The sequence below is a fragment of the Malania oleifera genome, chromosome 2 (genome assembly GCF_029873635.1).
Source record: "Malania oleifera isolate guangnan ecotype guangnan chromosome 2, ASM2987363v1, whole genome shotgun sequence".
Classification (NCBI taxonomy): Eukaryota; Viridiplantae; Streptophyta; class Magnoliopsida; order Santalales; family Ximeniaceae; genus Malania; species Malania oleifera.
This window is the reverse complement of record NC_080418.1, coordinates 132,255,954-132,400,132: the sequence shown is the minus strand read 5'-3', so window position 1 is coordinate 132,400,132 and position 144,179 is coordinate 132,255,954. Positions and strand designations below refer to the sequence as shown.

The 144,179-nt window shown below is 37.0% G+C and overlaps 3 protein-coding genes and 1 long non-coding RNA gene across 14 annotated transcripts; 2 read left to right on the top strand and 2 right to left on the bottom strand.

Moving 5' to 3' along the window:
• Positions 1–19,868: 19,868 nt before the first annotated feature.
• On the bottom strand, positions 19,869–23,284 carry LOC131148588 (uncharacterized). The gene is made up of 2 exons (XR_009135009.1): positions 22,995–23,284; positions 19,869–20,240 (listed from the first exon to the last, which is right to left on the bottom strand). It is a non-coding gene; the product is annotated as an uncharacterized LOC131148588 (long non-coding RNA).
• A 3,615-nt stretch (positions 23,285–26,899) lies between these two features.
• Positions 26,900–63,568, top strand: LOC131148587 (BTB/POZ and MATH domain-containing protein 4-like). Of its 8 annotated transcripts, none has more exons than XM_058098392.1 (4): positions 26,900–27,484; positions 39,781–40,126; positions 40,262–40,537; positions 62,917–63,568. In XM_058098392.1, exons 1-4 carry the CDS (start codon positions 27,099–27,101, stop codon positions 62,983–62,985), a joined length of 1,077 nt encoding a protein of 358 aa, XP_057954375.1. In that variant the 5' UTR covers positions 26,900–27,098; the 3' UTR covers positions 62,986–63,568. The 8 variants fall into 8 exon arrangements, with proteins under 8 accessions (XP_057954375.1, XP_057954373.1, XP_057954377.1 ...); XM_058098390.1 differs by having other exon boundaries at positions 26,906–27,484; positions 40,262–40,541; XM_058098394.1 differs by having other exon boundaries at positions 26,918–27,484; positions 40,262–40,541; positions 62,794–63,568.
• A 2,413-nt stretch (positions 63,569–65,981) lies between these two features.
• LOC131148585 (cationic amino acid transporter 4, vacuolar-like) lies at positions 65,982–117,472 on the top strand. Of its 3 annotated transcripts, none has more exons than XM_058098385.1 (15): positions 65,982–66,322; positions 66,779–66,931; positions 71,496–71,697; positions 72,014–72,098; positions 80,666–80,806; positions 80,887–81,005; positions 81,131–81,227; positions 100,416–100,588; positions 100,703–100,769; positions 113,328–113,486; positions 113,601–113,853; positions 115,055–115,163; positions 116,221–116,333; positions 116,818–116,893; positions 117,032–117,472. In XM_058098385.1, the coding sequence occupies exons 2-15, from the start codon at positions 66,781–66,783 to the stop codon at positions 117,186–117,188; spliced, it is 1,902 nt and encodes a 633-aa protein (XP_057954368.1). In that variant the 5' UTR covers positions 65,982–66,322; positions 66,779–66,780; the 3' UTR covers positions 117,189–117,472. The 3 variants fall into 3 exon arrangements, with proteins under 3 accessions (XP_057954368.1, XP_057954369.1, XP_057954370.1); XM_058098386.1 differs by having other exon boundaries at positions 65,994–66,322; positions 66,411–66,931; XM_058098387.1 differs by lacking the exon at positions 116,221–116,333 and having other exon boundaries at positions 65,994–66,931.
• Positions 78,506–106,174, bottom strand: LOC131148586 (uncharacterized). Of its 2 annotated transcripts, XR_009135008.1 has the most exons (4): positions 104,858–106,174; positions 104,252–104,745; positions 103,968–104,174; positions 78,506–78,997 (listed from the first exon to the last, which is right to left on the bottom strand). XR_009135008.1 is itself a non-coding variant. In XM_058098389.1 (3 exons), exons 1-3 carry the CDS (start codon positions 104,395–104,397, stop codon positions 78,982–78,984), a joined length of 369 nt encoding a protein of 122 aa, XP_057954372.1. In that variant the 5' UTR covers positions 104,398–104,435; the 3' UTR covers positions 78,506–78,981. The 2 variants fall into 2 exon arrangements, 1 of the variants encoding a protein (XP_057954372.1); XM_058098389.1 differs by lacking the exon at positions 104,858–106,174 and having other exon boundaries at positions 104,252–104,435.
• Positions 117,473–144,179: the final 26,707 nt, after the last annotated feature.

Genomic DNA, 144,179 nt, shown 5'->3' with positions numbered 1-144,179 from the left:
TTATTTATTATGAATGGCTATATTTTTGGACCCTAGTGTTAGGCTTTTGTGGAGCCTAGTTGTGTCTTAATTTGGATGACGACTCGACCTCCATTTAATTAGAGATTTCTATCCTAAGGCTTAGTCCATGGAGCGAAGGCTTGGGCCTCACGGCCCAAGCCTTCGCTCCATGGACTAAGCGGTACAAATCAATTATCGTCGTTAGAAATTGATTTTGATGATGAGATTCGTGCACTGATCGTTTTGGCTTCGTTGCCAAACAGTTGGGAGGCAATGAGAATGGCAGTAAGCAATTATATTGGAAAGGAAAAACTGAAGTATAATGATATACGGGATTTAATTCTCACGGCCCAAGCCTTCGCTCCATGGACTAAGCGGTACAAATCAATTATCGTCGTTAGAAATTGATTTTGATGATGAGATTCGTGCACTGATCGTTTTGGCTTCGTTGCCAAACAGTTGGGAGGCAATGAGGATGGCAGTAAGCAATTCTATTGGAAAGGAAAAACTGAAGTATAATGATATACGGGATTTAATTCTGGATGAGGAGATTCGCAGAAGAGATGCAGGCGAAACCTCAGGATCCGGCTCTGCCCTTAATCTTGAGACCAGAGGCAGAGGTAATGACCGAAATTCAGATCGGGGTAGATCAAAATCCAGAAACTATAATCGAAATAGAAGTAAGTCCAGACCTGGCCAAAAGGGACAATGCTGGAACAGCGGGAAAACAGGTCACTTTAGGAGACAATGCAAAAGTCTTAAGAAGAAGAGTGAGGATGATTCCGCTAATGCTGTAACAGAAGAGGTACAGGATGCACTACTTCTTGCAGTAGACAGTCCACTTGATGATTGGGTTTTGGACTCAGGAGCTTCATTTCATACTACTTCACACCATGAAATCATACAGAATTATGTAGCAGGAGATTTTGGTAAGGTATATTTGGCTGATGGTACAGCCTTGGATGTTGTGGGTATAGGAAACGTCCGGATGTCACTGCCAAATGGGTCTGTTTGGTTACTAGAGAAGGTACGACATATTCCTGACTTGAGAAGGAATTTGATTTCTGTCGGACAGCTTGATGATGAAGGGCATGCGATGTTGTTTGCTGGTGGCACTTGGAAGGTTACAAAGGGAGCCAGAGTATTGGCTCGTGGAAAGAAATCTGGTACTTTATACATGACGTCAAGTCCAAGAGATACAATTGCAATTTCTGAAGCAAATACTGATACAAGCTTATGGCACCGCAGACTTGGTCACATGAGTGAGAAGGGGATGAAGATGCTGCTGTCAAGAGGGAAACTGCCGGAATTGAAGTCTGTTGATTTTGAATTGTGTGAAAGCTGCATCTTAGGAAAGCAGAAAAGGGTGAGTTTCTTGAAAAGTGGCAGAACACCGAAGGCTGAAAAATTGGAGTTAGTGCACACAAATTTATGGGGTCCTTCTCTTGTTGCATCCCTTGGGGGTTCAAGGTACTACGTTACTTTCATTGATGACTCAACCAGAAAGGTATGGGTTTATTTTCTGAGAAATAAATATGATGTATTTGAAACTTTTAAGAAGTGGAAGGCTATGGTTGAGACTGAGACAGGTTTGAAAGTAAAGTGTTTGAGGTCGGACAACGGAGGAGAGTACATAGATGGAGGGTTCAGAGAGTATTGTGCTGCACATGGAATCAAAATGGAAAAGACCATTCCTGGGACACCACAGCAGAATGGTGTGGCTGAGCACATGAACAGAACTCTCAACGAGCGTGCTAGGAGTATGAGGCTACATGCTGGATTACCAAAAATTTTTTGGGCTGATGCTGTCAGTACTGCAGCTTATCTGATAAACCGAGGATCTTCAGTTCCCATGGAGTTTAGACTTCCTGAAGAGGTTGGAGCGATAAAGAGGTAAATTTTTCTTACTTAAAAGTTTTTGGTTGTGTTTCTTATGTTTATGTTGATTCTGATGCTCGTAGTAAACTTGATGCAAAGTCCAAAATATGTTATTTCATTGGCTATGGTGATGAGAAATTTGGCTATCGGTTTTGGGATGAACAAAACAGGAAAATCATCAGAAGTAGAAATGTGATATTTAACGAATAGGTTATGTACAAGGATAGGTCAACTGTAGTGTCAGATGTCACAGCGATAGATCAAAAAAATTCTGAGTTTATTAACTTAGATGAGTTGACTGAAAATACTGTCCAGGAAAGGGGTGAAGATAATAGGGAGAATGTAGAATTGCAGGAAATTCAAATTACACCTGTAGCTGCGGTCCGTAGATCTTCCAGGGCCACTAGACCTCCACAGCGTTATTCACCTGCCTTAAATTATCTTCTGCTAACTGATGGTGGTGAGCCAGAGTGTTATGATGAAGCCTTGCAGGACAAGAGTTCAAGCAAGTGGGAGTTAGCCATGAAGGATGAGATGGACTCCTTGTTGGGGAATCAGACATGGGAACTAACTGAATTGCCAGTAGGGAAGAAGGCTCTGCACAACAAGTGGGTATACAGAATAAAGAACGAACATGATGGTAGCAAGCGCTACAAAGCCAGATTAGTTGTCAAAGGGTTTCAGCAAAAGGAAGGCATTGATTTTACAGAAATATTTTCTCCAGTTGTGAAGATATCAACAATTAGACTGGTACTGGGAATGGTGGCTGCAGAAAATCTACATCTTGAGCAGTTAGATGTGAAAACGGCATTCCTTCACGGTGACTTGGAGGAAGACATCTACATGATTCAGCCAGAAGGGTTCATTGTCCAGGGACAAGAGCATTTAGTCTGCAAACTGAAAAAGAGCTTGTATGGTCTAAAACAAGCTCCAAGACAGTGGTATAAGAAGTTTGATAGCTTTATGCATAAAATTGAGTTCAAGAGATGTGAAGCTGATCACTGTTGTTATGTTAAGTTCTTTGACAATTCTTATATCATTTTACTGCTATATGTAGATGATATGCTTATTGCAGGGTCTAGCATTGAGGAGATTAATAATCTGAAGAAGCAATTATCAGAACAGTTTGCAATGAAGGATTTGGGAGCTGCAAAGCAAATCCTTGGAATGAGAATTATTAGAGACAAGGCTACTGGTACATTGAAGCTTTCACAGTCAGAGTATGTGAAGAAAATTCTCAGAAGATTCAACATGAATGAATCTAAACCAGTGAGCACACCCTTGGGGAGTCATTTCAAACTAAGCAAGAAACAGTCACCGAAGACAGAAGAAGAAAGGGACTATATGAGCAAGGTGCCCTATGCCTCAGCTATTGGCAGCTTGATGTATGCTATGGTGTGTACAAGGCCAGACATTGCACATGCAGTGGGAGTCGTGAGCAAATTCATGAGTAGGCCAGGAAAGCAGCATTGGGAGGCAGTAAAGTGGATTCTGAGATATTTGAGGAGTTCATCAGATACATGTCTTTGCTTCACTGGTGCAAGTTTGAAACTGCAGGGTTATGTAGACGCTGATTTTGCTGGTGATAATGATAGTAGAAAGAGTACTACTGGATTTGTATTTACTTTGGGTGGTACAGCTATATCTTGGGTTTCTAATTTGCAAAAAATTGTTACTTTGTCTACTACAGAAGCTGAGTATGTTGCAGCAACTGAAGCTGGAAAGGAGATGATTTGGCTACATGGTTTCTTAGAGGAACTGGGTAAGAAGCAGAAGACGGGCATTCTACACAGTGACAGTCAGAGTGCAATTTTTCTTGCCAAAAATTCAGCTTTTCATTCAAAGTCGAAACACATACAAACAAAATACCACTTTATCCGTTACCTTGTTGAAGATAAGCTGGTAATACTTGAAAAGATATGTGGATCTAAGAACCCAGCAGACATGTTGACTAAGGGTGTTACTATTGAGAAACTGAAGCTGTGTGCAGCTTCAGTTGGTCTTCTAGCTTAAGGAGAGGAGGTTGAGTTGCAAGGATGAGGGATTGTTTTTCAGGAGGATTGCAGTTAATATTGGTGATTGAACTAGTCTCCAAGTGGGAGATTTGTTGGGCTTTTGTGGAGCCTAGTTGTGTCTTAATTTGGATGACGACTCGACCTCCGTTTAATTAGAGATTTCTATCCTAAGGCTTTTGGAGCCCATTCAGAATGGAACCCTAGGCGCAACATATAAAAAGGGTGCTTTCGGGTGATTAGGGTTTGAGTTGTTGTATTCTTGAGAGAGAGCGAGAGCGAGAGAATTGTATCGCCGCACTCTTTGTGCTTTCTTCCTGATAATATTGAAATCCCTGCAACTCCGTGGACGTAGGCAAAATTGCCAAACCACGTAAATATTGTCTTGTGCGTGTGATTGAATTTTTCTTTGGCGTTATTCTTTCTCTATTTGTTTCTCACAGGTTTCGGGAATTTGTTCGTATATTCCTAACACCTAGTAGTCAATCGATTGAGTTAATGAGCCGATCAACACTACTTAAACCATAATGCACACATAAGGAGGGTTCTTACTCTCTATCCTTCAAAACCTAGACTTTTAAACCCTAGCCTCTCTCTCAAAACTCTTTATTGAATGAAACCCTAGCTCCTCTACCTCTTTCTACAGCCGCACCACATGCTATAACAAGTCATCGAACATCGCCATTGAATTCGGTCATCCACACAACATGGGCATAACTAGTAACATGTTTTGTTAAATATCTTTTTGCTGAAGGCTACTTGCCTTAAACCACCGCACACCATTATAACTAACGCATGCATCAATCATTGTCAATTTTTGACTATCACCATTCTCGCTACAGCCACAAGTTGTTGCTCGCCTAAGTGTCCTCACTATAAAAACATTACAATTGTCGCGGAACACCTTTAGTCAAACTCTACCATCAATAGCTAGTTGCATAATCCAAAGTCATCGAAGGCTACCTTATCGCAAGTCGCTACCATTGCAACCTAAGAGCTATATATGGTCTCCAATGATGTTGTAGTCATAACTACTCAAACATCTTCCTATGATGAAGTTAATATCTCTCTCTCTCTCTCTCTCTCTCTCTCTCTCTCTCTCTCTCTCTCTCTCTCTCTCGCAATTTAAATAGGGACTTAAAAATTTCTTATTTTGGTTCTTCATTCTTCTTCAATTTCCTTATTCACTTGGTCTCAACCCTCTTTCTCTGTGCTTTGATTTTTTTTTCCTTTCAAATCTAAACCTAATTTGTATCTCAATCTCACTTTCTATTAAATCTAATTTAGGATTTTAACTATAAATTTTATATCTAGGGTTGTATGACAAGTGTTTGGCTTATACTAAGGACCTGGTTGTTAGATATTGGATTAACATGGATACAAGGTTTCAAGGCTAGGGATTTAAGAGTTTGGCTTTAGAATATGGATTGCAACAAGGTTATAAGGACCATTAGACAAAGATATCTATAATTAATTTAACTTTCGAGAATAATGTACACCTAAGCACTTCGAATTCAGAAACCACACATTTATACTCTGGTTTGTAAGAATTAAATCAATTCCTTGCATTTGTTCATACACCTATTCATTATGACCTAAGAATTATTCACAATTTCTATTTAGAACACGACACACATGCTTTATGTTTTCTCCTAAACCTGGACATAAGTCAAACATCCAATCAGACTAATTTTCTTAGCATGATCATACCTAAATGGTGTATTCCCAAAAGGGGGGGGGGTGAATTGGGTTTTCAAAATTTTTTTTGAAGCCCCTTTGTTTTACAAGTTCCTTTAGTTAAGAGTTAACCCAACAAATTAATATTCAACAATCACACAATTACAATGATATTGATTTGTAACCTCACAAGTCCAACTAACAATCCTTTTGAATATGTCAATCCAATCAACAAGGTAAGCTTGATTTCACAATATGAAACAAAATAGAAATTTTAGCAAGTTTCAAAAATCCAGATTTTGATATCAAATAAGTTACTTGAATTTAATTAATAAGTTAATGAGCTTTTATATTTATCAATCAATGTATTCCTTTAAGGTTTCCACAAACTTTGATATTTATCAATCAACGTACTCCATTTAAGGTTTCCGAAAACTTTGATATTTATTAATCAACGTACTCTCTTTAAGGTTTCCAAAATCAACAATAACAAATTAATTTCTAGCAATTAAGTAAGCATCCACGCAATTTATATATGCAGAAAATTAAAGAGATTTAGGAAAGAGGAAGACACCGAGATTATACGAGGTTCGGCTATACCCGCCTACATCCTCGCCTTAGGTAAATCACCCAAGGATTTCACTATACCGCTCCCTTAACCGGGCAGAGCAAACCGTCTACACACTCCTTCAAGTAGGATGAAGCCCTCCTCTCCAAGCAATACTGTAACGCCCCAAACCCGAAACTAGGGTTCGGAGTGTTATACGAAATATATCTTCGATATATTTCACCTGTATTTGATATCATAATACCTAACTCTATATCAATTACGCAGTAGAAATAACAACATACTCTCAATAAAATATACCAGAGTTTCTATACCTATATACATCTCAAAACATAACCCAACATCCAGTATTCACAAACATCCACATCCATATACATCTCTGAAAACATAAATATAATACAACCCAAAAATATAATCAAAGTTTATACCATCTCTCTTTACAAAAATGCTACAACAGGCCCGAGCTCTCTAAGCTCAATCCCGTGAAGGTCATGAAAAGATGAAATTCAACTATCGAGTGAGACACATCTCAATAAGGATGGAATATATTAAAGCAGTGTGTGGTCAACATGAGATTTGTGTACAATATACATACATATTCATTATTTTCAAATGAAACCATAATTATAAAACCATTCTTTGTTCCTACTCAAACACATGTAAGGTATCTTACCAATAAGAGTTTCCAAGGATTGGAGTGATTACCTGCCTATACAAGTAGCACCTCTCTGCTCTGATACTTTAAGTAACCTACGGCCACAACTGAAGCATATTAGGGCACTTACCTTACTCAGTAAGCCCTCAGGTGATTAGTTTATCTCGTACTCACACACTCATACAAAAGTTTACCAGCAAAAGTTCCCAAGAATAGGGAAGATTACCCGCCCATACAAGTAGTTTCTTTCTGCCCTAATACGTTATGCAGCCCACAACTACATTTGATACCTATTAGTACACTCGCCTTTCTCAGCAAGCCCTCGGGCAAAGAGTATACCCCGCCCCAAGTACATGTAATAATACCATATATAATACATTTCTTCTTTTACTCTATATTTGTTATTCCCGTATCATTCATTATGCTCATATTCATATTCCTTATTTCTTATAATCTGTTTCCATATCATTCTTGTTCATATAATTTCCATTTACCAATTTTCATATCCGTTGTTCTCATTTCTGCCATTTTCCATATTATCCATGGTTAAAATAACAATTATGCGTTTAGAATTCTCTATATTGATCAAAAATTGTAGTCATGCTTCTGCCCTGTTGGCTTTTTGAGTTTGATCCCTGGTTTTGATAATGATAAACCACAAGTTTCTTATGTGTATGTTTTAGTGCATGAACATGTATTATTCAGGTCACGCATAAGATCAAAAGAACATGAAAGTCAAGACAAGTATTAAAGCACAAATATGGCGTATTCCATGGAGTTAAAGAGTAAAGAAGATAAAGAAGACTTTGTTTTTATTTGTATATGCATTTATTTTTATATTTGGTCTGTAATAATGTATGCATTTGCATGATATGTCTTGTATTCTCATATAGGCTTTAGTTTGACCATAGGGAACCAAATGACCATAGGGCGGTCGACCGACGTCGGGTTTTTGGGGTTATTTCTCAAAGGCCGTAGATTGACCTTAGGACCCATAATTCTGCATGAAAAAGTCCCCTATTGTCTTAGATTTAATCATCATATGCATAGGGACAATCTTATAAGAAGAAAAGGACCGAAATGCCCAAATTGGCATATTTGGTCGACCGAACCCTAATACTTAGGGCCCTTCGGTCGACCGAACCTTCCAAGGTCAACTCCTTGACCCTTCGGTCGACCGACCTTAAAATGTATACCAATGCCCTGTTCGACCGAACGAGCACATAGGAAGTCCCAGAGTCTCACAAGTCTGGCATTGTAATGGTATGCATCCTTGTACAAAAACCAAGTCCAAAAATGGAGAAACCTCACCAATCTATTTCTGAAGCAATACTAGTTCAACTCAGATGTGGCACTTGACTGTACAAGCTTGTAAAACATGGAAAAGAAGGATTCAGAGACCTTCAAGGAATACGAGCAAAGGTGGAGGGAAGCACCTACACAAGTAGACATACCTCTGATAGAAACAAAAGTTGTATCCACATTTATGGGGACTTTAAAGGGCATATACGTTGACAGGTTGATCCCCTATAGTCTATCTAGCTTTGCACTTGTTGTGTCTATCTAGGAGAAAATCGAGAATGGATTGAATACAAGAAATATGGTGGACTACACTCGACCTATTAAATAAAATGTAGGGAAGAAAACATTGTTGAACACAAAAAAAATAAATAAATAAATAAAGGAAGGAGAGGTTAGTACGGTTAGTTAAGGTAAAGCCCAAAATCAACCAAACTTGACCCAAACCATCTATGCCTACACCACCCCGCCCACCCATACAACCAATCCCCAAGAAAATGCAACCCGTCAACTACTTTAAATTCCAACCAAGCCAACCCAAGTCATAAACCCCGATGAGAGTTCACTACCCTGCCAATTCCTCTGACCGAACTATATAGGCAGCTCTATGCCCAAGGGAAGAGTACCTGTCCAAATGAGGTCGAGACAATAGACAAGGTACCATATCTCAAATGTGGCATGCAAATTCCATATGAATTCCCTTAGACACGCTACAAAGAATTTCTTGACCTTGAAGCATTGAGTCCAGGAATTGATTGATGCCGACATTTTGAAGTTCCAAGAAATGTCCCATCTTAATGTCAAAAGTAATATGTTGCTTGATCATGGAATCCCATCCAAAAACATGATTGAGACCATCCTCTCATTTGAACCATCCTCCAATCAGAATCCTTCATCCATGATTCATTAACCAAATCCATAGGGTTGTTTGAACCCATGAACATGAATGTCATTAGCCCATCTCCACCCCTAATCATTATCACCTACACCCCATCGACAGTCCCTCTCGTTACCTCTCAAAAGAACAACCTATTTACTCTCTAACTCCCTAAACCTTTCCCTTATGTAACTGACCAAAACATGCCTTAGAAGTATGAGGTGGAAGTTATTGATTCTAATATGGTTAGGAATATAGCTAACCTCGCCAGAGTTAGGGGAATGACTCAAAGTGAAAGGTTTTATATTCCGAAAGATTTGGAGAAGAGGAAGAAAGGAAAGAGAAGATATGAGAAGAAGGAAAAGAAGAAGATGAAGACAAGAGGAGGAAAGTTAGTGATGAGGAAATCAAAAAGTTCATGTACTATCTCAAGATAAGTGAGTATGACATTGTAGAGCAATTAAGCAAGACCCCAGCATGCATCTCTATACTTTAGCTGCTCATTGCCTCTGAGGGCCACCAAAACATTCTAATAAAGGTTCTTAACGAGGCTCATATGCCCTAAAATGTGTAGTTAGATCAATTTGAACATCTTGTCAATTTGATACTAGTTTTTAACTACATAGCATATACAGATGATGAGATCCCACCAGAAGGACGAGGCCATATGAGTCAATTGCATATCTCAGTTGGATAATGGGCCCGCTCTTAATATGTGCACTTATGCCACATTAATGATATTGGGTGTGGATAAGTGACTAATGAGAAAGAACAGTCTCACAGTCAAGGCCTTCGATGGACAACTAAAGAAATCGCAAGAGAGATTGATTAAGACATTGGTATTGAACCCTATACCTTTTCTTCGTGTTTTAAGGCCTTGATATTGTGCCATCATTCAACATGTTACTAGGGCATCCATGGATCCACGCAGTATGGGTCGTACCATCCTCCTTGCATCAAAAGTTGAAATTTATATCCAAGAATCATCTAATAACAATTAAAGGAGAAGAAAGTTGTGCCTCACATTGGGACCGATGATCAGAGAATTAAGATTTCTTTTCATGCTTTGGAGATAGGGTCCCCCACCTATGTTAGTGAATGTTAGCCTTGATGGCTTTACTATCATGGTTTAATGTGTTTTGATGATATTAACCTATTTGTTATTCCTAGTGTTTTCCTATCTTTGCAGATCATGTTTAGTACAGGTACAAGTGATACATTCACGAAGTATCGAATCAAAGGCAAAGATCGGACTGAGTTGACATCGAATAGGAAGATCAAATGGACACGTACTCGGAAGAACCCAAGCACGACCAAAGGAAGCTTAAATGTAATCTTATATATATTTGGGGAGTGTTTGAGGTAGTCTATTTTGTAACTCTTACGGTTTTGTTTCTTACATGATTTCTGAGTAAGAGTTGAGTAAATGCATGTATACTAGGACACATTAGTTTATAGGATTTCACCTAAAGTCACAAACTCAGCATATATGATTTTCAAAGTTAAATCAAAGAGTTTGTCAAAAGAATCCTAAACTCAAAGTTGTTTTTCAAAGGGACAAGTTTTCCACATCTTAGTATTTTGAACATCTTCATACTTAGTCCCGGTTTTATCAAAATGAGTCTTATGTCCAAAATCTTCAGGAAGTCAAGTATATGTTCATTAAAGGACATATTGACATATAAGATATTAAAACAAGCTTTCAAATGTGTTTTATCAAACAAAATATCTTATATTCAAGGGAAAACTCATTTGGACAAGTATTAAACTTTATTACACTTAATATATTTCATATACTTTTGTCCAAGAATGTTTTAAGTCATCAAAAGACTTTTTGACAAGGAAAAACCGAGCAATCGTCGTTTAACGTAGTGCAGCCTCGAGTCTTGGACACCTTTCGGTATTTGGGACATAACTTTTGCTAGAAAAGTCCAAATACGACGATCTTGGTGTCTATGGAAAGCTAAGAAAAAATCATACAACTTTCATGTTGATGACTTTTTCTGATTTGGGGTAATCATTGACGTAAGCAAGAAACCGTCAACGGTTTCAAAGAGCCAAGAAAAACCGTCGATGGTTTTGGACGGTGACAGAACACCAACGAGCGAAAAACGGCTAGTTTTCAAAAAAAATTTTTAATAAAATCCCCCAACATCCATAAAACGGCTAGTAGCCCTTTTTTGCCTATAAATACAAGTTCTTAGACTTCTTTAAACAAGGTTTTGATTATTATTACAAGCATTTAGTGAAAAACATCTTTGAATCCAAAACCTAACACTTTGCATTTAGTTCATATTCACAAGTGCTCATCTCTTATGCTCACTTATCTTGTATGATTCTTTCCTTGAGAGTTTAAGTGTGAGGTTTGCTTTGTATTTGATATTTGCTCAATCAAGGAGTATTTTTATTGTAATCATCTTCTTCTTGTAAGGTTCTTTGTGAACCATTGTGAAGGTTCTTTGTGAACCATTTGGTGAAGGATCTTTGTGAGCGGTAGGGATTTGTTCCCGAGTGTAAGGATTTCTTCTCAAGTTGTAAGGCTTGCTCCACCGGTGAAAGAGTATTTTAGTGGTTTGTGGGATCCTTAGCTTGGTGCTAAGGCGTGTATGTAGGCTTGGTGCCGAATTATGTAAAAATACTAGGGTTGATTTTCTCTCCCTATACTCTTTACTATTTGTCTTGTGCATGATTTAAATTTCATATATTGAGATATAATTGCTTGCATCTTACCAAGACTTTTGTTTTGTAAAGAAAATCTTGATTACGCGAAAAAAGTCCATTCACCCCCCCCCCTCTCTGACTCTATATACTCCCGGCTGGGACGTTTAACAGTGAATATTCAAAAGCTCCTAAACCAAATATTGTAAAGATAAGTATGATGTCTACCCGACAGATGCTAAAGTAAAACTATGAGGTAGGCAAAGGACTTGGAAAACACCTGCAAGGGATAATCGAGCTAGGGATGCTAAAGAACCATAAGGATATTTTTAGCCTTAGATTCCACCCAACAAAAAAGGATAGGGTTGATGTTATAGCCCTGTGAAGAGAACGGAGGCTCTTTGAGATTAGGGGAAGACTTCTATATGAGCCTAGTCTAGTATTCTCGCATATCCACTACACTTTTCCAAAGCCTTCTTGCATTTTTCATCCCAAATTGAAAGTCATTCCAAAAGAAGATGTTGAGCTTGAGGGACTCCCGAACCTACTAAAGAGCTAACTGTTAGTCAATGCGATCACACAAGAGGGGAGCAATCCAAGTGTTCCTGGATTTCCATCCAGGCAATCTTCTTGATTTTCCCAATGTATGCATAATTTGCCAAATGCTTATTCTCCCAATGGCTTGACCCATGGCCAAAGGGAGCCCCCCACCTCCCCTCCCCCCTCCCCCCCCTTTTTTTTTCTTTCTTTCATTATTTTTATTGTAAACATGCTTATCCTTTTATTTTTAATGAATGTGTTTGTTTCTTGCTCCATAGTCATGATAAAAACCACTTTCTTTTATTTGAACCCATTGTCATTTTGTTTGTAGAAAGATTAAACCATCCCCAAAATGCCCTTTTAATGATATTGATTGCAATAAAAGTGCCTCACACGACCCCCAAAAGGTAGTTAACGAACCAGAGCTGTCAGGGGAAATCTTGAGGTTGTTAGAGCAAGAGAGCAAAGGAATAAGCTGCATACAGAAGCAATGAAAACTGTGAATTTGGGGATAAAAGAATCCCCTAAGGAAGTTAAGATCAGGACATTGATGAACCCTTATATGAGGAAACAATAAGCTTGTTGCATAAGTTTAGAGATGTGTATGCCTGGTTATATTAAGACATGCCAAGCTTAGATATTCATATGGTAGTCCATCAAATCCTGATATGGCCTGGTTATAAGCCAATTAAACAGAAACTCAAAAGGATGCAGCCTGAATAGCAGATGAAAATTAAAGAAGAGATGAAAAAACAATTTGATACAAGTTTCCTAAAGGTTTCGCACTATTCAAAGTGGGTGACAAACGTTGTCTCAATCCCCAAAAAGTATCATAAAGTCAGAATGTGAGAACTAAAAAGTTTTGAATAAAGCAAGCCCTAAAGATGATTTCCCATTAACTCACATCGATATGCTTGTGGATAACACAATCAGACATAAGATGTTTTCATTCATGGATGGGTTTTCAAGGTACAACCAAATTAAAATGGCGAAGGAAAATAAGGCAACAACCACCTTCATAACTTAGTGAGGCACCTTCTACTATACGTTCATGCCTTTTGGGTGAAGAATGTTGGCGCCACTTATCAAAGGGCTATGGTAACCCTTTTCCATGATATGATGCACAAAGAGGTAGAGGTATATATGGATGACATGACTGTGAAGTCCCAAAGTGATGAAGATCATCTGAAAACCCTAAGAAGGCTATTCAAAAGGGTTCGAAAACACAAGTTAAGACTAAATCTGGCTAAATGTACCTTCAATGCCAAGTATGGGAAGTTGCTAGGATTTATTATAAGTCAAAAAGGGATAGAATTCAACTCAGAGAAAGTCCTAGCAATTGAATAGTTGGAACCCCCTTTTACACAAAAATAAATACAAGGTTTTCTAAGGAGGTTGAACTATATCACTCAATTTATAGCCCAATTGACAAATACGGGTGAACTAGTCTTCAGGTTGTTAAGGAAAAACAATCCTAGAGAATGGAACGATGAATGCTAGATTGCCTTTGAGTAAATCAAAGGATATTTAAGGAATCCTCCAATCTTAATGCATTCAGTGCCAGAAAACCCCCTTATTTTGTACCTAACAGTGTTAGAAGGATTCATGGGATGCATCCTCTTCCAAAGTGATGAGTCACAAAGGAAAGAGAAAGCCATATATTATCTGAGTGAGAAGTTTGACCCATGTGAAGCTAGGTACTCAGTACTGGAGTGAACATGTTTCGCGCTTGCTTAGGCTACCCACAGTTTAAGGCAATACATGTTGTACCACATAACATACCTTATTTCTTGAATGGACCCCTTGAAGCATACCTTTGAATAAACAAGCTTTGTTAGGATACGTGGCTAGTTGGAGCATGCTATTAATAGAGTATGACATAGTCCACAAGTCATCCAAAGTATTAAAGGGACAAGTGGTAGTTGACCATTTAGCTAACCACACGACTGAAGAAAAAGATCCTGCAAATATGAGTTTCCCTGATGAAGACATTCTAGTCATGGTTGAAAAGGCTGCGAATATAAATGATTGTGGAATAGGGGCAGTTCTAGTGTCTCTTCAAGGAGAGCAATACCATATCACCACCAAGTTAACCTTTCCATACACCAATAACATGATGGAATATGAGGCCTGCATTACAAAGCTACAATCTGTATTAGAAATAGTATCCAAGACCTGGAAGTATGCAGGGATTGTGCCTTGATATTTTTTTAGGTTGTAGGAGAATGGAAGACTAAGGATCATAACCAACAATTTATGGAACAATTAGTGAATAGATTCAAATACCTTTCCTTCGAACATCTTCCTTGAACCAACAACAAGGTTGCAGATGCCTAGGCAACGTTGGCATCCATGATTAAGGCCAATGGTGAAGAAAAGATCCAACCCCACTGTGTCAACACTAGGGATGGCCCAACTCACAACATGACTATTGACTGTAGACACCCCAATTTTAACCAAGTCATTTTTAAGATGACCCAACATAATAAAAGTTGACTTTGAATCCCGAGAGTGGGAGGACCTTTTTTTTTTTTTTAAATAACCGATCGAGTCTTAAGTCTTGATAAGTGAGTCCTGATTTATTTCAAAATAAAATCCTTGAGTCCTGAGTTTCAAAATTGAACCATTTTATTTCAAATTCAAGTACCGGTTACTTTTAATTGGGTCCTTTAATTTTAAATTTGATTTTATTTTTCAAAATGAGTCCCCGTGGTATTTTGAAAAAAAAAAAAATTTGAGTCCTTTTAATTTAAATTTTAAAAACTGAGTTCTTCTGACTTTTAGTAGAGTTCCTTAAATTTAAAAAAAAAAATCGAGTTCTTTTCTTCTTTTCATTTGCAAATTGAGTTTTTCAATTCTTAATTTGGGTCCTTTAATTTTTAAAATGGAGTCTTTCAAATTTGTGAATTGAGTTGTTAGATTTTGAATTGAGTCTTTCAATTTTTGAATTGAGTCTTTTAATGTTAAAATTGGGTCTTTTAATTCTAAAACCGGGTATTTTGTTGAGTCTTAAGGTCATGTTTTATTGCTAGGTATTCTTTGGAAAAGATTGATCAATTGTGATGTTGGGATTTTAGTCAAAATAAAAAACATGCATGAGGTCACATATTTTGCTAAAGGAAAGGGGCATGTGCCTAAATTTGAAGCACAAAGGGATGAAGCAGCATACATGACAAGATATATACATACAAAAGAAAATGTAAAAAAAGTGTATATGCAAAAAGGTTACAACTGAAAAAATATAGGGAAAAAGAAAGCAAATACAGGGAAATGTTACAGGGAAATGAAACATGCAGGGGACATTCAATACATGAAATACATGCAAAAATTACAAACAAAAAAAAAATAATAAATGCAAGGAAAGTGCAAATTAAAACATCTCCAGCTCCCTGTTGCCAACTGGAATAGCTGAGCGCACCAGAGCCTCGTGCGCACAAAAAGAATCAGTGAATCAGCCTATTAAATGAAATTGATAAGAAAAATATAATAAACAAACATAAATTCGCATGTGCACAATGATGGGGAATGAAGTTTTTTAAAAATATTCCCTGCCAGCACAGAAATAAAGGGGAGGGGAATTCTGTTAGAATAATTTTGTTAGAGGGAAACCAATTTGGCGCCAAACGAGTTGCCCAAACTCCCTATAAATAGGGTGTCTCACACAGTGCAAACATAAGGCATCAGAGAGAAATTCAGAGAAAAAAATTGGGGAAGTTTCGAAGAGAAATTAGAGAAAAAAAGAGAGCACTAGAGGAACTCTACAAAATTTGAGAGAGAAAAAAGAAAGCATTAGAGGAGCTCTGCAAAATTTGATAGAGGAAAAAGAGAGCATTAAGGGATTCTACGGAGCAATTAGTAAATCAAAGGGAGAGCAATCAACACAGACAAAGCCATTATAGAGAGCCACTTCAAAGTTCAGGAACCAATTCAGAGGCCTACAGAAAGGACGATACCCAAACTAATACTAGACAGACACAGAGGAGGGGAAAAGAAGACCGGAGGAGAGGAAGACTAAGGGTAAAATTCAAAACTCGCCTTCCTATCCCTTACAATCTATACGATATACTGTGCTTAATATTGTGAATGTAGGTCTCCACAATCCAAATCGAGGTTCAAACATAAACCTGGAATGCACCCCGAAGAGTGGCTAATTCCCCCCCCCCTCAAACCAATTCCCCGAGCTAACTTCTCTGAGCTAAACTCAGGGTCAGACACCCCTTGACCTGAACCCAAACTTGGGTTTAAATATCCTAAAGTTGAACCAGATCCAAGCCCCTACCAAGCGTGAACTCGAACCAGAAATCTGAAGCCCCACCAAACCCTTTGAACTGAACTCGAAAGGTCCTGACCCTTTGAAACATCTCGAAGCCCACTCCCTGTTAGCTTAAAACCCAAGGCCCATTTTGAAAGTCAACCCAGAGCCCACTAAAAATAATAACCCATAGTCCATTGTAAACACAGACCTGGGCCAAATTTAAAAAAACCACCCAAGGCCCAACCTTCATTTTTAACCTGAGCCCAAATTAATTTTTTTTCAAATAAAACCCAAAACCCTATTTTAACCCGAGCCCAAAGGCATTTTTAAACTAAAGCCCACTCGTGCCTAGCCCCAACACGTGCCCACGTAACCCACTCGGGTTTGCCCGAGTCAACACAGCCCCCCTAGATTGACTCGTGTGAATCAACCTGATACCCACTCACTGAGTTGAAACGAGTTGACTCATCTTAAACCCGACACCAAATCAGAAACCCTAACAAATTCATATGCCAACACTCAAAACATAAACCAGACAACACTCAAATCACATAAAATGAAATCCAATTTTCAGACCACAAAAATCCAAACAATATCACATTCAAACCATACACACACATCAGACTTCAAACAAGAAGTCTTAAAACAAAAAAAAACAAAAAAAATCAAGATAAAAGGAAGAAAAAAAAAAGGCTTATATATTTTTCTTGGCATCCTTGGAAGCTGAGGGAATTCCCCACGGAGTTTTAGATCAGTCCTCTCTTCTGAGACACCTCTGGGGGTGTTTATTGTTCGCTGTTGTGACAGAAATCGGAGCCTCGGTTGAAGTTTCTGAGATGGTGAGATTAGAGAGAGGAGAGCATCAGAGAGGGTGAGTGAAGAAAGGAACTTCAGAGAGAGGGGGAGATGAAAACTAGGGTCCTTAGAAAACTCAGACCAAAGATACGAAAGTTCAGAAGGGATTAGGGTTTCATTCAAAGATAAGCGAGAGGAAAAAGTGAGTTTCAGGGAGAGGTTAGGGTTTCGGTTTGTGTTTGGCTCAAAGGCAAAGGGAGGAAAAGAGAGGGAGAGAGCTCCACAGTGACTAGGGTTTCACTCAGAGAGTTACAGAGAGTTTGTGGAGAGGGAGAAGGGAGAGGGGTGAGGGAGAGAGCTTCGCGAGCAAGAATGGAAATGAGGAGAAAGAAAAAATTTGGCTTTTGTATGTTTGACCTTCGGAACCACAGCGAGCCGACACATGGAGCAACGCCTTCCGTTCATAAAAGTGGCTACACGGCCAAATCTTGGTCGTCTGCATTGTGCTTCCTTTGGATGAGCGTGATCAACCCATGTCATCAACCTGTGAATGCTTACTCCCTAACTACACAATCTGTGTTTTCTACAAGCGGACAAGATTTTGCCACATCAGCTATCCGAGTAAACAAACCCCCCATCCGTCCGATTTGTGCTTTTTCGGGATGGCATGGATTATGCCATGTCATAAGTCCTTGGGCATCAACCCCACTCCACTCAGCCACCGACATATGGCCCACTCACCTCCGCACACGCATAGCATCACGTGGCTCTCCCTGAGCCGTTCGATCCCCGTTTCTTAAGGACGAGCAAGATTAAACCACGTCCCCGATCCCACCTACCTACTCCCCTCCACTCTGAAGACACCACATGTCTTGGCTCCTGACTCGATCCAATTCCTATTGAACCAGTTGGCCCTCCGAACCGGTTTCCAACCAGTTTTCTTATTTTATTTATTGTATTATATTACTTAAATATTTGATAATTCACAAAAAGTTTAGAAAACTCACAAAAAAATTCAAAAAAAATTAGAGAAAAATTCTAAAAAATATTTTTGATTCAATTTTCATTATTTTCTTTAAATTATTTTTTGTATCATATTATTTAATTACTCAAAGTTCCGAAAAAATATAGGAAAATTACAAAAAAAATTCTAAAAATAGGAAAAAAAAATTGAAAAAATATTTTTGAGGTCAAAAATTTGTTTTTGTAAACTTTTCTATCCCGAATGAGTTCAAAACCCTCCCGAGATTCCTAAATATCATTTCATATTTAGAAAAATCCTATAAAATTTCAAAAATTCTGGGAGTGTATTTTTGTAACATATTTTCTCGATCCCTGTTTTGGTAACGCAAACTGATTCTACCATTAATTGGGTAGTAATCAAGTGTTTAAACCACACTCCAAAAGGTTAGTGGCGACTCCACCCTCCATTTTTTCACGAAAATCAAAACATTTCCCTTTTTCCTTTGCCCACCCCGGGGCACCCTCACTTCACAAGGACATTGCGACATTGACGAAGAGGTAGATGGCAAATCTTGGTACAATACCATAGAGCAATTCACGGTAGAACGAAAATATTTCAAACAAGGACAAAAGGACTATTCGACATTTAAATATAGGATACTACTTAAGGGGCAATACTTTGTATAAGAGAAGTCCAAATATGACACTTTTGACATGCATGGAAGCAGAAGAAGCAATACAAATCATGAAGGAGGTGCATGCAGGTTCGTGTTCAACTCATCCGCATGTGCATATGTTGGTAAGAAAGATAATGTGAGCAGGTTACTATTGGTCCACTATAGGGATAGATTGCATCAATTTTGCAAGGAAACGCTAAAAGTGTCAGATTTATGCAGCCAAGTTGAAAGCTCCTCCAATACCATTACATAACATGATAGCTCCTTGGCCTTTCTCTATATGGGGAATGGACATCATTGATCATATTCCCCCAAAGGCATCAAATGGTCATGGCTTCATATTGGTGGCAATAGACTACTTCACAAAGTGGGTCGAAGCTGCATCCTATGCAAGAACTACTTAGAGTGCGATTTATAAAAAAAGGAATTAATTAGCAAATACAAATTACCAGAAAAAATCATTTCAGACAATGCCACCAATCTAAACAACTGGATGATGTCAAATCTATGCCAATAGTTTAAGATCCAACACCACAACTCTTCCACATATTAGCCAAAAATGAATGGGGCAGTAGAAACTGCAAATAAGAACATCAAGAAGATATTGGAGAAGATGGTTGTCATATACAAGGATTGGCATGATATTCTATCGTTCGCATTACATACCTATCAGACTTCCATCATAAATTATACTGGGTAAACTCTGTATTCTTTAGTCTATGGGATGGATGCAGTCAAGGTTTTGAAAACCGGACCAGTGGCTGACCTGAAAAGGTCATCAGGTCGGTCAAATCAGTTTGGAGGTCAAACTAGTGATGTCAGCATGATGCCATAATATATATATGTATAAATTTATAATTATAAATAATGAAAAATAGAAGATATCTAAGAATTTTGTCATGTATACTTAACATTTATCTCTCAAATTCAAGCAAGATCGTAGTAAGTACTACCTTTCATCTTCAAAATATCAATCAAAATTAAATTCAAACTCAAACATATATTACAATACAATAATGCACAATAAAGTCTATGCTTTTCATCATCAAACTCAAAGTTCAATACTTCAAACTTCAAATAAGCATTAAATATTGTAACACAAAATAGTCAAACAAACACTACAACATTACAAGTTTACAACCCAAGAGTTAAAGGCTTCAAGCCCCCTAGAATTACAATCTTATATTTAATACTTTGTAGAGTCCATTCACAGACTAAAAGTAGGCGTGAATCGAAGTAATGGTTCATCCACACCACTTGTTCCCTCATGAGGACCTTCGTTCTCCCTACCACCACCTTGATCTTGATTTTCTTCATTATCATACAAATTCTCAATTCCATCATTTTCAATAGGTCCAGAAGATGAAGTCCCTTGCTCAAACAAACCTTAAATAATGAATGTATAAGTTTAATTAGAACATAACTACATGATTGTCTAGCAATTAAATTATGTAAGAAATTGATTTTATTTTCCTCACCAAAGTCATCCTCCCCCTCTTTAAGTTTAGCACTTGTTGGTTCCTCATTCATATTTTTCCAATCTTCAAGAACTTCTTCATTTATAGAATCCAAAATCTTCTTCTATTATTAAATCTTCCCTTATATCAATGTGCCCAAGAGATATAGGATCATAGAAATTCTTTATCCTTACCATTCCTACAAAATATTTGACTATATTCACCTTTAATTTAGTATTAAGAACTCAATAAAAAAGGAAACAATTTAATATTAAAGATATATTATTCAATTTACCTTTCTTGCAATCATAGGTTGTAAACAATATAGACAATATCATTGAGTCTAGAATGTTCTAATCTATTTCTTCTCTTACTATAAACTTGTTCAAAGGTAGACTAATTATGCTTTCATCTGGTGTTTTGACTTAAAATTTGAATGGCCAATTTTTGCAGAAGTGGAGCATAAGATCCAAGAAAATGCCACCATAAAGCTATCATTCAATAATAGAAATATAAGAATATAAATTCCATAGATCATTACTAAAAATTAAAAGAGTAATAATGAAAATATTTATGAATTTTCACTTAGCAGGAGATGTATGCTTATGGGAAGCAATGGCAACAATTGTATCAAATTCCTCTCTTCCATGTATAAAGAGGTTTCCTTTGTACATTGAACTTGAAGGTGCACATCATTACCTTAGAATTTTTCTATAACTTTGATACATTTAGCACAATAATGAAGTCTCATCTCTTTAGGAACAAAATAGTAAAACAAAGCTAGATTAAGCAACCATCCAACAACATGAATTGGATGACAAACTTGAGATACTCACCATTCCTCAACAATTTTAAAAAATGGTTCATAAGATTTTTTCCTCCCCTTAAATGCCTTTTTAATAGTTGTTTTTTATCTTTAAGATAACCCATTGATGGTCTCTCATCACTATCAACCATGTGCAAAACTTTTGCAAGTGGCTCAAACCCAGTCACAATAATAGAACATGAATCCCAAAAATCGTCAAAAATAAATGTTTGTTTGATCCTAATGGCTTTTGCTTCTTTGGACTATTTACCCTCCCTCTATTCTTGGCTTATAGCCATTTTTTGTAAACCAGCTTGATTTTGGAGTATCCTCTACGTAGAAAAGAAATAAGTAGCAAATCATGCGACTCCCAGACTAAGCAACCCCCTTCCCATTGTAAATTTTCTCATTAGATTCAAAACAACAATATGGTTATAGATGTAAGTGACAATGGTCTTTGCTTCTACTGTACTTTTAATATAGTCCACTTTGTAGATATCCTTAAGCATGAGATCTGTACAATGGGTTACACATGGAATCTAATATATGTGCCTATATTTTTCTATCAATCTCTTTCCAACTAACACATCATTAGCCCTATTATCTGTGACCACTTGAACCACATTTTCAGGACCTAAAAATTCAAACCTAAAAATTCAACAATGTCACCAAAAAGTCCAGCTAGCATCTCCCTTACCATTGAACAATGTACAAGGAAGTTCACTAAAGTCCTTCCTCTTTGATCTGTCCAGCCATCTCCCATAATAGTGTATCCAAAATCTTGCTAATAAGGCCTCATTGATTCAATAATGTGTTTGTATTCAGAAATATATTTTTTCAAAAAATATCCACGGACCTCATGATAGTTAGGACCCTTAAACCTAGACCAACAACTGTTACAACATCAAACATTGGTTGATAACAGGTAGAATTAATAACATTTAAAGGAATAACTATTGCATACAACCACCTACATATAGACATTTTTGCATTTTCATAAGCCTCTTTTCCATTAATGACATATTTTAAAATCATGAGAACCACAAGGAGGAAAATGTTTATGCATCACCACAACTTTACCCTTAGAACTGGAGTCATATTCCCCTCCTTTAAACTTCTTAGGATATTCATTTTGCTCAGCGTCTTGGTCATCTTTATCAAAATTAGGTGTAGAGAAAGATGAACTTATTCTTTTGTTCACATTGGAACTTCCTGTTCCATAGGAGGCACCCTTTTTCTTTGCATTTTCTACATCATTTAACAAACTCTGCATCTGTTCTTGAACATGATTTGGAACCTTTTTACAAGGTGCAATTTGCCCTCTTTGCTTAGCTAGATGTTGTTTAAACCTATTAATATCCCCCTCCTTGGAATATTTTTCCACAATACAAACACTTCAAATGCCTATTAGCCACTTGTTCACAATGATTCCATGCTAGGTCAGTCTTCCCACATTGAAGAACATCCTCAGCCTCAGGGGTAGATAGGGGTTCATTTAAAATATTTTCAGATGTCGCCATTTTATTTCAAGCCTCTGTGTTGACCACCCAAAAAATATTAACCATAATATTTCAACTATAAAAGCTAATGTACAATAGCAAATTAAACAACAACCATAATTTTTAATAACATGGATTAAGCACAAAAAATTCAACAAACCAACTTAAAGAAGCATATTGAAATATTGAGCACAGCAGATTGAACATGCCTAATTTGAAGCTGAATGTATTCTTGTTCAACTTAAAATTTGAAGCTGAACTTGCTTAATTTTAATAGTATGGATTAAACACAACAAATCAAAGAAAATGCCTTCTTGTTCAATTAGTAAGAACTTTGAAGTTGAAATTTGAATATTTTAACTTTTTAAAACTCATTTACCTGAAGAGCACGGCGTGCGACTATGTGTGGCGAAGTGGAGGCATTTGACTGCGACTAGCAAAGTGGAGGGGGTTGGCTACGACTGCGTTTGGTGGGGGCCTTACATCCTTGGGGCTACCGGCTGTGTAGCGGCTGAATGCAACGTGGAGGGCGGAGGGGTATTGGGACTACCGATTGTGCGGCGGCGTGGAGGCGACATGGAGGCCGGAGGGGTCTTGGCGCTGCTGGTTGTGGAAGGGAAGGGAGGACGGATGAAAGAGTGGAGTCATGGAGATTAGAAAGGGAGGAAGAAATGTTTTTAGGATTTTTCATTTCTTATTAAATTTTTTTTTGATATTATTATTTTTTTAAAAATAGTTTTAAATTTAAAATTATGGCATCATTTAGCTAATATGAATGGAGAAAAGTTCTAACAATCATTTAATTTTGATGTAATAAAAAAGTTTCATGCATGAAAAATACTCTATGTATCAATTTGATTGTAAACAAAGCTTTGAATCCTAATAAATACCGTTCTTTGTAATAAAAATTTAAGTTCATCCAACCTCGCCTATTTGTCTTTCTATTTTTGTGTGTTTCCAAATATTGTTTAATTAAGGAAAGTGAATCCTTGCAACGTAAGAGGTCATCTTTTAGCTACCATGACATATATGTTTGCCCCTAGTCAACCATACTGAGCTTGATATTCTCCTTCGCATTCCTTGAATCGAAAATCATCAAGACGTAATCATCTCAAAAAGGCATTAAACCAAAAAAAAAGAGCAAATTAAAAACAAAAGGAAAAGAGAAAGAGAAAGGTAAAAAGAGCAACAAAATACCACAAAAGGGGAAGATATGTAATACATTAATTGCCTCAAATGAAATTATAATCATATTTGTTGAGATAATATAAAAGGTCTTTAAATAAAATATTGTTATCATAATTGTAATTATATTTTCTAATTAATGATCTTAGAATTTTGTAAAACTATAATGATGTCTCGGAATATGAGAAGTCTATAATTATGATATAATTGTGATACATTATTAATCACTTGATGGAAGTGATTATAAAAGAAAGGTTGGGGGCTGGTCCTATCTCAACCTATGATGTTTATGCTAAATATATCCATCAAATTAAGTTGAAGCATAATGAAGAGCAAGAGTTGTGAGATAGAAACACAGTCTGAAATATATATATATATATATATATATATATTTGGAGGTTATGGATTAAGGTATGTTTTATTTTAACGTTAATGATTGTAAAATTATGAGTTTCGAAGGTCTTAAAATTATGATGTATGAATAATATTTATCATGTTTAAATTTACAAGATAATCTTCAATGACTGAAAAATGTAATCCTTAAGCTTAGATATCATTTTTCAAATGCGCTGAACCCTTAGCCCTGTTACAACCAAAAGAAAAGCCCTTATTGATAAAGTGAATCACTCTCCCTAGTTAAACAAACTTGTGAACTACAATTGGACTTGATCCTTATAATCAGGTATATAGGCAACTTGTTGCAATATGACAAGTTCAGCCCAACCACCCTTTTTCACAAAAAAAAATCAACTTGAATTTCCACAAGTTTTTACCCAATGATGTCAAACATAGAGTGAGATTTCGATCCTACCACCATTTTTTAGAGCATCATTGCAATGTATCAAATAGTAAATCGCAAAAAGTTAGTTCGTTAGGTCTTTGTGAAGGTAGGATTAGAGGGGGATGTCGTTATCACACATGGGCAGTTTCCATTTTGAGACAATGGTAGTGATTAGGGAGGCCACACACATTGTTACACAAAGGGTAGTTTTGGATTAGAGAGAGGGGAGCCAATGATGAAACAATAGCAAATTGGGGCAGTCATCTCCAAGAAATTCTCCTTTTTAGTTTGGGTTTTTAGTTGAATCCTTATAAGGTGATGCTGACGATGTCAAGGCAATTAATATCATTCTAGGGCACCACAAATAACTCCAATTCTACTCCTTACCAACCCCTTTTTTTTCTTGGACTAAAATTCCCTCCTCAACAAGTGTTTGGCAAATTGCTCATAACAACATAAATAGTCATGTGATCTTTAAGAACACCTAAAGGTAGCTTCACAATAATAGAGCGAGTAAGGAATTAGTACTAGACACTCTCTCTCTCTCTCTCTTATTTTTTTTTTCTTTTTTCTCTCCCTCTATTTTTCTTTCCATACGAACTCATATGTATAGATCATATGAAGTTTGTGTATCTTCACCATCAACCACGTATATAGCAAACTCCTCCCAATCTCTTATTTACTCATATCACTCTCTCTCTCTATCACACACACACACACACACTCATGTCCTACTTGATTTGGATGGATTTGAGCCCTAACTTATCAAGTTTACAACTGAAATTGGGAACCAACCTTAATGTTTCAAAGTAATCATGTTGGGATATTGTTCATTTTTTTGGTATAGATGGCAAATGGTCGACTATAACCATCTGTATTTTTCAATTTTTTTAATGAAAGGTAATGATAGTAGAATTGATATAATTAAATTCAACCAAATGTTAGCTAAAGTATAAAACAATGGATATTGATTAATCCAAAAAATGGATTCACAAGAATCTAGTGATAGCATCCTCCTAATTTCTGTTGAAATTGTTATGCTCAAGTTACTATCTCAAAGGTACAATAACTTCAACATTGTTATCCCTCTAATTTCTTTAGGAACAATACCAGAAAAAAAATGGTTAATTCTTTGAGAAATGTGTATGTGTGTGCTTGCCCTAACCCTCAAAGAAAATATTTATAAGGTGAAAAAAATAAGAAAGAGGGATGGTGTATTCAGAGAATCTTATTTGTTGGGCATTAGGGTTTTGAGAAAATGGAACAAGTGTCTCAATGAATAAGACAAAAAGAAATTTTTCATGATAAGGGATGAACACCATTTTATGGCATGTGGAGGAAAGGCTTTAGTGTTGTGGGAAGATTGGGACAAGTGTCCCAATGAATGTGATAGGAAAAAATATTTGACCAATAGGAGATGACTACCACTTAGGGCATGTGGAGGAAGGACTTTGGACTGAATGACCCTATCCCACCAAAGAGCACATGGTGAAAAGTAAAAGTAAGATTAATAGTGATTAGGGCGTCTTAAAATATGATTAGATGTTCTCACGATGAGATTAGGCTTAATAAAGTTTCAATCGAGTCTTCACTTTAAAATTAAGTCCAATTAGACTTTATGTTTAGAAATACAAATGTATTTGGGCTTCAATTAGAAGATTAAAATTCAATTAGGCCTTAATTTTGGGATTAAGAGGAATTGTGCTTGAATTTTGGAGGAGCGGGGGGTGTTTGGCCAAGCATGTATAGGCGATAGAATGAAGAGGGGGTATTTTAGAATAAATAATTTAATAGGATAAGGTAATTTTAGAATAGTTGTAGATAGTTAGAGGGAGAAGTTTGACAAAATTATAAGAATATTTTGAAATAATTAGTGGTAGTTATAGGGATAAATTTACCTTTTTTGAAAGAAGACATCAAAGGAAGAAATCCCTTTATAGTATTAGAGATTAGAGATTGTAAATAGTTATAGGGCTATTTTGGGATAATTATAAGCAGTTGTAAAAATAAATTTGATATAATTTTAAGAGTATTTTGGGATAGTTGTGGGTAGTTAAAAGAGTATTTTGATAGTTATAGGGTATTTTGAGATAAGTATGAGTGGTTATATGGATAAATTAGACACATTTATGGGGAAATTTTATGGCTGTTGTGGGTGGTTGATTAAATAGTATAAAATTTAGGATAATTATAAATAATTATAGGAATATTTTAAAATAATTATGCATAGTCATGCGTATGAATTTAATATAATTATAAGGATATATTTAAATAATTAAAAATAATTATTTTAAAATAATTTTTGGTAGTTGTTTGATATTTTGAAAAGAAGGTACGAAGGGCGAGTCACCGTGCAGGTAATATCTCCTTATTTTTAAGGACTTCAATTCAGTCCGAGTTTCGTCGTGCTGCCAACGCTGCGAGAGCTCGACAATTTCTGATACACAGGAAGAGAGATGGTGTCGATCTCGTGTTCCTGATACTTTCCTGGACAATTTACCCTTTCTAGGCCAAGAAATGTCGGAGCTCGACAAGAAATCTCTCCTCTCCCCCACGAGCTCTCGCTCCGTGACGGAGACAGTGAACGGCTCGCACCGGTTCGTGATCAAGGGTTACTCCCTGGCCAAGGGCATCGGCGTCGGCAAGCACATCGCCAGCGACAATTTCACGGTGGGAGGCTACCAGTGGGCCATCTATTTCTATCCCGACGGGAAGAACCCCGAGGATAACTCAACGTATGTTTCGGTCTTTATTGCCCTCGCCAGCGAGGGCACCGATGTTCGTGCTCTGTTCGAGCTCACGCTTGTGGATCAGAGCGGGAAGGGTAAGCATAAAGTTCACAGTCATTTCGATCGGTCTCTGGAGAGCGGGCCATATACGCTGAAGTATAGAGGTAGCATGTGGTGAGTTTTTTACTTTGAAATCATTCAGTATGAATATTTTCTTTCCCAACTTTGACGTTGAGGTCAGTGAAAAAAATTATTGTGTAAAATTAATATGTAGGGCTTACATAAATTTTATGTTATTATGGCGGTAGTCACTTGAGAAAATGTGCTATTATCGTAATTGTTCTGATTGATGTCTTAGTTGCGTTTTGAATTGTTGTTTTTCGTTGAAACTCAACACTATGTTTGGGAGGAGGAGAAGGGAGCGGAAAGAAGGGAAAGGAATGGAAATGGAGAAAAAATTAGGTCCTTCATGAGGATTAGCCTATCAGACCCTACCATCAAATGAAAACATTTCAAATAATATGTCTCACATGTACGACCTACATTTTCCATGGAAATGGGGGTTTTAAATATCTTGTTTAAGAGTTTTATTTTTTTAGAGGGAAGGGGGTAGAGGGTTGTATTTTTTCATTGTATTCTTTCTCCAACACCTAAAATATAAAATTCTGAATCAAAGAGTTTTGGATGGAACGCTGGAGTAAGTTTGACAATTAGTAATTACCCTTCTGTGACATACTAGTGCACCCTTCTGTGGGACTGTAACTACTGCACCCTTCTTTTCCTCTCCCTTTCACCCTCTTCCTCTAAAAATCCTTTCATTGCATCCCTTTCAAACTCACAAACATTGTAAGTTTGTTTGGTATTATTTCTACTTTGTGCAATACCATTGAGCAACAGTTGACAATTGACAACCATTCCATCCCTTTCTTTTCAGTTTTTGTTCTTGGTTTTTAATTTTAGTGGCAACAGCTAAAATCATTTATATGTATGTGTGTGTTCACTTCTTTTGATGACTTGTTTCTACACTTCAATATCAATAGTGCCGCACCACTTTTAATATCAAGAATTCATTTTGTGGGTTAAATCATTGCGATGCTCGACAAATATAGAATTGCAAGGAAGGAGAAAGAAATAAGGTAGAGAAGAAGAAGAGAGGGGCAGTGTGTTGTATGTACGAAGAAGAGGTGGGATGGAGGGAGAGATTCTAAACTCTAGTTCATAATACAAAAATTGAAACCAACATACAACTACAAGTATACTTATATTTCTGTAGTTATCTAAAACACATAATTACAAGGGAACCTAGCAGTAGAAAAATAAGCAACACCATATTCAAATTCAAGCATGTTCTAAATCTACACTAAAAAATATATGTGGAATTTAACCCAAATAGCCCAATGTGAGAAGGGGGGGGGGGGTTCATCATCAGCTAGTTTGTAGGGGTTGTCTCTACTTTTGATGCAACACTGTTAGAAAGTCTACAGGAAATCTTGGCTCAAGCACATTGGAGGTCATAGAGAAGTCAATGGGAGCCTCACTAGACAAAGAGAGAGCGGAGCTCCTCTTGGGAGCCTTTTAACACGGTTTTGAGATCGGTCGTGCCAGGGTTCTCCTCCGATCCACGTGGCAGTCTGCAACTGCTGAGACAAGGATGACTGGTATTCATCATCAGGACTTGTAGAGAAGTGGGTGTGTGGTTTTGCTAAGGAGGAGGATAAATCAATTATTGAGACCACTGTAGTGGTGCGTCTAGAAGAGAAATCAATTTTCATTGAGATAGGAATACAAAAGGAGATTGTATCGAGGCCATACTCAGGTATGAAAGAAGTTACATCAGAGGAGTTAAGAGACTTGATAGAGCAGTAGCCTACTTGAACAGGAGCAGGAGTTGGGCAAAATATATGAGGAGGAGAATGACTTGTTACACGAAGAGGTATGTGAATTTGAGGACAACTACCTGCAAACACCCTCTTTGATGGGCTTGGCAGGACCAGTGCTCTTTGCTGGTGAAGTTAGTCACTTGGCTGATAATGCAGTGGGGGAGATGAATAAAAAGGGTTCACAACAGGGTGCAAGAACTCATAATAGCTTGTCTCTGCCTGAACATCATGGTATTAATTTATTAGGGATCCCAATAGATTCAGAAAGCCTTGAGGAAGAGGAAACTTCAGTTCTTGGTATCCTTTTGGATAATTCTACTCCTTTTGCCTCCGCCTCTCCTTCTCTGGTGCAATGTGGTTCCCCTAATTCTGTGCATGAACCCTGAGGTATTCACCATAAGTTTATTAATTGTGGAAAAGGCATTTTGCTGAAGTTTAATTGAAACGAATTACTTGTTGTGCCAAGGAGAGAAAGGTACTAAAGGAAGTATATTGACCCTAGATGCACTTGGAGATGAGAAAAGCAACCCTAACCCACAAAAGTTGCTAGATACAATGTGGGGTTAAGTTTGTTATTCCTTTAGGATAGGACTTGAGGGTTTTTGTTCTCCTGGGACTTGTGAGGGTAAAAAAGTAAAGTAGAATATAAATTGCCAAAAATTGGCTTCTACTTTCAATTATGGGTGAAAATGGGGAAGAGAGGTGGTGTTGGTGGTAAGGTTTTAGGATGAAGCTGCTGAGCTGGAATTATAGGGGGGCTTAGAGAGCATGGTTGAGCGTTGAAAGGTTAAGGAGATTATTGGACAGAATTCCATGGATGCTATTCTGTTACAGGAGTCCAAGATAACGGTGGTGGATGGCTTTCTTGTGAGGAGTATTAGAGATTCTAGGTTTAAAGGCTGGGTTTTGCTAGCTTTTTATTGGTTCCTCGGGGGCATTATGGTTATTTGGGACCCTATGGTCACTCATGGGGTTAATGTTTTTTTAGGTTCTTTTTCCGTCTGTTCTTTTAGATATGTTGGGGGCAGTGGTGGGATGCTTCTGCATATGGACTTCATTGCCCTTGTTTTATTTTTTTAGAGGGAGGGGGAGGGGGGGGGGGGGGGAGTTGAGGGATGAGCTAGCTGCAGTTTATGGTTGTGTGTTCCTAATTAGTGTCTAGGAAGTGTGATTTTAATGTTACGCTCTCACCAATGAGAAATTGGGAGGTTTCAGGATTACTTCTACCATGAGCGGCTTTGACACATTTTATATAGAGTGTGACTTGCAGATCCTCTTTCTTATGCCCATTTTCCTTAGTTGTATAATGTTATTACAATTGCTACTAGGATTAATAGTTTTTTGTTCGCTACAATGTGGGATGATGCATTCCCCAGTTTTTCTGTCCTAGAGTGATCTTTGATAATTGTCCTTTAGTTCTGAAGTCTAACCATTTGAAGCGGGGGAGAGATTGGTTGGGCGGAATGCAGTGTGGAAGGTTGGGAGGGGTTCTGTTTTATGAGGAGATTGATGTTTTTGAAAAAGGAAAAAATTAAAATCTAGAAATATGGAAGTTTTTGGTGATGTACAGTCAAGAAAAAAGAGACACTTTACAGGGATTAGCTGTGTGTTAGATGGTTTAAAAGAAAGGGGGTCTCTTAGAAGGTGTTAGTGCTAATGATTTTAAACCACTTCTTTTGAGGGAAGATATGAGTTCTTTGAGTTGGAGGTAGAAGTCCAGGATGAATTGATGGGGATTGTTAAGTTTGCAATGCAAGATTGTTTCATAGGCTGGTGAGTGGGAGGAAAAAAGTTCTATAAAAAGATGGAGGATTATAGGGGTTTGGTTGCTACAGATCCTGACTGTATTGTGGGTATGATTACATTCTATAGGAGCTTACTTTTAGAGGAGGATGCAGGATGAGCTATGATTGAAGGTTGAATTGGTGCCCTATTGCAAGTGACGAAGTAGGGTGGCTTGAGAGGCCTTTTGAAGAGGAGAAGGAGATTGTAGGTGTTGCGTTTGAGATGGATAGGGAGAAAGCTCTTGGGCTGGGTGGTTTTATGATGACATTTTTTTTAAAAAGGATTGTTGGGATTTTTTAAAGAATGACTTTCTTGAAGTCTTTCATGAGTTCTTTGAGAATTGGGTGGTGTGTAGGAGCCTCATCTCTACTTTTGTTACACTGGTGCCTAAAAAAGACTCTCCTACTAAAATTTAAGAACTTTAGATCAATTAGTTTGGTGAATACTGTTTATCAGATATTAAGATCTAGCTGAAGTTTTATTTAAGAGATTAGCAACAGTCTTCGTGAATACTGTTTCCCATAATCAGTACGCTTTTAGTGGTGATAGACAAATTTTTGATGCTGCACTGGTGGCAATTGAGGTGGTTGAGGATGCAGTAAGAAGAAAGAAAGGGGGTTTGGTTTTGAAATTGGAGGTTTTGTTGGGTCATATTGGATTGAGTTGTGGATAGAATAGATTCTAGAGGGAGATGAAGGAAGTTTATTTGTGGGTGTCTCTCCTCCGTGGTTTTTCAGTATTGGTGAATGGGGATGCTAAATCTTGGTTTTGAGCTTTTAGAGACTTCTTTTTCATTATTGTAGCAGATGCTCAAGTAGGATGATTGATAGTGGGGTTGAAAAGAGGCTTGGTGGAAGTGATTGAGGTAGGTTTTAAGGATCTGCCTGTTCATTGCCTTTAGTTTGCAGATGATATGATTCTCTTTCTTTCGGACAACATGAGCCGTTTCTCTAATGTGCTAACCACTTTGCAGGTTTTTGAGACGTAATCGGGGTTAAAATTAATTTCTCTAAGAGTGGTATTGTGGGTATGGGCATTGATCCAAGCTCTTTTGCTAGGCTAGTAGGGTGTGGTGTTCTAAGTTGTCTTACTACCTATTTCGGTGTTCCTTTTAGGGGCAATCCTGCTGATTCTTCTTGAAACCTGGTAACAACAACAACAAAACCAAACCTTAAGTCACTAGGTGGGGTCGGCTATATGAATCATTTTCCGCCAATTTATGCGATCATGACCCATCTCTTTTGACAGATTCATGGATATTAAATCCTTACTCACTATCTCCTCTCAAGTTATTTTAGGTCTACCCCTATCCCTTCTACTGAGCCCTACAGTAACAAACTCACTCTTCCTCACTGGTGCATTTATGGTCTTCATTGCAAGTGTCCATACCATTTGAGTCGTCCCTTCCTTATCTTGTCTTCTATAGGAGCTACACCTAACTTATCGTGAATATGATCATTCCTTAATTTATTCTTCAATGTTATACCTCTCATCCATTTAAGCATTCTTATCTCGGCAAGTGGTATAACTTTTACTTCTTGAAACTTGGTCTTTGAGAAAAATTGCTAGGAGGATGGATAGGTGGAAAGGATCTTTTTTCACTTTAGGGGGTCATATTACTCATTCATGCTTGTCTTTCTTCTATCCACTTGGATTATTTATCCCATTCTAGAATCCTTGTGAGAGTTATTTGGTGATTAGAGAAGTTGAAGAGTAATTTTTTGTGGTCTGGTGCTTATAAACGGGATAAATATAATCTAGTAGGGTGAACTGTTGTAAGTAGGTCTAATGGAAAGAGGTTTGGGTCTAGCCGTCTAAGTATTGGAACATGAACACATTTTTGTGGTGGGGGAAGTGGCTATGACTTTTTCCATTATAAACTAACTCCCTTTGACATAATGTAATTTGTAGTGAGTTTAGATTTTGACAAAATGGTTGTGATGCTAATGCAGGAGTTAATATTAGTCACTTGAGTTTTTGGTAATTTGTCTCTTCTTTCCTTCCTATTGTTCATTAACGGGGAGAGAATCTGCTTTTGGGATGTGCCATTGACCCTTGGGTTCCCTTCCCTTTTTTGTTACTCTTCTTGAGCCTCTTATTTCTGCCTTCATTTTGCAAGAGGATGGCCATTCATGAGATTTTCATTTTGGGAGGAATCTCAAAGGAAGAAACGAATCAGCTTCTTCTTTTCCTCTTTACAAGGTTATATGGAAGGTCAAAATTCCCCCTAAAATCAAAGTGTTTCTTTGGTTGGTTGTGCTTAATAGGATAAATACTAATGACTTGTTGCAGATGAGGAGACCTTTAAAGGCTCTCCTTCCTGATATTTGTATGCTGTGCTTTAATTGTTCGGAGTCTGTTCCACACCTTTTCCTGCACTGCAATTATGCATGGAAGGTCTGGAACAAGTTAATCAATTACTTTGGACTTTGGAGAAAGCTGCGATTATCCTAGAACAGCAGAGGAGAGTTCTTGGCAATTTATTTAGTGGGGTTTGGTAGGAATAAGGAAGGAATTGTGCTATATTTTCAGTGTTTTGGGGCTTGTGGAAGGAGCGTAATGTGTATATATTTGCATGGAAGAAGTTACCATAGTGGTTTGCGTGGGAAAAGATTCTGTTTATGGCTTCTTTATGGTGTATGGGCTATGGAAATTTCAAGGGAATTGTGTTTCAAAAGTTCAGTGCGATTGGAGGTCTCTTCTAAGGGCATCTTGAGCTTTTGTTATTGTTTATTTTTGCAATTTTCATTTTGGTTTTCCTGAGGATTATCAGACTTTGTTAAGGAGATGTCCTCTATCCTGCTTGTAAATTCTATCTTTATCTAATGAATTTCTTTTTCTATAAAAAAAAAGTGTTGGGAGTTTAGATTCTTTTGGGGGAATTCTTGTGCAAATCTTTCTTTTCTCATTTGTTCTGTCTTTTGGGTTCTTTGGAATAACTTGTTTGAGAATTTTGGTGAAAACTGGGTGTGCCCATCTTATTTGGAGAGTTTTTGTGCTATTATGTTTAGGGGTCTTGGCAAGAGAAAGGATAGGAAAGCTTTGTGGTGTAGTGCTGTTCTGCCTGGTGCATTTGGTGGGAAGAAATGCTAGAATCTTTAAAAGATGGTCACTTCCAGTAGCATGCTTTGGAGCAGATTGGTGTTCATTATTTTTATTTTTTTGATCGTTAAAGAGCAAGTAACATTAGCAAGGCATCAAGGGGGTGCCAACCCAACCCGTGGTACAACACATCAACCACTCTGTAGATGGTTGCAAACATCAAGGATTGCATAATGATCATTAACAATTTCCCCACTAAGCTAGCTGGAGATCCATTGTTATTTGCAAGTCTGAAGCAAAGTAGTCGAATCTTTGAAGGCTCTCTTATTTCTTTCTTTCCAAGAGCACACCAAAAGATGGTGCGACTGAAGAGGTTCGAAGCCTTTCGCTTCTCCATGGTGGCTCCGATGCCTTTCCAAGCTCAAATCTCCCCTCCAACTGAATTTGCTGTATTCCACTGCTGCCCAGCCAAGGAAAGAGCCAAATTCCAGATTGTGGAGGGTTTAAAATATTTCCATTTATGGACTCCTAAGCAGAAAAGGCAACCTTTGAAGGGGCTGTCATCCTCCAAATAATCGAAGGGGAGTTATTGCAATTTGTTCCCAATGACGAGAGCTTCTTGTAGAAAGATTTAATTGTGAAAACACCTTGGTTCGTTGGTGATGTTTTAGTGACAGAGTTCACAGAGAAAACTGCAAAAGTCAGAATGTGTATGAGTGATGAGGGCATTTTTGTCTCAAGCCTAGCTGTAGATGGAAGGAAAGGCAGCTCTGAGATAACTGTTCTCATGCCACACATCATGGCAAAAGTAAACATTGGCCTCATTCACCACTTGAAATGTCATAAATTGGAAAAGATCATCCCATCCTTTCTTGCTGAATTTCCATACTCGTACTCCATAGGAAGTTGTTCAATCATTGTGCTCAAGCCATATTTAGAAACAATATTATCCCACCAAAAGTGATCTTTTTCCTTCATGAACCTCCATAACCACCTCCCGAGGTGGGCTTTATTGAAAGTGAGGAGGGATGTCAACCCCAAACCTCCCGAACAAATGGGTTGTTTGACCACTCCCCATCAAACAAGGTGATATTTAACTCCTCCTTGAAGCTTCTCAAAAAAATCTTCTTTGAATTCCCTCTAATCTCCTAGCAACTAAAAAGGCCAGTAAGGCAAGGAGAGGCATGAAGTAAATTGGAAGATACGTCGAAGTGCTCTTGATGAGGGTGAGTTTGCCTCCATTTGATAAGAAATTTCTTTTCCATACTGCCAATATCCTTTCTAACTTTTCAATAATAGGGTCCTAGATTCCTTTATCTTTGAATTTGGCTCTGAGAGGGAGATTGAAGTAATTAATGAGAAAGGTTTTCATCTTGAAACCCAAAAGACCAGTAAGGAAAGCCCCTCCTTGTGTTCTCTCCAATTGGAATAAGCTTGCTTTTACCAAGGTTCACTTTCAGGCTTGAGATGTCCTCAAACCTTAACAAAATGCATCAAAGGTTGAGGATATGATGGGGGTCATCTTTACAAAAAATGATGGTATCATCTGTGAAAAGAAGATGAGAAACTTTTGTAAGCCTTCCATTTCTTCCCATCTTGAGACCTTCAAAGATCCCTCCTTTAGTAGCTTTCATTAGCATGAAGCTAAGCACTTTTAACGAAAATAAACAGAAAAGGGGACAAGGGATCTTCTTATCTCAAGCCTTTTGTGGAGTGAAAGAAATTAGAAGGGCAGCCATTTATGAGCATTGAGAAGTTTGGGGTTTTGATGCATTGAGCAATCCAGCTACACCACAGCTCACCACAACCCATTTTCCTAGGAGATAAAGAAGGTAGTTCCAGTTGACATGATCAAATGCTTTCTCCATATCCAATTTGCACACTATTCCCCCTTTCCCTCCTCTAGATAGGCATCCACAACCTCATTAGCAGTAAGGGTAGCATCCATAATTTGTTTGTCTTCTTGCCACGAAAGCATGTTGATATTGACAAAAGACTTCTGGTATTGCTTTTTTTAATCTCTTAGCTAATACTTTGGCAACCATTTTATAAATGCTTCCCACCAAGCTAATGGGGCGAAAATCCTTGATGTTAGCAGCCCTTTGGGACAAGAGTGACAAAAGTGGTATTTATGCAACTCATGAATTTTCGTGATCTATGAAACTTCTCGAACAAGTTTAACAAGTTGTGCTTGAGGAGGTTCCTGTTAGCGTGAAAGAAAGCCAAGAAGCATGCCAAAAGAATCCATTTGCCAATAACCCATTTAACTTGTGTGTTTTGGTGCTTAGCAAAATGGATTCTTTTGGCATGCTTCTTTGGAAGTCTGACAGTGGGATTGGTTGTCGTTACTTTATAACATTGTCTTGTAATTACTTTCTTTTATTTATCTATTTTCCTTTTGTAAACTTTGTTGTACTCCTTATTTTAATTATTAATACTTTGTTTATATGAGAAATATGCATGCTACTAGCTGCCTTAGCAACGACGGCGGTCCTCTTTCATATCTTGACTGAAAGGAAATCTACTCTAGAAAGTATAATTGCTAATATGACTCTTAACAACTTAGGAGCACTCTCATGAACATCATCACTAGTGAGCCGTGGAGCAATATGAAGCTGGGTGACCTCTGATGGAACTAGATATTGTCTAATGTCACCTTCAAGATAAATCATGAAACTATTAATCCAGAATAGCCTTGACCAATGATAATAAAAATGCACATTGTTATTATATGTAGAATGGGAATGAGAATTGGGTACATTTCTTGTGATTAAACCTATGATGGGGATAGGCTTCTTTGGATTATTCAAGTGGGGAAAACAATGTTCCAATAAATGGAATGTTTCCTTGGATACATACATACATACATACATACACACGCACACACACACACACACACACATATATATATATATATACACACACATAATGTGTGTTTGTATATATAAAACCCACCCCCTCCTCCCACTCACCCCAACACATATCTAGTTGGGGTTGGATAGCAACACCTCAAGAAAAACCCGAATGCACATGAAAAAAGCCAAGAACACTACTCCATCCCACAACAAACTAGAGAGGTTGTGTGATTATTAAAGGTTTTCAAATTGCTCCTAGTTCAAAGGGTCCACAAGCTCTTCCCATCCTACTTTTTCTAAAACCTGAATATTTAACGAGTAGGAAATCTTGGTTTGTTTGTTATGATTTCTTCTCACCTTTAAACTACTATTTTGTTACCACTTTATCAACTATTTCCCTTCTCAAATTTGTGTTTGAAGCCTTATCCCAGTCTATGTAGAGGGATCCTATGGTTGAAGAGATGCATGCTGTGTAGGACAACAATACTTGTGAATTGGTACCTCTTCTTATTGATAAGTTTGTAGTCAAATGTCATTGGGTGTACAAGTCCCAAAGGTTCTGTGGCTTGGCTGTCTTGCCAAAGGATATACTTAGGTGTATGTGTTGGACCAAGACGCATTCTCCTTGGTTGCCAAACTTAAACTTGCCCAATTTTTTATCTCTTTAACTACCGTTTGTCATTTGCCTTTGCATCAGTTACATGTGAAGAATGCCTACGAGGTCTATTTCATCAGGGTTTGTTGCTCAGGGGTGTCAATATAGCTTGTCGATTCAAGAATTCCTTCTATTGTCTAAAATAGTATCCTAGAACATGGTTTATTCTCTCCAATGCTGTGCTAATTAGAGTTCTTGAGCAGTGTTTGGTAGACCACTCTCTAGTTTGGTCACAGGATTTTGTTAGTAGTATGTGTGGATGATATTGTGATTACTAGTTCTATCTAAAGCTGGAAGCATTTTCTACAAACAATTTTAATCCAAAGATTTAGGGCTGTTGAAATTCTTCTTGATTATAGAAGTATCTAAATCTCGTATGGGGGCCCTTTTATCACATAGGAAGTATATTCTACCTTTGAGATGAACCTGTGATGTTGGAATCCAATAGTTTTCATACATGCATGGGTCCTAACATCAAATTACAGCCATATGTGGGTGATTTGTTGAGTGTCTCTCGACAATATCGGAGACTTGTTGGAAAATTAAACTATCTCATGGTCGGTCAATCAGATATATCCTTTGTAACAAGTGTTGCGATCTAGTTTCTTGATACTTTCAGAACAAGTCTGGGATGCTGTCATTCGTAATTGTATTTTGAGATACCTTGTGCATCAGGGAGATGTATCTTATGTCAGGATCGTGACTCGTGTTCAAGGGGGCAGAGTGGTCACCTTTCAATAGAAGATCAACTAGATACTGTGTTTTTGTTGGAAGATCCATTTGAGGAATTAGAAACAAACTGCGGTGGCCTGGTTGAGTGCTGAATTGGAGTATTAGGCCATGGCCCACACTGCATGTGAGCTGGTTTGACTAAAGAACTTGTTGGAAGAACTTGGCTTACCATATTCTCAACCTATGGAGTTCATGTGTGCTAATCAAGCTACCATTCATATCGTGTCCAACCTAGTTTTCCATGGGTAGACGATACTCATTGAGGTTGGTTGTCAGTTTGTTTGGGAGAAACATGCGCAGAAGCTCATTACTCTCACCACTCATGAGAAGTCCATATTTCAACTTGATTTATTCACTAAAGCCCTGGGAGTTTCTTAGGTTAAATCCATTTATTACAACTAACAAGCTAGGAGCATATGATATCTATGTCTAGGTTGAGGGGGAGTGTTATTGGTTACTGGATTAGTTATTTAGTATTACCATCGTGCGTTAGGAAGGGAGTGATGTTCATACAGTACATGACACCCATTATAAATAGAGAGGAGACCTATCTTTGTCATTAGATTTTTCAATTTACATGACACTGTTAACAGTTTTAATAGCTTAGGCTGTATTGTAATAATTGAGTTATGGACCCAAATGCTGGATTTTAAGGGTTGTTATTAAGAATAAATATAGGATTGTAATGCAGGTATGCAGCTATAGAATCAATTAAACAAATCAGAGTTCTCCTCCCTTCATTGCTTTTCATGTTCTATTTTCTCCCCACTTCCTTCATCTTTCTCCCTTTCTTTTCACCCTTTTCTCTCCCTTCTTTCCCTTGCTGTGCCAGGCTGTTGTGCTGATGGGTGTTAGACATACAAATTATGTACAGGAATAATTGTCCTGTGTTACAGGATCATATGCCTTTATTTTGGTGGTCTGGGGAGGGTGAGCGTTGACTCAATGGTGAGTGGTATCCGAATTGCATAGTCTCTCGAAACATGGAGGTAAGAGACTGTACTTCTTGCCCTCTCCAGACCTCAATGGTGTGGTTGCCTTGTGCCCTAGGTTTTACATTATGTTTCCTTGTTTGGTTTGCTCCTGAGTGCAGCTCTTTATTCACTTTGAAATTTTATAGCCTTGAGTTTTTGTCATAATGCTACTCATCTGAATTTGAATGCATACTTTTCATTTCTTTACTTTATGTACTAAAATTTATAGGGTTTTGCCTTTTTCTTGCCATGTGGATACATGGTACACAATATTTTTTGACCTGGCTGCAAATTTTGTGCTTGGAATGTAATGGGCTTATCACCTTGTTCATTGCTGAAATTCCACCATATTATCCCTTTGCTCTTATCTTTGCTTTGAGGCAAATGGATTTTTGACATTTTTTTTTAATTGGAATTTATGAACCATTGTTAGTTTACTTGTATAAGCATCACTTTGTTCTCACTCAGCATTTTTCCCTTTTTAGAAGTTTATATTTATATTATATTTTAGTGTTGATCTTTTATATTTATATATTTATTTTTTTAGGGGTTATAAACGTTTTTTCAGACGAGCAATGCTTGAGACATCAGATTTCCTCAAGGATGATTGCCTGAAAATTAATTGCACTGTTGGAGTTGTGGTTTCAGCAATAGACTGCTCAAGATTACACTCAATACAAGTCCCTGATTCTGACATTGGAACACACTTTGGTATGTTATTGGAGGATGAAGAAGGTTCAGATGTTACTTTTGATGTGTGTGGGGAAACATTTCATGCTCATAGTCTGGTATTAGCCGCTCGATCTCCTGTTTTTGAAGCTGAACTTCTCAGCAGAGCAGAGGAAGATGATCATAAGATAGTGATTACTGATATGGACCCTAAGGTATTTAAGGTAATAATCTTTTTTTTTTTTTGCTCATAGGGTTTGAATGAAGAATAAGTTTGCATTTTTCCAGATTACATGGCTGCAGATTCTAAGATGAAAATGTTTCAATATGTTTTTGGAATATTTATTATCTCTTGGCAGGCCATGCTGCACTTTGTCTACAGGGATACTCTTATTGAAGACGAGGAGTTGTTAGTTTCAAGTTCATCTTCCTTGCCTTCGATAAATGACTCGTTGCCTGCAAAGTTGTTAGCTGCAGCAGACAAATATGGGCTGGATCGACTTAGAGTGATGTGCGAATCTTTACTCTGCAGGGATATATCTGTGAACTCTGTTGCTAAAATTCTGGCCCTAGCTGATCATCATCATGCTTCGGATCTAAAAGCTGTTTGCCTGAAATTTGCTGCTGAAAACCTTGTAGGTATATTCCTTCAGATGGATTATCCCTTAAATTTTCTATTTAACTGGAATAAATTCAACCATGCTGTCATGTGTTATTTAATCTGTGGATTTTATGTTATTTGATCTTATCCGCTTTTGATATATCTGTGGAACATACTGATTTTATGTGAGTATTGTCCTTTCTAAATGAATTGCACCAACGTCTATCTCTCAGTGGTGGGGAAGTGCTGATTTGGTAAGATCTGACAGAAGATTTATTTTGAGCTTAAAAAATTTGGAAAGGATCTTTAGTTCTATACGTTAACCTTGGCTTACAAATAATTTAAAAGTAAGAATGTTTGAATGAGTGAAAGGCTTTTCTGCAAATATATGGGTAATGTCAAGTAATATTTGAAGAAAAATTTCTAAAAATCTATTACAAAGAGTACTGAGAGAAATTCTATTGGATTTAAATTTGATCAATTTCCATCAGATGGGAGTATTATTTAGAATAGTAATAGAATAACTTCTATACACGTCCTTGAATGTAGAAGGTAGTTCTTTCATTTAAATTTAAATATTAAATGCGAGTGGTCAAACTTAACCAAAATTTTTAGAAGTTTAATTTTTCCAAAAAATAAAAATTGGGCAAGTTGTAAAAATAACTTGACATTTTTGAAAATCCAAGTGTTAATAATAATAATAATAATACATTTTTTGTTATCATGAGCTATGTCTTTACAAAAAAGGTTGCCATTAATTTGGAGAAGGGGTTCAAAGGAGAAAAAGAAAAAAATTAACACCCAAAAAATATCAGTAACAGGGAATTTAGCTTCACTCAGTGATGGAATAGTTATTAAGCTCTATATATGGCAGCGGTTCCCCCCTTCCCCCTACTAGGTTAAAATTAGTTGGGTCAGTTGGAAAAGGAGAAACATTTGCAGGGTTTTGTGATTTAAATCTCTTTTACTTCAAATTTTTATTTTCATCTTAAATGTTATCTTGTAGTAAGATAGCATTTGTACTAAAAAAAAGTGAGGGCATTTATTTACATAGCCCAATGTTGATCCCAAAAGTTGATCTGAAATGTTGGATTTGGGCTTGTTCACGGCTGTATGCATTTGATTAGGACCTTGAACAGACTCTGATGTAAGGCTGGAAACCAGCCATTGGATGGATCGTTTTAATCCTATTCAGGAGTTTTTTCAAAGAATAGGGTCAAGAGCTTTTTGGGTTGTAAAACTTAAATGTTTTTGGTCTGATTAATTGTCATGATGTGCTTGTTCATAATTTCCTTGTTTTGGTAGTTCCTATAAATTAGAATTAGTGGCACTGTTAAAATAGATAATTTAACGAATTTGAATGTATTGTAACTGTTTGTTTCTCCATCTATGCTCTTCCTTCTCCTCTTTTCTTCTTCAATATTTTTTTTCTCTTCTTCTTTTCTTCCTATTAAGCTCCTTTGTTTCTCCCTTAATATTGGCTGCAAGTCACAACAGCAGTACCAGTTTTGTTTCAATACTTCCAGGTAGCAACCAGAGACACCATCAGAATCAGAGCCTCTTGACCACCCCACCCTGTAGTTTAATTTCCAGAAGAGGATAAATGCAATACCACCTGCTGCTGGAAATTACTTTGCTGCCACCATCATCACTTCTACGCCTTTGCCTGAACCTCTTAACAATCCTGACCTTATCTGTTGATTTCCCATTGCCCCATTGTCTGATCTATGAAACCCTTTATGGCTTGATGCAGGAAGTAGCTGGATGATGCCGCACGTGCTGCATATGCTGATGAGCGTGAAATGGTTATTATTATCTTAGTCCTCCATGATAATTCATTTTAACCTGACTGAGTTCCTTATTTATTTCCAAGGTTCATCCCAATAAAGAAATAAATTCAGCAAAAAAAAAAAAAAACCGAAGCAAACACAAAAACATAAACCAGCTTCCCTCTCCTGACCATGCTTAGCTAAACCCAGAACTATGCCACATTGTCATGCCACATCATCTATCATGTGAGCTGCCACACTCGGTCACATCATTCATTCTGCCAGAAAATTGCCTTGTCATCATCCTTCTATGGCAGCAACCTGATACCAGTTCATTTGTCAATCCACCTGCCTGACTCCTACACAGGTTTGAGTTGTCATTTTTCCCTGCACTTAATGTTCTCAGATTAGATTCCTAAAAAAGGTGCCTGAAATTCAATTTTTTTTTCTCTTCTAACCAACTTGTTTTCCTCTCAGTCCTTCTCATTTGCACTTTTAAGTCCTCCTATCTACTGTAGACCTTAGGAAAAAACAGAATAATAACAGCTGCAACAAAACAAAGAAGACAGCTGCAGAAAAAAGTATCCAGCAACATGGTGTTTTGTTGACTAATGTTGAGTTGTATCCAGAGGTGGAATAGTTGTTTGCTAGGTGCAAAAGATGTATAATGCTTTGGAGACCAACAAATGAAGTTACTAGCTGCAACCTTGGGCGAGAGTCTAGTTGATTCTCTGCTCAAATGGGATAGTGGTACAACCACCATAATTCCTCACACTTTTGAGCTGCGTGAAGACTGAAATGATCGTTTGAATGGGAGATTTAAATTGGAAGTTTAAAATTTTAATGATGATAATCCTCATGAATTATATGATTGTGTGTACTCATTGGAGAACAATTTCCGGTGGAATGGCATGAATGAAGCTCAAAAGATTTTTTTGGCCTAATCCAAATTGAAGGGAATTGCTCAAATTTGGTGGGTTTAGCAACAAGAGATCTCTAGAGAGATATCTGAAGATTGGATGAGATGAAGCACACCATATAGGAACTGTTTGTACCTCCTAACTACCAGCAGTGTACTTGTTTACAACTTTTTGATTTGAACTTTGAAACATGAAGCCAAGTTAGCATCTGATTACACTAGTAGATTCTAGCATTTAGCTGTGTGTGTAGATATGGAGTTGAAAGAAGAGATGATGATTGCTTTATATTGGAAAGGGTTGAAGCCAGTTATTGCATCCAATCTTGTTGCATTTTGCCTTATTATAGTTGGAGATCCAATTTAGAGCATAGAGGAGGATATACGGCGTGATCCTCTTGGTATTACATAGACACTTAAGTTTGTGAAGACTACTACTGGTTTTGTGAGAGAGAAATCAGTTTGAACATTTGGGTGAAGGAGTTCATACTGCTAACCCATGAAGGACTTCAGAGCATTCTAGGTTGGCTTCTAAGGTCCAGTTAGCAATTAAGTGTGTCAGTGCCAAGGTTTTGGGCATCGAAATATGCGGTGTGCTAACAAGGTAAGACAGTGCGGGAAAAAAAAAAATGGTGAAACCCAAGTAATTGAAGCTAAGAGAGGAAGTTCCAAGTTACATACCTGAAGATGGTAATGTGGAAGATTGTTTAGCATTCCAACCTATCCTCTCTCTTCAGAAGGTTGAAAGAAATGAGGAGTGGAAATGAACTAGCAATTTTTAGAATCAAGTGATTTGTCAAAGCAACTTTACAACAATAGCAAGCCTTAAGTCCCACTAAGTGGGGTTGGCTATATGAATCCTTTTCCACCAATTCACATGGTCAAGGGCAGTTTCCTCAACTAACTTAAGAGTTGTTAAATCCTTCCTCACAACCTCATTCAAAGTTATTTTGGGTCTACCCCTACGTCTTCCAATATCATTAACAATAACTAGCTCCCTCCTCCTCACTGGTTCACTACTTGGCCCTCATTTTAAATGCCCAAACCATGTAGGCCGCCCCTCCCTTTTCTTGTTTTCCACGAGGCTATTCCTAGCTTGTTACAAATATGTTTGTTCCTTAATTTTTCCTTTAATGTTTTGCCACTCATTCATCTTAGCATTTGCAGTTCCGCAACTTTTACTTTTTAAATATGTTGCTTCTTAGTTACCCAACATTCTAATCCATTTAACATGGCAGGTCTTCTAGCCATCCAATAGAGTTTTCCTTTTAATTTTAACGGTATCCAACGATCACACAGCACTCCTTCATTTTACCCAACCTACTTCAACTCTATGTGCTACATTCTTTTCAATTTCTCTTCACACTTGCATAATGGATCCCATATATCGAAATCTACTAGTGCTGTTGATTTCTTGATGATTGAGTTTAGTCTTATTTTTAGTATTCCTTTGGCTGAAATTATATTTCATATATTTAGTCTTGTTTCTATGCATCCTAAAACCTCTATACTTTTCTAAGGTGGTTCTTCAAAGTTCTAGCTTTCACCATGGGATCTTGTTTTCTCCTAGTGAGTTCATCAATCACTAAAGCAAAAAGATAAGGGCTTAAAGTAGAACCTTGGTGTACCCCTGTTATGATTTGAAATTCTCTAGACTCTCCACTTGTAGTCCTAGCACACTAGTCATTACTCTATCATACATGCCCTTAATGGCATTAGTATACCTACTGCAATACTACCTTTTTTTTTTTTTGGGACCAACTGAAGCATTTCTCTAGGTACTTTACCATAAGTTTTCTCAAAGTCGATAAAAACCATATGCAAGTCCCTCCTCTTTTCCCTGAACTTCTCCTTGAGACCCTCGTTTATATTCTTATTCTTTCTCCATAGTTTTGTCGTATAACTTGTGTTCAATTCCATGATAGTTATTACAATTTTAAATATCACCTTTGTTTTTTTTATTTTTATTTTTTATATAGGTATTAATGTGCTATTCCTCCATTCCTTTGGCATTCTATTGCTTTTTATGAGTGTTGAATAGGTTGATTAGTCATATACATCCTTTATTCCGTAGGCATTTCCAAGCGTCAATTGGGATGTTATTTGGTCCTATAGATTTCTCACTTTTCATTTTCTTTAAAGCCATCTTCACTTTAGTGACTCTAATTTTGTGAATAAATTTCAAATTTTTACTCTTTTCCTCATTTATCACTTCTAGGTTTAAGCTTTCGATTTCATTGTCATTTAACAACTTATTAAAGTATCTTTGTTACCTCTTTTTTATGTCTTCTTCTTTAACCAAGATATTATTATTCTCATTTGTTTTATATTTTACATTGCCTAAATCCTTGCACTTTCTTTCTCTAGCTCTAGCCAGTTTATATATGTCTTTTTCCCCTTCTTTTGTATCTAATCTAGCGTATAAACTACCATAAGCTCTATTTCTAGGTTCATTAATGGTCTTTTTTGCCTGTTTTCTTGCTTCTTTATACTTTTCAAATTTTTCTATATTTATACAATTTTTCGATGTTTTGGTAACAAATTCCTTTTGTATTTATGTATTTTTGGACATTTTGATCCCACCACCAACTTTCTTTGTTGCCCGAGAACCTTTCTTTGGATTCGCCTAAGATCTTTGTTAGTCATTCTATTCCACATAGTGTCCATATCTACTATGTTCCCTTTTGTCCACTTACCCTCTTTGATCATTTTATCTTCAAATTTTACTATATTTTCTCCCTCTAGACTCCACCACCTGATCCGCTTGCATTGAGATGTTGTTCTTTCTATTCCATTTTTTTGTAAAAACATCTAATACTAGCAAAGAAAGGGGCTCTCCATTCCAACAGATATGACCTTTGCATGGTTAAGGCTGAATAAGTAGACCACATGCTTCTCCATTGCCTCTAGACCAAAAATCTACTGAATGTGGCTCTGACTATAATCGAACAACAGTGGGTTATTGCTAGATTTGTTGGAGGGGAGCTCTGGGTCTAAAGATGGATTTGGGCAACAAAGGAAAAGAAACTCATTCTCAAAGCTTCAATTCAGCAAAGAGCAGTGATTTACTAAGATTACTAGTTGCCATAATGGCTTGTAGCAAATGAGTTCAATGTAATTTTTGATTTTGATGACACTCTTTAGGGTGGTTGAGTTAATGTACTTCAAGTTGGCATCCCCTTGATGCCCTTTTAACATATACTATCTTTATTGATAAAAAAAGAACTAGCACTCTATGCATAACTTTACAATTCTTACAAGATAAACAATCTCTCTTCCTAGTTAGGAGAAAAATTATTTGACTTTTATTTTCTTCACTCTTGAAAATTATAGTGTTCTTCCCTTTTCTTAAAGTAGGTATTCATCATAACAAGATCATATGACATGGGAAAATCTAAAATCATACTTCCAAACTCATTTTTATCTCCATACCCATAGTCTCATGTATCCTCTCATATTCTTTATTGTCCTTTCCTATGTGGCCATTCAAATCAGCTCTTATGAATGTTTTTTCAGGCTCGAGTATCCCTTATATCATATTATCCATATCTTCCCAAAACTGTCTTTTATGATTTTTTGTTGAGACTGGTTGGGGAGCATACACACTAATGACATTTATTATCTCTTGGTCTATAGCTATCTTGATTTTTTATTATTCTATCCCCTATTCTTTTAATGTAAACCACATTATCTTTAAAGTCTTCATCTACAACGATTCCCAACCCATTTTTATGTTTTTATTTTTTAGTGTACCAAAGTTGAAAACCTATTTTTCTGATTTCTCTAGCAAATAGCTTTGCCCCTACCCACTTAGTCTCTTGGAGGTAGATTATGTTAATTTCTTATAATCGTATCAAATAACTCCATGTTGTTTCCCTTAAGTGTCTCTATGTTCCAGGATGCTAACCTAACCCCTAGTTACCTATATTAATTTCTTAATTGTCTTTTGTCTAGAAAAACCCATCTTTGCCCACCCTTGTCTATTCTTTGCCACACCCGAGTGGTACAAGTGCAATGCATCGCTTAAAGGGAGTGCCCTAGTGAACATTTGCTAAGGCTTCATATCACAAGGATCTAACAAGTTTTTATGTTGACTATCAGCTACCTAACACAACCCTTCTTCTTTATCCAAGCTTGGGACTGGCTATGTGAATGGAAAGGTTAGCCCTGGACTAAAAAATAGACATGAAATTAATGTATATCTTAAAAACAACATGTAAACAACTTGTTTGGGAAAAAATGTTGCTAAAAAGCCTAAGTTTAAATTGAAATATGCCATTTTAGGAATTGGAAAGAACAAAAAATGCAAACCCTCACAGATATATCGAGCAGACTAAGTGTGGGAGAAGATATTGCCGGTGGAGTTTCGTGCATTGGAGCCCAGAGCCTTACTGCACTCCTAGCCTTAGAATAGGATAAAGAGAGGTTGAGTGACAAATTGGGCTTAGGGGTAAGTGGTAGTAATTGCAGCAGTTCTAGATGTGATGGTGGTGGTGCTTGCGATGGCAAGAAGAGATGACTGAAACTAATAACGGTAGAAAACAGGAGGGAGAGAAATTGGCATGACTCTTGAGTTGAGGTATTCAATAATTGAGGTAGACTCTTGTGGACATCCTAGACTGCCTTGTTGGCAAGGGAAGACATTGGGAGAGATGATGAAACTAGTCATCTTGCGGAGGGGTTTGACTAGGAGGAGGGGATATGAGTCTTTGGACTCTAGCCCTAGGTCTACAGTAGTAGATCTGAGCGAGAAGCTTTTTCAATGCTGCCTAATCGTCCCATTAGCAAGAGAATAGCAATTGAGATGGAGACGATGGGCCAATCATCACATTTGAGGAACTCGATGGAGAAGAATATACTAGGCCTTTGGACTATAGTTTTGATCGAGATGACTTAAAATTTGAGTCAAATGAGGACTATCGCATGCTCGTGAAATTTGGGTGGAGGCAATAGGCTAATTGTCTCATTTGAGGAACTCGACAGAGAAGAAGATACTTGGCATTTGGACCCCATTTTTGATCGAGACGATGTAAAATCTGGGTCCAATGAGGACTACTGCATGGAGGAATAGGTGAATGGGTAGCCTAGTGGGTTAATCTTCCAATGAATTTGGAAACGACCCTTCCAATGACTTCTTTGAGGGTAATTCCCTCCTTCATTAGTTCTGCTGTGCACCACGCATGGAGCTCAAGGATCTTATTCCTCCATTGGCTTGGAGGTATTCCTTCCAATGAAATGGTTGGCCCATTTCCATTGTTGCTTGAACTATGCATGGGAATGACTGATGTAGTATTCTCTAAGAGGTTGATGTTGTCGTCTACCCCATTGTCAGTAGGACTGTCGTAGTCAATTCAGTGGGTGGATGGCTGGGTCATCATTGTAGGCTTTGAAGTTTGGATTTCTTCATCAGAAGAATCATCATCTGTCATGATGGCAAGTGATGATTTTGGTGCTTGTTCTAGATGTAATGGATTAGCCAAGTCAGTAAGGAGTTTGGAGATAGGATTATCCTTTTCTAGCACCCCAATTTGTGGCTCTCGATCTGGATCACTTGATTCCCCAAATTTTTGCTTGTCTTTCTTCTTCTGAGTAGTTCAGACAGCCGTTGACTCAACCCTTTGGGTTTGGGCTGGCTTTTGGGTATACTGCCTCTTTTTGAGATGAAGAAAGGAGTCACTGCCTTTGAAAGATGCTTGCATTGATATTGGTTGGAATGTTGGCTAAGGAGAGCTGAAAGCCAAAGTAGTTGGAGGGAAGAGAGGGTCAATCTTCTCCTGTCTATGTTGTTATTGCTGGCTTTGTTTGAGAGAATTTAGCTGGGCTTTGAGGTGTTGCATCTCTGCTTCTCTTTCTGAAAGCTGGAGAGAAAGCCGACATGTTCCCAATCATTTGCATAAGCTTCTCATGCAATCTTGGGATATGGTTCTATCATTTATCGATGAGGATTGATGTGGTGTCGAACTTGTTTTTGACATTGTTTGCTAGCTCTCTCTGGTTATCCATAATTTGCTGGAGCATTCTTTTTTGGGCTATGGCATTTTTTGATTGCCAATTGAGAGTTGCTTTAGCTGGGGATACCTACTTGGTAGATTCGTCTGGTTGACAACAAGTGGATCTTTGATCTTCCGAACCTACAGTTTGGTTCTCATCCATCATTGTTCTGATGTGGAGGATCCATACGGAGTGTGGCATCCAAAGAGCATACTGAGTTTAAGACAATCACCTTTGTTGTGAGCAAAGAGATCCATCACTCGAGGAGTGATGGAGGCTCCAAAGGAGTCTTTAAACTGCCATGGCTCTGATACCAATAGGGCACTTAGTGTAAGATCAATGCGGAATAAGGGAACAAGATGTAATAAGAACACACCAAGAGAAATATCATTAAACGGAAGGGAAAGGTTTACAAAAACAAGAGAAATACATGGAACTCTTACAATAGAATTCTTTACTCTCACTTGCTCTACCTAGCTAGAGGCAGGAGCCTCCTTTAAATAGATGAGGTGTGAGAGAATATGCCATGGCATCTTGGAATATGCTTCCGACATAATCTTTTTCCTTATCTTCTTTACACAGCTTTCAATAATGATAAAGCTGACTGACAAAGACAATACACATAAAGTTGATTAACAATGACAACACACATAAAGATAAAGCTGATTGACAATGACAATACACAAAAAGATAAAGCTAAAGATAAGGTTGAACATAATTGCTTCAGTGGTCCATTCGTGCTCGATAATCCTCTTCTTCTTGAGCTGGTTAGACTGCCATTATCTCTAGGTCTTCAATTGTCCCATTACTCTCTGTTTGTTCTACATAATAAAGTGCGATTGGCTACCGTGCTTCAAAATAGAAGCACAATGGGTTCAGCAATTAGACTTTATTACTGGGTCCCCTTATGTTTTGGTTGTGTTCCACCTCAAAGGTGAGATTCAAGTCTAAGATGGGAATAGATATGTTAATATCTCTCCCGTATATGAAAGGATACGAAACTTCAAAGAGAATCCCTTTGCGGATCCACACTTATCAGCACAGAAATGGATCGACATAAGGAAAAGCCTATGCCACATAAATCAGGTTAACCCAGACAGATTGCCACAGGATTTATTCAACCCAGTACATTTTCAAGATGATGAGAGAGCCAAAAGCTCTCATTACCTAGTGTTGTTTCCCCATTTCTACAGTACCTATCTGATGAACAGACTGACACTTTATTATGTGGAACAAATAGAGAGTAATGAGACAATTGAATACTTGGAAATAATGGCAGTCTACTCAACTAAAGAAGAAGAGGATTATCGGGTAAGAATGGACCATTGAAGCAATTATGTTCAACCTTATCTTTAGCTTTATCTTTTTGTGTATTGTCATTGTCAGTAAGCTTTATCTTTATATGTGTTGTCATTGTCAGTCAGCTTTATATGTATTGTCTTTGTTAGTCAGCTTTATCTTTATTGAAAGTTGTGTAAAGGAGATAAGGAAAAAGATTATGTCGGAAGCATATTCCAAGATGCCATGGCATATTCCCTCGCTCCTCATCTATTTAAAGGAGGCTTCGGCCTCTAGCTAGTGAGAGTAAAGAATTATTTCCATTGTTGCTTGAATTATGCGTGGGAATGGCTAATGCAGTATTCTCTAAGTGGTTGATGTTGTCGTCTAGCTAGTGTTGATCCCCTGGCGTACGGGCGACTTGGTGAGAGAGAGAGAGAGAGAGTGAGTTGATGTTGGGGTAAGTGAACAGTTGCGTTATTATCAAAGGGCGTACTCAAGGTCTTAAATTTCGATTTTAACTCAAATTTCAAAGCTCGAAAAGTACGGAAATTTCGATTTCAATGTCAATTTCGATTTTGATTTGAAAAAATCACGGAATTTAGTAGTAAACCATGGAATTCTTTGCGAAACTTTAGAAATGGTTAACAAAATAATATAAGTTTTAAGACTAATATAGTACAAATTAAATACATCTATGTTTTGTATAAGGTAGAAAAGTTGTAAAAAGTCATGTGTATCAAACATATTTGTAAGGTAATCTACATTAAACATATTCAGTTAATACAAATGAAATTCATAAATCATTGAAATATTATTTATTATACAAATAATGATACTTTAGACATGAATGATTAAATAAAATGTTACTGTAAGTTTATTTTTTCATATAATTTCAAAAGCACTTGTAATAATCCTTTGTTTCGATTAAATAAATAAAATAAACTAAAAGAGAAATTTCAATTCACTCCTAAATCTCTCTTTTGAATTCTGACAAAATTTCATTGTACAGTTAAAATTTCGACAAGTTTCGCTAACTTTTTCGAGATTTCGATAAATTTCGGATGCTTCATTGAGATTTCGATGGAAATCGACTGCCATTTCGATTTCAAGGGTGATGAAAATCGGAAATTTTGACGGAAATTTTGACAATTTCGTGGAAATTTAAGTCCATGGGTGTACCTTGAACACATTAGTAATGCCCAACTTTTTTTGTAATTCAAGAGCATAAGTATTTGAGCTTATCTTCTTCACAATATTTAATTGCTAAGTGCAATGTTCTATTTTTTTTGTCCAAGTACTAGGTCTTTCATTGATAGGTAATGGGAGGTAATGATTTTCTTTGTTTTTAGCCTAAGCATCTCAAAGGGACTGCATCCAGTCATTCTAATGATGCAGATTTTACGATATGAAGTACTTAATACTAGTTAAAAGTAGTAACATGATAACCAACTAGACACCTTAATGGAGATCTCCCAAACTTCGGTCGATTTACAACCTAAGTTTGTTCAGCTGTTTTTGGGTGGAAAGAAGTAGAGAAGTTGAGATTTGTATTCAACAACTTTCTCAGGTCCACAAAAAATAGCTCATAAACTTGATATCTTGAATGGAGCAAGTGCACGACTTCTTGAAATAAAATTTTTGCAATGTGGACAGTGTCTTTAAACATGGGGTGAAGTGTGCTATCTTTGAGAACCAATCAACAGTCACAAAGAGTCACAACCTAGGCAACCTAATTCATTCCTCAAGAAGAACAACACAATCCAATCTGTGATTTGTAGATTGAGGGCCAATTCATGTAAAATATGCAGATTTTTGCTGTTAAATCCGCATGCTGACTATGAATATTTTTATGGCCAATGCTTGCATGACACACATTCGTTGTATGGCAGAGTATGATGCATTGGATTGTACGTACTTGTTGAGAGGTGAAAATTGTTGTTGACAGGACTATTGTAAACAAGAAAGAGGTTGAATCCTACCATTAAGCTGTCAACCATCTGATGTAGGCTGGGAGGTGGGTATTTGGATGGATCACTTTGACCCAATTAGGATACCAATTTCAAATAATTGGGTTAAGAGAGACCCAAGTGTGTTTAGTTAATTTGTAGTTTTTATTTGTGTTTAGTTGCTTGTAGTAGGCTTGTGTGTATTTTCTGGTTTGTTTGTAATATATGTGTGTTTTAGGGGTTTATGTGTAATTTTATATAATTTAGATTTTCTTATAAATAGGGTGTGAAAGCTATGTAAGATTTGGTTTTTGATGAATTCGAATTGAGAAGTTTAACTTGAGTTTTTCCCCAATGGTAATCTCTTTCCTCCCTTCCCCTTTCCTCTTCTTCCCCTCTCCTTTTCCTGTTCTCCCCTAGGCAGTATCTTACTGCTGTTCTGTTCATCTCTCGTCTTTCCTCTATTTCTCTTCTAATTTCTCCCTTGGCAGCATTCCCTCCTTGTTGTTTTGCATCATTTGGTATCAGAGCAAACATCAATTCACCTTCTCTTCTTCCAATACTCTGGCCTCATTCCATCTTTTTTCTTCTCATCCGTATTTTCTTTGAACCAGCTGAATCTTTTTTCCTCCAAAACTTCAATCACAAACTATGATGATCAGTTCCTATCTATTTCACACCATTCATGATTTTTTTGTCCGTATGCTGTACATCCAGATTTTTTTTAAAAACCACCTGCAATTTTTCACATTCCCTTCATTTTCATGGGTCACTTTCCAAGTATGATTTTGCAACGCTACCACTACCATCAGAGACAGAAATTTCTGACTAGCCCCTCCCCCAAAACTCATCGCCGTCCAACCACCTGTGCAGCACCAAGTACTGGAGAAACAATCTCCAGCCATCGCCCCTCATAAACCTGAATTTCCTGTGCTTTTCTCGCCACACCACCACCCTCACCATTGCCATCACAGTCCCCTGACCTACCCTTGCCAATGAAATACTTTCGCCATTAATTTCATTGCTGGAAAGTCGACCACCGATGCACTTGTGGGAAAAATTTCTCCTGCTCTGCAACTTTTGAATTTTTCCCTCCAAAAGCCCCCAATTTTGTGAAGTTGTTTGATAGACCGATAAAGGTTGCTTATTTGAGTTGGTACACATTCAGCAGTATGCATCAGCACTGCCAGCATCAAAATCAGACTTGCGATTTGTAAGTTGTCTATTTTTGTTGCCAAGAGAAGCTCTGCAATAAAGGAGAAATTAAAGATAGTTCTTGAGAAATTGAGAATCAAGTTTGTGGTTTACATGAATAGATCGAAGATTGTTAGTAAATTGTCTTGAGGGTCCTTGGCGATGTACAGGTTATATGTATTAAAAAAAATCAGCAGCATGGTGACTAATGCCAAGTTATCTGCAAAAGTAAAATTATTGTCCTGTAGGGTACAAATGGAGATTGCCTTGGAGACTATTACTAATGCTTTGAATAGGCTAACAACTGAAGTTGCAGCTTTGGGTAAGAGGCCTATTGATTTTCCTACCAAAAAGCAAAGTGGTACAGCTGCTGTCCCCATACTTTGAGGTGCATTGTGGCCAAAATGATCATTTGAGTTGGGGAATTAAACTAGAAGTTTCACATTTTAATTCTCCTGATGAATTTGATGATATGGTGTATTCTTTGAAGTACTATTTTCCATGGAATTACACAAATGAGGCTAGCAAGTTGTATTTTTAGTTGAGTCAATGACCCAAAATTGAAGGGAACTGCTCAAATTTGGTGGATTAAACAACAAATGATCTTTAGAAGAAGATTTGGTGAGATTACAACATGGGATGAGTCTAAGCAAGCCATGCTGTAGCAATTTGTACCTTCCAGTTACCAGCAGCATGTTCATTTGGAGCCCTTTGATTCGAAGCAAGAAGGAAAGACCATGATAGAATACACTAGCGGCTTGTATCATTTGGCTACTTGTGCGGACATAGAATGTAAAGAGGATGTGATGATAGCTTTGTATAGGAAAGGAACCCAGCTATTGCCTCCAAACTTGCTGCATGTCATCTTATTACAGTTGGGAATGCAGTACAAGTTGCCACTTAGATGGAGGAGGATATGCGACCTGAACCTCATCCTCCTAGAGCTACATCAGCCATTTGCTTTGAGAAGAGTATGAGTGGGGTTGTGAGAGAGAATTCAGTGGAGCAATTGAGTAAAGTGCTATAGAGTAATACCCCTTGGAAGACTCCTGAACATTCTGGAGCAACTTCTAAGGTCGAACCATCACTCAAGTGCTTCAAATGTCAAGATTTTGGGCATGGAGCTGCAGAATGTCCTAACCAAATCATGGCTGCTGCAGAAGAAGATGATGATGATGATGATGGCATTCAAGTAATTGTAGCTGAAACAGAAGTCCCAGGTGACTTAGATGATGATGGCAGCCTGATAATCTATTTAGTACTCTGACCTATACTCTCAACTCACATGGTTTAAAAAAAAAAAAAGAAGATTGGAGATGAACTAGCCTCGTCCACACTCAAGTGATTTGTTATAAGCAATTTTGTACTTTGTTAATCCTGGTAGTTGTACAAATGTAATTTTTGAAGAATCTGTGAAGTTAAATTTGAAAATTGAACCTCATTTTGATCTGGCAAAATTGCTTGGGTGAATAATGGCAACTTGAAGGTCAACGGCTGTTGCTTGCTTAGCTTCAAGATTGGTTCATTGTGGAGACAGTTCAGTGGGGTATCCTTTAAAGATTTGTCGCACCCTTTTGGGCCATCCGTTGTTATTTGGTAGGAGGGTTAAACGAGATGCCTATGAAAATTCATATTCTGTCTTCATTGACAAATAGAAGTATAAAGTTGATGCAATCTTGAGTTCTTCCACCCAGTAAGCTGAAGCATACTGCTGGTTCCTTTCTTACGAAACGAGATTGTTAATCACCCCAGCCGAGAGTATATAGAGTTAGAGGGGGCGGGTGAATGAACTTTTTTTGCGTATTTGTGCTTTCTCTACAAAATAAAAACTCTTGGCAAGATTCAAGCTATTAAATCACAATAAATGAAATGTAAATCATGCACAAGACATAAATAAAAGAGTGAAGGGAGAAAAAGGTTAACACCGGAGATTTAACGTAGTTCGGCACCAAGCCTACGTCCACGCCTTAACACCAAGCCAAGGATGCCACAATCCACTACAAAACTCCTTCACCGGCGGAGCAAGCCTTACAACTTGGGTACCAAACCCTACACTCGGGAACAAATCCTTGCAGTGCTCACCAAGAGCCTTCACCAAGCGGTTCACCAAGAACCTTCATAATGGTTCACAAAGAACCCTACAACAAGACGATGATTACAATGAAAATGCTCCTTGATTGAGCAAATATCAAATACAAAGCAAACCTCACTTAATCTCTCAAGGAATGAATCATACAAGACAAGTGAGCAAGAGAGATGAGCACTTGTGAATATGAACTAAATGCAAAGTGCTAGGTTTTGGATTCAGAGATATTTTTCTCTAAATTCTTGTAGTAATAATCAAAACCATGTTTAAACTAGTCTAAGAACTTGTATTTATAGGCAAAAATGGGCTACTAGCCATTTTATGGCCGTTGGGGGGTTTTATTCAAAAACTATTTTGAAAACTAGCCGTTTTTCGTTCGTTGGTGTTTTGCCACCGTCCCAAACCGTCGACGGTTTTTTTGGGCTCTCTGAGACCGTTGACGGTTTCCTGCATTCGTCGACGATTACCCCAAATTAGAAAAAAGTCATCAACACGAAAGTTGTGGGATTTTTTCTTAACTTTCCATAGACACCAGGATAGCCCTTTTCGGAGTTTTCTACGAAAAATTATGCCCCAAATACCAAAAGGTGTTTAGGAAATTTGATAGGTGCATAACTGAGGTTTTAAACCCAACCAAGACAAAGTTTGTAAAAGAATATAACACTAATATAATTTAAAACTTGTTCTTATGAATTTTTTTGAATATAAGATATCTTATTTATGAAAACATATTTTAAAGCTCATTTAGATATCTTATATGCTTAGTATGTCCTATATATATAAAAGTACTTGACTTTCTTTGAACCTTTAGGACATAAAGCTCTTTTTGACACAAAATTGGGACAAAGTATGAAAATGTTTATAAAACCAAGATATTGAAAACTTGCCCCTTTCAAAAACATATTTGAGTTTAGGATTCATTTGACAAACTCTTAAATTTAACTTTGAAAACTATGAAAGTTGAGTTTGTGACTTTAGGTGCAATCCTATAAACTCATGTGTCCTAGTATGCATGCATTTGCTCACCTCTTGCTTAGAAATCATGTAAGAAACAAAACCGCAAGAGTTACAAAATATATTACCTCACATAACCCACATTCCAAATAATACAATCATAAAGCTTTGGTTGTGCTTGAGTCCTTTCGAGTGAGTGTCCTTTTGATCTTTCTTTCTTGACGTCAACTCGGTCCGATCTTTGCCTTTGATCTAGTACTTCATGAATTCGTCACTTGTACCTATACTAAACATGATTTGCAATGATGGAATGCACTAGGAACAACAACAACAACAACAAAACCAAGCCTTAGTCTCACTAAGTGGGGTCGGCTATATGAATCATTTTTCGCCAATTTATGCGATCATGGATCATTTCTTTTGATAGATTTAAGGATATTAAATCCTTACTCACTATCTCCTCCCAAGTTATTTTAGGTCTACCCCTACCCCTTCTATTGCCCCCCAAAATAACTAAGTCACTCTTCCTCACAGGTGCACTATAAGGCCTACGTTGCAAGTGTCCATACCATCTGAGTCGTCCCTCCCTTATCTTATCTTCTATAGGAGCTACACATAACTTACCATGAATATGTTCATTCCTTAATTTATCTTTCAAAGTTATGCCAATCATCCATCTAAGTATCCTCATCTCGACAACTTTTACTTTTTGGATACTATGTTTCTTCGTCGCCCAACATTCCGATCCATATAACATAGCTGGTCTTATAGCTGTCCTATAAAACTTTCCTTTCAATTTTAAGGGTATTCTACGATCACATAGCACACTTGAAAGTACTTCTCCATTTTACCCAACCTGTTTTAACTCTATGCATTACATCATCGTCAATTTCTCCTTCAACTTGCATAATAGATCCAAGGTATCGAAATCTACAAGTGCTATTTATTTCTTCATCATCAAGTTTAACTTTGTCTCCAATATTCCTTCTATCATTACTAAAATTACATTTCATATATTTTGTTTTATTTCTACTTAACCTAAAGTCTCTAGATTCCAAAGCTTCTCTCCATAATTCTAACTCAGTCTCTACTCCATCCCTAGTTTTTTCAATTAATACAATATCACCTGCAAACAACATACACCATGAAACCTCCTTTTGAATACTCTTAGTCAATTGGTCCATCACTAAAGCAAAAAGATAAGGACTCAAAGCAGATCCTTGATATACACCTATGGTAATTGGAAATTCTCTAGTTTCTCCATCTATAGTCCTTACACTAGTCATTACTCCATCGTACATATCCTTAATGACATCGGTATACCTACAACATATACCCTTTTTTTCTAAAACCCACCATAGAACTTCCCTAGGTATCCTATCATATGCTTTCTTAAGGTCAATAAATATCATATGCAAGTCCCTCTTCTTTTGCCTAAACTTTTCCATTAATCTTCTTAAAAGATAAATAGTTTCTGTGGTAGATCTCCCAGGCATAAAACCAAATTGATTTTCTGAGATCTTTGTTTCTAATCTTAATCTTTGTTCAACTATTCTTTCCCGTAGTTTCATCGAATGACTCATAAGTTTAATTCCTCGATAGTTATTACAATTTTGAATATTTCCTTTATTTTTGTATATAGGTATTAAAGTGTTTTTTCTCCATTCATCTAGCATTTTCTTAGTTTTTACAATTGTATTAAATAAATTAGTTAACCATATAATTCTGTTATCACCCAAGCATTTCCAAACTTCAATTGGATGTTATCTGGTCCCCATAGCTTTCCCATTTTTCATCTTTTTTAGTGCAAACTTAACTTTGTTAACTCTAATTTTGCTAATAAATCTTTTATTTTTAGTCTTTTCCTCATTTGACAATTCTAAGTTTAAGCCTTCTATTTGGTTTTCGTTAAACAACTTACTAAAGTAACTTCGCCATCTTTCTTTAATATCTTCGTCTTTAACCAAGACAATATCTTCACTTTTTATGTATTTTACATTTCCTAAGTCCTTGCTCTTCCTTTTTCTAGCTTTAGCAAGTTTAAATATATCTCTTTCCCGTTCTTTTGTACCTAATCTATCATACAAACTATTAAATGATCTATATTTAACTTCACTAACGGTTCTTTTTGCATTTTTTCTTGCCTCCTTATATTTTTCAAAGTTATGTCTATTTCTACATTTTTGCCACGTTTTATACCAAATTCTTTTTGTCTTTATGGTTTTTTGTACATCTTTATCCCGCCACCGTCTTTCTTTGCTATTCAAGAATTTTCCCCTTGATTCACCTAAAATCTCTTTTGCTATCTTTTTAATAGAGCTAGCTAATATATTTCAAAGAGTATTTGTATCTATCCCATCCTCTAAGGTCCAATCTTCATCTTTGATCATTTTATCTTTAAATTTTATTATATTTTTTCTTTTTAGGTTCCACCTTCTAGTTCTCCTACGCTGGTTTATTTTATCATTTTTCTTCCATTTTTTAATACATATATCTAACACTAAGACTCGATGTTGTGTGGTTAGGCTTTCACCTGGAATAACTTTACAATCCTTGCATGATAAATGATTTACCCTCCTAATTAAAAAAAAATCTATTTGACTTCTATTTTGTCCACTTTGAAAGGTTATTAAGTGTTCTTTTCTCTTCTTAAAGTAAGTATTCATTATACTAAAATCATATGACATAGCAAAGTCTAAGATCATCTCCCCAGACTCATTTTTGTCTCCATGTCCATATCCTGTATGTATCCTCTCATAATTTTTATTATCTCTTCCAACGTGTCCGTTCAGATCTCCTCCTATAAATAATTTCTCAGTCCCTGGTATGCCTTGTATAATACTATCCATATCTTCCCAAAATTATCTCTTAAGATTTTTTGGTAAGCCAACTTGAGGAGCATAAGCACTAATGATATTTATTATCTCTTGTCCTAATACCATCTTGATTTTTATAATTCTATCCCTTACTCTAGCTACATCCACAACGCTATCTTTTAAGTTTTTGTCTATAATAATGCCTACTCCATTCTTATATTTTTCTTTTCCAGTGTACCAAAGTTTAAATCCTGATTTATCGATTTCTCTAGCTTTCTCCTCCACCCACTTAGTTTCTTGAAGGCAAATTATATTAATTCTTCTTCTAATCATTGTATCCATAATTTCCATGCTTTTACCCGTAAGTGTCCCTATATTCCAAGTTGCTAATCTAATCCTAGTTTCCTGAATTAACGTCTTTACCTGCCCACGTCCAGAATGATGCAGGAACCCTCGCATATTTGACACCGTACTTGGGCGCCGACACAGTGCGTCGCTTCGGGGCGACGACCTAGCCCACCCTCGCCCACTTTTCTCTACATCCAGGTGGTTCAAGTGCAACACGTCACTCGTAGGGGACACCCCAGCAAATATTCGGTAAGGATTCATATCATAGTGATCTGACAAATTTTAAGCTGGCTGTCAGCTACCTAACGCAACCCTCCTCCTTAAACCGGGCTTGGGACCGGCTGTGTGTGAAAAAATTAGGACATTAGTGCATCACCGGTGGAGTTTGCACTAGGAACAACAAATAGGTTAATATCATCAAGACATATAAAACATGATTATGTAGCCACCAAGGCTAACAGAGATGATTCCATATTCATGGTGATGGACTCCTTGGTCCTTCCCTAACATGAAAGAGCCAATTTCTTTTTTGGAAGGAGTAAATTGATGTGGGATTGGAAGCAAGTGTTTGAATGGATCTCTTTGACCCAGTTTGGAGACAAATTTCAAATTTTAGAGTCAAGGAATTGTTGGGTTTTAAACCCAAACATGTTTAATTATTTGCTAGATTAGTATGTGTGTTTAGTTGCTTGTAGTAGGATTATGCGTATTTTGGGGTTGGCTTGTAATAAATGTGTTAGTTAGGGGTTTTTCATGTATTTTATGAGTTTGTGTATTTTATGTAATTTATATTTTCTTATAATTAGGGTGTAAAAGGCATGTAAGAGTTTGTTTTTGATGAATTTGAATTGAGAAATTTGATGACAGTTTTCCCCCAATTATATTTACTTCCTCTTCTCTCTTCCTCCTGCCCTTTTCCTTCCCTATTCTCTCCTGTGCAGTACCTTACTGCTCTTCAGTTCATCTCTCTTTTCTCCATTTTTCTTCTAATTTTTCCCTTGGCAGCAATTCCTTGATGCTGTTCTGCATCACTATGATTATGGATATTTTTTTAACTATATATGTGTGTATATGTCAGTATGTGACTAGGTGTAATTATCTCTGCATATATTTGACTATATTTAATTATTAGATTTAAGTATATAATGAACTTACATATGATGTTAATATTTTAAAATATTGTTACATACATGATCTATTACCACTCTGATTTAGAATCAAGGAGGGATAAAGAAGAGAGGAGGAAGAAGATAGATGGGGAGTAAATTGCACATAACTGACAAGTTTTAAATTCACAAATTGTCTTTACATGGCTTGAACACTAATAGTCTAATTTATAGGAAAAAATAAAACAAATGACTCCTAAAAAATGTTCATTTACAAAGAAAAACACTGTAAACACGTAGGCCAACTAATAATAAACTAAAGCCATTGGATTAAGGATCAACAAGAAACCCATAAGCAGAAGTTTTTAGTGCACTTGGTACAAATTCACACAAATCCAAATTCTTTGTCTGAATTCCAAGCTCCCGAAGATAGGGCTAGTAATTTCAGAAATCCTAAGACACAATCCATGTTAAGGTAGTGCCATGGCTATTGGGGTATAGATGGTACAGCGAGCCATAGTTTACAAAAATAGTAGAACCCTTGATTCAAAAGCCGTTTATTCAAAAGCTTAAATTTTTGTTTGGAACTTGGGCCAAGTTGTTGGTTTTTTGGGTACATGTAAGGGTTTTAATAAATATTTGCTTAAGTTGACTTCAAGTTTAGCTTGTTATTTCTATTTTTTGTTGTAGAAGAATTTTGTTACCTTTTTCCTTGGGATGTAGCATTGGGTGGTGAGTTTGGGCTTTTAGTTTTAGGTTTCTTTTGAAGATATGAAAGGTTAAATAGGTCCAAAGAGAGTTGGAACTTGGGAGTCTTGTGAAAAAAGTCGAGCCTCAGGCTCCAAGGATACAAGTACTAAGAGAATTTAGATGTGTGATGCATCTAAAAATATGAATGTATTTGGCTTGTTTTATACATGCAATGGAAGAAATTATTCAGCTCTCTTGCTTTGATGTGTGATGTATCTCTTGGCCCATAGATCACAAATAAACTTATATCCTTGGCCAACGAGTGCCTGACTTCTTTCTCATGACCAACATCAAGAATCTCACAAGGCCCTTACAGACTAATCATTGGTGGACTGAAGTCACATTTACCTTGTCAAACCTGTGAAATTGCTAAACTTGAGAGATCCTGCATACCCAATCAAGTTCTTTTCTCCTCATTTTTAGACACTGGCTGGCTGCCGTCCTCCCACATCAATAAATTCTAATCTCTCTCTCTCTCTCTCTCTCTTACCCAGTCAGCTAGAGCATGATTGATGTATGATATTTGCATTTCATGTTGTATAATGTATGCATATTTTCCCAAAATTTGTTCGGTCTATGCCATGTGCCATGGGATTATATCATCTCCCTCTCTCTCTCTCTCTCTCTCTCTCTCTCTCTCTCTCTCTCTCTCTCTCTCTCTTGCAGTGAAAAGAGAAAGTTTCTTTCCTCAGGAACATTTGCACCTTGAGACCTAAAAATTTTGATGTCATTTTTAGTAGCACTACTCAATGTCAGGTTGAGGGGTGAATTCTGTGGTATGGATGGTTCCAGAGTGGAGTTGTTTTTGCCTATACATTGGCATGGTTGGTAGGTTAGAGTGTTCGGATTTATTGAAATTTTGGCAATGTTGCTTTATGCACCTCTCTCTCTCTCTCTCTCTCTCTCTCTCTCTCTCTCTCTCTCATCCCATAGAAAACTTACACCTATTTCTTTGTTGCTGTGATTCTGTAAATGATTATTTTGGTTATTTGGATGCAACTGGCTGTATCTTTTTTCGTTAATTAGATTGTGAAGTGTGGTATGCCAATGAAATTAAAAATTTATAATTAATTGAAAATGTTATGATTGGGCAACTGCTGTGCATTATGTTTCTAAATTTTCCTATTGTCCAGGAGATCCCCAAGTAATTGAAAATCCAGGATTCAAGATCGGAGTATAAGGTTTTCATTGTTTCTATTAGTTATTTTCCTGGTGCTTGTTAGCTGTGCATTCTCTGATGTTCAGATCCAATGCAGCTGTTATGCGCTCAGATGGTTTCGAGTTTGTCAAAGAACATTGCCCGTTGCTGCAGTCAGAGCTCCTGAAGACAGTGGCGGGATTTGAGGTGGAATTTAGTGGAGAAGGAAAGAGCCGAAGTGTGTGGGCCCAGTTTTCTGATGGTGATGATACAAATGAGAGAAGCGTAAGGCAACAGGCCTGGGAATGTAGCAATTGAGGGAAACGAAGTCAAGATTGTTGATAGAGCTTCTTGATGGCGGTGACACAGAAGTCATCGGGTTGCAAGGCAAGTAACCTGATATCGTTAACATAAATATTGCTTTGTTTTGGCAAATAACAATGATCATTTAAATTGGAAAAGACTAAGATGAAAAAAAATGAAATAAATGCAAGAAAAGTACGAAGGAAGCATCATGTGGCCAAGGCGCCTTGTCATATTAGTGTTTTTCAGTCCTTGTTGGTAATAGCGTTGTTGTATGTTAACAATGAGCTTTTGTTGTACCTTAAAGGGTGCACTTCTGTTGTGCTTCTGTTGTATTCTAAAAGGAATGTTTGTCTAGTTCTTGTTATTCACAAGAGTAGCAGCTGGAATTCATCATTGTAACTCTGTGCATCTTCCCCGACTATCTCTGTAATGTCATTATGGTATTGATTTAAATTTTGAATGAAGTCCACTTTTTTCTTTTCTTCTCTTTTTCTTTTGGGACATTATAGTGAATCAGGAACAAGGGCAAGGCTGATAAGTTTTTTTTCCCCTTTCCTCTCATGAGCAATGGTATCCAAGTCTCTTTTTAGGGTTGGACTAATTCATAATTAATTTAATTTCATTCTCCTCCAAGCGCATAGGTATGGGATTTGAATAGATGATGAACTCTCATCCATTCTGTGTTGGACTAATTCACATAACACAACAGCTTTTGCTTAATTCTCGTTCTCGGAATTGCAGGCAAGAACTGCCACTAGTTTACATTTCTAACCATAATTGTTCCCAATTTAACATTATTTAGTCAATGTCAATACCTTTTTGAACCAATCATGAATCATGGCTTGGCGCCTTAACAGAGGTTGGTTTGTCATCAAAGGTTATAGAGATGTTGAGTAGATTCAATGGGATGGGTAAATATCTTAGGTCATCTTTTCAATTATATGAACTGAATCAATATTATAAGAATTTTAAAATATTTTAGGGTTTGTTTAGTTGTGAAAAATATTGTTATTTTTTTAATTTTTTAATAAGGTAGAAAATAAAAAGTTAGATGTGCAAAAAAAAATATTATTCCTTATTTTTAAATTTTAAAATAATCACAAAAAACAACTTTTTAATTTTTTTAATTTTATGAAAGGTAATATCCAGAATCATTGATTTTGGGGCTTGAATTTATTTTTATTTTTTTGTAATTTTTTTAAAATAAATTCGCACAAATTAAAATCTAAAATCCGAATTTCATGTTCTCATATGTGAAGTAAGATTTGGAAATTTAGAAAAATAATGGAGAGATGTTTTTCATTTTTCTATATAAATTTGTAAAATTAAAAAATAAGGTGGCATTTTTTGTAATTATTTGAAAATTTAGAAATAAAAAATCAAACAAATATTTTTCACAAGAAAATATAGGCAGTTATTATTCATTTATTTCATACAAATGTCTTAAGAAAAATTAGTTAACCTTTTTTTTTTCAGTAATTTTTTAAAAATAAAAATAAAAAAAAAACTATTTTTCTAATTATAACATATTTTGTTTTTGAAGTGTCACTCTCTCCTCCTCAGTGGCCTCTCCAAAGAAGGATACTTACATGATTTTATGCTTTAGGTTAAGGTTAAGGTTAAGGTTTTATTTAGAAAAAAAAGTTTGTACAACAAGAGGAGAAAAATAAAATAAGAAGAAAATTGATTTTATATTATATTTCTAACTATCAAATATTATCAAGAATGAAAATGTTTTGTAAAATTAAGTTTTGTTTTTAATTTATCATATATTTTACTTCCTTTTTTGGTGACCAATTATGACAAGGGTGATTCCTTCAAAATTTTAAAATATTTTTTAAAGTTTCAAATGAGGTGTAAATAATTTATACAAGATCATGTTTAATTTTCCACGTAAGCTTTCTCCATTGCTTATTTTTGCCTTAAGAACATTGCTTTTTCTTGATGGCCATAGGATTTGTGGACACATGTTTGGTGACTGAGAAATATCTTTTTAAAATAATTGTTAGAAAATTATTTCCTATTGAAAATATTGCAAAGTTTAGTAGATTAAAAAAATTTTTAGGCTGTTTAGTTGTAAAAAATAATTTCTTTGTTTTAATTTTTAGTTTTCTAAATAATTATAAAAATTTTAATTTATTTTTTTATTTTTAAGATCCTATTAAAAATATAAAAAATAAAGAGTTTGTTTAAATGGACAAAATATTTTTTAAATATTTTTTTAGACTTTAAGATAATCGCAAATAAGAGAAGTTGTTTTTCTAATTTTTTAAATTTTATACAGTGTAATATTTCTTGAATGTTGGAGTTTAAATTTAGATTTGTATAAATTTAGAAGAAATTTTTCACATAATTCGTACAAATTAAAATATAAGATCGGAATTCTACGCTTGCATATGCAAAGTAAAAATTGAAAATCTAAAAAAAATAAAAATAAATTTAATTTATAAATTTAAATCATCTTATTTTAACAGTGAATTTGCTTTCACTCAAACAATATCATCTATTTTATCTCGGCTACAAATTTTCTTTTCTACATTCTGCAGTTAGAATATCTTTTAGACCAATAGTATTATTGAAAGAGGTCAATTTGAGAAACTCAAACTAAAAAAATTTATCTGATTCTAATTTTCTATGATTATTATTTTTGTTGAGCATAATCTCCAATCATTATAGTTGGTAGTTAACATTATTCACATAAAAGCTAAAAGTGCGTAGTCTCTCAAATATATATACACGTACTTAATTTGAGAGATCATTTTCCTACAAAAATATACAGAAAGATAATGTCTCTACATATGATTGGGAACCCAATAATTGTAAGATTCGATGCTGACATTTGCAACTATAAAATTAAAAATACCATTATTGGAATCTGATTGATGGGTGTCTGATATGTCATGTGATTGATACATCGTTAACTCTATATGGGAAAATTGTCTCTTACCTGTGGTGGAGTAGCCGTTCTTTCTGATGTGATGCAGAGGCCGCTCTCAAGCGCATCAATGGATGTCACGTAAACTCTGCATGTAAACCAGCTGCTTCCCTGAAGATATCTTGATGAGCATTTGTGGACGATGAAGGAAGATGACTTCTTCTTTCGTCTTCTTCTTCTTCTTCATCATACGTTTTTTTGAGGGTGAAGGAGCAAGCAAGAGTTCTTCCTGGTTTGGGTACTCAGTCTGGGGGTCCAAATGAAAACCAAATCAGTGGATGTTGTAAGCTTTATCCTCTCCGTCGATTGATTTCGGACTTCCGTTGATTTCTTTCGTTTAATTGATCGTTATTTATTTATGTATTATCTAGGCTGTAATATCAACTTCCCAAAATAGAATCTGATTAAATGCTCCGCAAAAATTACCTAAAAAAGCATTTCGCAGAATCCGCTCCTCTCTCTCTCTCTCTCTCTCTCTCTCTCTCTGTTAAGGCTGTGGGCGTGAAGGGGTAAAAATTTCCTTGCACGCAACTATTGCAACAACCCGTATGTTCTCTGGCTGTGAAGATTCATCTTTTTAATCAAAGGAAGCTTCTTTTGAAGAAGCACTTGAATTTCCCTCGGATTCAGGCCGAGCGGGCAAATGGGTGTTGTTTAAATTCGTCAGAAAACGTATATCCCTTTTCAATTCGGTTGAAGGAAAGCGTAGTTATTTGGATTTTGTTGCGCGAGCTTGCAGATATGCAAAGGGGCGTTGGTAGTACTGGTAGGGGTAGAAGTTCAGGGGGATTTGGAAGTTTGATGAGGAGGAAGAAGGTTGATTCTATTCTTGTAAGGCCAGAGGGTAATGAATTGGCCAAGAGACTCTCTGTTTTCGACCTCATTGCCATTGGTAATTACATTGCATCTTCTTAATTTGTCTCACTATTTTGGGTCGGGGTTTTGATTCTTCATGAGTTTATATCTTTAAAATGTAGTATTTGGTGATGCAATTTTCCTTATTTTGAGTCTATGCTGGAATTTTTGTTTAAATTTTTCATGAAGACTGCCAAGTGGCCTCTACATTTTTCCGTGTGAATTTTTTTAATTCATTGTCTGGGTTTTATTGTTGGTTGAAGCAGACTTTCTTTGGATTAAGCATGTAGAATGTTTGCCGATAATAAAAAGGGTAGAAGCAGTTTCTGGAATCTGATTTTGATATTCGTCATCTTTTTAAGAAGGAAGTGTTGTGAGCTATCTGTCTTTTTCTGTGTGTTTGTGGGTGTCAAGCCTGAGTTAGTGCATTGAAGTGCACTGCGTTCAAGATAGCAAAGCAATTGAATACCTAATTCTAGATATGCAATACTTGCATTGGAAAGACAGAGATTGAATCCTAGCTAGTTAGAGTGGTTGAGTGTGCGACAAAGAACATTGAAGAGTGTGCTCAACCAAAGTTGATCTTGGCCAGCATGGCAGAGGAGATTCTCTAACCTCTCTATCACTACTCCTTGAATTGACTCACATCTAACTGGACCAAGTGCATCCGGGGAGGCAGCTAATTTGATAGCAAATAGATATCCCCATTAAAGATAAGGATAGAAAATGGCAATGGTTAAAGATCAGACTCACTTGAAGCAAATCTTAATTCTTATGTTTAAATTTTTTTTGCTTATAGATTAGGGTTGGTCTATTATGTTAATTACATCATTATTAGTTGATAGAGATATGGATGTCTCTGTCATAAAATAGTCCTGATTAGACTACATTAGACCTGCCGTCTTCCCTATAAATATGGTCAATGAGATATGGTAAAGGCCTTTTGTCAGTTCCACACCAGCAACACATTATTAGCACTGTCTTCAATCTTTTAGCAATTCAGTAGCTTAGGCACCTTAGCAATAGCATAACCACAATCTTCTTCTTCTTCTTCTTCTCATCCTTCTTGTGTCCTCTTTCTTTGGTCTTCCTCTATTTTGCAGGTCTGCTTCTTCTTCTTACTCATATTCTACATTTTCATCCTTGATTCTTTCCCTATCTTCTTCAATCTCTATTATCATTCTTCTCTTTCCCCAGTCTCCACTCGTTTCTGTTTCTGATTGGGCATCTAGACTGAGTACATAACTCACTTTCCAATCTTGCCATCTTTATCCATCTTCATTGAAAGAGTTTTCACATAAACATCTTTTTGGCATGCCTCGTGGGACTACTATGGCCAGGAATTTGAACATTATGAATGGTGATCTCTGGTTATATTCTCCTTTAAATGTGTATGAGGACATTGAGCATACAACCATCATTGGTGCAGTGCAGAATACCGCTGACCAAGAAAGCACTAATCATGCACCTCTATTCCTGACTCACCTAGGGTAGCTGTTCCAGTCAAACTTACCAGTGTTGACCTTATGGCAATTCAGTGACAGATTGTGGAAGAGTAGCTATACCATCTCTCGTATGACTCGAGAGATGGTCACTGTAATATGTCTCTCATAGGGGATGTGAGGGCATGGATATAGGCTGTTGGCCCTTTGCAAGTTCGATCGGTGAAAGGAGAACTTTTTGAATGAGGAGAGAGCTAGAGACAGAGGCCATATCAAGGTGTACATATTATGGCGTAGACACGTGGTTGCCCAAAGCTAGAGTATAGACATGTCTAGATTGCCCATATGCAGGATCAAGACACCGAACACATAATCATCTTCAACTGCAGAAGTGGCCCCCACCACCGCATGGTTGAGTGCCAGAAGGGGCCAAGTTTTATACTTCCTAGCAGGAGGCTGCAATGACACTTGGCCAACCCCAACAGCTTTTGGGGACAAACATGGGGGCAATCTCGTGATTCCTTAGTACTTCAATAGAAGCTAGCTATATCACCTTCGTCAGCAGTTACAGAACCAAGCAATAGCTGGGTGTTGGAATTATAGCATTTATTTGAAAAATCAGCCACTCCCAGTCCTCCCAACCCACTCTACCTGTAAAAAGGGGGCAAATAGTAGATGCCCTGCTGCTGTTGGGGGTGGATATGCGCTATTTTGCTCATCCATCCTGGAAACTTTGTCCTGACTAGGTCAATAGAGTGCATCCTTTTTCCAGAGGATACAAGGTGAAGATTACAAGTTTATAGTGGGGCACATGGCCATATTTTCAGTACAGCATGGTGAAGCTGGCAAAGATGATTACTCATTTAAGGCTTTCTGTTAACTCCTTCACCAAATTGGCCTTTAGTTTGTACGTAAGCCTTCATCTGGGATCTCTTGGTTTGTGGCAGCAGCTTGAGATCCATGAACAGTTCTATTGGATCAAGCTTGAGGTATGGTGACCAATATTTCTCGAGTCACCCAAATGCCATCCAAGTGAAGGTCTATTTATCTTAAAAGGAGGGTGTTAGCTTCTCTCAGTGGGCTAAACCTAAAATTGAGAGTGCTTTTTCAGGGGAGTGAGTTTATTTACTAATGCCACCTGGCTTAGCGAGTGGCTCGCTACGAGATGGTCCTGAACGAAGCTGATCAGAGGAAGTCATTGTCAAAGGGTCACATTAAAATGAAGTTTGAATCGCCAAACTTAGGTCTAGGTGGTCACATAAATGTCCTCTTTTCGCCTGGATTAATTTTTACAAAGAAAATCAGGGGGGAAAAAAGAAAGAAAGATGAAAGAGTTGTAGCATGATGCTTGGAGCCACACAACAGCTAATTCTGTGGTAATTAGGAACCATATTCAGAAGGCATTGGATGAAGACCAAATCAAGTTTTTGGAGAAAAACAATGCTCCAAGCAGGTAGGCAGGGTCCATTCCCCAGGATGGACATAACTGTATTCAAGATGAATATACCTTGGAGAGTGAGGCCCCCTGTACATGGATCCAACAGCAGCAACAGCAACAACAAACCTAGTCTTAAGTCTCGGTAGGTGGGGTCAGCTATATGAATTCTTTTCTGCCAATATATACGATCATGGCAATTTCCTCCTACAAGCCCCTTAACATGGAGCTGATGATCAGAAATGGTGGTCATATGTCCTGAAGCAGTGGACTGAGGTCAGACAATAAAAACGTTGGCTACAATCGCTTCCACAATAGCAGCGACACCCATGGGAGCAACCATGACACAACCATTAAGGAAATGAAAGCCCACAAATTGGAAGTCTCCAGTCAGTCACTGAGTTGATTCGCATGAAAGGGCAAATCTCCATTAAGATTAGGTTGTTCAAAATTTTCTATCATTCATCCCTTCAAGGAATTCAATGTTCATGAGGTTGGGCGATTTGAGGCCCAGATGCCTAGGGAAATGAAAATCCACAGAGGGGCACCTGAGTGAGTCCTTTCCAAGACTAAGCTTGGATGCCTTTGGGGAAGGAGACAGGCAGAAATTTTTTATTTTATTTTTTATTTTTTAAAAAGCAGCATCAACAATGGCAGTCAACCTAGAGGTGATGAACTCAGTCATCCAAAAAGGCACATTATAGGACAAGGGAAAGATAATAGAGAGTAAATCAATAGCAGGTTAAACCCCTGCCTCCACCAAAGAAGGTATGCAATGAGCCAGTTGAGAATTGGCCAAATGAGGAGAGCTGTTGGAGTCAGAGTTGGCAATTTTCCATGAATCATGGTCAACATGGCCTTTACTCTTCTAGCCATCTTTACTGCCACTCCAAGTCAGAAGCCAGTACTCAGCAAAAATGTGCTGGTACCCAAGGAAACATTCCTGGCTTTGTTGCTGATCATAACTGACAACTGACGTCAATAATCATTCCCATTGCTGTTGATCCCTGTTGCCATAATTGCAGTTGCTGCTTTTTCCTACCATCACAACCATGTCCACAGCTGCTGCAATCCCCATGGAAGATGTGTTGCAACATGTATTTTGGTTTCTAAAATGTGCAAGTATATTTCCAGATAACTTTCAATTATTTTTCAAAATTTCTTTTGGAAGTGGAAACAAAGCTGATAAAACATAAATCAGATCAAAAAAACCAAAACATTCTGAAATAAGCACCCTTACTGTTTAATTTGTTTGTCTTGCAGTCCATAACTTTTATAATGCATTATTCGTTTGATGCTGATGCACATATACACATTCATATGTACGTACACACACACACACACACACAGATATATATATATATATATATATATATATATATATGTAAATGCATATATGTTGTATATGTGTGTTTGTGCATGTATGCATATCATACAATGTATGTACTCACATACATATGTGAATGCATATATTTGTGTAAATACATACATATATGTGAATACATCTTTTATTTCTTTTTTTTTAAACAGCCACTTTCATAAAGTCCAGTGATTGACAATTTGGTTGATAGTCCAAAATTTTTTAGATGAAATTCTTCTTCTTCTTCTTCTGCTATTCCCCAGAAGGCATATATGTTGCATCACATGTTTTTTTTTTTTTTCCCCCCGCTTTCTTTTTTCATTATGTGTTGTATATGTTCATGTGTGCTGTCAAACTTGGCCAGGAGTTGGAACAACTATTGGAGCTGGAGTCTACATTCTTGTTGGAACAGTTGCCAGAGAGTACACAGGACCGGCTCTTAGTGTATCATTCCTTATTGCTGGAATAGCAGCTGCACTGTCAGCACTTTGTTATGCAGAACTTGCATGTCGTTGCCCCTCTGCTGGGAGTGCCTATCATTATTCATACATATGCGTTGGAGAAGGGTACTCAACAACTGTTGGATCTCTTATTGTGCTTGTATTTATCTTTCTAATGGCCTGAGTCACAAATTTGTTCTTTACTTATTCTGTACATAAACTGCCATGTTGATATTTTATATATATTTTTAAAGGTATAATGTTGAATATATTGATGCATGTATAGAGTGAGACCTGGTTTATGTGAAGGTGATCCAATTTTATGAGAAATTGAGGACAAGATTTAATGTGCATCTTAGTTTTTTTTTCTTTTTGTATTTTGTTTTAAATGTATAATATGATGTGACTTCTGTTAGTGACTGAGTATCAATATCACTGCCAGAGTTGCTTGGTTGATTGGATGGGCTCTGATACTAGAATATACAGTTGGTGGATCTACTGTTGCTCGTGGCATATCTCCAAGTCTGGTAAGTGGTAACTGAAGTTTTGGTGAACTTTCAACTGTGCATAATAATATGAACTTTATAAGATTCATTTTTTACATTTTTCATTCCTCAGTAAAAAATTATTTGGGAAACATTTGTACATGCCATGTAAATTGTGTTGTCTCCTTTTTCCTTTTTTTTTTGAAGGGTGGAGGAGGGGAGGGGGGGAGGGGAGAGGGTTTACATAATTGTTTATACATGTTCATGTCATTGCTAATAATGGAATCATCATGGCAGGTGGCTCTAAAATTTGACACAGTTGCATTTTATGAAATCTAATGATCCTTAATTTATTGTAGCAGTAACTCCAAAATTTCTTAATGCCCATGGTAGATCTCTAAAAATTTTAAGAATAAAATCATACCTACTTTCTTGGAGGAGGGTGGGAAGTAAAATGAAGGACAAGCCTCGTGGATTGGTTGGACCACAAATGGGACCTGGATGTCACTGGTTACAGGAAAAAAAACTGATTGTATTTTTCTCAAAATGTGAAAAAAAGAACAGGAGTTGCACTTGTATTTCTTAAAAACCCTTAAACAGGAAAATTGGTAGTAGTGGGTCTGATCTGCATCAAAATCCCTGTTACACTCCCAAGGAAACCACATTATGCGGCATATATCCCACTAAAGTTCATCCAGCACCTTCTTGTATTTGCTTCGAGAGCCTTTAGGACTCTCCTACTTATGGTGTAAGATAATAGTGGAACTTCTGAAATCACCTCCTCACATTTATACAAAGGTGCTAGAAATAATAGGAGAACATTTCCAGCACAAAAACAGAAGATGATGGGTTGGTGGGTTTGGTAGAGGGAATACCAAATTCAACAAGGAAACTTTAAATCTTCTGTAGATACAACCACTGTTCATTTAGCATGGATTCCTGGAGCCCTAGTCATAGTATTGTCCCTCTAAAACTGACTGCTAAAAACTTATGGTTTAGTTGAAATAAGTTAAGAATGGGATAGACTTGTATAAGTATATAATAATTTACAATATAGTGACTCATGCAATAGTTTGTGTAATTTACAGGCATTCCTATGGTTAGATTTTGGGAATAATCTTTGTTAGAGATGGAGCCAGCGTTGCAAGCTTGGAGCTGAGTCAGAAACGCGGTGGAATTATCTCTCCATTAATCTCTTCATTATAAACTTCCATTTGTATTGATTTTATTTAATTATGATTTAAATTCCAAGCCTATAAAAGGAGGGCTGTGGAAGATGTATAACACAGCACAGAGAGAGTGCAGAAGCATGAGAAGCTCAGAGAGAGCTGAGAGGAAGAAGGGAGGAAGAGAGAGAGAGAGAGAGAGAGAGAGAGAGAGAGAGAATTGTAATATTTTCCGGTGATAGTGAATTTTGGTGTGTGCTCCGTGGATGTAGGTCGTTATTGACTGAACCACGTAAAATTTTGGTGTCACTTTGATCTGGATGCTCACAGGTTCCTAACAAGTGGTATCAGAGCCCGGTTGGAGTAGAAAAGCTAGATTGGAAGTGATCCCGAAATTCAGAGATCTGTCCAGTAAATCAAAACTACGTTTTGAGGCCACCATTGCATTCAACTCGCCGAGACGAAGAGAAGGGTGCAAGCCGAAGCTAGAACGGAGTTCTGTAGAAGCCTCACGTGCCCCCACGCGTCTTGCCGAAGAAAGACGCCTCTCCAAGCGCCGGCGAATAGTCTCTCACACGTTGCACGCGTCTTCTTCGCCTGATCTGCCTTGACCCGACCCGTTCCACTACCCGGCAAGACATTCAAGCCCGGGTGAACCTGAGATCCGATCCACAAACCGGATCTGACTCGCCGCTCAGAACTGGCCACGTCAGCAGGAGTGTGCCACGTCAGCAGGTGGGCCCCACACTGCCACGTTAGTTGCCACGTCATCAGTGGCCCCACCTCTGCCACGTCATTAGTGGACCCCACTTCCACGTCAGCAAGGTGCCACGTCAGCAAGCTTGACCAAGTTTGACTGAAACTTTGACTGAGCTTTTTGGAGTTGTTTTGGGTCCGTTTTTCGAGCGACTTGAACCATTTCTAGGGTTTTCGATCGTTCCGAATTCCACCGCGTTATCCATTTGAGCTAATTCCATCTCTAGATTAGCGAATCGAGATGTCGAATGAAAAGAGCTCAAAAATCGAAATATTCAATGGAAACAATTTCGGTTTTTGGAAAATGCAGATAAAAGATTATTTGTTTGGGAAAGAATTGCACTTACCGTTGAAGGGTAAGCCAACATCCATGAACGAGGACGAGTAGGAGTTGCTTGATCGAAAAGCCCTCGGAGCCATCAGAATGATGTTGTCAAAATCTGTGGTGTTCAATATCAAGCATATAACATCCACCAAGTCTCTGATGGATGCGTTCTTTAATATGTACGAGCAGCCTTCAGCCGCAAATAAGGTACATCTCATGAAAAGACTATTTACGATGAACATATGTGCAGGTGAGAGTTTCAGCAGGCATATGAATAACTTCAATGAGTTGTCTGATCAACTCGCCTCAGTTGGGATAACTTTTGATAATGAGATTCGGGCCCTACTGATTCTCAGTCAGTTGCCTGAAAGTTGGAATGGTGTCGTTACTGCCATCAGTAGCTTCGTAGGAAAATCAAAGCTTGTATACGATGAGGTAGTCAGCATGATTTTGACGGAGGAAATAAGAATGCAGTTGAATCATGGCTCCACTTCGAGTTCAGCCTTGAACATGGAGAGTCGAGGCAGAGGAAACAAGCATGGACGATCAAACAACTGCGGCAGATCTAGGCCTAGGCGGTCTAAATCCGGAAATCCCAAAGGTACTCGGGACACAGGTTCTCAGAGCACAAAAGTTATTGAGTGCTGGAACTGTGGAAAGACTGGTCATTACAAGAACCAGTGCAGAAGTCAGAAGAAAGAGTACGAGATGAGGGCAAAGACAGAAGCATATTACTTCTGAAAATGATGATATGTTGATATGCTCTTTGGAGAGCAAGCAGGAGTCTTGGGTGTTAGACTCCGGAGCTTCATTCCATGCCACCTACAGCAGAGATTGCCTGGAGGGATATACATCAGGTAATTTCGGTAAAGTTTATCTGGGCAATGATCAACTGTGCGACATTGCCGGTAAGGGGACTATAAAGATCAAAATGAATGAGTTAGTTTGGAAACTGAGAGATGTCAGGTATATTCCAGACCTGAGGAAGAATTTGATCTCAGTCGGTCAGTTGGCAGATGAAGGCTGTAGCACATCTTTCATGGGTGATGAATGGAAGATTTCAAAGGGTGCGTTGACAATTGCTCGAGGTAAGAAAAGTGGTACTCTTTATGTAACTCCTGATACATGTATGTCTATTACAGTTGCTACAGGAAATGATGATAGCAACTTATGACATCAATGACTCGGAGACCTGAGTGAGAAGGGACTCAAGGTAATGCACTCAAAGGGTAAGTTGAGTGATTTACAGTCGGTGCAGATTGACACATGTGAGGATTGCATATTTGGGAAGCAGAAGAGAGTTAGTTTCCAGACAAATATTAGCACCTCGAAGAAAGAGAGACTTGAACTAGTCCATTCAGATGTATGGGGACTGACAACCATTTTGTATACAGAAGGAAAGCATTACTTCGTCACGTTTATCGATGATCATTCACGGAAGGTATGGGTTTACTTCTTGAAGTATAAATCTGATGTTTTTGATGCTTTTAGAATTTGGAAAGTGATGGTAGAAAACGAAACTGAGTTGAAAATCAAAAAGCTGAGAACAGATAACAGTGGAGAGTATGTTAACACCGAGTTCAAGAAATTCTGCTATGGGCATGGTATCAGAATGGAAAGAACTGTGCCAGGTACGCCTCAACACAACGGCATAGCAGAGCGGATGAACAGAACGTTGACAGAGAAAGCCAGAAGCATGCGTATGCAATCAGGCCTGCCAAAGATGTTTTGGGCAGAAGCAGTCAACACAGCAGCTTATTTGATCAATAGAAGTCCTTCAGTACCATTGGACTATAGTCTACCTGAAGAAGTTTGAAATAACAAAAAGGTAAGACTTTCACATTTGAAAGTTTTTGGTTGTGTTGTATATGTACATGATCATGTCAGGAATAAGTTGGATCCGAAATCGCGGAAATGCACTTTCATCGGTTATGGTGGAGTTGAATTTGGATATCGCATTTGGGATGATGAAAACAAAAAGGTGATCAGAAGCAAAGTTGTGATTTTTGATGAAAAAATGATGTACAAGGATAGCCACACAACTAAGTCTACAGAGTTTGAAACAACCTTTCTAGATGTGGAAGTTGCCCAAATGCCTTCACAACAAGTGGGTGTACAGAATTGAAGAGGAGCATGACGGCTCTAGAAGGTACAAGCCTCGGTTGGTAGTCAAAGACTTCGAGTAGAAGGAAGGGATTGACTACACTAGCATTTTTACACCAATTGTGAAGATGATAGCCATCAGATTAGTCCGCAGAAATCGAGCAAACAGGAAGATGGTGACTACAGAGAAGCTGAAGTTGTGTTCAACTTCAGTTGGTCTTCATGCTTGAAGACACATACTATGAGTACATCATTTATTCATGATATTGGTTGAGGAGGCGTCTCTGTCTCCAAGTGGGAGATTGTTAGAGATGGAGCCAGAAGACAGCTAGGAGACAACGTGTTGCAAGCTTAGAGTTGAGTCAGAAACGCGGTGGAATTATCTCTCCATTAATCTCTTCATTATAAACTTCCATTTGTATTGATTTTATTTAATTGATTTAAATTCCAAGCCTATAAAAGGAGGGCTGTGGAAGATGTATAACACAGCACAGTGAGAGTGCAGAAGCGTGAGAAGCTCAGAGAGAGCTGAGAGGAAGAATGGAGGAAGAGAGAGAGAGAGAGAGAGAGAGAGAGAGAATTGTAATATTTTCCGGCGATAGTGAATTTTGGTGTGTGCTCCGTGGACGTAGGTCGTTATTGACTGAACCACGTAAAATTTTGGTGTCACTTTGATCTGGATGCTCACAGGTTCCTAACAATCTTTCCTTGTCTATTCCATGTTATGGATTGATAAAAAAAAATTTGCACTGTCATTTGCTTTATGATGACAACATCCTTCCTTTTGTAAGCTATCAATTACCTATATAATGACTAGACATTCTGTGAAGTAAATGTAACCATATTGATGTGTCTTAAGGTACAATTTACCTCTGCTCTCATGAGCTGCTTTAATATTAGATGAATTTCAGAGGATGCTACACATGCTTTTAATGGCATAAGAATCCCATATATTTTTCTAGAAAATATTCATTCTTGTAGGCAATGATTTCTTGGCGGGATCAACAATCTCATTCCTCTTGAAACAAGGATATGGTGGAAAGGTATTGAGTTTTTGCAGGATATCTGTTCTGCTGGAATTCTTTGACTGTTGGACAGTGTCACAACTTCGAGTGTTTTTCGTTTTGAGTTGTGATGATCTCTTTCTAAATTTGACAGGTAAACTTTGTGGGTATTAGTTGTAACATCCTTTGCCTGTTTCGGTGAACATATTCATTGGTGAAATAATACCATCTTCTTAAAAAAGGCCATGCTCTTTTGATGCTGAATTGGTGCACACAGGCAGTCATTAACTGCCCCAAACTAAAAGGCATAATATGGAAAATATGCAGATTTTGTAATACAAACTTGAAGGCAGCTTGTTATTCTGCCATGACTAGTTCCTCCTGAGGTATGAGTAAAAGCTTTTATAACTTTTATTTCATATTTCTGATGTCCTTGGAACATAAAATCCTGCTGACTGTAACTCAATTCCAGAACTATGTTTCAATAGGCTTATAAATGGGTTGATTTTGGTAGACTTGGCGAGATCTGGATTTGAACCTGTTTGATATGTTGAAGGGTTTGAGTTCCAAATCTGATTCTGATGTATCTTGAATATGTCCATGTAAATTCATGTTTGATTTTGTATTGAAAAGCTTAAATTTAATCTGAATCCAAGTAAGCTCATATTTATATTTTATTTTAACTTCTAAATTATATTGACCACGCCATTCTTGTAAAAATATATGTAAAATGTCCCAAAATTTCACCTTTAATAACCAATCTTAATTAGATATGATGAACTTTGGTCCAAAATTGATATTGCTATTATAGGATACAAATTGGTACCATTTATAAACTTCTGATTGGATGAGAGTTATCATGGTCCGAGCTCTTGACAGCCTATGGCTTCAAATACACAGAAACAGAACTTCTCACAGCATGCATAGTTTTCCAGGTTCACATGATTCATTTGATAAGTGTTGGTGACATAATGTGGGTGTTAGACAACCACTTTACCTAAAAGCTTAAGCTATTAGGTTGTGGGCCAACAATGTATATCAAGCTTTAACACTTCCTCGCACATGCTGCTTGACAGCATGTGGAGAGATACATGATAGATAACACCCATGATAGGGAATACAATAAATTTTTTTGAACACTGCACAATAAATGCGGACAACAAGAGTAGAAGTCAGGACCTCTTGGTAACCAGCTATGATACCATGTCGAACAACCACTTTACCTAAAAGCTTAAGCTATTAGGTTGTGGGCCAACAATGTATATCAAGCTTTAACACTCCCCTGCATGTGGAGCCCAACAATACATGAAGAGATAAACACATGATAGATAACACCCATTACGAAGAATACAATAATTTTTTTTGAACACCACATAATAAACATGGGCGATGAGACTAGAACTGAAGACCTCCTTGTGACCTGCTCTGATACCATGTTAGAAGACCACAATTGGAGCAGCCACGAACAACATGAACACCAAAACTACCATGGTCAAGTCACCAACAAACTTATATAACATTGCCACAGCCTCACAAAAACAGCTTATGAACACTGCCATGCTCCAAGAGACTCACCAATGGCCTTTACTAAAATCAAACAACAACTAACAAATTACCACAAGTGCATGAACGAAAAATATAGGAAACACATGCCCAATAGCTTGATATTATAGTCTATGGGAGAAATTCAAACATTAAATCAAGCAATTACCACTGTTTCAGACCCAATAAACTCAATAACTATTGACCAACAGCTTCAGGAAGCATCAAACAACCATTCTTCGGGTGCCACACATGAGCATTTAAAAAAGGTGAGATCTTTTGGAAAAAAAGCATCACGAAAAACTTCACTAATATGTTTGTAGAGGGATTCAAGCATAGTGAATGAATTCAGGCCAAAAACATGCCTGAAATTGGCTTCACGTGCCGGAGCCTGGGATTGTCCCTGGCAGCCTTCGACCAGTACATGAGGGTGCATGGGGCACTATATGGAGATGGGATTTCAGTGGGGGGCAGATCGGTAGTGTCTGTGGGTGACTATGGTGTTGTTTTTGCAAAATCTATAGTAGATTTTGTGTTCCTCAACTGGCAGTGTTGCCCAGGATATTTCCAGCGACTTGTCTGACTTCCAGCAGCTGCTGGCTGGTTTCTAGGCTATAGTGTTGCTGGAAATTCTTCTATGATGGTAGACATGCAGCAGATCTAGGGTTTTAGGCTTCAATTTTGATGGTGGTTGTAACGATTAGGGTTTAGGTCTCAGAATCCTGCTCTGGAACCATGTTGAATTATTGGGTAAAATGGAAGACCTAACCTAGTGGTGGCAATATACCTATTAACCCACCCTACCCATGATAAATAAAAGGGTTAGGGTACACCCATATAATTACATGGGTCATAAATGGGTGACACCTTTAGACCCATTTATTAAATGAGCTAAATGGGTGTACCCGCTTAACTCATTAAACCATTTAAATTTCCAACCTTAATTAATCTGTTTAATTTATCACATTTAAAGATATACTACAAGTAAATAACTAATAGGATGAGTTCAGTTATGCAAACCAATTAATATGCATGCATGCATATACGTAATTATAGTATTTGCTATAATCACCATTTAAAGTTAAACTATATAATTTATTACGTAATTAATACTATGCTTGTAAATATTTACATAATTTTGTAATTATTGACACGTCAATTCAAATATGTACGTAATTACGCAATTATGAGTATACTCAATTGATTTGATTCAGTTATGCAAACCAATTAATATGAATGCATGCATGTATGTAATTTACGTAATTACGTATATATTTTTCAATTGAGTAATATATCGAATAACCTTCAAAGATGGTGGTAAGTTGTAACAATGACAATGTTTGAAGATAGTTATAAGTTTTAGTTAGTATTGAACAATTGTTTTTGTACGCCGGATTGACCCATGTCTAAATGGGTATGGATCATAATTGGGTCAAATATTTTATATAAATGGGTCTTAAATGACTCTACCCATTTTGACCTTACCCATCTTGACCCATACCTACCCATTAACATGTCTAACCTAACCTCTATGATTGGTCTGTCCCTCTATTTATAATATATATTAAATACAATACCGATGCCTATAATATCCTTACTAACTCACACTTTCTGATGTAACTTATTAACACATACAAATAATGCTAAATGACCAAATAACTATTAACACTAAGAAAACATGAATACAACATTATCCATTTTTGATCTTTGCAGGCCCTGTTTTTTGGTGGGGAGGATAATCTGCCTGTTTTCATAGCTCGCCATACTATTCCTGCGCTTGGTATTGTGGTTGATCCTTGTGCAGCAATGCTGATTTTTATTGTTACTGGGCTTTTGTGCATTGGCGTCAAGGAGGTATGCTTCTTAAAATATTCATTATTTTTCCTCTTTTGTATTAATATCCTTTTCATGCAAATTCAAATGTTCTTCTGCAGAGTTCATTGGCACAGTCCATTGCTACAACAATTAATGTTTGTGCCATGGTTTTCATCATAATAGCTGGTAGCTATCTAGGTTTCAAGACGGGATGGGTTGGCTATGAACTTCCCAACAGGTAACATGGGCACATGCTCTTGAATCAGCACATGCATACATGTATACTAACATAACATATGGTATAGGTGGCTCATATATTTATTATACCATATGTGGCTCATATATTTATTATGATTTCTATAGGTATTTCCCCTTTGGAGTTAATGGGATGCTTGCTGGATCAGCTTTAGTGTTTTTTTCATATATTGGTTTTGATGTAGTAACAAGCACAGCTGAGGAGGTATGGATTTTTTGATTATGTATTGATTTTGTAAGGTGGAAAGGAGCAGTAGAAATATATAATAATCATGGAAAGAACCATCATTATGAACACTATAATTGAGCATGTGTTGGTGTTTTTTGACTTTCCATATGTTGCACATTGGATCTGATTTATTAAACTTTACACCATTTGATATATCTATATCCAAAGAAGAAAGTATGTAGTCTTATTTTATCCAAGTCTTTAATTTTAACTTTAATGGAAATTTGATGGTTTTGATTTCCAGAACATTCAATAGTATTTTATATCAATTTCAATTTGGAAACATGAGGAAAATTTAAAATATACATTAAAGTTTGTTGATATATCCAAGCCATGAGGGAGTTCAACTTCATAGACATTTTCACCAAATTTGCACAACACTTTGCATGGCAGAACCTTTCAACTTTTCAACTTGTGGTAAGCTCCTACTGGAAATCTTTCTTTCTGAAGGAAAACCATCACCCATTCACCAACCTGATACTCCTTGAACTGCCTATCTTGATTAGCAGCTTCCTTGTAAATTTGGTTCACACTTTCAAGCTTCCTTGGGACTCTTCTTGGACCTTTTAAATTTTCAGCATTAGCCATAGCATCATTACTAGGCCTTGGCTGATTAGAGACATCCACAAGGTCAACAACCAGCTTTGGATTTCTACCATACGCCACCTGAAAAGGACTTTGACAGTCTGTTAATGGTACTCTTGTAAGCAAATTCAACCTGTCGGAAGATCAAATCCGATTGCCAAATGTTGTCCTTTGCAAGGCACTGAAAGAAAAGAGTTGCCACATGGGTTGTGTCCAATATCTTCGTGCATGTGATAAGGTGAGCCATCTTTGAAAACTGATCCACAACTAGAAAAATGGAGTCAACACCCCTAGTTGTTCGTGGCAATCTGAGAACAAAATCCATGCCAACATAAACCCATGGGGCAGTAGGTATTGGCAAAGGAGTGTAAAGACCTGTATTCTGTTGCTGACCCTTTGAAACTTGGCAAGTGTGACACTGATCAACATACTTATATGCATCTAGGTGCATGGAAGGCCAAAAGTACCTTTTAGACACTAAATTTAGTGTCTTATCCCTGCCGAAATGACCTCCTAAACCTTCCCCATGCAATTCAGATATCAAGTAACCCTTAATTAACCATGGGGAATACATAGCTTAACACCCTCAAGCACATACCTATCTTTCACCACAAATTCTGCACACAGATCATGATCCCTAGCTGCAAATTCATCAAGAATTTCAAGACAATAAGGGGCTTATTTGTATTGTTCCTTGATCAGCTTCAACTCAACAATAGAAAACATAGTTTTTAGCAAATGTGCCCTTCTACTCGGTGCATCTACCACCTTATTTTGCAAGCCAACCTTATGTATCAATGTGAAGGTGTACTCCTGCAAGAATGCCACTCGTTTAGCATGCCTCCTACTTAGCTTCTTTTCAGAATTGAGATACTTAGGTCCTCGTGGTCAGAATTCGAAATAATTCTCTTTGATTAAGGTAATGCTGCAGATTTAATGCTTGAACAATAGCATAAAATTCTAGTTCATAGGTAGAGTATTTTTCTGAGCCTTGTTGATTTTTTCTCTTAAATAAGTCGCCGGTCTTCCTTCTTGACTCAAGACAGCCCCAATTCCAATCTTTGATGCATCACAATCAACTTTGAAGAGCTTGGTAAGGCCAAAATTGGCATTTGGATCATCATCTTCTTTATCTTCTCAAAGCTCTCTTCAGCCTTCGAAGTCCAATTAAATTTCCCTCCTCTGAGACACTCACTGAGACATTCAATGATAGGAGCAACCATGAAAGCGTCTTATCTCTATAATTGTTCTTGGAGCAGGCCAGCTGGTTATAGCTTCAATCTTTGATGGATCAACTTCTATTCCCTTTGCCGAGACAATCAAACCTAGAAAGTCCAATCTGCTCACCATTAATCTACACTTTTTAATGTTGGCATATTGCTGGTTTTGCCTCAAGAGATGTAAGATACCCCTCAAATGGTTAACATGACTTTGCTTGTGTGTGCTGTACACCAAAATATCATCAAAATAAACAACAACAAATTTCCCAATGAAAGGTCGTAGCACATGATTCATATACCTCATGAAGGTATTGGGTGCATTGGACAACTCAAAGGACATGATCAGCCACTCATGGAGCCCTTACTTGGTCTTAAAGGCTGTTTTCCACTTATCTCTAGGCCTGACCTGATTTGGTGATAACCACTCTTCAGTCAATCTTGGAACAAACTTGAGATCCAGCTAGCATGTCTAGAATATCATCAAATTTTGGAATAGGAAACCTGTATTTAATGGTGATTTTGTATATAGCTCTGCTGTCCACACATTCTCCAAGTTCCATCCTTCTTAGGACTGAGTTAAGCTGGTACTGTCAGATTTGCTCGATAACCCTCAATCGAGTGGTCTTTTTCTTATATAGAAGTCATTTCCCTAATTTCAATATCTTCTAATTACAACAATGGTATATATCCCTTAATTACAATATCTTTTAATTTTAGCATCTCGTAACTTTAAGCATCCTAATTACATCATCTCCTAACATTAAGCATTGACCCCTGATTCAGGAAAGATATTTATAGATCTGTTTCCTAAATAACTATACAACCATTTGTGGTAGGTTTGAAAAATTTGTTTCCTTAATAAATGTAGAACAATTTATGGTGAGTTTGTTGTCTATCCTACTAACATCCCCTCTCAAATTGATGCTAGTCAATCAAGAAGCATCAATTTGCCAACAAGAAATTGATGACGTAGTTGTGTCATAGCTTTGGTGAAGATGTCCACTATCTGAAGGTCGCTTGAGACATGTGGCAGTCCACCTCAATATGTTTGGTACGCTCGTGATAGACAGGATTTGTAGTGATCTGAATAGCGCTCATATTATCAGCATGAAGAGGAGTGGGAGTAGATTGAGGAAAGCCTATTTCAGCAAGTAAGCCATGGAGCCACACAATCTCCAAGCATGATGCCAACATGGCACGATACTCTAACTCAGTCTGACTCAGTCGAAGATTTGGAAACACAATCCTATTTCTTACTCTTCCAAGAGATAAGGGAATCGCCAAGAAACTTACACCATCCGGTGACAGACCGGCGAGTATCAGGACATCCTGCCCAGTTAGCATCACTAAAAGCCACAAGGCAAAGAGGAGTACCAGTAGATAAGAACAAGCCACGATGAGAGGAACCCCGAAGATATCGAATAATTCGGTGGAACGCTGCAAGATGAAGGTGACAAGGAGACTGCATAAATTGACTGACTCGCTGGACAGCAAAGGAGATGTCAGACTGTGTAATAGTGAGATAATTGAGACTACCAACTAACTGTCGAAACACCATGGGATCAGGAAGGAGATCCCCCTCCTTACGTAGATACTCGACATTCACTTCCAAAGGGGTATCCACTGAAGAGGAGTCCTACAAACCAGACAAGGAAATCAAGTCCTTCGTGTATTTATGCTAATACAGGAAAACCCCAGATGAATCGGACTAAACTTCCAAACCGAGGAAATATCCGAGAGGACCAAGATCCTTCATATGGAAGGAATCATGAAGATGTTGCTTGAGCTAATCAATGAGAGCAGAATCAGTCCTAGTGATGACAATGCTGTTGACATAAACCAGAAGAAGAACGATACCAACAGAAGTCGTACGAAGAAACAACGAGGAATCATACTGGCTTTGGATGAAATAAAAGCGAAGTAAGGTAGCTCGGATTTTATCAAACCAGGCCCAGGGAGCCTGTTTCAAACCATACAGAGAGTGCTTCAGCTTACACACATTCAATGTCGATGACAAATAGAGGCCAGAAGGAGGTGTCATGTAAACATCTTCCTGTAAATCACCATGAATAAATGCGTTCTTCACATCCATCTGGCAAAGGTATCGTCCCTGAGAGGCTGCAATGGCAATAATAGTACGCACAGTGGTCATTTTAGGGACAAGAGCAAAGGTCTCCCCATAGTCAACCCCATACTCCTGGCGGTTACCAAGGGCAACCAAATGAGCCTTATTAACGGTCAACAGACCCATCAGGCTGAAGTTTCACAGAAAAAACCTACTTACACCCAATTAGCTTGATATGAGAAGGGCAAGGGACCATGTCCCAAGTCCGATTTTCTTGAAGAGCTTGAAGTTCTTCCTGCATAGCCTTTCTCCAATACTCATGTTTATCAGCTTGTGAGAAGGAATTAGGAATCGACACAGGTGATAAGGTAGCCGTGAAGGAGGTATGAGGGAAACCATACCTATCCCGTGGATGAGAAGCACGACCAGATCATCGAGGAGGATGCAAAACAGGATCAGGATCAGGATCAGATGGCAGATCAGACTCAGGAAGGGGTAGAGTTGGTCGACGGTGTTCATGCACAAAACCAGGCTTGAAGTGTTTAGGAGGGCATATCAAATCATCAAAGTGAGTAAGAACAGAAACTGCAGGAGATGATGTAAGAGAACTAGGAAAGAAACATTGATGCTTAAAGAAAATGACATTACGAAATATATGAAATTTATTGGAGGAAGCATTATAACACACAAATCCTTTTTGAGATAAGTTATATCTCATAAATGCACGTTTCACAGATTGCGTAGAGAGTTTGTGACATTGATGCGGAGGTAGATGCACAAAACAAACACAACCAAAAGTGTGTAAGTCAAGAAAGCTAGGGTGCTGTTTATGCAGATGATAGTATGGAGAAACGAAATTTAGCACTTTAGAAGGCAACCTATTAATCAAATATACTGTTGTAGCTAAAACTTCAACCCAAAATTTAGGAGGAACAGAAGATGCAAGTAACAATGTCCTAGCAACATCCAACACATGTCAATTTTTGCGCTTAGCCATGCCATTTTGTTGAGGCATATAAGAACACGAGCGGTGAGAAACAATTCCTTTGTGACAAAGAATTCAAGAAATTCATGAGCCATATATTCTCCACCAGAATCAGATCGTAAAATCTTAATGCTATTGGTAAATTGATTCTCAACATATGCTAGAAATGATTTGAAAACAGCAAAGACTTCAGACTTATAGCGCAGAAAATATACCCAAGTATACCGACTATAGCCATCTATGAATGTCACAAAATATTTGTAATGAGCATGAGAAATGACAGGAGTAATGCCCCATACATCACTATGAACTAGGTCAAAGCAATTCTTTGCCCTACTCCTGGAAGAAGGGAAGGGAAAAAATCTTTCTTTTTTTTTTTATTTTACACGTAGAACAATCAAAAGACAAAGCATGAGGCAAAGAAGAATCCTTTTTTCCCAACAAACCAAAATTCAGCAAATGAGATAAAACAACATTGTTTGGATGGCCTAAACGTTTGTGCCATACTTCACAATTATTGGAAACAGTAGTACAAGCCAAAGAAATGATACTAGGAATGGAAAAGTATAATGGAAATAGTCATCCAACTTTAGGTCCCTTTACTATTGTCCTCCCTGACACCGGATCCTGCACATGTCAACCATCGCGAGAAAACTAAACATTATAATTATCATCCACTAATTGTCCAACCGAGATAAGACTCGTAGAAAGCCTAGGTGATACAAAAATTGAAGGATTTTTGGGAAGAAGAATAACCATTCTTATTGAATTTCAAGAGACACGATTACAAAATAAATAGTAGAGGAAGGCCACCAAGTTAGGAAATCAAATCACCACAAAATCAGCAAATCAAATCACCACAAAATCATCAAATAAAATCAGCAGATCTCTAGGCTAGAACATAGGAAACTAAAACTACTAGAAACTGAAATAGTAATTTCAGATTTTAAAAAATAGAATTTCCTAATTTATTCCCTAGAAATCCGACACCCCTCCTCAAGTTGGAGCGTAGATATCTATCATGCCCAACTTGCTTACAAAGAGCTCAAAACTAGCTCTGAAAAGTCCTTTGGTGAAGATATCGGCTATTTGTTGAGTAGTAGGAACAAAAGGCATGCAAACAACTCCACTATCAATCTTCTCTTTTATGAAGTGTCTATCAATCTCTACATGCTTCGTGCGATCATGTTGTAGTGGATTTTGAGCAATACTTATGGCAACTTTGTTGTCATAATACAACTTCATTGGCATGTTCACCGACATCCGTAGCTCTTCAAGAATTCTCTTCAGCCATAGCATCTCAAAAACTCCATTAGCCATAGCCCTATATTCTGCCTCGGCACTGCTCCTTGCAACCACATTCTATTTCTTGCTTCGCCATGTGACCATATTTCCTCAGACATAAGTACAGTATCTTGACGTGGATCTCTTGTCAATAACTGAGCCTGCCCAATCTGCATCAGTGTATGCCTCTATGTTCTGCTGTGTGGTCTTATGGAAGAGTAAACCCTTGCCTGATGTACTTTTCAAGTATCTGAGAATCCGATAAACTGCTTCAAGATGTTTATCATAGGGTGAATGCATAAACTAGATTACCAAAATCACAGCAAAAGCAATATTGGGTCGTGTATGTGAAAAGTAAATTAACTTTCCCACCAACTTTTGATACCGAGTGGTATTCACTGGATCACCTTCCTCCAGGTCTCCATTAAGAAATGCATTTTTTACGTCCAATTGTTGCAGAGGCCAGTAACGATTAGCTGCAAGCTCTTACAGAGTTTAGCTTTGCAATTGGGGTGAATGTCTCCAAGCAATCAATGCCATAGGTTTGAGTGAATCCCTTGGCGACCAATCGAGCTTTATACTATTATAGAGAACAATCAGATTTATACTTGATTGTAAACATCCATTTGCACCCTACTATTGTCATTCCTCTTGGTAGGTCAACTAACTCCCACATGTCATTTTTTTCAAGGGCTTTCATCTCTTTGAAGACAGCCTCCTTCCACTCAGGAACTTTCAGAGCATCTTGCACAGTATTAGGAATCTCCATACAAGACAATTGTGAGGTAAAAGCACGAAAAATAGGTGAGATATTTTCATGTGACACATAATTGGACAATGGATGTTGAGTGCAAGGCCTCACACCCTTTCGGACAACAATGGGAAGTGCAGAATCATCCAACTCAAGATTTGAACCAGACTCCGATTTAGAACTAGAGGACTCAGAACTCAAAGATGAAATGGACTGAACATGAGGTAAAGGCTTGGTGAGGACATTACCTGGAGAGTTTACAGATTCTGGACAGTGTAAATGATTGGAAGACCCTTTCTTTCGAGTTGTCCTCTGTCGCAAGTAGACAATGTCAAATGGTACCAACGCTGTGGTGTTTTTTTTTTTGTTTCTCCTTTGTTAGTCATTATAGGATCATGAACATCATGAGATGGCACTGTAGGAAGACCTGCCTTTTCAGTATCTAAAAAACTCGACTCACCCTCTCCTGGTATAATAAAGCTTGGGTTTTCAGGTTGAATAATCAAAGTTGGAGAAGGATCATTTTGCAAGTCTTTAGTTTGGAAAAAATCATGAAACATAGCCAAATCTTTGTTTTGGTTCCCCTCCTGAAGATGAGGCGTAAAATAGGGATGTAATTCAAAGAACGTAACGTCCATGGTAACAAACGTCTTTTTGGAAATGGGTTCAAAACATTTATACCCATTTTGAGTGGGAGCATAACCAACAAACACACAGCTTGTGGCTCGGGTTCAAGTTTTCCTCGATTATGACTATGAATATGAACAAAAGCAATACAATCAAATATCTTTAGTGGTAAAGAAGAAGACAACCGATTTGTTGGATAAAACTTATGAAAAACATCAAAAGGTGTTTCAAAGCTTAAAACCTTATTAGGCGTTCTATTTATGAGATATGTAGTAGTAAGAATGGCTTCACCCCAAAAATATTAAGGCACCTGATTGGTAAAAAGCAATGCCCGAGCTACTTCTAATAAGTGTTCGTTTTTTCTTTCAGCCAAACCATTTTGTTGCGGAGTGTCGACACAAGAACTTTGATGAACAGTTCCTTTTTTAAGAAAAAATTGGCCCAAAGTGTTTTTGAAATATTCTCAACCATTATCACTCCGCAATATTTGAATATTTTTTTGAAATTGTGTTTGCACCATGATGTAAAATTTTTTGAAAATTGTTTCCACTTCAGATTTTTCCTTTATCAAATAAACCCAACTTAATCTCGTGTAATCATCAATAAAGGTCACAAACCATTTTTTGCCAAAATACGTAGATGTTCTACATGGGCCCCAGATATCATTGTGCAATAAATGGTATAGTTGGTTTGTAGGGTTGGGTGGAAAAGGATGCACGATAATATTTAGAAAACTGACAAACTTCACATTGAAAAGAAGATGGACTTTTATTTCGTAATAAATTGGGAAACAAGTATTTTAAAATATTGAAAACTAGGTTTGCCTAACCTATAATGCCATAACATGATATCATTATCTTTGAAAATAGAAATAGAATTTAAGCAAGTACTTTGACATTGTCTACTCGAGTTAGGTCCATCATCAAAATAATAGAGTCCATCTTTTTCCTTAGCACTGCCAATCATCCTCCCCATGGTCAAATCCTGAAACTCACAATAAGAACAGTAGAAATTAGCTTGACATTGATGATCAGAGGTTATTTTATTGATGGACAACAAATTGCAAGACAAATTTGGAACGTGGAGCACATCATGGAAAGTTAAGAACGAAGTGAGTTTGATAGTTCCCACCCGACAATTACCGAGAGTGAACCATCTGTAATTTTGACCTTTTTATTGCCTGCACACGGACTATAGGATGAGAACAATTTGGAGTAATCGGTCATATGACCAGTTGTGCCAAAATCAATTATCTAAGAATGAACAGAATTAGGAATAACACTTAAAAATGCAGTAGTAAGAGAGTTAGCCTTCTGTACCAAAGAACAAGACGGAGTTGAGGATAATTTTGGAGATTGAAACAATTTGTACAGGTGCTCTAATTGCTCCTTGGTAAAAGGGACTACATTCGAGTTGGTAGAAGGCTCATGAGTCTCTTCAGCAGTGGCTTGGTAGGCGTGACTGTCTCGTTTGGATTTTGGCTTCCAATTTGCTGGTTTACCATGAAGCTTCCAACACGTCTCCTTCGTATGCCATGGTTTTTTGCAATGCTTGCATCACGGTTCCTTACGCCCATCGTTGTCAGAATTAACACCTCTTGACACGAGCAGAGTTTTTAGGTTCCAGGTTAAAACCAGGTTCGGTGTTGTGCAGCATGATTTTTCTCCTTCACTCCTCACGTCTAACTTTAGAAAAAACTTCCTGAATAGAGGGCAAAATGGCTTCCTGCCGAGAATGCGGCCTCGGACCTCGTCCAAACTCTGATTAAGGCCGGCTAAAAAACATGTAAACCCTGTCATTTTCCTCTCTCTTCTTGTGGCGAGCATGGTCGTTTGAATTCTCCCAAACATCATCATTACACTGATCAAGTTCCTGCCATAAAATTACCAATTCGTTGTAATAAGTAGTAACATCACAATCATTCTGCTTGGATTTCCAGAGTCGAGTTTTCAACTCAAATATTTGAGAAGAATTCTCTAGGTCCGAATAGTGATCTTGAACAGCCTCCCAGACATCTTTAGCAGTGGGAAGAAATAGGTGAGGTTTTCCAATGGCAGGTTCCATGGAATTGATGAGCCAAGAAATAATAAGAGAATTTTCGGACTGCCATTTTTTTAGATCAGGGTCACCAGCAGCAGGTTTCGATATTTCGCCAATCAAATGCCCTATTTTGCCTCTGCCATCGATCGCTAATTTTATGGACTGAGCCCACTCGAGATAGTTGTGCCCATAGAGTTTTGTAACTGCGAGATAAAGGGATGACTTCTGGGAATAGTAATCAGCAGATACAGGCCTGGGAGGAATAGTGGGATTGGGCAGAATGGTTTCTAAAGTACTAGGAGAGCCGGTAGGATTTCTTTGGGCACTGGTCATAGCCGACTTATACAGCATCTTCAGAATAAAGAACAAAATAGAAAAAGAGCACGAGGCTCTGATACCATGAAGGATTTTTGGGAAGAAGAATAGCCATTCTATTGAATTTCAAGAGACATGATTACTAGATAAATAGTAGAGGAAGGCCACCAAATTAGGAAATCAAATCACCACAAAATCAGCAAATCAAATCACCACAAAATCAGAAAATCAAATCAGCAGATCTCTAGGCTAGAAAACAGGAAACTGAAACTACTAGAAACTGAAATAGTAATTTCAAATTTTAAAAAATAGAATTTCCTAATTTATTACCTAGAAATCCGACAAAATTATCAGTGAGTGATGGTGCGATATCATCAATCCCAGTGTTTGGTAAAAGATAGCCATTAGCAACTTGAATATTAGAAGAACCAGTGTACTTACGAACATTGCTAAGCATATTAGGAGAACTGGTCATGTGATTGGATGCAGCGAAATCAACAAGCCAAGATTAAGAGGGTATAGTACACTTACCTTGCAGCCCTAAAGCAGAAAATGCGAATACAATTATTTGCTGCACACCATTTCGGGTGTAAGGGCAGGTGTAGCAGCAGTGGAAGGTGACACTGGAGCGAGATTTTGAGTGCTGGTTACCCTATCCGAAGTGTGGCCAGTAGCAGTAGCATGATAAGCATTCACGGGTCGGTTTTGAGGATGTGTTGGGCATTCTTTGATTATGTGCCGCTTTTGTTTACAGTAGCTGCAGAACTTTGTAGCACAGTGGGCAGCAATATGCCGATAATATTTGCAACTGTAGCACTGAACCATATGCATGTCTCAACCCCTCCCCTTGCCTTGAGCAGCGTATACGACAGCATTCTCTTGCGGAAGCAAAATTTGAGTAAGAATACGTTGTTCCCCTCAAAGAAGTGCTCCAAAACACACATCAAGAGATGGTGAAGGATCCCCTGTGCATCAGGTTGGAGTGAATAGACTCAAATTCTGGCCTTAGTTTCATTAAAAACTGGTCTCTTTTGCTAGCTTCATGGGCTGCTTGAACTGCATAGAGAGACTCGGCCGACACATTGGCATACACAATGTTGGAAAACTCAGCCCAAAGATTCTGAAAACCACAGAAATATTCTTGAATAGAGGGTGTACCTTGGGAATAGGCAGCAAGATCAGTTCCACATCGATTTAGCGGTCTTGCAAGGCCTTAAATTGAGTATAAGCAGTGGATCAACAAACACAAGAATTCAAGTCATCACGCGAGCATCTTCACCTTCCATTGAACCAACTTCGTAGGATCGGTAGGTGTTGGATCACTCCCATCAACATGACCCCACAACTCCTTTCCCATGGCAAAAAGTTGAAACTGAAACTCCCAGGCAGCATAATTCTTCCCTGTAAACCGAGTTTGAAAGACTTCTGAGTTGGAGTTGTTAGCCATAATCTCTTGAAATTCACCAAAAAACTACAAACCAGAACCCACACCCAAGAACCCAGAAAACCAGAGCCTAGAACCACGAAAATTGGACCAAAGACAAGGTTGATTCAGAGAGTGGCTCTGATACCGTGTCAGATTTGCTCGATAACCCTCAATCGAGTGGTATTTTTCTTATATAGTAGTCATTTTTCCTAATTACAATATATCCCTTAATCAATATCTCCTAATTACAGCAATGGCATATATCCCTTAATTACAATATCTCCTAATTACAGCATCTCCTAACATTAAGCATTGACACCTAATTCAAGAAAGATATTTACAGATCTTTTTCCTAAATAACTATACAACAATTTATGGTAGGTTTGACAGATTTTTTCCCTAAATAAATGTAGAATAATTTATGGTAAGTTTGTTGTCTAACCTACTAACACGACACAAGGACTTAGGCTTTCTTGAATAAATTCCTTTCTAAGAAGTTCCCTAACTTGCTTTTGAAGCTCTTCATGCTCCTTTGGCAGCCAAGTTTTTAGTTGGGCAAAGTACGGAGCTTCAACCCATTCGCGATTAGATTCTTGCCGATAAATCAATTCCATCTATAAATAAAACATATTCTAGAATCCAAAGGATCACCAAAGATGGCTCTTAGGCTTCTTCAAGTGATGGTTCAACCGTGGTTATCTATACGTTTAACTGTGGTCAGATAAGTGTTAAGAGGACGAGGATGAGGTTTAGATGGCAGTCATGGCAAAATTAGTGTATCAGAACGAGGAGTTCGTCATGGAAATTCTCGCATTTGCGCTCATTGTGGGAAGGAAAATCATACTATTAATCGATGTTGGGGGATCTCCATGGGAAACCTACTTGGGCCAATAATTTTCTTTCCAAGGGTGATTCTATGGTTGACACTTGTAGTGCACCTGGACACTCCACTAAGGAGTTGAGTACATCATCTACCATGTCCGGACTAGAGTATAACAATCTTCTCTACGTGGTTCAACAACTTCAAACCAAGTCTTCTACATCTAGTGCTAATGTGGCCCATTCAAGCACAACCGAACTTCTTGCCTCTTCATTTTCCCACCATGGGATTGATTCTGGTGCCGCCTCCTATTTGATAGGTAGTCCTAATTTAGTTCAGTCCATAAATCCCACTACTTTACACTCCAAGGTTACTTTTGCCAATGGTTGACTTACACTAGTCTCTAGTTGTGGCAATATTCTTTTGTTTCCTTCTCTTCCTCTATCTTTTGTGTTATATGTGGCTAAATTTCCGTGGAACCTATCTTCAGTAAAACAATTAACTAAATCACATAGTTGTTATGTCACCTTCTTTCCTTCTCATTGTGTTATTTAGGATCTCCAAACAAAGAAGAGGATTGGTGGAGTGCTTAAGAAGGATGGCCTGTACTATCAATGATGGTGGTGGTAGATCCAGTTCTTGTCATACGACTTATTCAATTTATACCCAAGAAGTTTTTTTTGGATCTATGACATGTTTGTTTGGTCATCCATCACTTCAAAAATCCAAACTAGTTTTTCCAATATTCAAGTCTATTTCCCGTTTTGAGAGTTCTATATGTCAATTAGGAAAACAGACTAGTACATTTTCCCATATAGAGTTGAGTCTAGTAGTATATCATTGTTTTCTCTTATTCGTTTAGATATTTGGGGTCCACGTAAAGTCAAAAATTTGATAGGTCATCAATATTTTGTGTCTTTTATGGATGATTTTTAGTGTATGACTTGGATTTATTTGTTAAAAAACAAGTTTGAATTTATTAATGTATTTACTTAGTTTAATGAGGAAATGGAAACCCAATTTGGCATTAGTATTCAAATTTTTTTATCTAATAATGCACTTGAATTTGTTCAAATGAGCTTTAGACTTTTTGCTTGGCTGAAGGGTTTATTCAGCAAACATCATGTGTACATAACTCTTAGGAAAATGGAGTAGCTGAATGGAAAAATAGACATTTAATTGGTATGACATGGTCTTTACTCTTTCATATGCATGTTCCTAAAATCTTTGGATCAATGCTCTTCTTATAGCTTGTTATTTTTTTGCTTAATAGGATGCCTTCTAGTGTTCTAGGGGGACAAATTCCCTTCTCTATTGTGTATCCAAAAACACCCCTGTTCTCTGTGGTGCCTTGTGTCTTTTAGTGCACATGTTTTGTTCATGTTCTACATACGGGTTAGGACAAATTCTCTCCTTGTGTTGTTTAATGTATCTTTGTTAGCTACTCAAGAACTCAAAAAGGATATAGATGTTATGATTCCCGCACTCGGGAGAAATATGTTAGTGCAATTGTTACCTTTTTTTAGGGGACATCTTATTTCTCTTGTATTGGGTCTTCTTTGGATGAACACATTGAGTTCATGAATGATTTCTAGCTCCCCCTCGTGTATTGATCCTCCGATCCCTACCCTTATCCCTCGAAAGGAAAAGCTTGATCCTCCTTTAGATCCATTAGTTATTGACCTGAAGAAATAGTTGAGGGTTTATGACTTATAGAAAAGAGGCACAGATTTAGCTACCACTATTCAGCCGTCTCTTTGCCCTCCATTGTTTTGACTTCTAGTTTTGAAGATCCATCCCAATGTGATTTGGATTTGCCAACTGCATAATGGAAAGGTACTCAAACATGCACTCAACAATCATTAATTGCTTATCCTATTGCTCATTTTGTTTCAATTCAACACCGTCCTAGTCCTATGCATTCTTTTTCCTTTTCAATGATCTATGTCTCTATCACTTCTTCGCATGCTAAAGCACTTTCTAACCCTAGGTGGAAGCATGCAATGGATTTAGAAATGGATGCCTTGACCACTAGGGGGACATGGAATTTGGTAGATCTTCTTCCTAGTAAGGAGTTGGTTAGGTGTCGTTGGGTATATACCATCAAATATCTTCCTGAAGACTCTATTGAACAACTTAAGGCTTGATTGGTTAGCAAGGGGTACACTCAAACATATGGTATTGACTAGTTTGAGAACTCTCTTGTTGCTAGACACAATTCTGTTTTTGTCTTGATCTCCTTAGCAGCTAATTTTGATTGGTTCTTATACCAATTGGATGTGAAAATGCCTTCTTGTATGGAGATATGCAAGAAGAGGCATAAATGGAGCAACCTATTGTGTATGTTGCTAAGGGGGAGTTTGGTAAGTTATACAAGTTGTATATGGCCATTTATTGTCGTAAGCAGTCTCCTAGAGCCTGGTTTGACAAATTTAATGAGGTGGCATTAACATTGGATTTCATTTAGTGCTACTTTGATCATTTAGGCTTTTGTATCACCGAAAGGAGAAAAGTGTGGTGTTTCTAGTAGTTTATGTTGAAGACATCATCATCACTAGCAGTGATGAAAGTCGGAATGCAAATGTCAAGCTGTGGCTTCAAGAATATTTTCAAATCAAGGACTTGCATGCTCTACGTTATTTTCTTCGTATTGAGATTTATACTGTGTAACAAAGGGTTGAATCTATCTTACTGGAAATATACCTTCGACTTGTTAGGTGAGATTGGCATGTTGGGAGCTAAACCAGTTGATGCTCTCATGGATCCAAATTTGAAGTTGTCTAGGGATCTTGGACTGGAATTTGAAGATAAACGTCAATATAGGCATTTGGTTGGGAAGTTAATCTACTTGATTGTCACTAGATCTGATATATCCTTTGTTTTGGGGGTGGTGAGTCAGTTTATGGAAAATTCCAAACAACCACATTGGGATGTTGTTTGTAGGATTCTAAGGTATCTCAAAGTCTTTCTTGGTAGAGGTTTGATAAATACATGTTATTGAAACTATGAGATCATGGGATACTTTGATGCAGATTGGGTCTGCTTAGGTGATGATCAAAGGTCTACTAAAGGATATTGTACCTTTGTGGGAGGTAATCTTGTTACCTGGCGTAGCAAGTAACAAATTATTATAGCTAGATCTAGTGCTAAAGCAAAATACCGAATTATGACTCATATTTTGAGTGAGCTTATGTGGTTGAATTCTTATATCAAAGATGAGATTCTTGGTTAAGAAGCCCATAGATATATTTTGTGATACTCAAGCTGCCATTTATATTGCTAGCAACCCAGTGTTTCATAAGAGGACAAAGCATGTTAAAGTTGATTGTTGTAGGGATGTTGTGTTGAAGAACGTTGTAAGGACTCCATTTGTGAAATCTATGGATCAGTTAGGTGATGTTGTCACGAAGGCTTTATTTAAGCGTACCTTTGTCTACTGGTTGTAACAAGCTGCGGTTAGGAGATATTTATACACCTCTAGCTTGAGGGGGAGTGTTAGAAGAAATAGGCTATTTGGTAATTATGTGGTGTAATTAGGGTTTTTTTTTGTCTTTCAAGCATTTCTATTATTATACATAGATGGGCTGACCTGGAGCTGAACTTAACTCTAGGAAACTGCTGCCTCCTCCATTCTCTTTCTTTCGTCTTATTTTCTTCTCTTCTCTTTTTTTCTTCTTCTTGCCTCCATCTCTAACTTTACAATGCTAGGATGAAGCATCTAGGAGAAGGCAACTCCTATTTTGCCCATAACCCCTTCTAAAAGCCACTTATCTTCTATAGCCCCACCAAAAATAAATCCAGTTTTGTTTACCACTTTACCTAAAAGCTTAAGCCGTTAGGTTGTGGACCAACAACGTATATCAAACTTAAGCACTCCCTCGCCATGTGCACCTCGACAGCATGTGGTAAGATAATGATAAGGAACATAATAGTTTTTTAAACACCACACAATAAATGCAAACAAGACTAGAACCCACAACCTCTTGGTAACTAGCTTTGACATCATGTTAGATTACCACTAAAGCTTAAGCTGTTAGCTTGTGGGCCAACAATGTTTATCAAGATTTAACAAATCCCATCACAAAATTACACCCTGAATATTACCCCCCCAAAAAAAAAAAAAACCAAAGCTAATTTGACCATAATGAACCCCAAGTTCTGAAATTACAGAAATACCCCTAGCACCCATAAATAGCAACACTTTATATAAGCAGAAAATTAAATAAAGTCTGCTGATTGCATTGTAAACCCACCCCTCAAGAAGCACTTTCAATTTCTAGTCATGTGGAAAGGAAAGCCTGACCATGGATTCATGGAAAGCCCTAAATAGGCAAATAGAAGCTTATGCTGAGTGATGCCATGCTGCATGAACTGTTAAAGATGGCAACTTGTACAGTGTTGAGTTTCTTCTAACAAGAGAGGAATGATGCAATGGTGCTGCACAAGTGAAGCATAGTTAATATTGTTAGTTGCTATGATATTTATTTTCAGACTTCATTAATATGGTTTTTTGGTCCTAGAGAAGTTAGAAACAGCTGTAGTCAACAATAGTCATTTCCCTGGGCACATTTAATGCGCTAGTCTGTTATGTGCATATATTTATGTTGGTAGATAATGACGGAGTACAAATTTTCCCTTTCCATTTTGGTTATCAATTTTGATCTGTTCAAAATTTTCCTGAGAACATGGATGTGTGGGTTAAGGATCCACTCAGTGGCATCTTCCATAGCCTCCAGTGCTGCATTTCCGTACAAGAGGATCTGTCTTTGCCACTAAATATCACTGCTGTGAATCCTAATTCTGTAATGTTTTTCCTCCACAGTTGCTATATCACTTTTGGACCTCTCTTATGGCATTGATGACACGACACAAAAGATATACGACGGTGAGGATGACTTAAAAAACCACTGGATGAGAGAAGGATCAAGGCTCCATTTCCTAATTGTACTAGCCCAAGTGGTTGACTAGGAAAATGCATCTGAATTGAGCTACAGCTCTAGAATATTAAAGGATTCAAACTGACAAGACTCGCACACCTAGATTGTCCTATGTGAAAGTGAGAAGGAATTTTTAGATGACTCTTTATGCCCTGGGACTGGTCTTTTGATGGCCTGCTAAAGAATAAGGAGAGTAAAACTTCTCTCGTAGTGTCTTTCTCAAAAGCCATTTAATGAACCTTCTAGTTCTGTGACCTGGATCTTAAACAATGTTAGTCCTAATGTAAGCCTCTGGAAGATATTAATATAGTTGATTCAAGTCACAATAGTGGTTTGCACAAGGTTGAAGAGCTGTATAAAAAACTGATTCTTATGAACCTAATTTTGGCAAAGTGGGCTCGTTTGAGATTACTTCTATTATTCCATTTAGAGTAATTTTCCATCTCGTCAAACTAGTCTGGGAAGGTATTGGGATAAAGTTGGCATCGTTCCATTAGTACACAGTCACGGGTATGCAGTACTTGTTAGTGATTTGTAGGGAATACTTGTTAGTACTATCAGGAATCCTAGTCTCTCCTCTTTGAGGGAACACTTCTAACCCTATCAAGAATCCTGGCAATTATCGGACTCCAAATATGGTTCCGATCTTTCTGCTGATGCAAAAGGTGGGTTCTAATGCTCATCTCTCCTCTACAAGTGTCACATACTAGAGCCTTTTGGATTGGCTGCTTATGGACTGAACTCACATTCTAAATTATGCTAGATTGAGGAACTTCAATTATTTTAATCATGGATGATCAAAAGAAACTGCCTCTTGTGATCTTTTCCACTAAAATAAAGTGCTGTAGGAGCGGTAAAAAGATCACTTTTTAGATAGTACATGACCACCATTAATTGTTTTCTCACGTTAGGGTCCTGAAAGATACAAAAAGGATGGGCAAAAAAAAAAACTTCCTAATTGACTAATGGACAAAATGATTATGGATATAGATTAACCATTGGGCATGACACAGTCAAGATTAGCTAGTTTGTAATAAAATTCATACATGTAAAAAAAATTGAAGTCCAACTGAATGTCAGAAAAAGCAAATCTATGAAGTCTTTTCCACTAAAATAAAGTGCTGTAGGAGCAGTAAAAAGATCACCTTTTAGATAGTACATGACCACCACTAATTGTTTTCTCGTGTTAGGGTTGTGAAAGATACAAAAAGGATGGGCAAGAAAAAAAAACTTCCTAATTGATTAATGGATAAAATGATTATGGATATAGATTAACCATTGGGCATGACAAAGTCAAGATTAGCTAGTTTGTAATAAAATTCATACATCTAAAAAAAAAAATTTAAGACCAATTGAATGTCAGAAAAAGCAAATCTATGAACTTTATTATTTTAATAAACAAGAAGTACTAAACTAAATAAAACTCCACCAGAAGATATTTGCATTTTTTTATGCAGAATCTTCTTATCTTGATTTTTTTTTAAAATACCCCCATAAGGTAGCTGAATCACTAATTATACAAAGTAAAACACATAATCTTCTCTTGTTGAATAATGCTATTTAGTAAGAAAGATATCACTAACTTCCTCTTTGGATTCATATCCGTCTCTCATCTTTTGAATTCTACCTTTGTGCAAGAGCCAAGAGTGGTTAGGAGCAGCTTGATGTATCCAAAATTATGTGGATTTAAGTCTTTTGGACTATTCCAAGAAATTTTTTAGAAGTGTCTGAATCATAAGTATATTTTCAGAATTCTCGGCATGTTTATGAGGTGATGCCATATTAGATACGTGTTTGAGGAGTGTTCGAGGAGCATCAATTATGTATGACATAGACAAAACACCCTTATAGAAGTGTCTGTGCTACAAAGCTCTTGGTGTAATTTCAGTTGATGCAATTTTAGTTTGTTTTTCGTATTCATCATCTGCATCTATCGTTACTTCATAATCATTTAATCTTCTGTATTTATGCTCGATTATATAAATATTGATAATTTTGGGACAAAAATCTCTCTAAAATTTGCTTCTCTCATTGAAGATTGATTTTTCTTTTTTGGTTTGAATTTTCCACTTGTATGCTTATGGTCCCTTAACATCACTCTCATGACAGGTGAAGAATCCTCAACGAGATTTGCCTCTTGGTATAGGGATTGCATTGTCTATATGTTGCATTTTGTATATGCTTGTATCTATTGTTATTGTTGGCTTAGTGCCATACTATGAGTTGGATCCAGACACGCCGATCTCGTCTGCATTTGCTAGCTATGGGATGGATTGGGCAGCGTAAGCAAGATTTTTACTTCTAGTTTGTGGTGCCCTTGAGCGTTCTCTAAATTTGAAGGTGTTCCAGTTGACTTGATTCCTTTTTAACTCCATTTTTCCGATTTATAATTGCAGATACATAATAACAACTGGAACTATTACTGCTCTCTGTGCATCTTTGATGGGCTCAATTCTTCCTCAAGTAAGCGAATTAGTGCTAATTTTCAGTTTCTATTTTTGTACATTCCCTTTCAACTCTTGCAATCTTTTGCATGCTTTTTTGAGTTAATTTTGCTTCCGGATTGCCTAGCTTCAACTAAAGTCCAATGTAAAAGAATTATTGCTATGAAGTATCAACTACCTGCACTGGTTGTGTCAGGGAATTGTTCCTGACCTTCCAAATTTTGCCATAACGCATTGTCTTTGACAAGCATTGAATATCGTGTCACGGTGTCAGTTTCGATAAGTGCATGAGAAAAATTTTATGTTGTTAATCTTTTACTTTTCTCTTTCTTTTTACTGAATTTTTGAGTTTGAGCTTGTGCCTGTTAGAGAGAGAGAGAGAGAGATGTAAAAAGTAATTTCATTGGAAAATTTTTGTAGTATGAGTTTGATAAGTTGTAAATGTAGAGTTTGTCCTTGATGAAGGGTGTTAGAAGTCATGCTGTCAGTCTCTTCAATATTCTCTTCCACTCTTTTTGGTTTAAGTACAATGAAAGGAGAATAGAGATGTGAAAGGATTATAAAGTTTTTTTGTTAGTACGAGTCCTAGAGGGAGAATGTGAGAGAAAGAGAGAGAGAGTTGTGGTTGGAAAGTTAGGCGAGAATTAGCATTTTCAATGTTCTATTCTTGTTAATTTATGCATACAATTTTTAATTTATTGTGTCTAGATTGGTGGGAAGATTCTTTTTACCCATGAAAGTTAAAGTTTTTATTTAACGTGGGCACCAATGAAAATGGGAACCTAGGGATTGTTTGGTATCAATTTTTTCATGTTTAATGTTTTAATTTTAGCAAAATAAAAAACATGTTTGTGGAAGATATAAATGCTAAGAAAAAGACGCGGCAATTCTTGTGGTGGGGTTAGCAAAGGAAAGGTGTTATTGAAATGGGGGGCTTTATTAGATAACGAAAGCGATGATCTAAGTGAGTGTGATTGTGGTGGGAGTTTACTATTGGATGAGATCAGGGAACAATATGGATATGTTTCTGACTCCAGTGATGGTTTAGGGGACTTATCATATGTGCACCCATCCCCTTTGGAAGGATTGGATGGAGGGGGTCTCTATATTTGAAAATTACGATTTGGTTAATGAGCTGCAGCACAAGGATGGTATTTTACCGACACCAGTGGAGGAGATTTCAGGGAAGGATTTTGAATATCAAGATCTCATGGATAAATTGGATTTAAAGTTTTGTGATCCTGGGCAAAATGGAGTGTGCCTTTATGGGTGTAAAAAACAAAGCTAAAAAGGGTCATAGGGAGTTAGCTAACTTGAAGAATTCGTTGAACTATGAAAGAAAAGGATTGAAGAGGGGGTTCCTTGTTTAATTGTTAGCTTTTCGTTTTTGTTTTTTTAATTATTTTTGTTTTTTTCATTTTATTTTATTGGGATGGACTTCTTGTCCTCTTTCATTGTCATTTCTCTTTATCCCCTTTCATTGTAATTTCTCTCTCTCTATCTAATATACCTTCTGTTATTATCAAAAAAATTGTTGGCTACAACCTAACAGCTTAATCTAAAGTGGTAATGTAACACAGCAGTTATTGCAATATGTGGCCTGAGTGTGGCCACAGAAAATTAAATTTTCTGATTTTCACTTGTTGCAATATGCAGCCACACTGCTCTAATATCCAAAATTCACTTTTGCTTATCAAATCATTGTGTAAGCCAACTACTTTAATCGAGTAAAATTAAAATAAAATTGTCATGTGCATTTAAAATAAACATACTGATAAAATTTTAAAAAATTGCTACAATAAGAGAAGTTGTTAAAGATATTTCACCATTTTCTACTACCATTATTGCTGTTGGAGTACTAAAAGTGTGTTTGAAATGCATAGTTATTGACCATTTTTTTTTTCCAATTTTGGGAATATAACCCAATAGATTGTCAGTTTTCATTTGTTAGTTTCTTTTTCTGGTTTTGAGCTTTGTTTATTATTTTTATTTTTCATAACTTTTTACGGCAATACAAAATGGCTCCTTAGCTTCCTTAATTCTCAAATATCAGAGTAATGACTCAAAGTCACATAATAAAATCAGATCTTAAATTTGTGATTGTTCCTCACAATGATAGATTAGCAATAAACTGATGAGGTGTATTTAATCCAACCACATTTTAATAGCGTATAATACAAATTAGGGAAACTGTATTTCTTATTTTTCTGGAAACATGCAAATAAGCTTTATCTCAGTGATAGTTGGAAGGATTGGAGGGGTTTCTATTTTTGAGGATGATGGTTTGGTTAATGAACAACAATGTGAGGATGGAATTGACACGGGATTGTGGTCAATGTGTTCATGTGAATTTGGGCTGTTGGAAGGTGGCTTAACAATGCATAAAAATTCAGCTTTGGAAGCTGTGGTGAACTTTATCTTTAAACTCTATATCTCTAAAGTGGTGAGATATTTGTATCTTTAGAGTGGTGAGTCTTCTTGCTTCTGTATCTCTTTGGTGGATTCTATTGAGTGGTTAGCAAAACCACGTGTATGTGTGTATGTGCGTATGTGAGATCTGCTGGAGATCTGCTGGTTCCTCTTTTCTAGCAACCTGACATTAGTTTGGTATCAGAGCCAAGTTATCATGGCTGTTTGTGGTTGTTATGTACAAGAACAACATGATAAAAATATTCGTGATCTTGAAATGGATGAGATGAGAAGGCAAATCCAGGAACTCTAGCAACATCTTGAATGTTATGAGAATCACAAAATAGTTCTAAGCGTGGTTCCACCAATGGTGATGGTGATATTAATCCTAGTTCTAGCAATTGTGATGGTGATGTTAATCCTTTCCATCATGTTCCGGATCATGTCTCAAGTGATTGCTCTTCTTCTCATTACCGCAGAAGAAACAATCTGAAAGTTTTCTAAAGATTCTGATGTGAAAGTTGATATTCTAGGATTTGAAGAAAGAATGCAACCTGATGATTTCATTGATTGGCTTCAACCTGATGATGTCCTTATCTTTACAAATTGTGGTGGCTAGATAAAGGGCATGAACTAAAGGTAAACAGAAGGCATCTTGTTTCATTTTAAATTGTTTGCCTTGTTTCATTTTAAATTGTGAAGTACAATGATCAGATTAGTGTGATGTTATACTATGTCATTTATATTGCTTGATCATCCATGGCAGTATGATAGGAGAGTTTATCATGATGGTTACAGAAATACTTACCCATTGTTTGGAGAACTATTGGATTTGGAGTGATATTGGATTTGGATAAGACGTAATATAAATTGTATTGAAAAATTTTCAAATCCTCCCCAATCCAATCCAAATTCAAGATCCGTAATCCATGCTCCCAAACACAACGTTACTCTTTTGGAAATGATGGTGTGAAGATTGTCTTGGGTCCTTCTAAACCTGAGATCTTTTCCAAACCTGTGAAAGGGGTGGAAATTAGTTTGACTACTTGTACTGAACTATAACATATTTTGGATAATTTAGAGATGGCATACCGCATACGCTCTTGTTGTTTTTGAAGAAAATGCAGAAGTGAGTTGCCACCTGAAGTGCAACCTTTACTTGATGAGTTTAATGATGCTGTTCCTGAAGTTATACTTCCAGCCTTCCAGGTATTCCTCCAATGCAAGACATGCAGCATTGCTTTGATTTTATTCCCAGTTCTATGCTTCCCAACAAATCAGCCTACAAAATGAGTCCAAAGGAGCTTGATGAATTGCAAAGGCAAGTAGATGAGCTTATGGCAGAGGTTTTTGTGAGTAAGAGACCATGTGCTGTATCAGCTCTTCATGTGCCCAAGAATGATTGGGATCTTGTTTTGCCACAAGCTTAATTTGCTTACAACCATTCAACTAGCCGAAGTACTTCTTGCAGTCCTTTTTAGGATGATTACGGCCAGAATTCACTGAGTCCATTGGATCTGGTTCCTCTTCCAACTTCTAATAATTTTAGTGGAGAAGCAGAAGAAATAGCTAAACAAATTCAGAAGCTGCATGAACAGATTTGTGAGAAGATTGCAAAGCAAAAATGAAAAGTATCATTGTCAAGCCAACAAGCATCGAAAATATGAACTCAATGAAGGTGATCTGGTTTGGGTTTACCTTGCAAAAAGGAGATTCCGTCATGGAAAATTTGGAAAATTGAAGCCAATGGCTGATGGTCCTTTCAAAATTCTCAGGTGAATTGGTGAAAATGCCTACAAGTTTGAACTTCCAGCTGATTATGATGTTTTGGAAACTTTCAGTGTTGCTGATTTGTCTCCTTATTATGGTGATGATAGAACACATGACTTGAGGACGAGTCTTCTTCAACCAGGGGAGCATGACACAGGAGTGTGCTCAATGAGTTCAAGTGGATTTGGGCTTTCGGAAGGTGGCTTAACAAAGCATACGAATTCAGTTATGGAAGTTGTGAACCAGCAGGTTTTGGCCCAGTTTTGAGCCCATTTTCAAAAATAATCTATAGTCTGAAAATATGCATGTCATATATGGAATTAAATTTGAAGAAATTCTCTTTTCAACAGATTAAATTAGATATTAACTGGAGTTGTCTACTAGAAGTTATGGTAGTTTGAATTTGTAGTGTTCAGTCTGCCAGTTCAAGCTTCTTATGTGTCTGCTTGTATTCCCAATGTAAGAAAACACATCAAGCTCTTCTTTTGAGTCTTATTCTTGTCAAAATCAATTATATTTAGCTAGAAAACGTGGAGTATCATTTTCCTAAACTTGGAGGGCTGTTCCAAGCCCCTCATATGAGGCTTGCATTAGTGGAGCAAAGTGTAATTTGAATGAAAATTGTAGGCTTTGGCTTTGTCTTGTTTCTCTTCAGTTTTGTATCTCCTTGGTGAGTGGTGAACTTTTATCTTTAATCTCTGTATCTCTAAAGTAGTGAGTTATCTATACTTTAGAGTGATGAGCTTTCTTGTTTTTGTATCTTTTTGATAGATTTCATTGAATAGCGAGCAAAGCTACTTGTATGCGTTTGTGTGTGTTTGGTCTGCTGGTTCTTCTTTTCTAGCAACACGGCATCAGGAATTCTGCCTGTACCCATGGAGGAGATTCATAAGAGGGATTTTTAGAAGCTCAAGAATTAATGGATAAAATGGAATAAAAGCTCTGTGATCCTAGAGGAAATGAAGTGAGTCTTGAAGGTGGTAAAAATAAAGTGAAGGGTCAAAGGTAATTAACTAATTTGAAGGGCTTGGTGAATTACTACGGGAAGGGATTGAAAAGAGGCTTTCTTGGTTAATTTTGTTTAGTTTTTATTTCTTTTTTTTGTTTTTATTTTCTTCTTTTAATTTTTTTTTGTTCTTTCAATATTTTTTTACAAAAATTTTGATGGACTTCCAATCCCCACTTAAGTTGTGATTTCTCTTTTCTCTATGTAATACATCTTTTTTATCCAAAAAAAAAAAAAAACCTTATCAATCCTATGTTGAGGTTTGTCAAAGTTTAGTCCAACATTCCTATACAACTTCATGTTTGGATCTATAAGAGTATGGTTTAGCTCCCAACATACCAGTCTCATTCAGAAGGTTGAAGGTATACTTTTGCTGTGATAGATTCAACCCTTACAATCTTAACACCAAGAAAGTAATGTAGAGTACCCAAGTCCTTGAATTGAAATTTGTCTTGTGATCCTATTGTGTGAATAGCACTGGAATTGGATAGAATGCGAGTAGTGTTGGATAAAACCAAATGTAGATGCCACCATACTAATCTTGTCAAACCAAGCTTGAGGAATCTGCTTAATACCATAAATGGCCTTATGCAACCTACATACCCTACTATCCTCCCCTTGAGCAACATATCTAGGATGTTGCTCCATATATATACTTCTTCCTATAAATCTCCATAAAGTAGGCATTCTTCACATCTAATTAGTATAAGGGCCAATTAAGATTAGTTGTCAATGAAATCAATAAACGAATAGAATTTAGTTGAACAAAATTAGAGAAGGTTGTTAAGTAATCAATACCATTTGTTTGGGCGTAACCTTAGCAACTAATCGAGTTTTAGGTGTAAAGCTGGAACATATTTGATGGTATAGACCTAACAGCACCTAACCAAATCCTTTCTAGGAGAAAGATACAGAGCTGGAAGACATTTGATGGTTAGACCTAACAACATCTAACCAACTCCTTACTAGGAGAAAGATACCAAGTCTCATTCCCTCGATTGGTCAAGGCATCCATTTCTACATCTATTGCATGCTTTGAGACAAGCTAGTAAGAACTTCAACATGCAAGGAAGCAATAGAAACAGAGGAAATAGACCAAGACCAGGCAAAAGAAAGCATAGGACTAGAATGCATTGGACTTGTGATGTCCTTTCTTGTTACCTACCATTCAAAAAATCTCAATTCTCTATTCAGTAATTGATGGGTTTGGAAAAGGAGAGGAAGTTCCCTCTAGAGTGATAAAGGTTGGATCTCCAGTATCAGCATACAAAGGGGAATTGAAAATTGTTGATGGACTCAAAATAGATTCATCCAAAGAGGATCTGAGTCATTTGACACTATAGAAATAAATTGTCCTCTAGTAAAAGGTAACATGTGCATTAGCATATCTCCTGCAAGTGTGAAAATCGTAACATCTATATCCTTTCTGAGTTTTCGAGTGCCCAATAGAGACACATCTAGCAGCAGAGGAGAGTACTTGTCGTTGATTAGAATATGGAACCATAGTTGTTAGAATCTTACAATTCATGATTCAATTCATATGATTCCTATTAACTCCACACCAAATCGATTCGAATCTTAGTAGAGAATCTAGAAACTACTGAATCATAGCCGAATCTATCGATTCACCTTGTGGATCTATGAATCAATCTAAATCTATCAATTTCACACGATTTTGGATGTATCATATCTTGACAAATCTGACTAGTTTAAAATCCCCAAAACAACATTTCTTTCTTTTTTATTACTTTTTATTTTACACGATTACCTTCCATTCCTTGTCTAAATTAGTTTTGTGCTAAAAAAGAGAAGAAAATAGAACTTTACATACCATTCTTCACTCTAGGAGTACTATGTTATTCCATTAAGAAGAAGGGGCAGAACACTCATCGGCTAAAGTGGTACTCATGTTTCATTGTGTTGTTAAGATTAAAAATGGGTTTTTGTAGTAACTTGTTTAGTTATTATCATTTTTAAGGTTAGTTATTTTTTTCTATTTAGTGCGAGAAAGAATATGTAAGAAATATTATTTTTTTAATTGTTGATAAACACCAAAAGTTCATTTTTTTAATTATTTTCTCTTGATTCCTTCCCTTAAACAACGTAAAGTTTTTATTTATTTATATTTCTTTACTTGTTCTCTAAGTTTTCATTTGCTTAGGGAAAGCATACACATGAAATATGATTTTTATATTGTCAAATTTTAAATGTATTTTACCATTTTTCTTGTTGTTTGTATATCAATATATGCATGTCATTTAGAATCAATTTTGGAAAATTATACCGAATCTTACAATTTGATTTGATTCTTGATTCCCAAAATTGGAATTTTGATTCACGATTCAAATCTCGGTTTGACAACTATGCATGGAACATAAACAAAACAAGTGCATGCAAAGACATGAGGGCCATAATAAAGAACATGGATGTTTCTAGGAAATAAACATGGGTCATGAACAGTATGTGGAAAATAAACAAAACTCATGCACCCTAAGACTTGAGGCACAATAAAGGACATGGATGTTTCTGGGTCCATGATAGAAAGGAAATTTGTCCCTGTTGAACCTTGTTGGGCATCCTGTTGAGCAAAAACATGCTGTAAGAAAAGCATCAATCCAAAAGGTTTTAGGAGCATGCTTATGAAAGAGTAGATACTGTGCTATGTCAACTAAATGTCTATTTTTTTTATTTAGTTACTCCATTAGGTGTATGTACAAATGATGTTTGATGAGTAATCCCTATGGCCTAGCAAAAATACTGAAGCTTATTTTGAACAAAGTCAAGTGCATTATCAGATTGAAAGATTTGAACACTGATGATAAATTGAGTTTTTATTTCTTGGTAGAATTGAGTAAATGCATTAAGAAATTATGCTGGTCTTTTAACAAATAGATCCATGTCATGTACGAAAAATCATCCCCAAAGGACACAAAATATTACTGACCAATCAAATTCTTGACCTTGCAACTGCACGGACCCTAAACATGTAAGTGAGTAAAACAAAACAATGATTTACCTAATGTGAGAAGGATGAAAAGTCAAGAAGCTCAGTTGGACCTGAATGAGCCATAGTTGTACTAGATGTAGAAGACTGAGTTTGGAGTTGTTGAACCGTGCAATTAAGATTGTTATACGCTTCCTGGGACATGAGATTATGTACTAAACTTTGAGTGGGGTGGCTACATATGCTTGAAGTTTCAAGACAAGAATCACCCTCGGCAAGGGACTTCTCAACCTAAGTCGGTTTCTTGTAGAGACACAATAGCAATCAACAATATGATTGTCTTTACATTTTGTGCAAATGCAAGAATTACCATGATGAACTCCTCATCCTGATATACTACCTCAGCTGCAACCACCATTGAAATCTCATCCTCCGTTTCAACTACATCCTACAAAACTTTCCTTGCCACGGTTAGAGGCTATGCTAATTGTAGATTACCACTCTGCCTAAAAGCTTAAGCCATTAGGTTGTGGGCCAGCAATGTATATCAAGTTTTAACACTCCTCGCCGCGTGTATCCCAATGGAACTTGGAGAGGTACACACATAATAGATAACACCCATCATAGGGAATATAATAATTTTTTTTTTTTTAACACTGCATACTAAACGCAGGAAATGAGACTAGAGCCCAGGCCATCCTAATCAAGGTCTTAAATTTCGATTTCGACTCAAATTTCGAAAGCTCCAAAAATATAGAAATTTCTATGGAAATTTCAATTTCAATTTGAAAAAATAACGGAAATTAGTAGTAAAGCATGGAATTCTTTGTGATATTTAAAAATGGTTAATAGACATAATAATGTAAGTTTTAGGACTAATATATTACAAGTTAAATACATCTATGTTGTGTATAAGGTGGAAATGTTGTAATATAGTCTGTATATCAAACATATTTGTAAGATAATGCAATAAAACATATTCAGTTTATGCAAATGAAATTCATAAATCATTTAAATATTATTTATTATACAAATAATGATAATTTATACATGAATGGTTAAATAAAATGTTGTTGTAAGTTTATTTTGTCATATAATTTCAAAAGCACTTGTAATAATTTTGTTTCGATAAAAATAAATAAAATAAATTAAGAGATAAATTTCACTTCAATCCTAAATTTCTCATTTGAATTTCAAGGAAATTTCATTGTATAGTTAAAATTTCAACAAATTTCATTAAAATTTCGATAAATTTTGGATGATTCATTGAGATTTTGACGGAAATTATGCAAGATGGAAATTGATTGCCCTTTTGATTTTGAGGGTGATGGAAACCAGAAATTTCGACAATTTCGTGGAAATTTAAGGCCTTGCTCCTGATAACCAACTCTAATACGATGTTAGTTTACGACTTTACCTAAAAGCTTAAGCTGTTAGGTTGTGAGCCAACAATGTATATCAAGTTTTAACACTAATCATGGCTCAACTATCATGCAAAGAAACTTGGGAAGAAAACTAAGAGCCATCTTTGGTGATCCAATGGATTCTAGTGTATGCTTTATTCGTGGATGGTGTGGATATGGATCACTGACAAAAATCTAATTGCATTTGCGGATGGGTTGAAGTTTAGGATCCAACCCAGACAAGAACTTGGCAACCAAGAAATCTCTTTGTTGCCTCTTAATCAACTCCACATTGGAACTGACAAGCTGTTAGATGTTGAGTTCTCTCACATACCCTTGAGAGTTCTATATAATCGACCTACTTGGTCATATTTGAAATTTTCTCATCTAGGTCAAAAGAACAAGTTTGATTCTTATATTGTGAGAAGCTTTCACGAAGATCATCCCATATGGCCTTGTCGGTTCTATAAAACATCATGTTTGCAGCAGATCGTGGTTCCATTCTATTCCACAACCACAGGCAATATGTCATTCTTTCTCATCCAACTTCATAATCCTTGCGGTTCAGAGAGGAGAATACAACAAATACTTGGACTATCCTTTTGTGTTAATATGTATGCATTGCCAGAAACTGCAACACTAGTTGCAGGATCCAGCCAGTTTGATGGCTGTGATTTGTTTGTTAACGGTATCAGCAGAAGATATCTTTGTAGAGGCCATCAAAACCACCCCCAATACAAGCATTTCAGAACTTCAAAGATCTAGAACTTAAAGAGGTCTCTGATGCAGAACTGGTTACAATATCCAATGAGTAATAACTTGACCACAAAGAACAGGGCAAACCTCAACAAAGCAGCTCAGGTGCTTAATAAACAACCTGGCAGTAGCTACAGGTATTATGGTCAGCAGCAACTAGAAGCAAGCGCTGACAAGAAGTGGAAATAAAGTCATTGAACACCAATCAAACTAATCAGAGACTGAACAAGGTTGCAAGCAATCAATTATGAACATGTTCAGTATCAAAACAGCATCATTATGCCACAAGAAGCCTGTGGAACAGCGGAACAGTGGCAGCAGTATACCAGAAACAAAGTATAACTGACTTCAGGTCAACAAACACTACAAACACACAGGGATTCTGTACGCCTATTTAAGAGGAAGAGTGTCCCTAAATGACTCTCAAACCAAACAGACAATCATCTTTGAGAACTGAATAGAGATTAAAAAAAAAAAAAGAGTCTCCAAAATAAACTCAGATAAATCAGATTTAGAGCAGATCAACACACTGATAACATGTTGTAGAGTTGAAGATGGAGAGAAGAAGAGAAGAACTAGTTGACAGCCAACAAAAAACTTGTTAGATCTATATGATTTGAATCCTAACCAATTTATCCAAAAATTAAAAGTTTCTGAAATGAGAATGCTAAGGTGGATGAGTGGTATAACAGTAAAAGATAAATTAAGGAATGAACATATTCGCAATAAGTTAGGCATAGAACCTATAGTAGATAAAATAAGGAGGGGGCAGCTTAGATTGTTTGGGCATCTGCAATGTAGGCCAAGTAGTGCAACTGTGAGGAGTAAGTTACCATTAGTGGCAATAGTAGTAGGGGTAGACCTAAAATAACTTGGATTGAGATAGTCAGTAAAGAATTAATAACTCTTAATTTGTTTGAGGAAATTGCCCTTGATAATTTAAATAGGCAGAAAATGATTCATGTAGTCGATCCTACCTAGTCAGACTTAAGACTGGGTTTGTTTTTATTATTGTTGTTGAAGAACAAAAAAAATGCAGCAGCCCCATGAGAACTTAAAGCAGCCTGGGAGCTGGAATATTTGAGATTGACAATAGTTACCTACTTGACGAATAAATCCCAGTTATTATATGAATCAATCCCATATTCATTCATGCTTATCAATGTTTCTTCAATGGCTCTTGAAGCCTTTTAATTCCATAAAAAGGCTTTTTTTTTTCAAAAAAAAATAAAATTCTCAACAAGAATAATTATTTTTATTTATAAATTCATTTTTTATTTAATCATAAAATTCACTAATGATTGACAAGTAACAAAACATCCAAATGCCAAAAACTTGCCTAAACTTGACTTCGTTGCTGAACCAAAAACCAGTTAATTTTTTCAGCTTCTTTTCTTAGTAATTGATTTTTTTTTTTTTTTGGGTTTGGTAACGCTTGATATACTTCATTGGCCCACAACCTAATAGCTTAAGATTTTAGGTAAGGTGCTAACCTAATATGGTATGAGAACAGGTTACTAGGAGGTCCTAGGTTTCAATCTTGTTGCCCGCATTTATTGTATGATGTTCCAAAATTATTGTATTACCTATAATGGGTGTTATTTATCGCTTGGTTATCTCTCTGCACGCTATCGGATTGCACACGCAGGGGAGTGTAAAAGCTTGATATACATTGCTGCCCCCCAACCTAATAGCTTAAGCTTTTAGATGAAGGAATAAACTAACATGGGTAAATAATAATCATAAATTAGTTCAAGTTTCTTGATATTTTGATTGGTGGCTAAAATTTGGTTGTGTTTGGGTTGTTGCTGACATTTATATTGGGAAAATCTCCGTAAGATCACCTGTGACCAACTATGCTTATGTTTTGTTTGCAACGTTTTGTGTTCCTGTAAATTTGTACTCACATGTCAATTACATTATTCTTTCTTTAAATTGAGAAAATTGAAAAAGAAAGAAAGAAAAAAAAAAAAAAAGAATTGAAATTTTGGTAGTGTTAAGATGAATTGGCTTGTTATAAGATATTCCAGTTTTTGTTTTCTAATCAAACATATCTCCATAAATATAACATGGTTTAAAAATATCCAGAACTATGCTATACTGTGCAGTAAATGAAAGACTGAATGTGGAGAGGCTTATCTCTCACTGTTGGTAGTTTCCACACAATCTATTTATTGGAAATAGATCCTGGTTAATTAACTAGCAGCATACTGTCTTTTTTCCTTATTGCAAAATAGGTGCATGTTCAACCTTATTACTTGTACTTTATCGGTGATGTTTCCTTTGCAGCCACGAGTCCTGATGGCAATGGCTAGAGATGGGTTGTTGCCTTCATTCTTTTCTGACATTAATAAACATTCCCAAGTTCCAGTCAATAGCACTGTTGTGACGGGCATCTTTGGTGCTACTCTGGCTTTTTTTATGGATATTTCACAGTTATCAGGGATGGTAAGTTAAATGATAATGAACTGGGAAGGTTTGGTTTGGAAGGTCAGTGCTGTTATATGAACATGATTTTCAGAATATAAAGATATACAAAGGAACTATATCTCTTTTGTACAGGTTAGTGTCGGTACACTACTCGCTTTTACCACTGCTGCCATTTCAGTCTTGATACTTAGATATGTTCCCCCAAATGAGGTGCCACTTCCATCATCACTTCATGAGTCAACTGATTCAATGTTATTCCTGCACAAGATGGACAGAGAAAAGCCTAAACACCCTGCTCATTTCTGTGAGGACAATAGTCAGCATTTAGATGGAAAAGAAGAGGCATTAATTGCAAATTCGCTGATTGGGAAGGAAATAGCTGGAGGTTATGCTAATTGATGCCTTCATTTCTTTTAAACTGATGTCTGCTCATCAATTTTAGTTTTTTTTTTTTTTTTTTTTTAATCAAAAAAGAATCAATACTGTAGAATTTTTTTTTAAAAAAAAAAAAAACTCAGCAAGTCCCTTTTCAACTGAAAGTTGTCAGAAATTCAAGTTCCTATCAGGATGAAGTCCAATAGTGAATGAAAATATTTCTGATCATCATTCACTGAGCACTCAGCATTTATGAAATACATTTTATCTATGCAAATAACCAGCTCACCCTTTTTCTGGGCAACTATCTTTGACGAAAATAAATAAAAAAATAAGTGCATGTAAACACCTAATACAAAATCAGGACAAAGGTTGACCACAAAGATGATTACTTCTGGCTCAAGTGAACAGTAGGGAGCATGGTAGTAGTAGTTTAGTAGACCTACCATTAGCATTTTGCTCCTTTTGGGACATTCAAATCCTTACAAGTACCTAGAGCAGTCATAGAATGGGTATTGAATGTGTCTATTCCATTATGTGAGAGAAGAGGAGTTGCATGAATAACAAGTAGAGTGAAGCTACAAAAAATTGGCAGTGGAGTGCAGCTACCAGGTTCATGCTTTTAGAAGTAATAACCATCTTCTTGGAGGGTTTTATATTTCTCAGCAGCTGTTTTTGGCAAAGGGGTGACCTATTCCAGTAGATTTCTCCTCAATTCTTCAATATTAAGAAGAAGATTTAATTTCCTATGGATGTTGTATCTACAGCGTGGACAGACTATAAAGTAGAGCCTTTTGTGTTCAATATGATACTTACATCCTGGGACCTGTTCAGAATTTGATGCTGCCTTGCAGATGACTGATGCAGCATGATGCATGGGCTGGACATGCACTCTTTATATTTTGATATCAACTAGAATATACTCACAAACATTAAAAAAAAATTATATATATATATATATATATAAACTTGTGTTTACACAATACACGTAAGTAAAAATTTCATATGCAATACACAGGACAAATTTTTTATATGAAAGTGTGTGTGTATAACTTTTGACATGTAAGTGCCCTATGTATTCTGACTTAGCAAATTAGCATTGTCCAAAATTTACATCTCCTCTGCAACCCTCATCTTTTTTTTTGTAGATGATGATTTGCACCTAATGCCAGGATGTTTTAATTGATTGGCTTCTTATTCTAATTATACAGATGAACAGAGTGATCAAAAAAGGCGGAAAATTGCAGCTTGGAATATAGCCCTTGCATGTGTGGGGGTTCTAGTCCTTGCATCTGCAGCCTCGGCTGAAGATCTTCCCAGGTCTGTGAACTTTCAAAAATCCACCCAAACTCTTACCACTCTGAAATTGATATCATAAAACACTACATGCTGTGACTTCCCTGAGCTTGATTTTGTTTTTATTCTGGAAAAATTGTGTATTATCATGAAATGATGCCTATGTTTAAACAATAGATTGCAGGCTCACAGCTTAGTGAGTTTACCTACCCAGAAGGGGGAGAAAATTTCCAATGCAGCAGTACTTTTCTGGACTCAGCGTGCAAATCGTAGACCTAGAATGAATACTTGAAATTTGACTGAAAACAGTTAGTTTTAATGGCTATAGAGTATTCATTGCACATTACAACAACCTGTGTATGTGCCATATTCACTGCTCTTTGGTGTGTGTGGCTGGAAGGAAATGCCAGGTTCTTCAAAGATGATGTTATTCCTTCTCACCTGTTATGGGTGATAGTGGAATTCTTTGCTTTGTTTCGTTCCTCCATTTAAGCTTTTTCAGGATTGTCTTTAACTCATATACTTGCCACTTTGGCCTTTAGTTCATAATTATATTGTGTTGATTTTGGTTTCCCCATTCTTTGCTATGTATTTGGGAGGATGGATTTCAAGCTTTGAATTTGGATTTGTGTGGAAATCTACAAAATTCCAAGTTCAAGGTCTGGAAACCGAAATCAAAACAGCATATATATGAATTAAAGCCCAAAATCACAAATATATGAGTTCAATTTCCTTAATATACTTCCACTAAAAAAATCTTTTTATATGATAAAAATTAAAAATTATGTAATTCACACAGTTAGATGTATAATGAAGTTTTCCCCTTATTTATTTGGTTATAAAATTAGTCAAGTTTTTACATGGCTGGGCTGAATGAAGCTTTCCAAAGTTAATCCAGCTTAGGCTAGAGTATGCTTGTTTGGTACAAGTATCTTGTCTGTATATTTTCTGCCTTATGTAGAGTTGGTGATTGATGGCTCCAGGGCACAAAGTCAGTGTCACTTATATTGCACTTGCACTGGTTTTTGTATGGCCTCTCTCCCTCTGTCTCTCTCTCATTTTGTCGGTTGCATTATGCCAGCTTTCCCCGTTCCATGTTATGCGTAATAGGCGGTGTTCTTCTGTTGTGTGGTGTGATTGTGCTTGCTTGTATAGAACAAGATGAGACAAGACACAGCTTTGGGCGCACAGGAGGTATGCTTAATTAATGTTATTGAGTTTTATAAAATTAGATATTGTGTTGTTGGATCTTGCCTTGGACTTCCGTCATTGTAACCATCTAAACCTTTTGGAATCTTTTGGAAGCAAGTTTCTATTGAAAGTGGAATTAGTCACTATTGAAACCAAACTGCCATTGACACATTCTATAAATTAGAGTTGCGCTATTATGGAAGTGAAATTAATTGCTTGAAATTTTGGAAGCATGTATGAAAGTTTATACTGTATATGGTAGTTTTGAGGGAGAAAAAAGTTGGGAACACCGGAACAGTTGATTAATGAGGTTTAGAAAACCTGATTTTGTTTGTTGCTGGCGTTAACAGTGGTACTATGCTAGACCAATATTGGTGTGTCCTTTGATTTAATCATTTTAACTGTCTGATTTTTGAAAAAATAAATAAATTCCAACTGCATGCAAGACTGCATATAAATTTCTAGATGATTCATGGACTCTCTTCAGGCTTCATTTGCCCATATGTTCCACTCTTGCCTGTTGCCTGCATTCTCATCAACACGTACTTGCTAATAAATCTTGGGTGAGTACAAGTTTTCCTCTCTCTCTCTCTCTTATGCACACATAGAGAACGTGTGCAGCAAATTAGTTTTTTTTTTTTAAATGTGTTTTTTTTTTTTACATTCTTGATCTGATAATATGTTCTTCCTTGAACTCTCAGAGCTGATACATGGATTTGCGTTTCCGTTTGGTTGGTGATAGGAGCATCAGTTTATGTATTTTACGGAAGGAAACACAGCTCACTCTTAAATGCAGTATATGTGCCCATAGCCCATGCTGATGAGATCTCCCAAACTTCATCAAACTATCTAGTTTAGTAAGGCATTTGCTGGCAGCTGCTTGTTGCAGGTTTAGATCCATTTTCAGTATTAACAAAAGCATTTCTGCTACTGTTGTTCATCTTGTTTATAGAATCCATTGAACTCTCTATATTTAGAAAGACTGATCAAGATCAGTCTCATTTGTAAATTAAACCTGATTGGGTTGGTGTTCGAACTGGGAGATCCTTTCATTGTGTAAAAACATGTAAATAGCTTAATGGCCAAAGGGTCTCTTCAGAACATTCAATAAAATTGTTTCACAGAATTCTTGCATAGAGAAACATTACTCTTTTTGTGCTTGTGACTTGTTTTTTTGTTCATCCATTTTTGGCTGTGGATAAAATTTAAAGGAAAACAGAACATTTGGTGAAATAGAGAAGTAGAATTGAGAAATGATCCCTGGAAACTAAAAAGGGCAGCCCGGTGTACAAAGCTCCCGCGTATGTGGGGTCCGAGGAAGGGGCGGACCACAATGGGTCTATAGTACGCAGCCTTACCTTACATTTTTGCAATAGACTGTTTCTATGCCTCGAACCCATGACCTCCAGGTCACATGGCGACAACCTTACTGTTGCGCGGAAGCTCCCCTTCAAATGATCCCTGGGAACTGGCAGTTCATTAATGGTTAGTGCCCATGAAAACTGGCACTGTTTTCACCTCAAGTTCTCTTGTTAAAATGCTAGGAGATGGTATGTTTTCATTTTTGTTACATCATTTCTATAAAATTAGTAATTACAGTGCATTCCACTTTTAATGTGTTTGGTTTGGTTTTTTGAAATGCTTCTGAAGGTTGCATTTAGCAGTTTAAGCATTTGACAATCTTTAGTGTTTTGCAACAGTAAGTTCTACTTTTTTTTTTTCAGTGTCTGGTAACAATCTAACTTTTGCAGTTGGTGGTTACCAAAAGATTCCAAAATTTAATTCTTTTCAATCACAATGTTCAGCAGTAATGGCAGCTGGCTGCAACTACAATTGCAACAGCGACAACAGCAGTAAAGGCAATGGCAATAGCAAACAGTTAATTAATAACATCATGTACTTCACCTTATGATAAACAAATAAATAAGAGTTTTCTGAAGCTTAGCTGCAGAGTCTGGTCTGGCTATGGCACCGGCTCTCCAGTTATTGTGCCCTTCCCTATTCTTTTTTCACAAGAGATGATTGAGGCTTTGCTTAACATCTTCAATCCACAGGTTTTAGAGTGTATGACCAAGCAATCCCTGAGGCAGCTGTTTCTGGTGAAGAGCCAACTAGACAATGTTTGGGTTTTGTACCTATCCATTTCTGATAAAGTCAGCATTGATACCTTGCTTGCGCTGAACAAAATCTTTTCTTTTGGATTAGTAAAAATATTCTTCCAGGCTGCCAGCTAAATGATACTGAGGGGATGTTTGGTTTGAAGAATTTTTAAAGATTTTTAGAAACGTGATGCCTCCCATTCTCGTGCTTGTTTTGGCGCGGGCATTTAACGCGACAATAATTCTTATATTGTTTGGTATGAAGATTTTGACAAACATCTTTCATGCTGCTCACCTTAGGTGACATGAATTTTTCATGTGTCCAAATTTTTAAGATTGAAATGCTTTGGTATTTAGCTGCCCAAGTCAAAAATATTCTTTATAATATAGTATTACAGCTCACCATTATAATGTTTACAATAAAAAGCATTTATTATTATAATATTAAAAATAGGAAATAAAAATACTATGATATCCTAATAATATAATATTAAATGGTATTATAATATAATATATTATAATCTGTGGTGTTACATCCATGCAATGTTTTAGAAGGTAAGGCATTTTAACTGCAAAGTGGAAGCTTTTGAGAATATTTTTAGATAAAAAAAAATACGTAAGTAAATTATATATTTTAAAAAAAATAAAGAAAAAAAATTATGGATATAATGTAAAAAAATAGAATTAGATATACCTTGCAAACTACTTAATGGCCTATTAACTTGAATTCATGATATAAGTCATGAGATAGCTATATTATAACAAAGCTCAAATTATTTTCATGAATTAAGATATAACTCTCAATTATTTTGCGAAGGTTGAGGTCCAAGAGTTTTAGAAAACTTTCCAGCAAATTTTAACTTGAGAGATACATAGAAGCTCAAAAAGGCGCCAAAAATGTGTCTTTTATGCAAATGCAAAAGCCTCAACAGGTAATGTGTTAGAAATTTTAAATTTTGGTATTTTAGATTGAGCCTCAAGGTGTTTTAGTCATATCTTGCCTTAAGGTGAGCTTCAATTAAGCCTTTTAAATCATTGCATCCAAGCGTAAGAGTTCAAATTATAAGAAGGATCTCCCTAACCATGAACATAAGAATGCATTCATCTTGTCCTCTACAAACTCCAATGGCTTGGAAGCTTTATATGCTGAGTGTTATTAAAAAAGATAATTATATAGATTTATAAAGTGAAATAAAAATGTTAGTATTGCTACTTTTTTCTGTTGGATTGCTCATTAATCGCTTGCAATAAAAAAGAACAAGATTAGAAAGCTTCAATTGGCCTAAGGAACTTTTCTATGTTTAAGTTAGGGTTATGATAGGGAAAAATGGAGATAATAGAAGTCGGCAATAATAATGGAAATAGTGAGTGTCTTACCTTCACCTTGCTCCCCATATACAAACTTGATTCCCTAGGTTAAATGCCTTTATTGTGGGTTACATCTCCTCAAATCCCCGTTTTTATCTTAGGGAAACCGAAGGGTCTCCCTAAGTGGCCATTTAGTCTATCTTTGAGCATGGGATGAATTTTATCCACATTAAATGTCCCCCATTCCAGAGCCTGACAAGGAATGTTTTTACCTTAAGGTATAGATTGAAATTGTTGTTCGAGTTGCTTGGGCCTTGGGATTGAGCTCCTTTAAGCTTGTGTTGGGCCTTTGAGCCAATGTGCTTCTTTCTTTCTTTCTATTTTTTAACTAGGGTGGTCTACTCGAGGCTTAAAGCGAGTGCTCCCTTTATTTATTTATTTATTTTTATCCAAACCGAAGTGGCCTACTCAAACCTAGGAGCCAAGTTGCTCCTAACCTACTCGAGCCTTTGAGTCGAGGTGCTCCCATTTTTCTTTCTTTTTTTTTTTTTTTGGTTGGATCAAGGTATTCTACTTGGGCCTTAGAGCCAAGCTGCCCTTGCCCTACTTAGGCCTTGGATATAAGGTGCTCCTTGTATTTTTACTTAGGACCAAGAGGTATCCTACTTGGTCCTTGGAGTCGAGCTGTTCTTGCCCTACTTAAGCCTTGGAACCAGGGTGCTCCTTGTATTTTTACTAGGGATCAAAGTGGCTACTTGGGCCTTTGAGTTGAGCTGCTCCTAACATGCTAAAGCTTTAGAGCCAAGAAGCTCCCCTTTCTTAGGCATTCCCTAAGGGTACCTTCTCTGATTTTAAACCAAAGTGGCATTATTTGTTGGAAATTCTCTAAGGTTAATACATCTAATCTTTTAAACCAAGCTAGTCTTCTTTCTTGGGAGTCGAGGCCTCGGGGGTGGGGGGGGGGGGGGGAATCTTCCTAAGGTGACTCCTCAATTTTGGCCATTTTGTGGTTGCCAAAAAATCTCCCTTTTCCAAGTCATTTCTTCGTCATAAAACCTACTTTTTCCCATCTTTGTTTTTCTCTCATCTTCAAGAAACTCTTTTGAGTTTTTTTTTTTTTTTTTTCAAAGTGCAACCTCAAGTTCTTTCTCTAGGTATCCTCTCTTTAATTTTCCCCCCTTTGTTTAGTAGTTTTTCCTCATTTGTTCTTTGATATTCTTGCATGATTGATGACTATTTAATCTATTTATTCAAGGGACAAAACCCTGCTTTTTGTTCATTAGTTGTTTGATCCACTTTTATTTGTAATTTATTTTTCTCTTAGTTTGCAGTCCTATGGATCTCCCTCCACCTTGATACAAGATTCCCTAAGGGGAGTCTCATGCATCCACCTTGCTAGTGTTGAGGTGTGCTCTTTAGGATGGAAGCATGTAGCTTTTTTTAGGTCTAATTATCTATTTTAATCTATTCTCAACCCTACCTTACCTTTACATTTTGCCTCTCTTCTCCTTCAAGGAGGCCATCAGCATTCAATAAATGTGTTCAAGGCTTCGTTTTGATTGGAAAGTCAACCTCATGAAGTGAATGGTGGTACTTTATTTGTTGTCCTAAACCTTTCTACTGAGCCATCTTCCATGCATGGTGGAAAAGCATGTACTTTTTTGCATCTGATTAACTGCCCTTAGTAAGACCTTTAAAATGGCTTGGTGACCTTTAAAATGGCTTGGTCCTCATCAAAGTGACTTGCCTTCCCTTTTCATTTCCATGCTCTTTCTAGTAAATTTACTTACTCTTTTACCTCTTGTGTAACCAAGTTACCTCCCCACCCCCCCCCCCCCCCCCCCCCCCCTTTTTTTTTTAACTCCACCTAAGATGGGATTTTAGTTGAATCAAAACACATGGCTGCTAGCAATTAGGAGCTTGATTGTGACACTATCCTCTGTATGTGCGTGTGAGTGTATTAAAATTTAGGATTATTTTGAATATTCTCCCTAAATTTTCATATAAGTAATGTTCACCCTAAGTTTAAATTAATTGTCAGATTGCCTCCTCACCACCCAAATTAATAGTAGCTTTAATAGTTTAACTGATTTAGTTTCTTGCCAATTTATACTTGAGAAAATTTTTTAAATACCAAAGTTATCAAACTCAACTAACCTAACCTAAAAATAAGTGATCGAAGTCTAAAATTGAGTGGATTTATGTAAACCAAAAATGTATACAATCTAATCAATTACAATTCAAGTGGACATTGAAAACGATTTCAAACTTTGGGAAGCAAATTGAAATCAAGTCACTTAAACCATAGTTAACTCTAATTGAACGATGAGCAATTTGACATTTAATTTCAAATTAAGCTCTTAATTTTAAATCTTAGAGGGGACATTGAAAATGAACCCAAACTTTTGTTTTTTTTTTTTGGGTTTGGGGGGAGGGATGAAAGTAACTCTAAAACTATAATATTAACTAACAGTATCCCATAAATTATATTATCTTTTTATTTATATTATAATAAAGATAATATATATTTGTTTCAAAAAATGAAAATTAAAATAAAATAAATAAGTGATGAAAAAGCCTAGGCTTTATTTTATTCAAAATAATAATAAATATATATATTTCTATTTATTCTTCAAAAAATCATATGAATTAAAATATAATGAGTGATGTAAGGAAATATGTGGATACTTTCCATTCAAAGAAATTTTCTTTTTACAAAAAATTATGATATTTGATGGGTTTATTTTAATTTATTTAGTTTTTTTAAAATCGAGATTTTGATGGCTAGAAAAGACTATTTGTTTGTGTGTGTGTTTAAGCGTGTTTGTATTATTTTATTTTTCTTTCTCTTATTTATAGCAAGATTATAGAAATAAAAAAAAAATTGCAACATGTGAGTATAAATAAAAGAAAGAAATAGAAAACAATCTTTAAATATATAAGTAAAATTGTTGACTTTTTGAGTCCGATCTCTATTTTGATGCTGACAAAGTACCAATATCTTATATGTGTTTAAATATGTGAACATATCTAAATTTCAGCACACATAAGATTGAGGAACTTGGAAGTCAAAAGAAACTCCAACATTATATGTATCTGGTGCATTCCATGAAGTCACACAAGTAAGAAGATTGAAAATATTTGTTCTTATTCTAAAATGCATTTTATTTTATATTTTGGGTCTGTAATAATGGACTATAATATTTGCATATCATGCATGATAGGTTTATGTTCAAATGTTAGTCTGACCATAAGGAAATCAAAATACCATAAACTGACTTCGATCGACCAAACCCGTTGCCTAAAAACTTTTCAAAATTACATAAAACTTATAAAAGTTTTTGGAATAGCTTTAGGGTCAAATTAGGGCTTAAACTGAGGAAGATAATGAGCTCGGTCGACTGACCAGTTTCAGTATTAATTAGCTCGATCGACCAAACCTTGGAAAAGTCAACAGGTTGACTTGCCTTGGTCGACTGACCTATTTTTGAACTAAACTTGCCTTGGTCGACTAACCTATTTTTGAACTAGTCTTTCTTAGTCAACCGACCTATACAAATCTTACTTTTCCAACTACTTGGTCAACCGATCTTGAAGTTCAAAATCGCCTTTGTCGACCAAACCTCATAGATGGTCAACTAGCTTTTGCCTTGGTTGACCGAACCTATGAAGGATTTAGAATCACCCTGAGCTGGTCGACCAAACCTGCAGTTCAAATTTGCCTTGGTCGACCGAACTTATAAAAGTGATCGACTAAACTTTCTCCTTAGTCGACCAAACCTCTCGGGTCATACCATTTTTAAATGCCTAAACATGCTTAAAAATTAATTAAAATTTTCTAATAATACACAGCATGTCCCCAACGGTCATATTTTCACCCAACTCTATATATACCCCTTCATAATTCATAATTAGCAAGATGATTAGTTAGAAAATCCTCTCAAATTTTTATATCATTTTTTTCATCTTTCTAAGCTTAGTTTTATCCTCTCTTGTTGTTTGTGGCTCTTATACTTTGTTTTTCTTAAGCAAGGAAGGAAGAAGGAAAAACATGAAATGGCAGCACAGTAGGAGATCATCGACGAATGTCATGTGTTCGTTGACAAAGGTTTTTAAATTGTCGACGAGAAAATACCAAGAGCGGGAAAATTTCAAAGTTCTAGACTCGTTGATGAAGGCATGTTCTCATCGATGAATTGTCTTCTGTGGATTGTCGACGAAGCCCTGTACTCATCGACGAAAAGCGCCTGGGCTGCGAGTAGTTTTTTTGAATTTTGAATTTTTGAACATTGGGTGGTTGTGAAAATGGAGGGAAACCTCCGAGAAACTTTTATATATGTTATTCTGAGCATATATTGAAGTGGGAGTGATCATTTTGAGAAGTGCATGGTGTACATTGTGATTTCATAGTGAAATTTGTGTGTCATTGCTTCCATGGATGTAGGCTTTGTCGAATCACATAAAATTTGTTGTTGTTCTTATTCTAGTTGTTTTTGCATTTACTTGTTGTTTATTCCACAGTGCATTCTATTTATTCTATCCATATCACAACAAAATTGGTATCAGGGCGATTGTTGTTATGACATCGGGATCAACTTCTGCAAGATTTGACATTGTCAAATTCGATGGAACCGAAAACTTTGGTTTATGGCAGAGGAGAGTGAAGGACATTCGTGTGTAACAAGGAATGGCTAAGGCTTTACTTGATACTCAACCAGAAGGAATGGATGAGGCAACATGGGTAGATTTGAAAGTAAAGGCAGCATCTACAATACGCTTGCGTTTGGCCCGATGAAGTTCTCTATCGGGTGATGGAAGAGGATTCTCTAGCGGCTATCTGGTGAAAGTTAAAAAGTCGGTACATGTCTAAATCCCTCAATAACAAACTTTTTCTTAAGCAGCATTTATAGTGACTTAAGATGGTTGAAGGATCAAGTCTGGATCAACACATCAATGTTTTTAACTAAATCATAAGTGATTTGATGAGGGTTGATGTGAAGTTTAATGAGGATGATAAGACTTTGATGCTATTAAATTCTTTGTCCTCAACTCATACCTATGAAAATCTTGTGACCACTCTTACGTGGGGAAAAGAAACTCTTGATTTAGAAGAGGTAACAAGTGCCTTGTTAAATTTTCATCAAAGGTTGAAGATATGTGATGAAGGAGAAGGACTTGTGGTAAAGGGTAGTAAAGAGCGAGGCAAAGGAAAGTTTAAGAATGGGTCTAGTCAGATATCATCCCAAAACCAATCCAAGAAGAAGAAGGAAATCTGGTGTTATAAATGCGGTAAAAAGGGACATGTGAACCCAGAGTGTCTGGATTGGAAGAAGGGAAATGCTGAAAATCATGAGGGGATTTCAAAATCTATGAATGTTGTTCAAGAAGAAGATTCAGCGGATACTGATGTTCTATCAGTTTCAACGGGGTCGGATAATCTAACAAACTCTTAGATACTTGACTCAGCATGTTCTCATCACATGACTCCGAACAAGGAGTGGTTTAGCACTTTCAGGTTAGTAAATTTTGGATCAGTTCTTATGGATAATGATGCTTCGTGCAAGATCGTTGGCATAGGAAGTGTAAAGATAAAGATGTTTGATGGTGCTGTAAGAACATTGTGTAATGTAAGACATATACCTGAGTTAAGAAGAGTTTAATATTTCTTGACACTTTGGATTGTAATGGCTTCAATTACAAGTCCAAAGGTGGAGTTTTGATGTTATGGAAAGGTAATCTAACTGTAATAAAAGGGCAGAAATTGGATGGGAATATTTACACGTTGTAGGGAACTACCATTGTAGGTGGAGTTGCAGTCGTGGATGCTGAATCAAATGAGACCGTCTTGTGGCATATGCGCCTTGAGCATATGAGGGAACATAGCATGAAGGAACTACACAAGAGGAAACACTTGAAGGGCTTAAAATCATTTCAACTGGAATTTTGCAGGATATGTGTTCTTGGAAAACAGAACAGGGCAAATTTTAGACTAGCTATTCATGAGACAAAGGGTATTCTTGACTATGTACATTTAGATGTTTGGGGCCCAATTAGAGTTGCATCAAAGGGTGGACATGTGTATTATGTGAGTTTCATTGATGATTACTCACGGAAGGTTTGAGTTTACTTCATGCCTCACAAATCAAGTACATTTGCCAAGTTTAAGATTTGAAAGGCTGAAGTGGAGAACCAGACAGAGAGGAGAATCAAATGTTTAAGGTCGGATAATGGGACCGAGTACGCTGATTCTCAGTTTATGGATTTTTGTGCAGAGCAGGGAATCAAGAGATATTTTACAGTTCGCTGGACACCTCAACAAAATGGTTTGGCAGAACGAATGAACCAAACTCTTGCTGATAAGGCTCGGTGTCTCAAATTGAATACAAGGCTACCAAAGAACTTCTAGGTCGAGGCAATTAGTATGGATTGTTTTCTAGTAAATAGATCACCAAGAGCATCACTGGAGGGTAAAGTGATGAAAGAGGTATGGACACAATAGACTATTTCAAATTGAAAGTATTCGGGTATCCAACCTATGTCCACGTGTCTAGTAAGGAGAGGTCTAAGCTTGACCCAAAGTCTCGTCATTTCATATTTTTGGTGTATCCAATAGGTGTAAAGGGATACAAACTATGAGACCCAGTGGCAAACAAGGTGGTGATCAGTAGGGATGTAGTTTTTTATGAGAAGGCTATGGTGAAACGTACTTAAGAATATGATGAACAAAAAGAGGAACTAGAAAGTTGGGGCAGTGATGAACATATCGTGCAGGTAGAGTTGGAAGCTTAGGGCAATGGACATGATCATGGTCCTGTGGTTGCAGGGAACTTTAGCTTGGAAAGCCAGCAAGTCGACGATATTCCGTTAAGAAGATCCAGACGCACTATTCGGCCTTCGCCAACGTATGGGTTTGAAGAGCTAGTGTCTTAAGCTTTTCTTACTAGTTGCAATGATCCAACTACATTTCAAGAAACAATGCAAGGCCAGGAGAAAGATAGATGGATGGGAGCAATGATTGAGGAAATGGAGTCACTACGTAAAAATCAAACTTGGGAGTTGGTGGAGCTTCCAAATGGGAAAAGACCGATAGGTTGCAAATGGGTTTATAGGAAGAATGAAGCAATATCAGAAAAGGAAGGTGAGAAATTCAAGGCACGTTTGGTGGCAAAAGGATACTCATAGAAGAAGTGGATAGATTATGATGAGATCTTTTCTTCAGTAGTCTGACATACTTCAATCAAAGTTGTGTTGGGGTTAGTAGCTTATTATGATCTTGTGAACAAATGGATGTGAAGACGACATTCCTTCACGATGACTTGGAGGAACAAATCAACATGGTTCAGCCGGAGGGATTCATTGAACCGGGAAAAGAAAATTTTGTTTGTAGGTTGAAGAAATCTCTTTATGGGCTGAAACAGTCTCCAAGGCAATGGTATAAATGGTTTGATTCCTATATGATAAAAATTGACTATAAACGATGTGAGTATGACTGCTGCGTATATGTGAATAAACTTGATGATGGCTCACTTATTTTTTTGTTATAGTATGTCGATGATATATTGATAGCTACAAGATATTTAATTGAGGTGAATTAGTTAAAGGAATAAGGAATTTGATATGAAGGATCTTGGTTCAGCCAAGAAAATACTTGGGATGGAGATTCACCGAGATAGGACTGTAGGGAAATTATGGCTATCTTAGGACGATTATGTGCATAAAGTGTTGGAGAGGTTTGCATAACTGATACAAGACCGGTGAGTACACCTCTAGCGAATCATTTTAAATTGTCTACTGCAGATTGCCCACGTTCGGATGAGGAAATTCGAGACATGTCAAGGGCCAAATTTGGCTCATGCAGTGAGCATGGTAAGTAAGTTTCTTTCTAATTCAAGAAGGTAACATTTGGAAGCTGTCAAATGGATACTTAGATACTTACGGGGTACATCGAGATATGGCATCATATATGTTCAGCAAGCAACAGGGTTGTCCTTTAGTTATGGGGTTTGTTGATATTGATTATGCTGGAGATATGGATGACAGAAGGTTTGCAACGGGATATGTGTTTACCCTTGTAGGAGGACCAGTATGTCGGAGATCCATGGTACAGTCACTAGTAGCATTGTCCACGACTGAGGCGGAATATATGGCAGTTGCCGAAACTACAAAGGAATCCTTATGGCTTACTAGTTTAGTCAGAGAGCTGGGGTTACAGTAAGATGGTGTGGTGTTGCATTGTGATAGTCAGAGTGTCATTTACTTGGCAAAGAATCAGATAAACCATACTAGAACCAAGTACATTGACGTAAGGTTTCACAGGGTCCAGGAATTGATTGCTTTGGGTGAGCTTGTGTTGGAGAAAGTTCACATGTCTAAAAATGTAGCAGAGTCTAACAAAATCAGTTACTTCAGAGAAGTTCAAGCATTGTTTGGACTTACTCCATGTCTCTAAGTGATAAAAGGGAGACATACCCAACCAAGCGTTTATAAATTCAAGGTGGAGCAGTTAAACATATTTTTCGGGATTCTCCTAAGGGGCGTATAAACTCCAAGGTGGAGATTGTTGTTTGTTGCTCTTATACTTTGTTTTTCTTAAGCAAAGAAGGAAAAACACGAAAGGGTGGCACAGTAAGAGATCGTTGACGAAAGCTCTGTGTTCGTCGACGAGAGGATAGCAAGGACTCGTTGACGAAGGTTCTGAAATTGTCGATGAGAAAATACTGAGAGAGGGAAAATTTCAGAGTTTTGAATTGTCTTCTATGGATCATCGACGAAGCCTTGTACTCGTCGACGAAAGGTGCCTAGGCTGCAAGCAGTTTTCCTAAATTTTGAATGTTTGAACATTGGGTGGTTGGGTAAACAGAGGGAAACCTCCAAGGAACTTCTATATATGTTATTCTGGGCATATATTGAAGTGAGAGTGATCATTTTGAGAAGTGTATTGTGTACATTGTGATTTCATAATGAAATTTGTGTGTCATTGCTTCCGTGGATGTAGGCTTGTCGAACCACGTAAAATCTGTTGTTATTCTTATTCTAGTTGTGTTTGCATTTACTTGTTGTTTATTCTACTGTGCATTCTATTTATTCGATCCATATCACAACATCTCTTTACTATTACTTTGAAAAATCTTTCAAGAGAGCTTTGTTTTAAACATCCTTTGGGCATTTGTTTTGCAAATCAAAACCCATATCTTATTCAATTTTCATATCTTATTTTTGAGAGTAAATCAAAATTTTTCTCCCTATATGTAGTGACCCGAAAAATAATAGTATTTAAATAATAAGAGAAAAAAAAATAGAAACAGAAATAGAAGGAGGCCGTAGACTTCGTCGATAAACGCTCTGTGTTCGTCGATGACATTGCATTTTGGAGAATATAATAAATTCGAGGGACTGCCAAGATTCGCCGACGAATACAAGGCTTCGTCGATGAGTGCATAAGGAAATTCGTTGACAAATACAGGGCTTCGTCGACGAGAAAATACCGAGAGACGGTTTTGGGCTACTCTGAATTTCATCGACGAATATAGGGTCTCGTCGATGAATTTAATGAAGGACTCGTCGACGAGGTGACGTGTCTCGTCAACAAATCTGGCCCTATAAATTGCTAAAAATCGGATTTTTATCCATTTTTCACGCCCTTCTCTCTCTCCTCTCTCTCTCTACGACTCTCTCTCCCTTCTCTCTTCGATTTTGGCCCCGCCAGTCTTCGAATCGATGATCCGAAGCCGCCAAGACACTCCTGGCGAAGTTCTCTACAAGTCCACTAGAGCGGATCATTGGGGAAACGAAGTTGGATTTCATCTCAAATTCAGGGTAAGGCCTTTTAGCCCATTTTTGGTCTTATGGTAGTTATAAGAAATGATGTAGGCGATGAAATACTGATATTATGTTCTAAAAAATATTATTTTTAGGGTGTTTTGTAGGAAGCCCTGCGGGTGTTAGGCTAGTATCCCATAGGGGTTTTTCAGTAGTCAGGTATGGGAAATATGCTATGCTAGGTATTTTTAAAATATTGTACAATTTATTAAATGATGAAAATTATGTATTACAGTATCGTGTGGCTTTTGAATATGAATATAGTACGAATATATATATATATATATATATATATCCTACGATACTTAAGCATTCTGATTTTACGATATTTCAGTACCATGATTTTACGAATCTCAGTACCATGATTACACGAATATCAGTATTATGATTATGCAGTTTCAGTATTATGATTATGCAGTTTCAGTGTTATAATTATACAGTTCTCTGTATTACGACGTATGAATTACAATACAGTTATACAACATCATGGTTATTACAATTATTTCAGAATTATGGTAATTTAGATAGTTGTATATAGAAATATATTATATAGTATCAGACCCTGTTGGACTTGCAGCTAAAGAACACGGTATCGTTGCTATAGATATTATGTTACTTTATGAGTGCAACCACCTATTTAGATAATACGTGGTAAGGTCGATCACCTAGGCCCTTGAAGAGGATAGGCTCCCTATCCAAATATGGGTTGAGGTGGGCAGATCGACCGATGGAGTATAGTGATTTATTCCTAGTTGGCCAGCCAGGGTAAATCCCACCTACGGGCCACACAACCTTGTCATGAGGGGGTAAGTCACGACACACAGATAGCCACATGGAACATTTTCAGTTACTATTACGTATGTACAGATTTATAGAAACAAGGAATATACCTATGTGTAATAAAAGTATTTTAATTAATAACCTACGATACTGTTATGTTAAGCAACATGGAAGGAGGGGTGTATTTTATCACTTGTACTTTATTTATATACTCAGTTATACATGTTTATTTGAAAACGGATTTTCATGATATAGTAGTTCATTTGTCACACACTAGTAATAACATATTTCTTCTTACTGAGCATTGGCTCATCCCAGTATTGAAACATTTTTTAGGTGATCCAGGTAGGCGAGCAAACCAGGCTCGCAGATAGAGGGGCTTCTGTACTGCCCTGCCAGTGGAGAATGAGTACATTTTGGGAGTATTTTTGTATACCCTAGCTAGTTAAGGGTATTTTGGGAACAGATGTATGTATATATTTTGGAAAACATGTAGTACTCTGGTATTGTGTGGTATTGGTTTTTGTATTGTGTATATATTTTCAGATGGTTATGTCTATGTGATTTATGCTTCTCACTGCTTAGGTTTATGGTTGAGTTTATCCCAGTATGGTATCAGAGTATGTAGATTATCATGGTATATATAAAAAAAAAAATAGTTTATTAAGCAGGTCGTTACACTATATATTCATTGATATATATCCTTACAGAAAAACTATTTCTTTGCTTATGAATCTTGCACATTCATTGCAAGATTCAAAGGCTCACTTGCTTGTGCTTGCAAAAATATATGTTAGTCAAAACCCTTGATTTTCCATCACATGAGTTAGAAAAATATTTTTGGAGAAAAAATTTTATCCCGGCATAAAATCTTTGAGCACTCATTATACTCATTTTTATTCAAAGATTATTTTTTAGAAAATCACCTATCACACATGAGCATAAATCATTATCATATGTGAGTGTATTGAGCATATTGTTGTACATCATTAGCTTAGTTTAGAAGCATATTTGTTTGTACATAAAAATTATTTGATTATATGTTGTATTCCTGATGGGCAATCAGAAGAGGGAGACTAGCCCTGTGAATAGTCTCGAATTGCTCAGGATCAGTTAAGTGAGCACCGAATTGGTTCAGACCCAGTTAAGAGAACTACGTGCACCATCCTGGTACGGCGTTGTAAAGGTTGGGGTCAGCCCTGTTAATCTAAACTGGGGTTTCCCTTGTCTAGTAAGAAAAGGGTGTTGTAATTGGTGTCACTCCACCCGCAAGTGAGCTTTAGTGGTATTCTCTTACTTGTGAGCTTAAGGCGGGGATGTAGGCAGTATTGGCAGAACCTCAATAACATATCTGGTGTTAGTTTTATTTTCTGCAATTTATCTTCTACACCTGTATATTAATATTTATTGCTTTGAATGTTTGATATACTGAGATCACTTTAATTGCTTATATATCTGCTCAGTAGTTTATCTATTGAATTGGTATGTGCTTTAAATAGACCCTAAGTTGTGGTATATTGTTGTTGGATTAGTTATACTTAGGAAAAAATAATTTTAAATTTCCAATTCACCCCCACTCTTGGGGATACACCAATTCCAACAAAAATTCTCCGACATCTCTTGAAATTTGGAACAAAGATGCAAAGCTCCCTAAACATTTGATTTATGGAGCTCTGATATCACTCACTTAATTTATAATACGATAGCCAAATAATTTTTTTTAACTATATATATATATTTTTTTTTTGCCTTCATCAAATTTGAAATGGCACATAGCTAGAAATTTGTTCCTAATGAAAATATTTGAAAGGCAAGAATGGAAAAATAGTATGTAAGAACTCGGTTCGAGATATGTAAATTGAATAAATAAAAAAAGGGTAAAAAGGTAAATTTTGCAGACTTCGTCGACGAAGCCAATTTTCTTGTCGACGAAGGCCCTCACACTCTTCGTCGCCAAAACTCAGAGCCTCATCGACGAAGAGATACCAAACGTGTTGTAAAATATCGGAATAGGGTTTGCCGCTGAAGGAGCCGGTTCGTCGACGAAATGTGTGGATGATTCGTTGATGAAGGCGTTGTTTCGTCGACGAGGTTGGCCGAGTCAAAGGGACTATAAATATCCTCTTTCATTGCTTAGTTGCTAAGAAAGCTAAAACTCTTTCTCTCTAGAACCAGCGAAATCTCTCTTTCTCTCTTCGATTCTTCGTTGTTTGTCGCCTGATTCAACAATCCGACGTTACTACATGGATCAGGGGAGGAATCTCTACGTTTTTAGCAGATCAGAAAGTCATTTGAAGGATTTTCAGGTTTTGACCCAAAACCGAGGCAAGGGTTCGATTTCAGTTTCGTTTCGGTATACATGTAGTAGTAAGAATTGTAGTGAAGTATAGTTCTTGGATGTTTAGGTTTTGGGAACTCGGTTCGTAGTTTTGGATCTGTAGAGTTCATATTTTGGAATTCAAGAAAAGGTAAGGAGATTCTATTTATATCAGTTATTTTTGGAAATCAAAATCGGTAAACATGTAGTTTACAATTGTATGTATGTTTTGATTACTTATTTAGGAAAATCTATGAGGTAAAAATGTGGGGTTTTCGAGTTATAGTTTTTGGGAAAACTGGGGGTTTCGGGTATCATCTCTATTTTTGTTGGAAAAATTGTATGTTGTATTGTAGTATTGAGATGATCGCACCTGTATTTGTATTAAATTGTATTTCTCAAATTGAAAACAATATGATTTTTTGTATACTCAAATAAGTGTGGAATGAAATGTTGTATGTAAAATGTTCCAGGATTTTGTAAAACAATTAGGGGCGGCTAATTACCATACGCTGATGAGAATAGGGACATGAGTTCCAAAATTGTTCCAGGTTTTGTAAATCAGCTAGGGGTGGCTAATTACCGTACGCTAAATCAGCTAGGGGCGGCTAATTACCGTACGCTAACGCCATGTCTCGGCTAATTATCGTGGGCGAGAGTGTCCGGCTCTATATCCAAGGGTGTGAAATATCACCAGTTTGTTCCAATTGGTCACCGAGGGGTGTGAGTGGACACTGTACTGGCAACCATATCACTATAAGGCTTTGGTTATCATAGGGTATCGTGTGCTTGAGTGTGACGACATTGACCGTATATTTGGTATTGTATGTATTGGAACTCAATTGTGAAAATACTGGAACTGTATCGTGTTATGTTTTATGCTGAAATAACACTTGTGTGCCACACATTGATATAATCTACTTTCTTATTTACTGAGAGGTGTCTCACCCCAAGTATACAACTGTTTTTCAGGTCTTTCAGGTAGCCAAAACTAGCATCCTAGCGTCCGAAAGCGTAGGTGTCGATTAGCTACGTTTAGTACCTGTGTAGGTATGGGTTTTGTAACCGAATTGTCAGTGTAAGGTTTTGTAGACACTAGGAGTATGTATTGTATTTTGGGATGTATATTTCTAGTTATGTATAGACTCTGGTATGGTATGGTGTATGTACAGAAAGAACATTTTCGCTATATATTTTATGTGTATGGACATGTATGTAATTGTGTATAGGGTTTACGTGTACCCCACGGGGTCGAACCCTCATTCAGTACAGTATCATGTATGTTTTAAATGATACAGAGACAAGTTAGGTTACTAAAATCACACCTGGGACCCATTTGCGGGTTTGGGGCGTGACAGCTTGGTATTAGAGCAAAACTAGGTACTTAGGTCTTATAGACTTGGTTAGACATAGCTTTGTGTACATACCAAAGTATAGGATGTACGAAATGGGTAGAGTCAGTCGAGGGTTGTTTTTTTGCTGGATGGGGACTCATTGGCAGTGTTCTGTGTTTTTCTTGGAATGACGATTTCAGTAAAACCACGGTAAACCATTGATGGTCTCGTATCGATGTGGTAGGACAGATTTGGACTCGTCAGAGTAGTAGTTGACATGATTAGCTTTCAATGATTGTGTTAACTATGTATGATATAGGAAGTCTAACCGATTCCTATCCTATTTTCAGAATGGAGCCCAAAAAAACAACTTGGAAAGTAGTTCTGAGGGGACTACGAGTGATGGGCCTCCTTCTGTGCCTCAGGGCTTAACGAGGCAAGTTATGCAGGAGATCAGGTGAAGTGTTAAGAGATGTGAGCACTCTCCTACTACTACGGGTTGTACCATAGAGAGGTTCACCCGTATGCACCCTCTGACGTTTATGGGAGGAGCCAATCCGATAGTGGTAGAAAATTAGGTGTAGAAGGCCGAGAAGATATTGAAAGTTCTACACTGCACCAACCAGTAGAAGGTTCTCTATTCTACCTTTTAGCTGGCAGAAGAAGCGAAAAGATGGTGGATGGTTGTGAGTCTGCTTGAGAAGCAGAGAGCTGGTCCATCTAGTATGACTTGGAGCCGCTTCAAGGAGGTATTTTTTGAAAGATACTTCATGGCTTCCACTCGTGATGCGAAGGCTGATGAGTTCTCAAGCCTGATTTAGGAAACCTTGACGGTGCAGAGATATGCTACCAGATATATTAAGCTATCTCATTTCACGTCGTATTTGATCTCGAACAAGTATGAGAAGACTCGGAGGTTCGAGAAGGGTTTGAGGAAGGACATCCACAGGCTTGTGGGGATGCTATAGATTCGAGAGTTTTCTATTTTGGTGGATAAAGCTGCCATAGTCGAGGTTGACCTCCAGGGGGATGAGGTAGTAGAGAAGCAGAAGAAAAGGCCGGTATCTTCTAGTTCTTAGACTGGTCCTCGACAAGGATAGTAGAATAAGAAGAAGAACTTTAGTTCAGGGTATCGTCAAAATACCGAACAACAAAGTTCTCAAGGGGATCCATCCTCCGCACCATGCGCCAAGTGTCGTAAATGGCATAACGGTGAATGCTAGCTGTTTTAGGGTAACTACTATAACTGTGGCAAACCAGACCACATATCCTGAAACTGTCAGGCACCGAGGAGTGATATGCCTGCATAGAGCTAGAACCGTGGGAGTAATTAGATGCCTCGGGGAAATTATCAGGTGAATATGGCTCTAGTGAGAGTGTACTCTCTTACTCCAACAGACGCAAAACATGCTTGGAACGTGGTGACAAGTACCATGTTATTACTTTCGAATAGAGCTGTTGTTTTATTTGATTCGATAGCAACACATTCGTTTATATCTGCTGGTTTTGTGAAACTATGTGGAGTTGAAACCCAAGTTATGGATGAGTGGCTGTTTGTGGCTATACCGACTGGGAGTGTAACGATCTGTAGTAAGATGTTGGGAAACTGCTCAGTGGTTATTCTGGGAAGGTTGCTATCGGGGAGCCTAATAGTGTACAACATATGTGGATTTGATGTCATATTGGGGATGGATTGGTTATTCTCTAGTTATACGGTGATTGATTGTCGTAGGAAGGTAGTAGTGTTCAGACCTCTAGGAGAGCAGGAGTATGAGTTTGCGAGATCGTGTGTGCGTTCAACGCCACAGATTCTATTAGCTATACATGCGAGAAGGTTACTCTTAGAGGGTTGTCAGGGGTACCTAGCTTGTGTGAAGGAACCACCTTGGGATGATTTGAAACTTGAAGATATGCGAGTGGTTAACGAATTTCGAATGAATTCTCGGAAGACTTACCCGATTTACCTCTTGATTATGAGGTGGAATTCGCTATTGATCTACTGCCAGGTAAGGCGCCGATTTCTAAAGTTCCATACCAAATGGTTCCAGCTGAACTTAGAGAGTTGAAGGAACAATTGCAGGAACTACTGGATAAAGGCTTTATCAAACCTAGTGTTTCCCCTTGGGGAGCTCTAATATTGTTTGTGAAGAAGAAGAAGAAGGATGGGTCGATGCGGATGTGCATTGATTACTGTGAGATCAACAAGGTAACAATGAAGAACCGATACCCGTTGCCTTGTATAGATGATTTGTTTGATTAGCTGTAGGGAATGTAGGTCTTTTCAAAGATCGATCTACAGTCAGGGTATCATCAGGTGAAAATTAGGATGAAGGATGTTGCAAAGACTGCTTTCCAAACTAGATATGGTCACTACGAGTTTTTGGTCATGCCTTTTGGGTTGATTAACACTCCGGCAGTACTTATGGACCTAATGAACAGGGATTTCCATGAGTATCTAGATCGGTTTGTAGTGGTATTCATCGACGATATTCTGGTATATTCTAAGAGTTTGGAAGAGCATGAGAACCATTTGAGGTTGGTACTTCAGGTACTATGGGAGAAGAAGTTGTATGCTAAGCTGAAGAAATGCGAGTTCTGGCTAAATCATATAGTGTTTCCAGGCCATGTCATGCCAAAGGGTGGTATCTTAGTTAATCCCAGTAAGATAGAAGCAATGGTTAAGTGGGTGAAACTGAATAGCGTACAGGATGTTTGGAGTTTCCTATGACTAGCTGGGTATTACCAGCGATTCGTGGAGGGATTCTCTAAGTTATCTAGCCCTCTAACACAATTGATGAGGAAGGGTATGACATTTGATTGGAATGATGAGTGCGAGCAAAGTTTCCAGGAGTTGAAACACCGACTAATTACTGCTCCGGTTTTAACCATCCCATTTGGGGACGGTGGTTTTGTGATATACAGCAATGCAACACTAAAGGGTTTGAGATATGTGCTTGTGATGACCCAAAATATATATATATATATATATAATATTAAAGTTCAATAATAATAAAATAATAAAAATGGTCATTGAGTTAATATCAATACAAAAGTGTTTTTCTGTAGGATCCTTGATTCCATGTTTGATGCCTAAGAAAGACATTGTCTAAGCGAGTGCTCAGAGACCATTGCGGCTCAGTCGCTCCCTAGAGGTTGGCATAGTCAAAATGGAATATCATAGGATAAACAGGATAGACACTGTTTGTACATGTAAATAAGTATATATACATAAAATAGTGTTTTGACAGACATAATTTGTAGAAATACATAATAAGATGATAATAATATAGGTATCATATGTGGGGCCCATAAGACTATGTGGGGTCCACATGAGTCCCGGAGCCACAAGACACTGTTTATATACATAAATAAGTACATAAAATAATGTTTTGACTGATATAATTTATAGAAATATATGATAAAATAATAATAATATAGGTATCCTATACGGGGCCCACAAGACTGTGTGGGGCCCATATGAGTCCCGAAGCCGTGTGGAGGTTTACACGAGTCTCGAAGCTGTGTAGGGCTCATAAAATCGTATGAGGATTTTTGGAGTTACGTAGGATCCATTTGGGTCTCGAAGTTGTGTGAGGGCCACAAGACCTGGTGGGGCCCACATGAGTTTTCAAAATTTAAATTTAATTCTTATTAAAAAATAAATAATAAAATAAATAAATACTAAAAATAGTTTAAAAGTAATAACAATGATAATAATGATTAAGAAAAATAATAAAATAATAAAATAATTAATTAACTAATTGATTAATTAATTAGGAAAGCAATTAATTAAAACTTATTTAATGGGAATGGTGGCAAGCGCTCCCACATGGCCTCCATCCCCATCCCATACCTTGCCCATCCCTTGCCCATTCTTTAATTTTAAAAAAAATTATAATTTCACCTATCTCCCCACACTTTTATAAATTCCATTTCTTCCCCAAAATTTTCCTATAAATAGGAAGCTCTCAACCTTCATTTTTCACAATAATTTTCCAAGGAAGAGAAGGATTAGTGAGTGAAAGAAATTGTGGTGGAGAGAGAATTTTTGAATAAGTTCTCAATCACCCACTCTTTCCGATCTCATTTCTTAGAGATAGTTACAGTGTTCGTAAGGAAGAAGGTAAGTAAATTTTGATTATGTTAGTTTTTTTTTATTTAAAATTCATACCCGAGTTTATTTTATAAGTAAATTTCAATTATGTTAATTAGTTCCACAAAATTTTCATGAGTTTATTTTTACGCATATTTAATTATACCAATTCTATCTTTAATATACTTGCATCTATTTTTGGGTTAAGAAATGTTCTAATCCCCTCGGGTAAATTTTCAGCATTTCTTTCTATTCAAAAATAAAATTATATATATTTTTAACACAAAAATTGTGTGGCATGAGTTTATTTCTACGTTGCATTTTTTTTTTTATGAAAATATGAGTAAAGATGAGATTTTTACAATATTATTTTAAATTGCATAAATTATAATAAGATGATTTTAAAACCCTTTATGGTAACGAAAGTTCAAAGTTACAGATGCTCGATACCGCAGCTTAAAGTTTATACGGATCAGAGTGCGCCCACACTGTTTACAGAGTGGTTATTTATGTTAGTGGATTTCTCCTAAGTGCACACCTGGTTCCGGACCAAGACTTAATAAGGAAAATCTCACTTAAAGTTTACGTACGTTGATTTAGTTTGGTCGGCCAGCCAGCTAAGTCTAGTCTTTGAACCGCACAACCCAGTCATGGGGGTAAACATGACTTATGACAAATAGGCCTAAGGGTGGTTTTTATAATATATGTTTATACATATTTAATTATGTGTACAAAGTTACTAATGGTTTGAAGGAAAAGTATAAGTTTACGTGAAAAGGATCATTTTGGTGCTTAAATGACGATATAAGGAAAACGTATAGGAAAAGTATATGTATGTTTATCATTAAATATTTTTACAGTTTTAAAGTTAAAAGTTTAATTTAACAGTTATAGTATATAATTATAAAATTTTACGGTTGTAATTGATGACAAAAGTTTTATGCAGAAATTTTGAAGTTATAGTATTAAATATTGTTTTACGAAATTTTTTTTTTAAAAAAAAACTCATTTTGGCCACACACTAATAATAATCTTATTTACTTATTGAGCATCGTCTCACTCCAATCATATTTTTATTTCAGATAACTCTGAAGGGCATGTTGGAAATCAGGCTTAGCAAGCATGCGAATGAAGATTAGAAAAATAAAGATTGATTAGAAATATTAGTATGATTTCAGATATTTATGTTTGTGTAATTTTCTTCTTTTGAAATAAATGATTGTAATATGGATAATTAGCGCTCTGGTTTAATAATAATTGAGTTTATTTTGCTTCCGCTGCAAATCAATGGTAAAAAGTTAATATCCTAGGCCCCTCGGGGTTGGGGTGTTACAGTGCTGATGCAACAGAGGAAGGTAATTGCTTATGCTTCTCGGCAACTCAAGGAGTATAGAAGAATTACCTCATACACGATCTGGAATTGGCGACGATAGTATATGCGTTGAAGATCTAGAGACACTACTTATACAGTGAACAGTGTGAGATCTTCACAAACCACAAGAGTCTCAAATACTTTTTCACACAAAAGGAGTTGAACATGAAGCAGAGAACGTGGTTTGAACTGATCGAGGACTATGATTGCACGATTAGCTATCACCCGAGGAAAGCTAACGTGGTAGCTAATGCGTTGAGTCGGAAGTCAGAGCACGCGTCAGTATCTGCAGTAGTAGGTCAGCATCATTTCAGACAGGATCTGGAGAATCTTAGCGTGGAGTTGGTAGATGGTAATCATCCGACTTTCATTGCTAGCTTGGTGATCTAGCCGACATTATTTGAGAGGATTAAAGCTTCGTAAGCTAATGATGCGGAGTTAGTCGAGGTGGTAGAGAAGGTGCAGCAAGAGTTGGCTCAAGATTTTAATATCTCTGAGGGAGGTGTGCTGAGGTTTGGGACCATACTGTGTGTTCCAAACGACAAGGGGATAAGGAGGACGATCTTGGAGGAGGCGCATCGTTCTTTGTATATGGTACATCCAGGTAGTACGAAGATGTAACGGGATTTGCACGAATTTTTCTGGTGGAGTGGCATGAAGATGGAGATTGTTCAGTTTGTGGAGCAATGTCTGATGTGTCTGCAGGTGAAAGCTGAACATCAAAGGCCCGCAGGGCCGTTGCAGCCATTGAGTATCCAGAGTGGAAATGGGAGCATATTTCCATAGACTTTGTCACCGGGTTGCCACTAGCACTACATGGGCAGAATGCCATCTGGGTGATCATGGACAGGTTGACTAAATCTGCTCACTTTATACCGATGAAAGTTAGCTACTTTTTGAGTAGGCTAGAAGATTTGTACGTGCAAGAGATAGTCAGAATGCATAGGGTATTGGTGTCCATAATTTTAGATCGAGACCCGAGATTCACTTCTCGATTATGGAAGAGTTTGCAGGAAGCACTGGGGACGAAGCTTACTTTCAATACAGCGTTCCACCCCCAGAGTGATGGACAGTCAGAGAGGACGATAAAGATCTTGGAGGATATGTTACGAGCTTGTGTATTAGGCTTCAGTGGTAGTTGGATCCAGTTTCTACCATTGGTGGAGTTTGCCTATAACAACAACTTCTAGGCTAGTATTGGGATGACACCATTCGAGGCATTGTATGGTCGAAGGTGTCGGACTCCTATGTATTGGATAGGATTAAATCAGCTCAGAGTCGGCAGAAGAGTTTCGTGGATGTTTGCCGTTGTGAGTTGGAATTCGAGGTTGGGGATAAGATATTCCTGAGAATCGCTCCTATGAAAGGGGTGATGAGATTTGGGAAGAAAAGCAAGCTAAGCCCGAGGTATATCAGACCATTTGAGGTACTGGAACAAGTGGGTCCGGTGGCCTACAGGATTGCACTACCCCCAGCACTCTCGAGGATCCATGATGTGTTCCACATATCCATGTTAAGGAGGTACGTTTTGGATCCGTCGCATGTGATTAGTTATGAATTTTTAGAGATTGGGGATGCTTTGGGGTATGAGGAAATACCCATTCAGATTTTGGACTGTAAAGGTCAGAAGCTGTGTACCAAAGAGATACCGTTAGTGAACGTATTGTGGCGAAATCACGCAGTTGAGGAAACTTCTTGGGAGTTAGAGACAAAAATAAGCCGAAAACATCCACAGTTGTTCTGAGTAGTAGTTTTAGTAGTAGAATTGATATGGGTATGTATGTATGTAATATTCTGCTATTGTAGTAACGTTGTGTGGTTGGTCTCTATGAGAGTTTTGTAATATTGTGAGCTCCCAAGACAATGTATGTATGTAACCACGGTATCCCTCCACCATAAGTGAGGGTATGTATGTATTTGGGACGAGGCTGCTATATGGGTGGCCGCCGGCTCTTTCTAAAGTTCGAGTATGTGTTTGGGTATGTAGTTGATTTGGTAAATAAGAGATTACAAATTTCAAGGACAAAATTTTTGTAAGGAGGGGAGGTTGTAAGAACCCGACCCAAGATATGTAGATTGAATAAATAAAAAAAGGGCAGAAAGGTAAATTTTGCAGGCTTTATCGATGAAGCCATTGTTCTTGTCGATGAAGACCCTCATACTCTTCGTCGCTGAAATTCAGAGTCTCATCGACGAAGAGATATCGAACGTGTTGTAAAATATCAAAATAGGGTTCATCGCCGAAGGAGCCGATTCATCGACGAAATGTGTGGATGATTTGTTGACGAAGGTCATCGACAAGGTTGGTCGGGTTAAAGGGGCTATAAATATCCTCTTTCATTGCTTAGTTGCTAAGAAAACTAAAACTCTCTATATCTCTCTCTCTAAAACCAGCGAAATCTCTCCTTCTCTCTTCGATTCTTCGATGTTCGTCACCTGATTCAATAATCCGATGTTACTATATGGATCAGGGGAGAAATCTTTACGTTTTTAACAGATAGGAAAGTCGTTTCGAGGATTTTCGGGTTTTGACCCAAAACCGAGGTAAAGGTCCAATTTTAGTTTCGTTTCAGTATATATGTAGTAGTAAGAATTGTAGTGAAGTATAGTTCCGGGATGTTTAGGTTTTGGAAACTCAGTCCATAGTTTTGGAGCCGTAGAGTTCGTATTTTGGAATTCGGGAAAAGGTAAGGGGATTCTATTTATATCAGTTATTTTTGGAAATCGAAATCGATAAATATGTAGTTTACGATTGTATGTATGTTTTGGTTACTTATTTGGGAAAATCTATCAGGTAAAATTGCGGGGATTTTGGGGTTACAATTTTTGAAAAAATTGGAGGTTTCGGGTATCATCTCTATTTTTGTTGGAAAAACTGTATGTTGTTTAAAATTGTAGTATTGAGATGACCGTACCTGCGTTTATATTAAATTGTATTTCTCGAATTGAAAACGATATGATTTGTTGTATACTCAAATAAGTGTGGAATGAAATGTTGTCGTTAAAATGTTTCAGGGTTTTGTAAAACAGTTAGGGGCAGCTAATTATCGTACACTGATAAGTATAGGGACATGAGTTCCAAAATTGTTCAAGGTTTTGTGTTAACTCTACGAGTCCAATCCGATTTTGATAATGACAAATCACTTGGTATCTGATCTGTGCATTGAGTTTGTGAATAGGAACTATATTAAGCATGCACGGAAGGATAACGAGTCATGGAAGTTATAAAGTAAAGCTAACATATCTTGGCAAGATCCATGGAACTCAAATAGTATGAGAATCAAGATTGGCAAAGTTCAAGAACGTCATAGGAATGGGTACTTAGAACTCATGTATTTACATTTTCGTATGATTTAATTTGAGACTTAACATATACCTTAGAATGACTTTAGGACTCATGCATTTCATAAACATCATTAGGGGACATTCATGGACTTAGAAATATTGTTAAAACCTTGAAAAATATTTTTATAAAAGAGCCAAGAAAGATAGCAAAGCATATTTTTAAATTAGAAAAGAAAAATTTAGAAAAAGGAGATTTCGGTAAGATGAACTCAACCTCAATCGCCTGAAGAATTAATAGGAAACATAGCAAGTTGGCTGAGGCACTTCGGTTGCCTGAACCTAGAACTTCAGGCGCCTGAACTCGCCACTTCAGGAGCCTGAACCTCATTTTAGGCTCCTGACCCTGTATTCCAAGTTAATTTTTCAAAGTTTTAAGGGACTTCGGTCGCCTGGGCTTCAATTTCAGTCGCTTGAACTTGCGAGAAAACTTAAAATTTTGATTTTTATTAAAAGAACTCGTGAGCTATTTCCTTTATCCAACGGTTGAGATCAATTCTAAGGGTAAGATACTATATATACTAAATATCTAAACCCTAGTACGTAAGAAAAAGAAAGCCAAGATAAAAGATAAGAGAACAGAACTTTGTTTGAAAGAGAATTGAGAAATCTGAGCATAAAGCTATACGATTGCCTGCACTTCAACCTATATTCATCTTCCTTGGGCAAATCAACTCAGTAAACCAAAAAGGGATCTCTCTTATTCATCTTGATTGTCAACTTGGTATTGAGATTTGGTCATTCAAGTTAATATTTTCAAGAGTTTCTCATCTCATCAATTGTTATTGAATATCGTTAGAAAGATTGATCTTGAGTGTGCATATATATATAAAGATTGCTTTTGACAAGATCATTATTTGAGAAAGTTTTAGCTATAAGTTGAATATTTTTTTGGTTCAACAGTATATATATATTTTTCATAGAGCTTATCATTGTAAGATCTACCTTTGAATATTGGTTAAGAAGTTGATCTTGAGAGTGCATATATTAAATCACTTTGATAAGATTGTCACTTGAAAAGAGCTTTAGCTATTGATTGAATACTTTAGGCTCAAGTGAGTTTTTCCATTCAAAGAGTTGATATTTTTAATTTTACAAATCCACTTGATTAGATATCCTTGAAGTACATAAATAAATAAATAAATATATATATATATATATATATTGGTGAAGGATATTTTCTGAAATAGATTACATTAGTTTTTTTATCTTTGGAATACATATCGTATATATATATATATACTTGCTTATTACAAAGATCTTGTTGTGATTGAATATTTAAAAGAAAGCCTTTTGATTTTGATTAATATAATATTCAAGATAAAGCTTTTGATAAGTTCACCTTAGATATATTTGTTGTACATCTTTACAAAGTGAACTAGATC

What these genes read in the sequence shown, in the direction of transcription:
- LOC131148585 (XM_058098385.1), top strand. Translation starts at nt 66,781, where the DNA reads ATGCAAAGGGGCGTTGGTAGTACTGGTAGGGGTAGAAGTTCAGGGGGA. An exon ending in TGGGAAGGAAATAGCTGGAG is followed by an intron (nt 113,854 to 115,054) that starts GTTATGCTAATT and finishes CTAATTATACAG; the next exon opens with ATGAACAGAGTGATCAAAAA. An exon ending in TACTTGCTAATAAATCTTGG is followed by an intron (nt 116,894 to 117,031) that starts GTGAGTACAAGT and finishes TTGAACTCTCAG; the next exon opens with AGCTGATACATGGATTTGCG.
- LOC131148586 (XM_058098389.1), bottom strand. Translation starts at nt 104,397, where the DNA reads ATGCTGCATGTCTTGCATTGGAGGAATACCTGGAAGGCTGGAAGTATA. An exon ending in AAACAACAAGAGCGTATGCG is followed by an intron (nt 104,175 to 104,251) that starts GTATGCCATCTC and finishes CCCCTTTCACAG; the next exon opens with GTTTGGAAAAGATCTCAGGT.
- LOC131148587 (XM_058098390.1), top strand. Translation starts at nt 27,099, where the DNA reads ATGTCGGAGCTCGACAAGAAATCTCTCCTCTCCCCCACGAGCTCTCGC. An exon ending in TGGACCCTAAGGTATTTAAG is followed by an intron (nt 40,127 to 40,261) that starts GTAATAATCTTT and finishes ATCTCTTGGCAG; the next exon opens with GCCATGCTGCACTTTGTCTA. An exon ending in TGCTGCTGAAAACCTTGTAG is followed by an intron (nt 40,542 to 62,916) that starts GTATATTCCTTC and finishes GATCCAATGCAG; the next exon opens with CTGTTATGCGCTCAGATGGT.